The sequence below is a fragment of the Strongylocentrotus purpuratus genome, unplaced genomic scaffold (assembly GCF_000002235.5).
Source record: "Strongylocentrotus purpuratus isolate Spur 01 unplaced genomic scaffold, Spur_5.0 spur5_scaffold_15, whole genome shotgun sequence".
Classification (NCBI taxonomy): domain Eukaryota; kingdom Metazoa; phylum Echinodermata; class Echinoidea; order Camarodonta; family Strongylocentrotidae; genus Strongylocentrotus; species Strongylocentrotus purpuratus.
In genome coordinates, this window is record NW_022145600.1 from 34,248,895 (window position 1) to 34,363,529 (window position 114,635).

Consider the following 114,635-nt stretch of genomic DNA (forward strand, 5'->3'; position numbering starts at 1 on the left):
GTGTATTCATCAGAATAATTATCTTGTGCAATACCTTTATTGACCAATGACGGGAGATAAAATCCCCTAGCGTCATGGATGTCTTGCCAATACAATTATAATGTCGTAGATACAGGGGTGACAAGGCAAAGGTGCCTACCCCCCTTTGAATAAGAACATAGCAGGAGGTAAAGAGAGAGAAAAAATGAAAAGAACTGGATACGACTCCTCCTACACCATCACTTTTCTCGCATGTCATTTTACTGAGTAGGACCAGTGCCGCCCCATCCCCATTATACACGTGCCCCCCCCCCTTCGATGACCTGTTAGACACACACGCTATGCGACAGTTATTCATCCATGGTGTGATTTTATTAATCATATTCAAGTTCACCTGGCGATTTGTTATTGGCACCAAAAACAAGTTTGATATTAAATTCATTTATGAATAACATTCAGCTGGCAATAACACCGCTAAACTGAACGATTTTGCTGTACTTTTCTCGCATAATTACTATTCATCCCAAGTCATCGTCATAATTATATATAGTTTCGTTTCTTCATTTACTTTCTGCTCTAATAGTAATACCATAATTATGTTCCACGTGTTTAGTTTTGTATAATTCAAAACGTAGACGATCTTCTTGGTTTGGCGCGTTTTGTGGTAAACAAGAAGTCTGGAGAGGGTGACAAATTCTGAGTATTACCACTGATTACAATCCCACAGAATATTACGCAAGACCAGTATGCAACATCTGATGTCTCGCCATGCAATTTTCATTTTTGTTTGTACCCCCTTTACTCATTTCTATACTAGTAATTGGTATACTGCTTGTATTTGGCAACAACTGTTAATTATCCTATATTTATTCTTTAATTTTCTTTACTATTTGAAAAAAATCAATTGAATGTATAATTTACATCCGGCATGTCTGGTGTGAATTGAATTGAATAATGTAAGTGTTCTTTTAAACTAACTTATGTAATCATTTCGCAGTTATATTTTATCTACTATGTGCAAAGATTCAACTTTGCTCTCTAGCACAAAGATCTCTTGAAGAGAGTCTTGTCAATTTGAAGACATTACTCTGATGAAGTAATACTATCAGAGATGATATTTAAGTTAATTCATTGACTACTGAATTTCAGTTGACAATTGGTTAAGAAGAGTGAGGGAGGAAGCACCTAGAGAGGACGAGCAAGGAATATGTCTGATGTGACGTATTAACTGAGACAACATTAAACAGCATCACATTTTACTTTCATGTCTCTTTCTGTGTAGCCATCGGGGAAAACCACGAAAACGACAGCGAACGTAACTGCTGCCATCCACTGCTATATTATTACATACCACGATTCTTTGATACTTGATACTAAATGATAATAATATCAAACCAGTTCGAAGATAAGATCACTCCGGCAAACCAGTGCCATCACACTATTAAAGAGAGATTGTGAATGCAAAATTAAGGATGGCTTACTGGAATGATGATTATTGTAGTCTAAGATTGTTTGTTTAAAAAAAATATTCCTGAATGTTTGGAGGCATAACAATCTCTTTTAGAGGGGCTTTAATTTGAAATATATACATCGTGGTTTTAAACATTTCAAAGTTATCTTGCATGTGCGTGCGAGTCAACAACATTGGAGAGAAGCACTGGTTTGTCATTTTGTTTAAATTCAAGTTCAAAGCTTTGTTTAAAAGTGTTATTGTGATCAAGAATAGATGGCTTCGAATGGAACGCGATGATAACCTTGCAGTTAAGAAACAATATTTATCATTGTATGTTATCCCCATCAAAATACTATACATTGTCATCTTATCCAGTATATTTCTCCCGCTTTACGTTACCTTGATTGTCATTCGAAGTGTACAATATTATTTGCAATATTAATTTTTTTTTTCAAGGCTTGTGGAAACATGGCATCATGGAATGTGTTTTTTCAAGGCTTGTGAAAAAGGAATGAAAATAAAAGTGAAATTGAGGAGAAACGACAAGTATCACCTCTTCCGGATTGGATGTGGGATCTTCATTTCTTTTTCTTCGCTCATATCCTTCTTTTTGTTTTCTCTGACCATGATTGTATAGTTTCGTCATCATTATGCGGTAGCGGGAAATCGAATGGAAAAGGATCTGACCAAACCACTTCAGCCATCAAACCATGGACGTACGAGATGACCATCCATACCGTGCGTCGCGTCGAGACCATGGAACGGAAGCGGAAATACGAGAAACCAATGCCGTTTTCCTAGTCTGCTAACACGGCGTTTAATTTTCACTTATACAAAGGTGAATGACTAATACAGTGTCAATGATCGATCCCTTTAAATTCATCAATAATTCAACAGAACTTCTTGTGATTTTACTCGGTACAATAGTAGTCCTACTTATTCATTTATTAACATTGTTTTTATGTATACGAATTTGGAATGCTGTTTAGAGATTTATAATGTATATGGGTAAGGCGATCCTATACTATAAAGCGATAAAACGAGCTAATAATTTATTATACTAATAACATTAATGATGATAATAATAATTATTATTATAACATTATTATTTCCTGACTGAAGTCTGAATGAAGACTATGCAATGCATCTCTATATAGTTTTATACCAGCCAGCATCACATTACGACAAGCAGGAGTCTGCGAATATAGACTATTATACTAGCGGAAGGATGCGACACTTCCGCACTCGTACTATTCACATGGGAATAAATACCCGCTTGTTTTTATCTGATCCATAATATTATTCCACCGAGGTGTAATTATTATACGGGCAATTGCATGATCAGGCAAAAATCACGTTGAAATTTGCAAAAAGGTATTATGCATTGTACATAGAACCACATGTAGTAAAAGTAGTAGTAGTATAGTAATAATAATAGTAGTAGTATAAGTAGTAGAAGTAATAGTAATAGAAGAAGTAGTAGTAGTAGTAGTATTAGTAGTAGTAGTAGTAGTAGTAGTAGTAGTAGTAGTAGTAGAGGTAGTAGTAGTAGCAGTAGTAGTATCAGTAGTAGTATAAGTAGTAGTAGAAGTAGTAGTAGTATAGTAGCAGTAGTAGTAGTAGTAGTAGTAGTAGTAGTAGTACTAAAGTAGTAGTAGTAGTAGTAGTAGTAGTAGTAGTAGTAGTAGTAGTAGTAAGAGATCAACCTGCATAGATATGTTGATATTATTATTATTATTATTATCGTTATCATTATTATCATCATTATTATTATTATTATTATTATTATTATTAGTGTTTCTGTGTTTCTGAGTGGTATAGGTACTGTGCGTTACAAAACTGCAAATTCAGGCCTAATAAAGGAGGGGGTATTTCAGTGGAATCAGTGAAAAGTGCAGATAACTTGATCCAAAAAAAATATTTGTAATACTAATTTCCGCCCAGTCCTTATAAAGTCCTGGCAGCATGAGATCTTTGGTCGTCTAAATAAATAATGTGTATAGATTTTTTCTATCTATCTATCAGGCTATAGTTCATCCAGACGTTGGACAAAGCCCTCCTCATAACATTTCCATTCCCTTCTGTCTCTCCAAGCGGCCGTTCCCATGTATGATGTTAAGTCATCTCTCCGTCTGGCTTTCATCGAAAGGGTGCGCTGCGGCGCGGCGCGGTGTGGTGTGCTCAACGCACCCATTCGATAAAAGTGGGGGGCCTTTTCTCGAAAGGGTGCGTTGAGTATGGTGGCCCTGAAGGGACATCGCGAATAGACTAAATCGTGAAAAATATGCGATAAAATTCACGATATCGTCAATTTTATCGCATATTTTTCACGAAGAAATTCACGAAATTGACGATATCGTGAACTTTATCGTGAACTTTTCGCGATGAAATTGACGATATCGTGAATTTTATCGTGAAAAGTTCACGATATAAAGTTCACGATATCGTCAATTTTATCGTGTACTCTATCGTGTACTCTATCGTGTACTCTCCTGACGGGCGCTTCGTAAACAAAACCAGCCCTAGCTGGGGGAGACAGAGAGAAGGAAAAAAGGGAAAGGGAAAGAGAAGATAAAAGGAAAGAAAGAATAATAAGAAGAAAAGAGGGAAACGGGGGGCGAAGGGCTCTTGCCTCCTCCTCACTCCCCCCCCCCCCCCGCCAAAAAATAAATAAGGAGAGAGAGAAGGGAAAGGGAATGGGAAAGAAAATATAAAAGGAAAGAAAGAAGAGGAAGAAGGAAAGAGGGAAACGGGGGAAGGGCGAAAGGCTCTTACCTCCCCCCCCCCCCCGCCAAAAAAATAAATAAGAGAGAGAGAGAGAGAGAGAGAGAGAGAAGGGAAAGGGAAAGAAAGAAGAGGAATAAGAGGGAAACAGGGGAAGGGCGAAGGGCTCTTGCCTCCTTCCCCCCCCCCCCGCCAAAAATAAATAAGAGAGAGAAGGGAAAGGGAAAGAAAATATAAAAGGAAAGAAAGAAGAGGAATAAGAAGGAAAGAGGGAAACGGGGGAAGGGCGAAGGGCTCTTGCCTCCTCCCTCCCCACCCCCCGCCAAAAAAATAAATAAGAGATAGAGAGAGAAGGGAAAGGGAAAGGGAAAGAGAAGATAAAAGGAAAGAAAGAAGAGGAAGAAGAAGAAGAAAAGAGGGAAACGGGGGCGAAGGGCTTTTGCATCCCCCCGCCCAAAAAATAAATAAGAGATATAGAGAGAGAAGGGAAAGGGAAAGAGAATAAAAAAGGAAAGGAAGAAGAATAAGAAGAAAAGAGGGGCTCTTGCCTCCTCCCCCCTCCCGCGCCAACAAATAAATAGGAGAGAGAGAGAGAGATAGAGAGAAGGGAAAGGGAAAGGGAAAGAAAATATAAAAGGAAAGAAAGAAGAAGAAGACGGAAAGAGGGAAACGGGGGAAGGGCGAAAGGCTCTTACCTCCCCCTCCCCCCTCCCGCCATAAAGGGAAAGAGAAGGGAGAGGGAAAGAAAATATAAAAGGAAAGAAAGAAGAGGAAAAAGAATAAGAAAAGAGGGAAACAGGGGCGAAGGGCTCTTGCCTCCTTTCTTTTCTTTCTTTTCCTTTCTTTCCTATTCTCCCTCTTTTTCGTTTTTCTCTTTCTTTCTTCTCTTTCCCTTTCCTTCTCTCTCTCTCTCTCCCTCTTATTTATTTTTTGGCGGGGGGCGGGGGGACGAGGCAAAAGCCCTTTGCCCCCGTTTCCCTCTTTTCTTCTTCTTCCTCTTCTTTCTTTCCTTTTTTCTTCTCTTTCCCTTTCCCTTTCCCTTTCCCTTCTCTCTCTCTCTCTGATTTATTTTTTGGCGGGGAGGGGGGGGAGTGAGGAGGAGGCAAGAGCCCTTCGCCCCCCCCCCGTTTCCCTCTTTTCTTCTTATTATTCTTTCTTTCCTTTTATCTTCTCTTTCCCTTTCCCTTTTTTCCTTCTCTCTGTCTCCCCCAGCTAGGGCTGGTTTTGTTTACGAAGCGCCCGTCAGGAGAGTACACGATAGAGTACACGATAAAATTGACGATATCGTGAACTTTATATCGTGAACTTTTCACGATAAAATTCACGATATCGTCAATTTCATCGCGAAAAGTTCACGATAAAGTTCACGATATCGTCAATTTCGTGAATTTCTTCATGAAAAATATGCGATAAAATTGACGATATCGTGAATTTTATCGCATATTTTTCACGATTTAGTCTATTCGCGATGTCCCTTCAGGGCCACCATAGTTGAGAGCGGAGTTCCGTTTTAACACACCCTTTCGATGAAAGCGGGGGGGCTTTTCTCGAAAGGGTGCGTCGACTAGTCTTTCGCATCAGTCGTTTAAAATGAGGATCTCGGACAGAAGGTAATAGTTGCCAATTTAAGTATATCGAAAATGTATTAAATAAAATGGAATGGTCTTGATTACAGAGTGGTCTCTTTCGTTATTACTATGTTGATGGGGGAGACAGAGAGAAGGAGGGAAAGGGAAGATAAAAGGAAAGAAAGAAGAATAAGAAGAGAAGAGGGAAACGGGGGGGGGGGGCGAAGGACTCTTGCCAAAAAATAAATCAGAGAGAGAGAGAAGGGAAAGGGAAAGGGAAAGAGAAGATAAAAGGAAAGAAAGAAGAGGAAGAAGAAGAAAAGAGGGAAACGTGGGCAAAGGGCTTTTGCCTCCTCCCCCCCCCCCCCCGCCAACAAATAAATAGGAGAGAGAGAGAAGGGAAAGGGAAAGGGAAAGAGAAGATAAAAGGAAAGAAAGAAGAGGAATAAGAAGGAAAGAGGGAAACGGGGGAAGGGCGAAGGGCTCTTGCCCCCCTTCCCCCCCCCCCCCCGCCAACAAAATAAATAAGAGAGAGAGAGAGTGAAGGGAAAAGGAAAGAAAATATAAAAGAAAAGAAAGAAGAGGAAAAAGAATAAGAAAAGAGGGAAACAGGGGCGAAGGGCTCTTGCCTCCTCCCTCCCCCCCCCCCGCCAAAAAATAAATAAGAGAGAGAGAGAGAATCTGTTCTGATCCTGGTCCTGATCCTCAAGAGGGATATAAAGAAGACCAATAAGAACGTTATCGTTCGAGAGAGAGTGTTTGTTGCTTCTAGAACATTTTAGAATTAAGTCCCATCACATTGCAGTTGTGGGGAGGGACTATGATTATTACCCCCTTGGATGGCTTCCCAGAGTCTGGCTTTGAAGGTTTCGACTGCGTTGCAGGCAAAGATGCTGGGGGGGGGGGGGGGGTAAATTCCAGGCCCGTACGGTTCTTGGAAAGAAGGTGAGTCGATATATATCCGTCTTGCATCTTATGTTGGAGAAGGAGAGGGAAAGAGAAGATAAAAGGAAAGAAAGAAGAGGAAGAGGAAGAAGAATTTGTGTTCTGCCAGTGTCACAAATAGATATATACACTGTTGGTCATAATGGTGGAATAATTATTTTTACCCCAGTTTAGGGAAGGATTTAAAAAAAAAAAAATTCTAATAGATCTAGATAATGGCATACATTCTCAGATTTTATTGAATATTGATTTGCGAGTGTTTGTTTTGCGTGACTGCTAAATCATATGTGTGCTACTATGCTAATCAGCTAGGGAACCTACGTCCTTAAATCATAATTGACAGTAATGAGGATTAATGCCTCACAAAGGGCACTTATATAGCTGATCGACACGATTTTTATCCTGGGGCCTCACAGTAACGAGGCCATTGCTTAGCCCCTGAATCATGACTGTACGCAGTGTTTGATAGGGTACGCGGCCCCTTCCACAAATCCCCCAAAACGAAGAAAATGCAATAAATTGTCAAAAATTCATTGCAATTTCCCCCCGCCCCCAACAGGAAAAATTTCTCTGTGTGGCCATGCCTTGAACCATAATGCAAATAAGGTATAAAATAAGGTATAAAATTATGCTCATCCGACGTTAATTTTGATGATTAATACCCCTGAGCTTCTGAGGGCTCCGCCCTGTGAAAAAAACGTGTAAAAAAAAAAAACACGTTAATTTTTACCGTTTTGGGGAGATACCCCCCCCCCCTGGCGTTCAAGGGGGGGGGGGGTACGATTTTTCAAATTTTTGAGAGCCCCAAAAAAGATTAGTGCTCTCTAGTAATTTCGCGACTACTCCGGAACCGCGGCAGATATAAAGTTTTTCTTTCATGACTTTTTTCTTTCGAATCTTACGCATCTTTTGAAACATTTTTTTGTTGAAAATCGGACGTATAATTGCGGAGTCACGTGACCTTTTGTTTTTGCATGTCAGCCCTAAAATGGCTCATTTTTGTGATTTATGTACATATGGAAATACCATTTATTCTTTTAAAAAAAGAGAAAACATTGGTTATTTGGTCTTGTTTCAAGTTAATGTGTTTGATTTTGGGTAAAAATAGTTGAATTGTGGTTAGAAATGAAATGAAATAACAAAATAATATAATACATAAACACAAATTATCAAAACAAGAGATAACATAGGGATAAACTGGCTCTTCCAACTTTGTTGTCGTATCATTATTCTAACGAATATATGAAGTGAAAAAGAACGCTCGAATATGAATTATATATGATTTATGGGTAAAAATGTGAATTCTCTGACCTTGTTTGCATAAATTACCATAAATATGCATTTTCGCGGCGATCGGCTGTGAAACGGCCGAGATCTCAGAAGGGGGACCCCCCCCCCACCCTCAAGTCCACTCCAATCACATTGAAAAAAGTATGACTTAAATCATCTCTCTCATCATTATATAGTATTCATGTTTTTAATATTATTTATTGTCCATTAAACAAGTTCATAGAGAAAATACATATCTCTCTGCAACATTAAAAAAGAATCTTAATTGTCTTAATTTGTATTGATAGCCTTGTGGTCGCCAACAGTGGCGTAGGCAGGGGCGTCTCCAAAGGGGGGTGTGGGGGTGCGACATCCCCCCCCCCCACCTGTCAGGATATGGTCGGTAAAATTGCGCTGCCGTCGGGAAAAAAGAGAAAAGGGGGAGGGGAAAAAAGAGAGTAAAAGGGAAAGAAAAGAACAAAAGAAAAAGAAAAGAAAAAAAAAAAGAAAAAAGAAAAAAAAGGAAAGAAAAGAGAAGAAAGAAAAGAAAGAAACAGAAAAACGAAAAAGAGGGAGAATAGGAAAGACAGGAGGCAAGAGCCCTTCGCCCCCGTTACCCTCTTTTCTTCTTATTCTCCTTCCTCTTCTTTCTTTTCTTTTATCTTCTCTTTCCCTTTCCCTTGTTTCTCTCTCTCTTATTTATTTTTTTTGGCGGGGGAGGGGAAGGAGGGTTATAGGAGGCAAGAGCCCTTCGCCCCCGTTTCCTTCTTCTTCCTCTTCTTTCTTTCCTTTTATCTTCTCTTCTCTTTCCCTTTCCCTTTCCCTTCTCTCTCTTACTTATCTTTTGGCGGGGGGGGGGGGAGGAGGAGGAGGCAAGAGCCCCTCTTTTCTTCTTATTCTTCTTCCTTTCCTTTTTTATTCTCTTTCCATTTCCCTTTCCCTTCTCTCTTTCTCTCTTATTTATTTTTTACGTTACTATCATATTTTTTTACCGGTTTGGGATCTAGGGGGGGGGGGGGGGGCGGGCCGGTAGAATCGGCCCGTGGATCCGCGCCTGTCCAAAATAGCACACACACAAATCGCCTCGCCGCTACGCGGCTCAGTAAAGAAAGAATGTAAAGGTTGCTCCCAATAATGAGGAGGAAAAAATGTGCAGAACGGGAAGAAATCGAGAGAATGTCATCACGGGATGAAAGTCAGTAACAGGATATTTGTATAAAAAAGAGCCCCCGTCAGTACTAAAAGAGCCCCCGTGAGAAGGCTCACTGGGGCTCTTTTTTTTGGGGGGGAAGAGCCCCCGTGGACATAAAATTAATTTGAGCCCTGGAGACAATACAAGAATAATGGGCAGAAGAAGAGTGTAAATAGCAGTATAGCCATTATTTTAATCCACCAAGGATTAAAACAAACAAAAATGAGTTATGAAGAAAAAGAATCACAACTCGTATTGACAAATATAAGATAAAAACAGTTCTGTAATTACACTCTAGACGTTTGACTATTGGGCGACAGAAAACCACTGTTTTCTTCCTGCCATCGATTCGCTGAATTTATTTTCTAAACGGTCTTGACTGAACATCCTTTCATCGTCTCTTAGTTTCGGGCTCTTCCCAGTGATGTTGTTATTCCGTACTGGTTCAAAAAAGAGACTTGATTAGTAGTGGAAAGAAGTTCCAAATTACCGGCGGCAAAGTGAGGAAGAACTTGTAACTTCATAATTCATTCCTTGTTAATGCGTTGACGGACGTTTTCATTTCCCTTGGGATAGTTCGCTTAAGGTTTTGGCGGGAAAACACATCTTTGGCTCTACCCCCCCCCCCTCCACCAATTCTCTCTCTCTCTCTCTCTCTCTCTCTCTCTTTCTCTTTCGTTTTCCTTTAAAACGATGAGTGTTTTTTTTTTTTTAAGGGATCGTTTAACAATGTTAAATCTGAGATGCACGGCCCCTACGTGTTAGCAGTGTCTGTGATATGGTGTAATATTGAAGCCCTAAAAAAAAAATCGCGCTTCAAAATGATCAAGAAGTGCCTCAAAAAAGTAAAAATCTTTGAGTGACCGGTTGTACCATACTCGTTTACCCCAATAGACTGTAGTTCGGCGAACGGTTTTCAAAATTTGTAATTCCAATAATTAATATCTTGATAATCAGACAGGCGATGGGCTTGTAAAAGTCATGGAGTTCCTGACTGACCTAAAGGTTTATAATTATCATTGCAGCATGATCTAAAGGATCCAAGACAAAGTTACCGGATCCCTTTAAGTGTGTAATGTAATACGAAAAACGGAAAAGCGATAAAAAGTATACATTTTGTTGTCTCCTTCAATTAGTCTTTCTGTCACTATATCCCTCTCTTTATCGCAAGGCAAGCCATCAATATTTTCATTCTAAGAGGACAATTTTTTCTTCTCTAGATTTCTTTAAATTTGAGATTTTTAAACACAATATAAGTATACGCGTAGGAGGAACAAAACATTCTCTCCATTTCTCCGATAAATGGAAAGACCTCGTAAAATCTAGCTCTGAGATGCAGTTTCAATGGTTAAAGCTATGGCTGAAATGTCTTTTGAATTCATTTCTTTCTTCCTCCCCCGCACTGCACTCTACCGATGTAGAGCAAGTCTCCTGTCTATTTTCCAAGACACACTTCTTAACAATTTTTATCAAGACATCAAATTTTTCCCCACCGATTACCAGACAGTGCTTTCTGTTTGATGCTCAGGTCTTCATCGTTATATATTTTTCCAGCTTTTCTCTTCCCTCCCTCCCTCCCTCCCTCCCTCTCTCTCTCCCTCTCTCTCTCTCTCTCTCTCTCTCTCTCTCTCCCTCTCTTTCTCCTCTCTCTCGCCCTCTCTCTTTGTATGTCTGTCTGTCTGTCTGACGATTTATAATTTTAGGCCTATTTTACCACATCGTTATCATTCTCGTGATTATTCCCAACTCAAGCTATGCTTTCCGGGTTTTCGCCTCCTTCCGTATCTGAATTATTTACTGTATACATTATGTTGAAATAATTGTTACATATATCATGTATAATGTGTTTCATATTGTACTGTTGAGAAGGAAATAAATGTTAATAAATACAAAATAAAATACAAATTACTAAGTTCCCGCTAAATAAAAACATTTATTTTTCATTTTTTGATCAAGATTGATACAGATGCTTTTTTTCACCGTCAGTTCCAAAGGTTCAGTCGTAAAATGGTTTGAACTCAAACATGGGTTTCAATGAGACGGAAAGAGATGAGGAAGAAAAAAACATCTCCATGATCATGGTTAACGTCTGAACCAGTAGCAGAGAAAATGATTTAGCCATTACACAAATGCCGTCATGTTGATGAAAACAATTCGGCCATTCCAGCATTTAGATGCATATATTAGCTTTACGGATCGGAAGCGAGTGGATTGTAAGATATAGTTGAGGATTTTATGAAGAAAAAACAGGTAGTAAGAAGACTGTTCAGCTCCTAATCACGTGTCATGAAAATGAAATGAGAACGAAAGAATGACGAAAGTCACGTGTCTTGGACATTACCATGCACGGTCGCATGAACTCATTGTGATTAACAATGCTATCATACGGAAAGCGACAACACTGGAACTGTGGAACATGTGCATGTTTTATTTGATGGTGATTTTTAAAAACCAAGTGTTATGTCATCACAAAATTAAACAAAACGACAGCATTTTTAATATAAAAATGAAAACAACTGTAGACAATGTAATATTCTGCAAATACTATGTCACTGCCCGTTTTAATAATCACCCTCAGTATTTTTTGTTTGCTAACGATGAGTAAATTTTGTAACCAGCAATATGCAATTTTTTTCGTCATGACTTCACGCAAGTTGCGCTATTATGCAGAGGCGTGGCGTTTTTTTTCTCCAGACACTGAATTATGTGCGGGTTAATGATATCATGATCACAGATGGATGGAATGCAAGAAAATAAGGTCATCAAGTTTGGGTGTGGAGAGGTTTTTTGTCATTGAACAATGATTCAATAAAAATGTTGAGATACTAGACACTAGTAGCTCATCAATTATGAAGCAACAATCCCTTTAAGATCCTATAGAGTCAAGTCCACCCACATGCAGTAATCGTCGACTGCTACTCAAAGATAATTACCCATTTCTCCTTTCCTTCTCTTCACATATCTCAAGGTAATGAGAAAATATATCTCGAGGGATGATAACAATGTCTTTCCGTCTTCATTATGAGATGCTATACCTTCTGCTAGCATCAAGGGCATCATATTCAGCTAAAAGGCGGGAAGAGTCTGTAAACATGCATGTGCCTCCAACGTCCGGTTCAATCTAAACGGTTGTCTGCTTCAACCTAGTTCCATTCAGCATGTCAGAGACAGATTCATTTCACGTGTGACTTGACTTTAATTAGCTCTTTAATAAAGCGTCTCCTGCATGGCTGAAATTTGATGGGAATAACAAATCATTTGAATCGAAATTGATTTGTTTGTTGACAGTTATGGATGTTTACTTGTATGAGTGTTGTTATTATCTTACTTGTTGGTATTTCCCCGGGTATTTCCTTTGCAAACGGTAGACATCTTTTCAAAATTGACCTCGATTAAGCAGAAAAGCAACAACCAACCAACCGACATAACAAACAAATTTACATATTACAATCGAAAAAGTATGGGATTATGGTAGGATTGGTAAATAATGTGTCAGACGGAGGTAGCTGTCAAAACAACAAAAATTGGCATAGGCCTAAATTTGTTCCTTCAGTCAACAGTGCCTGACGTACAATCTGTCTGTCTTATATCCCGGTCAAACTAACCAATTCCGTTTACATGATGGTCAAACTGGCTTGATTATTAACCCAGATCCTGGTCAATGGTTGAGACTGGCCAATTAATCCTGGGCTGTAGGAAGTAGTTTTGACATTCATATATTTCCGTGATCTCCATGCATGATAATACTCTTCTTGTTGCTCCCTATTAGATTCCAGTGGATCGGAACAAAATCACTTCCTAATCGACCCCCCCCCCCTCCCTCTTATACTTCCACACTTCCCAGAAGACTGGTACCAATATTTATCTTTTAAATGTTTATTCTACATCATTTTTATCGTACATTAATCATATACTTCTTTAGTTTTTTGTAACTTAACAGGATAATATATATTTAAAAAAAATACAAATAGTTCTTGCAGTGAACTGCCTCTCTCTAACAATCCCATGTTCCAACTTGCATCGGAGAAATATGAAGAATATTGTCTTTAAGAGATCCCTGAAAACGGATCTCTTCCGCGAGTAATGTAAAATGATGTACTCAATTTATAAATCTGTTATTTTGTTTGTGTTTGGTTATTTCTCTTCAAATATGTGAATTCACAGACAACTGCCACAGACCTACGATGAAACTACGCAAATCCAATACAGATCACTGATTTCAGTAGCATAATTATAAATGATTATTGTATCTTGATAACAAGTTTTATGAACTATGAAACAGAGCCCATTTAGAGCTCGTTGGCTTTCTTTTTGCTCAAATTGGACTTTCCTGAATATACCGTGCATGTTATACCAACGATAAGGTACTTGCAGGCGCCTTGAGCATCTCGGGATGGACTTGTGTGTAATATCAATATCACAAAGGAAAAAATGAACGTACATACGTCGAAGAAAAGATTCTTTCCATATAATAATAGAGATTTAAGCTCGTTAAATCACCTGCTTTTCATCGAAACATCTTCGAGATCAATAAACAAAGCAGATGGAAATAAAGAACGTGTTTAGTGATTATGTCCTACTATCATTATTTAGACCAAATTCTTTTTAATTTTTTTAAAATCAATATTGCCTCCAAGAAATCCTTCGATCCATTCTTATTTCGTCATAATTATAAGTCAAAAAGAAATTGTCTCCTTATTGTAATTGATATTTAGGGAAAGAAGTGACTTCTAAAGCCGAAATCATCGGGTTATTTTTTTAAAATTTTAATGTGAGACCTACTAGTTGTATGCTGTATAGTCGGAGGGTTCATAATTCCGAATACAAGAAGAAGTAGTAGTAGAAGTATAGTACTACTACTACTACTACTAGTAGTAGTATAGAAGTATACTACTACTACTACTACTACTAATACTAGTAGTAGTATAGAAGTATACTACTACTACTACTACTACTACTACTAGTAGTAGTATAGAAGTATACTACTACTACTACTACTACTAATACTAGTAGTAGTAATAGTAAGAAGAAGAAGAAGAAGAAGAAGAAGAAGAAGAAGAAGAAGAAGAAGAAGAAGAAGAAGAAGAAGAAGAAGAAAGAGAAGAAGAAGAGGAAGAAGAAGAAGATGAAGAAGAAGAAGAAGAAAAAGAAAAAGAAGAAGAAGAAGAAGAAGAAGAAGAAACAGAAAAAGAAAAAGGAAATGAAGGAGAAGAAGAGGAAGGAGGAGAAGGGAACAGAGGAGGACGAGAAGGAAAAGAAGGAGGAGAAGAGGGAGAAAGAAGATTAGTAGTAGGGGAGGTAATAGAAGGGAGACGAGAATGAGAAGGAGGGGACAAGTGAAACTATCACGAAAATGAAACGAAAATAAAGTTCAACAAACTTAAAGCTGTAGCTAAAGAATTGAAAAGGAAGAGAAGTTCAAATGATTGCAAGTCATCATGACAACGACAATGATGATGATGATGACGTACATTTGGTTACTATGGTGACGGAGATCTTAATATTTAAGGAAGAAAACGGGAAGGGGAAGAAAATTGAAATGACATTAATTAATACTTTGATTAGATCATGCAATGGCAATCAGCTCCCTACTGCGGGTTCTTAATGACGTCACATGGACATCATGATGTAATGGAGGACGGATGGTGAAATTATGAAGAGTCTATTGGTTCCTGTGGGGACTCCTCGCGCAAGCATCCTGCTTATAGCCTACCTAGTAATTCTGAACCGCACCTATATACTCACGGTCTTTAAATATAGCTAATTGATAACGCTATTTAGGAAGCGATTGAGAATCAAATTAATTAGGGTACTTACGCGGTGGTGAAATTAGTAAGAGTGAATTAGTGTCGGGGTGAATAATTTAAGGAACAAAACATCCTTTTTATTTCAAATTTGATTTGATTTGATTTATTTACCAACAGCAATACATTTCATACATTTCATACAATAATTTACATATAGGAAGAAAAACTATTGGTTGGTAAATGGGATCTGCATTTACACACACAAACAATAAGGTATTAAATCAGTACATCGCAAGGACTTTCGAGAATTCTACGAAATGGAATCTCAAGTGCATTATCCATCTTTTGTTTTTTTAAATTGATATCATGTATTCATAACACGATTCCTGAAGGAAACTATAGGATAATGGCATTGTGCTCGAGTTGATTCCTTGAAAGTAATTGCGATCGTGCTAATCACTTTGTAAAACTATACGGCTTCCCTGAACACACAGAGAGGACATAACAAACATGACGTAGATATCTGCTCAGGGTGGGGGCAGCGAGGGAGGGGCAGGGGCTAAGGCATGAATCGGAAGTATTCACTCGATGAAATAGAGTTACAGGCAAGTCTGTATCTGGGGCTACTGTTACCCCTAAGAGAGGGCCTTTAGCCCTTAAATTTAGAAAATAAACTAGACAAGATGTTCCATCAGTTAGCATTTTCACGGAGGCACAACACTCACTGGCCCATGCGCTTCCCCCGTAATATAATTTTCATTTAAAATTACACCCAAAACAAAATTGTTTGGGGCTGTCAAAGTTTTTCCGGAATCATGCCTCCCTCTCTTTTTTATTTTACAGAATCCTGAACTTCCTAATAGCTAGTAAGAAAATATGTAGTTATTTTGTAAGGCTTCTAAAATTCATAATAAATTGAAGATTGGTAACCATGGTTACTAAGAAAAAACTATCTAGGAAAGAGCTGAAAAACTGTGACAGTCCCTTTGTCATTCATTATAGAACCTTCTCCCTCTCTTCTCTCTCACTCGCTCTTTCTCTCCCTCCCCCTCTCTCTCTATCTCTCTCTCTCTTTTTCTATCTCTTCCTCCCATTTCTCTCTCACACGCATTTTACACCCCCGCCCCCGTACACACTCACACTCTCTTCTCTTTTCCATTTTCTCTTCTCATTCCCTTTGCTCCTTTTCTCTCTACAATCTTCTCTTTTTCCCCTACCACACTTTCCTTTTCCGTCTAACATCTTCTCGGTGAAATGTTTTGAATTCTGTGTTTGTGTTCCCATGGTAACCGCTGTTGTTGATTCATTGAAAGAGCCTAATCCCGATAACATACATCAATAGTCCGCCTATTTATGAGAATAACCTTTACTTATATTATTATCTTCTTGTGAAGGGCAACAGAAGCCTTAAAAAAGTGCTGAAAACACTTAAGTGTTGTATGACTTCTGTATGACGTGTCTTACTTATTTTTTCACCAACAACATTTGATGCATGTGTATAAAAGATGTTTAGCTGATCTTTTACTCATATTTAGAAAACGGAAAAGAATTCTGTGATAAATCCACATTACCTGTGTGACAGATTCAGTGTTTTCAGTTTAGACACCATATTTCTTTAGATGTAAACGTGTACTGGCAGACAAAACTTAGCTGATTTGATTTAACTGTTGATATTTTATCCGTTATCTCAAGTTCCTTTGCTTGAATGCCAATAATGATTATATCAATATATATATTATAATCTTCATTACGTGGATAACTTTTCATGTCCCAAAACTGCAAAGTGCGCAGTTTAATCTAATTGTTTATTTCAAACCCACGCGTTAAATCATTTTTGACGAATGAAATAGGATTGAATAAAACTATCGGAACCCTCTTCCTTTGGGCTGTCCATATCCACGGGAGAGAGAGAGAGAGAGAGAGAGAGAGGTAGCGGTGAAGAAGCAATATAAACAGGAGATAAATGATCAATTAAGCAGCTGTAGGAAGGAACTGTTCAATTATCCTCATATTAGCTGTTCAAACACCAAATCAATAAACTATAGTGGTACACGCACTATGTTGCCATCTAAACTCTCAAGCGGGCGCCCTGTATTATGTCTTTATTTTTATATATTTTACGTTTTGGGGGTTAATGAATGCTGTATAATCCGAGTCTCACTGCTTTGCGAAGATTGTTAACTAATGCTTTGAAACATCTATTAATAGCGCTTTATAAATAGCATGTGTTGTTGTTGTTGTTGTTGTTCTTCTTCTTCTTTTTCTTCTTCTTCTTCTCCTACCTTACTACTACTAATACTACTATATTACTATTACTACTACTACTACTACTACTACTACTACTACTACTACTACATTACTACTACTACTACTACTACTACTACTACTACTACTACATTACTACTACTACTACTACTGTACTACTAAAACTACTGCTACTGCTATACTACTATTACTCCTACTCCTACTACTACTACTACTTCTACTACTACTACTACTACTATTACTCCTACTACTACTACTACTACTACTACTACTACTACTACTACTACTACTACTACTACTACTACTACTACTACTACTCCTACTACTACTCCTACTCCTCCTACTACTACTACTACTACTACTACTACTACTACTACTACTACTTCTACTACTACTTATACTACTACTACTACTACTACTACTACTACCACTACTACTACTACTACTACTACTACTACTACTACTACTACTCCTACTCCTCCTATTACTACTACTACTACTACTACTACTACTACTACTACTACTACTACTCCTACTCCTCCTATTACTACTACTTCTACTACTACTTATACTACTACTACTACTACTACTACTACTACTTATACTACTACTACTACTACTACCACTACAACTACTACTACTACTACTACTACTACTCCTACTCCTCCTATTACTACTACTACTACTACTACTACTACTACTACTACTACTACTACTACTACTACTACTACTACTACTACTTATACTACTACTACTACTACTACTACTACTACTACTACTACTACTCCTACTCCTCCTATTACTACTACTACTACTACTACTACTACTACTCCTACTCCTCCTATTACTACTACTACTACTACTACTACTACTACTACTACTACTACTACTTATACTACTACTACTACTACTACTACTACTACTACTACTCCTACTCCTCCTATTACTACTACTACTACTACTACTACTACTACTACTACTACTACTACTACTCCTCCTATTACTACTACTACTACTACTACTACTACTACTACTACTACTACTACTCCTACTCCTCCTATTACTACTACTACTACTACTACTACTACTACTACTACTACTACTTATACTACTACTACTACTACTACTACTACTACTACTCCTACTCCTCCTATTACTACTACTATTTATACTACTACTACTACTACTTATACTACTACTACTACTACTTATACTACTACTACTACTACTACTTATACTACTACTACTACTACCACTACTACTACTACTACTACTACTACTACTACTACTACTACTTATACTACTTATACTACTACTACTACTACTACCACTACAACTACTACTACTACTTATACTACTACTACTACTACTACTACTACTACTACTACTACTACTACTACTACTACCACTACTACTACTTCTACTACTACTACTCCTACTACTACTACTACTACTACTACTACTACTACTACTACTACTAGTAATATACTAATACTTCTACTGATGATGATGCTGCTACAACTAATGCTATACATACTCTCGCTATGCCTTCTACTTTTACTTCCACTACAGAAATGATTTTGTTCATTCTTTCTTGAGTGCCATATCCTTCTCTAGCCCAACATCCTAACTTCGCCACCTTCACCTTCTATTCTCGTGATGCGAGGTGTCAATCTCATTGATTAGACTATTCCGTCTTGTCACACGTAACGGGATTATCTCCTTCCTCTATAGCTCGACTATCGAGGAATTAGATTAATAACCCTCTATCAGAATTAATCCTCACCGATTAAAATTTATTGTCGGTAGCGGATATATCCCTCAAGAAGGGGCTTCGGATCACTGACGAGTCACACCTTGGTTTAAACATGGATCTATTATACTCCGAAGCTGTAACTAACACCGCCATTCTAATATCCAGGAATATAATACTACTTAAACCGGGAGGAAATGATTCAATATGGCACAGTTGACAGGAGATTTTTTTAATTCAGGAGACAATAAGTAATTATACATCCGCAGTTGAAGACTGAAAATGTAAAAGATAGAATTTGTGTGTGTATATGTATCGTTATGTGATGTAGAGGAGCTGAATGCCGGAGGCCAACAACGATTAGATTCACTTCAACAGCTCCTGGCAAATTGTGTGAATTATATGTCAGTTTCTTTTGATTTGATGAGTAAAATAATCAGAAATATTCTTTAAAAATATATTATTGATAATAATAATGATTATGATAGTTTTAATAATAATGAAAATTATAATAATAATAACAATGATAATACTAATAATAACAGTAATGTAGGTGATTCTAATAACAATAAAACAGTATTCAATACAAACAATAACAAAGATACCCATGTTGCGTCATTTTAAAAACGAAGAATTATTTTTTATTTAGTCCATTGACTGCAATAATCTTTAAGCCAATCTAAATCATCCAGCCGTGAATTCTTCCACCCCTTAGAAGATATTTTGCAATTGTCAATCTTAAAAAATGGGTACATTTTTCAATCCTTTTTTCCCCTCCAGATTGTATCAGTTTGGATACTTGTGCCCTCTTCGTTTGCCGTAAGAATATTTTATCATGTCGACAGTTATTATAAAGTCTAACCTCAAGTTGAAGTCTAATAGATCAGCGCATCAGTCTAATGCTATTCTAGTCCCAAATCTGGCCAATTAAAATTTAACGATCTCCACCAAAGCAATGCGATCTCCCGTCTTACTCGCTGCCAGCCGAAGGTGGCGTGATCCTCGAATTACTACGTACTGCGAAAAAAAAATCTGTGGACTTGGTGGACGAATTCGGTTAAAACGCCATCTTCGGCGGCTTGCAGCGACCCAAAGAACCGGACAAATTCTGGACTAATGCTATGCATGTTTCATCAATTCCACAATCGTTATTAACAAAACAAGCTGTCTTATAAACCCCGACATAGCATCGATGAATAGAGAGGGAAACCTATTCAGGTCAACACCTGACAATAGGCCATTTTCGTTATGTTACTAAGTGTACGCATATGCCTTTGTAAAGCGCCTCGATAAGAATTATTTCATTCACCTGTTAAGAATAAATGTACCATCTCATTTCTGGATTATGATAAATGTCAATATCTCCCCGTCAAGTGTAGACCGAATTTCTTGTGAAACGTTGGCAAACTCTATTTGCCATGCATTTGTTGGATCAATCTGTTTGTATTAGCTGCTAAAAATATATGTCTATACAAAATAATTAACTGATGTATAATGTCTTGCGTGTACTTTAAAGGTACTATGTCCCTTTTGCAGCCAACCTCAAATGCTGTAGAACTTTGCAGGAATTATGAATATGTCATGTATGTCCTGTCTGTGAAATTTAAACGTTAGCAGTGTCCTCATATTCAAATTATGCAAGGAAACCCGTTTACTTGCTAGACTTCACTGTCAGATAGTATTTGGTGACCGACTGGCTTTTTTCTTCTTTGGTAATAACATACATGAAAAAAGTTGTAAAGGGTACCTGAGCATTTGTCTACATCAATAAACCACTTCTTGTGATGGCCAAGATTAAACTGATTGAATCTTTGCGCAGCAAAAAACGTATGACCATTCGGTACAATTGTCTCAAAATCAAGACTATTACTTTTGGGCTCTATAGCCCTAAAGTCGATTTGACAACTAATAGTCGTTATTTTCCCACTTGAAGACATTTTTAAGCCCCATCTTTTTTAGGGAAGTTCTAAATTAGTATTATCTTTCAAATGCAGTTGGAATTTAACTTTTTCATTTTTTGGCCTGCAAATGGGACATAGTACCTTTAAACATTAAAGCGTTCTCTGACATAACTAGTTTCGCTATGCATAAGCCTCTCTCCCCGACAGAGCAACAATGAATCATTTTTTATTTTTAGGGTTTAAGTTTTTTATGGTTTTTATTTTTTATTTTTTATTGTGTGTCTGTAAAGTAAGTAGCACTGTTGGAAGTTTCGTTTTTCACCACAGCGCATTCGAGTATATTTATATAGTAGCTGCGTTATATAAATTGATCTAACTATTATTATTTTTAGACAGTATCCTATTATATACAATAATGAAGGTGCAACTAGTATACGCTCTATTTCAATAGGTCACGTTCATTTTGTATCGGATCGGAGAAGGCTAGTCAAGAATCTGGACGGTGTATCTCGCGCTGTCTCACACCCCTACCTGCTGCAAGCCGAAGATGGCGTCATCAACGAATCCGTACGCAACAATGGGACGCTCATGTTCCAAGCGTTCCATGTATATTGGTATGGATCAGAAAAAATGAAAACCCACATTCAAACCTTCATTATGATATAAAACTCCAAAAGGAATAAGTGAATAACAATATAATGATGTCATACTTGACAATGTCTCCTTTAATTTAATAGGTTGTCATCCAAATACCATCATGCATGGATTGGCATTTGAATAAAGATCAAAATAGTTTTTGTCTAGGTTTGAAATCAATCGTGTTCAGGAGTTTGGCCTTTTAAGCAAAAATTGCTGATTTACTGATACGCTTTCGTGATACATAATAAATACCAGTGGCGTACGCAGGATTTTTTCAAGGGGGGGGGGGGGGGTTTTAAAATCGGGTCCAAAATTTCGCAACGACTCAGGAAAATTTGAAAATCGCGCCGGCCAAAAAGTCGCTCAGTGGGGGGGGGGGGGGGGGGGTAAGCGGACACTTTTTTTTTTTTTTTGGAGTCCAAACAAAATCGCAACGACTCAGCCAGCCGAAAAGTCGCTCAGTGGGGGGGGGGGGGGGGGGGGGGGGGGGGGGGGGAGGGGGGTAAGCGGACACTTTTTTTTTTTTTTGGTCTCGAAATTTGAAAATTTTACATTTTGCTCCGTTGGGGGGGGGGGGGTAAGGTCACCTTTCTTAGGTTAGCCGTGTGGGTAATTTTTTTTTTTTTTTTTTTTTTTTTTTTAAATAATTAAAAAAAAAAAAAAAAAAGAATCCAAAGGGGGGGGGGGGGGGTTTAGGGATTTTTTAGGGGGGTTTACACACATAAAAATACCAAAGGGGGGGGGTTTAACCCCCCAAACACCCCCCTGCGTACGCGCCTGATAAATACTCACAATGTATTAGTGATAATCCGATGTTGTCAAGATTGCCCGTAAAATTTGTTCTTTTACTAACTGGTATGATAGTGATTTTTTATATTATTATCATTTATGTTTTAAACTGCCGACATGAAGTGTTATGCAAATATGCCACTACGCATCTCCCCGACATACTTTCTATATATATATATATATATATTACGACAAAGGGCTACGATGCAGAATACCAAACAGAAAGTAGATGTTAGCAAAAATAGAACACGGAACCGGGATACAGATCTTTAATTCTTAAATTTTTTCTTTGGATTTAAAAAAGAAGAATTAATATGCAATATGTTTCCCGACATGGCACCAAGGACTTTATTTAAAAAAAACGAATCAATTAAGTTATCAAAATTGGAGCTGGTTCAGCATTCAATAGGGCGCTTTTTATGAATATGCAGGATTAACTAAAGGGGCTAAAAAATCCTTCCTGACAGCAACCCCCTAGCAACAATGGGCAGAATATTTGGATGTATTGTCCCTATATTCACAAGGGAGACTTTTTCTCCTTGTCTCGGAGGACAAAGCACTATCAGCGTCACCCCAATAAAAGAATAAACTGGGGCCGAGGATAACAATTTCAAGTCAGTTCAAAATAATGTTGGGAACTGGAAATCAAATAATACCATTTTTAAAACCAATATGATATGTCCGATGTAAAAATGTTTAGGGTCTGGGCGCACACGCAATCGGGTACCACTACGCTGTAGGGCCCGGCTCAGCTGCCAGCTGCAGCTCCAGGATAAGCTCTTTATTAAAAATACCCTCTGTTTAGGGTGACCTCCCCCAAGACTCCCCGATAGTGTTTTTTCAACACTACTCTCCACCCGCCCCCTACCCCGCCTCCCGCCATAGGCCCCTTTTTTATTTTTAGGGAAATCCATTGACATTTTGCAATTTCGACCACTTCCCTTTACATGAACAACAATACTTGTATAACTGGCCGGATTTTGATTACTATTATTTTTTTATCGGGCTACCTCACCAAAATATTTGAATCAACTGTAATATGTGGAGTTTCTAATCATACTTTACTTTATTTGATTAATGGGGTGTATTGGATCCTCTACGATTGTCTCTTTCATGCTCCCTCTCTCTCACTGACTCTCAACACCTCCCCCTCCACAAAGGGCACATATCAAATTAAACAATGTTTTTATCAGTGTAAAGGGGCACTTCTTGCACCCACAAAGAGCGCTAATAAGAGATGAAAAGGGGCACTAGTAATAAGAAGGGGAAAGCAAAAATTGGGAACTTGTAAAAGTAAAAGGGACACTATCAGATTTGAATATGGACACTAATCAGAGGTTAAAATGGGCACTTATGAAAAGGGGCACTTATTAGAAAGAAAATTATTGAAAAAGAGTGTGGGGGAGCCCCCCTCCCCCTCCCTGGGAGTGCCATATTTGCTTTGACGAAATAAAGCCTGGAGCGATTATTGCCAGGGAAAATGCCAGAGCACTTCAATAACACTTAATTTCTTTGTTGAAAGTACTGCAAATGAAGCAATGATATAACCACTTGATTTCAGTGTAGGATCTATTTCGCAAAAGTGCTAATTTAATACAGTGAGTGATAAATACATTAGGAAAATGAGCACAAATTAAAAGCAACAACCATCACTTTGCTTACAACCAAATTAGTCTTAGCTGCTGGCATGGCAAGAGAATTAACTGGTATATGAGGAAGAAATTAGGTTTTTAGCAAAATGTGCAACATTCAATATATCAACTCTTTCTTTTATTTCAGAGAGGAAAAATTTGTTATGACATTCTGGTGTGCAACTCAAGAATTAGAATACTTTGTGAACAAAATGAAACTCATCATTTACGTAAATCACATTAAATTACAAATGATATGTTTGTACTGTATACAGACATCAAATATAGATAATTATAATTATAATACAGTATATTTACATGAATGATCAAATAGATGACCAAGTTATCTCTGAATATCAAATGCAATGCAGCTACATCATAAAGGGCCATGTACCACTCATAAAATATTAAACAGTTATTATCAAAACAAATGAATTGTAGCTGAAGTTGAATATGCAGTAAACTCCTTAAAGTATATTAAAATATCTTAAGTATCCATAACCAATATTTATCACAGGAGACACGCTTTAGGAAACTAAATCTGAAGTTTGATGAGTTGTGGTTAAAAATACACCTGATCGATAATGGAGCTTGAAAAAACTAGATTTAAATTATTTTGTAAATGTATGATATTGTGTTGAGAGGTAGAGGGAGAGAGAGAGAAGAGAGATAGAGAGCAATAGATAAAAAAGATGGTGTGTGCCGATGAGGAGAGTGTGAGAGAAATTGAGAGAAATGGAGAGAAAGGGCATGAAAACGAAAAAGATGCACAAGAAATAAAGTGAGAGAAACACATACACACAAAGACAAAGAGACACAAACATGTGGAAATGAGGAAAAATTATGTATGTAGAAAGAGAGAGAAAGAGAGGAGAGGGAGACATATAGATTACTAGAGGGAGAGAGAAAGAGATGAGGCAGAACAAAGAAAAGAAAAACCAAATAATTACATTTAAAAAAAGATTATCAAAGAAAATGACCTTTATAAACTGATCTAGGGTGATTATGACATGCTTTTATATTTTTGTGAAATACAGAAAAATAGTCTTAATGTGTCTTCAACAATCTCTTTCACGTCGATCAATAATTCACTTTTGATCAATAATTAATATCCAAAACTTATATTTACAAACATCTAATATTGAATACAATTTTAAAAGCAGACCTGACAAAGGAAACAATAGCATTAACAACAAAAAATCAATATGTATTAGTACATTTTCAGTGCACATAAAAACGCAATATTTACACCACAATAATTCAACAAATAAAATGATCCCACATTAAATTAAACTGCCAAGAATACAGTATACACGAGCATTCTTTACCCTCACATCTTGGCAGTTAAATCGCTTTTCTTCTATCAAAAATATACTATTGAAATCTAATTTGACCTTTTGACCCTTGAGGTATATTCTTATCTCATTCATGTCCATAAGAAATCATAATAATACTGTAAGCCAAATTCTTTATAGCAAAAAAAACAACAAAATAAATAAATAAATAAATAAAATAAATGTTAATAGTTTATTCACAATCCTGTGTAATATATATTCTTAAATCAATGAGTCATAGTGGTAGACACTGAATGGATTTGGGGTATGGAAATGAAGGAATAATTCCTTGCTCCAAATACAACCCTTTATTGTAAGAACTGCTACCATGATTCATTAAGGAAAAAACAAATTTGCCCAATGTAGTTCACCTTATCTCCTTCCTCTCATCCATTTGAACATATTCTGTGATGTTGCGGTTCAATGGTTTGATCACTTAAATGCACATGGACAGGTTCCAGGTTCAGGCCCCAGTACAACACTAATCTCCTTAGGCAAGATACGTCTACATTTACCACCCTCGACCCAGGTGTACAAAAGGGAACCTGGTTGGATTTCTTCCTTTTTATTTTAATGCACTTTGCAGGCCAATCACATGTGGTGATAAAGTATGTGACAAGGAGGGTGAAATACGAGAGATCAATGGGCAAAAACAGATGATTTACATCTCATATTGTCATGGTAACAACTTAAGAAGTTTACCTCATTCCTGAATATCTTTTGCTTCATCATGATTGGATTCAGGAACCAATCCATAATTTGCTCTTCATTTCAGAAAACAAATAAAAATTTACATCGATTTACAGAACACAGGCAGATCCACACAGCCGATGCGATAAGTTTGCCAAAATCCGTCTCATCAGGTTTCAATAATTTAAATGGAATTTCTCCACGATGATCAACAGTTCCTATGACTTGTTCAAACTCTTGTTTTCATCCATGCTCAATGGCTAGTGGTGGAAAATTGTCTCTGCATGTTTTTTGGGCAGCTTAAAGCTAGTTGTTCCATCTCTTGGCATAACGAGGTGCCAATCCTGTTTCATTTGTCAACAGTCAGGTCCCACACCAAAGACCAAGGTCCAGTGGTTAGGGTCCAGTGGTTAGGGTCCTGCAGGTCTAGCGTTCATCAAGATCTAGACTCCATTCATCATTCGCAAGATGGGCTCCCAGTGATCCGTGTACGTGGTGCCAGGCGGGAGTTTCAATGCTGTGGGGAAAATGATAGTAAACATATTAATAACAAAGATAGAATTGTTCTACTGTTGTTAAGGCCTGATCAGACCTCACCTAAAATGCTAACAATTAAATATATGCATATATATTCTGTACTCATAATGATAAAAGTGGTCATACCTCACCACTTTCCAAACAATATAATCATTGGTTCTGTCAGTCAAAACTATACACGCTGCCTCCATTCCTTTTTTTTTTGCCGTTGACATCACATGGAAGGAGTGCAATACCGGTAATTGACTCACAGATACAAGTGAGGATTTTTACAGTGTCCTAAAAATTATTGCTTGCCCAACGATCTCAATGACATGATAAAATTGTTGATGGCTACATGTATGACCTACTACAACAATTTCTAATTTATTTCAACCTAAACAGTAGGAGAGCATTTGGAAACAATTTATTATTACAGCTAACTTATCATTAATATCGTTATTGGCAAGGTCTGACCAGACCCTAACAAAGCAAGGGCCTATCGCAGTCTTTATGGTAAGGATAACTTATTCAATCGTTGAGAAGGAGTCTTAGAGAACACTAGTTGGATCAACTGATTGAACTGATGAATTCCTGGTGATAGTGTCAGAATTTAGGAGGAATTAACTGAATGACTACTTAAACTGTGAACAGCGCCACCTCTTGTTCTGTATACAGTTAAAAACTAAATTCTTCACACCCCTGCCAAGTTTGGGAATTTTTCAAGTATGTGAAAATTGATTTGTCCCTATTTATTTTTCTTGAAATCGTGACATATTAAAGCTTGCATCTAAAAGTATTCAAACAGTCCATCTTTCATTCTTGAGTTACGAAAAACATTAAAAAAAACATAAAATTTACAAGGGGTATGAATAATTTAGTTGTTTACTACATTTTCACTACATGCCCCAAGACTTGTTCACAAAGGAACATCCCTCTTTCCATATTTTGCAAGCATGGTGTGACTGAGGTATGAATAAAAGAGACTTAATTAACCCATTGGCTACTGCATTCTCTCATTCCCATAGGCTTGATACAGGGAACACCTGGAGGGTGTTTCACAAAGCCTTTTTTCAATGACAAATTACAAAAATCAGTGACAAATCTGCTGATAACCAATCAGAAGGAAGGATTTCAGTAGCTTATAACAAAACCTGTCATTTGTCACTGATGACAAGTTTTGTGAAACAGGGCCCTGGTTCATGTAGGCAATGAGTTAAGTTGAATGACTTACTTCTTTGGCAGTATTTGCCTCTTGTGTAGGCAGGGCAGAAGCAGCGTCCTAGATGACACAATCCACCGTTCCGACATAATCTCTTGCACCCAAATGCTGTGAGAAAGAGAATATATAGGATATACAAGTTCAGATGACATGATTATATATCATACATTCACCTTAATTGAAGTCACTCACAGAATGCTGTGAAAAAGAGGATAACACATTCATGGTAAATCACAAACTCAGGTGACACAATAAAATACTTGGACAAAGAATAGAGATCTAGAGATCCCGACGTGATGTATTCAAGGGTTATATCTTATGCACAATATCTCAACGGGGTATCTCTTTTGCTCAAATATGACATGTCTATTTTTTCAATTTTGTAAGCAAAGGTAATACAGAGAACACCTCACTGCCAGACTGCCTGAATATGAAATGATGGAAGCCTAAAAACTGGAATTCTGAAAATTCTCAGGGGATGCAGTACTCTCTCTACCTTGTATTCCTATGTACCTGTCAGTTGTGTGAGTTTTTTAAATAACAGTTTCATAATTCATAAAATTGGAATAGAAATGCCAATATTGAACTGTGATGTCATCATACATAGTGTTTTGGGCTTTCTGTGAACTCATGTGAGTAATATAATATCTTTTTAAATCAAACTGGAATGGAGTAGATACCCCAATTGTTGACAGGTTCTGAGAAAAACAATAAATGTCAATGTGAAGTTTAATTAACAAACATTTTTATCTGCATCATTTGGGTGAGATTCTTCTAAAACCAAATTCATATTATACCCAAAAAATACAACTAGAAGTGGAAAAGGCAATTTAGACCCTTATTGAAACCACTCTGATCTAGATTAAGCACCCAAGGCATTTCCTAAAATACGTCTGCTAATCTGGCAACATATAATCAGTACAATTATCTTTGAGCTTGAAACACCTCAAATTGGCCATGACACTTCTTCATACTAGACTGCAGCCAGGCCTAGCTGAACCCTTGCACTTTTCTTGGCATTAATTATCTGCCTAGCATCTAATCACCTAGTCACAACTCATCAATTAACTCTCAAGTATGTAATGTAGTGCATTTTTAGAGTAAGCAGATCACCAAACGTTAGCTTAGAGGGAGGTATTGCTAATAAATTTTAACCCAATAATAAAATGAAATGTGAATGTGAATATCTAAATAATTCCCTGGAGACTGATGGGAATCTTTTTAACATAATGATTGCATACCAGTATTTTCAAGATAAAGAGAGATAGACATAGAAATATAGAAAGAAGTAGATGTAGATAAGAAAGAGAGAGTGAGTGAGAGGCAGAGAGAGAGAGAGAGAGAGAGAGAAATGAGGGAGAGAAAGAGAGAGAGAGAGAAAGAGATAACAACAAAAAAGAAGAACAAATTGAAATCAGAAGACATAGGAAAACCGGGAATCGGGAGGTTTCTAAATTTTGTAGGTCACACTTATACATGCCCCTTTTCCACGCTCATAATTCCCAAGTTTATGCAGAGTTAATAAACCACCGATTTTGTGGATTTTCCGGTGCTGGTGTTGAAAGGGACCACTGCTTGGCTGATGAAGGGGGTAGTTTAGCTGGAGGGGTACGGAATTCCGATACATGGACATGACTGTAAGATGATACAGTATCAGCCAGACAGGACATTATCTGCTGTGAGATCTTTAGGGTTCACCGATAGTCTGCTGATTGAATCCAGGGTTGCCCCCCCCCCCCCCCTCCCCTCCCCTTCCCAATCACTTCTATCTATCCCCATCCCTGGTATAGTTTAATCAAGACAAAATTTGCTTCTTAAAAAAAAATGAGTTGGACAGGGTGAGAGGTTATCCTCAAGAAACATTCTTCATTGCTTACGGGTTTGGGAGAGAGAGAGCTTTAGCTCTGGTAAGGCATTAAGAAAGAAAATGGAGAGAGATAACAAGAGACAGCCAAAAAAGAATGAGAGAGAGAATAATGAAATGTGAATGTTGAGACATGTACAGATAGAACTTGTCATGAAAATATAGATAACGAATATCATCTATCCTTTGATGTAAGCTTCATGATCTTTGCCTAAATACAGTTCGGAGGTTCTTCGAGAAATTATGTAAAATTGACATTAAATTCACAATGTACATCACTATTACATAGAGCATTTAACATACAACAACTGTAACGTCTTGTGCTACATGAAATATTAAAAAGCATCTTAAATATTGGACACCAAGAGCTGGTATTAGAAGGAAGAAAAATGACCAATGATCTTCACCTTTCATTTTGTTTGGTCAATTCTCTCCCGAGGCCTCCAAAAGGCGTCACCCTACATCCCAGATGTCCAGGAAATCTTATCGGACATCCTGAACGATGAATAATTGTCCCGATAAACTTCTGCCCATTCCACACCCCCATGGCTATATTTATCCCAGGGGGGATCCCCCTTCCATGTTATCATTAAATCTGAGTTAGCCTAACTTTTTTTTCTCCAATAGTGTGTAAGGGGAAAATAGTTAAAACTGGTTTTGAAGTGTATGTAGACTACTGTAAAATAATAAAGTTAATGATGGCCATTTTCACAGGAAGAAAGTTTTTTTCAATAGGAAGAAACATACAGGTGCCGTAGATTTTGACAAGTTGGCTAAGATTTTGATTCATGCAACTTTTATTTATCCTTCAATATTAGTTTCAATGCATCATCGTATGCTGTTCATGAGAAAATACGACCTAAATGATAGACAGATAAAGCCCCATTAACTTGATATAAATCTGCTATACTATGTTCATGGTCTAATGAATGAAGCCCTAACTTTTCTTGGATATTATGTACTCCTAAAGGTTAGAAGAACAAGCAAAAGAGAAGAAATAGAGGCAGATTTTAGAACCCCACGAAGGATATATCCTCCTTAAGACGTTAAAAAAACCTCTTTCTCCTAGTCAAGGAAAGTGTTAACTGGCAGTCAGACAATAATGAGTCAATCTAGCATCTCAATTCCCAGCGGAGCGTTTATGGATTAAAGAGTGTCCACTGTGTCTTTAATCCTAGGATTAACCCCTTTTAAAGGAGTGCTATTGACTGGAACTAAACCCTTGGGATTAAGGCTAATATCCCCTCTCCTGTCCTTGCAAGTGATAGCCGTTGTCTAGGATGGGAGAGACAGGCAAGCAGAAACCATTTCGGGTGGTTGGCAACAGAGTATCATCTTTTAAGAATCACCCTTTCATTTGTCCTAACTAATCGCATTCCAAAGAAAGAGAAATGAAGGAAAGTATTTCCACTCTCTCGCTAAGAAACATAAGTGGCAGCTTGAGTTTGAAAGATACAGTTTTGAATAGTTATTTGATACAAATGAAATATCTGTGAAAATCCTGACATTGCTCCGGCACAAAATGCTCCAGACTTTATTTCGTTAAAGGTATCAGGTTAGGGTCAGCACAGCAACAGGTGTTAGGTTGGGATGGGGTTGAAACTGGGTTTTAGTTTAGGTTTAGGGTTAGAGTTATGGGCAGGTTTAGTCTTAAAGCCTATCCGCACTAGTTTGGCCAGGAGGGATTAGACCCCCTGCATGGTCACTGACAGGTGGTTATCTCGTCAAATCAGCTCTCAATTAACATAAGAAAAAGGGGATCATGGGGGACCAACATGTAGTGCTTAGGCATTGTGTGCTATTACAGAGGGTGCAAGTAGCTACAAGTAGTGCAGTCCTGCTTAAGCCTAGGGTTGACGTTAAGAATTCAGTTTAATAGTGGAGGTGATTGAAGCGGAGCAATATTGGCAGGAGCATGTGTCGTACAACCCAACAGAAGATGAATGAGATGATTCTTACATGGTTTTCTTGAGACCTCTTCTCTCCCTCTTGATTTTCCTTCTCTCCTGCATTTCCGTCCCTCTTTACCAGGCAGACATTCACAAACTCCTGGCTTTGCACAATCACTGCCTGCAGGACACTCAGGATCACAGACAGCTAGAAAATGGGATGGAAAAAAGTAAGGATACAGGATAAAAGTTAAAAAGGAAAGGATAACATAAATTCCAATTATATATATCACCTAATATAATTCTACAATTTTACCCCAATGACCACTGAATCTCTCATTCTCATGTACATGGCTTAATACAAGAACCACCTGGTTCCATTAGAAAATGGGTTTATGCATTTTAAAAAGGAAATAGGGATTCATTTAATCCCATTGCATATGAAAGTACTTTAAAACCACCATCTTCCATGGGCATGAAATGCTCACAAATTTTGTGAGAGGTTCAGATATATGAAAGTTTCATGTCGCAAAAAAAATTGAATCACACCGAATTTTCCACTTCCCAAATGTTTCTTGCCATGGAATCCGCTGTCGTTTACATTTCACAAAAGCTCCACGTCACAAAGTTTATGATCTTACAGAAGAAAGAAATAGGTAAACATCTCCTTCTTTGAAATAAGTTGATTGGACTTACGAATTTGACAGAGGGCGCCCTTGTAGCCTTCGGGACACCAGCATCTGTTTGCTCCTATGCACCGGCCGCCGTTCCTACACTCTGAATCACAGAGGGCATTGGCTAAGGTAGCAAGAACATAAGTTGAGAATCAATTATAGACACAAAACAATAAGGCTGTCAGTGGTTTAGAGGTGCAGTTAACACTATTCAAATTACCGGTAAATATCTTTCCAATTAAATATCGACAAACATGGAATCATTCATCAATGAGTTTAAATAGGCATGCAATCTAAGGAGCGGTAATCAAATAATCATAATTGCTACTCCAATTATCACATTAAAAGCTTGATAAACTGATCTGTATCTCATAGTCATCACAATAAATCACATTATCATATCTCCCTCTCTCTCTTAAAATATATGTTGCGTGAATTTCACTCCATAATATCTTTCTCCCTCCTCTCCTCTTGTGCTCCTGTCTTTCTCTATCTCCCCTCCCTCTCCATCTCTCTCTCTCTCTCTCTCTCTCTCTCTCTCCCTGTATGTCTCTCTCCCTTCCTCATTCTTTCTCTTTGAAAAACATTATCAACTAAGACAATGAGAGCCAATCAACCAATTTAGAGTCAGTATCAACACATTTCACTATCGAACATGATTTAAGCCCTTTCATCACATTATAGGAAATTTCCTTGATAATGGCCTGGGGATTGTTTTATTGCTCTTGAGGAAATTAGACTGAATGGCTCCCATAGGACACAAGTACAAGATCATAAAGGGGGCAATTAGGCCAAGATTAGGCACACCTGCGTGATCCTTCTGCACCGTCAAGGATCTTGCCTTGGTGGTTAAAGGTAATACAAAGTTTTGGTATGGGGTCATGAATTTGGTTCAAATGAACACATTGGAAGCATATGCGATCCTACAGTATTCATTAATCATTGTCGCGGTTGAAATCAAGTCAAAAGTTGTGAAATTTTAAATAATAAACTCTTTCTGTTGTATAGCTCCCTCTCAAGGTCAAGATATTAAATAAGCTATAAAACAATGTTTCTTGACTAAAATTGACCCATTAGCTATTCCTATTTGGAAATTATATATCACAACTACATATTCTGAGATTTTCATGGTCGCAGCTACCATTGTACGGCCGTAGGTGCTATTTGAAATTTATCAAAATTTACTGGGAGCACCGGCAAATTTTTATTTTCAATTTTTCTTGAAAGCAGAAGTGTTTCTTTTTGCTAAATTTTCTAGTGCTTATAATGCATCCATAGGGCATCCAAATATATCAAAATTGTAAAGAATCACTATCCGCCCAATTTTCAAAATTTCCCAAAACTTTGTATTACCTTTAAGTGATAGGCCTAGTCAGAACTCATCAATAATAATAAACTATATCCACATTTAGTTTTTTAACCATAAAAGTGGTCAGATGTCCCTGATTTTGGTCCTGTCAATCAAACACTAGCTGTCTATTCCTTCTTTTGATACAAACGTCAAATTGAAGGGTGCAATTTTGGCTCATAAATATCATATCATTGCCCTTAAGAAATTGCTTATCAAGTGATCCCAACAAGACTACAAAAATGAGTTGAGATAGGATAGCATAAAAAGTTGAGGTCTGCATGACTGATTCCTTTCTCACATTAATAATAGGGAAGCGATTTTTCAGGAACTATTTATCAATCATTTTTCATTATTGGTGAGGACTGACCAGGCCTGTATATGCTTCTAATGTGCAGGTGCGCCCCTATGGACAACGGGACCAATAAAGGGGGATTACAAAGAGATATATAACTCCCTAGAAGTCTGTAGGACATTTCATCGCTGATCAATGTTTACCCTTGGTGGCTTACCGGTAATGATTTTAGGAAATAAGGAAGGGGAAAAAGGAGCTTGTGAAACCCCTTCTTTCACTACTAAAAATGGCACTATATATAAGAGGATAAAGTAGACAGTACAGAAGGCTAAATATGTATCACTATCATGAGATAACACTTTTCATCAATTTGGTTTATATTCAAGCAGATATCATTTATCTATTTTTCAATGTATCTGTTTTTTCACAAGAGATAACTAGCAGCTTGGTGGAATGTAAGGAAATATATCTACCAGTTTAGAAATGTTTTGAAAGCTTCAATTCTTACGTTGTAAGCCTTAGGCTTAGGCTTTTTATTTTTTGTTTATATGATCAACTTTTTATACTGTGTAAGTAACACTAGTATAAATTGTCATCAACGGAACAATTTTGCTCACAAGTTTTATACAGGAATGTATAGCTTGAGATTAGTGGGTTGAAATCCCTCTCGATCTCTTTTTTACATTCATAATATTAAAAACAAACTTTTTAATACCTGTCAATACTTCAAATTAAAAAAAGAAGATAAAGAATATTTTCTTTAAAAAAATGAATTACAAACACAATAATCCTTTTCCCTTTACTAATACTCTCTTTCCCTTCCTACTTTTTCCCATTGCTTTTTTCTTTTTCTTTATCATTTCCTTTGTCTTTTTTTTTTATAATTCACCTCTAAAAGTAAAACCTTTACTGATTTTCCCCGTCTTTATTCGTCTCTTGATTTGTATCCCCCTCTCTCTTGCCCTCTCTCTCTCTCTCTGTCCCTTCTTTCTTTCTTGTGGTAGTCTTCATCCAAACTTCCATCATCTCTCCTACTCCAGCTTGCCATCTTTACCTCATCATCTTCAATCGAGGATTAGCGGCTTGCCAAAAAGGCCATCTTGCTCAAGTCTAAAAAAGCTCGACATCCATTTGGCAGGGTAATCAAAAGCTTCCTGATTCGATTTAAAGCCAAAGCGTAAGAGCAAGGCTGATTGATCTTTTGGAACAGGAACAATACTTGTATCAAGTTACTTCTCAGCTGATAGCCATTCACTGTAGGAAAGTCAAAGTGTACCAATCACCTACAAATGTTTTGTTCTGGATGTTAGTAGTTTCATGTAGTTTTTTTCTTCTTCTTTTCCCCCATACTATATTCAAAATACAAGCTTCAAACCATTACCTCTGTAAGAGATTTTGCAAGTTAAACAAATTATTTAAAAAAAAAAAAAAAAAAAAAAAAAAAAAAAAAAAAAATCAACAACAAAAAATCAACAAAAAAACAAAACAAAAAATTAAAAAATTAACATTTAAAGCAACTTGTGAGTAGACTTCTTCAGGTATCCCTACGCGCTCCCATAAAATAGGATGAATAAGGCAGATCAGGATAGACAAACATGAAGAACTTACTTTGCTTTCCTCCTACTGCTCCTCCCTTCTTTCTATCTGGCCTGTCTGGTATCCTACAGCACAGTACACCTGAGAGGAGACCCTCCTGGAAGGAGCACTTGTCCAGCATCTCGTACATGAACTCCCTATGGGAGGGGAAGATATCAATACGCCCCTCCCCCAGGCACGAGTCGTGCCTCTGTCTTCTCTTAGAACAGTGTCTGCCGATCCCACCCAGGACATCGTGGCCAGGTTCACCTGTGCAACTGGGTTGAGACAAGGGTTGCACATATAGATTAATCTTCTGGCAATATTGATGTTTATATTATCTTTTGTTGGCTGAGAATTCCAATATGAAAATCTTAGGGCAGAATATTCGCAAGCTTTTAACTTTGAAAAAAAAAAGAGGAGAAAAACATATGTAATGACTGGTTATCATTGTGAATAAAGCAATATAAAAGTACGATAGATTAGCTGATCATTCCATAATTTAGGATGTAGAAAATGTTATCATTCAAAAAGATCTACCCCCCCCCCAAAAAAAAAAAAGGAAGAGTAATTTTCATCGGAAACAAAGAAGAAAAAGAGATAGAGACAATGAAAGATACAACAGAGGAGAGAGAGAATGAAAAAGGAAAGAGGAGAGAGAGAGAGAGAGATTTACAGACATCGATTCACCTTTTCATATCACTAAATATTTAATACAAATACAGAGCAAAATGAAGAAATCAAAAGGAAGGAATAAAAAAAAAAAGTGCTTAAATTTCTCCATCATATACCTTGTGCAAACACCATCATTGTTGGCAGCATTGTATGCATAGCATCCGTTCATGCTCGTTGCATCCAACCACGATATGTGCTTGAGCGTGTCCACGTCTTCATGGTTACACACCCGCCAGCCGTGGGCGCACAAGGCTTTTCCCTTCCTGACATGACCCTTCCAAGCCCCGCTGCAGGCTGCGATGCTCCGCATGTGATGCAGGCCCTCTATGGTGCCGTCCTTGCAGCCTATGTCCTTCTTTATCGCTGCAAGGTTGGGCAAGGAATTCAGAGGAATAGAAAATGAGCCTCCCATTGACCTGTCTACTGTACACAAAAATGCACTGTCCTATCATTATTTAGTACCATACAATCTATTGTATAGTGATAATCAATTTGAGGATATATAATTATAAAAAAATAAAAAAAATGTATTCACCAGATACCATTTTGATTCACAATTCAATTTCATTGAATTCAGTTCAAAATTATTGACATCTTTATGCGGGGCTTCACACAAACTTTTTTTGGAAGGTAGTCTTGTTTGAACTTTCTTGAATATTTATGCATGCGACCTGTGTACAAATTTCAACATTTTGGGGGTCCATACTTAGATTTTGGGAACCGGTTAGTGTCGAGACCTGCTAAACTAAGTAAAGAAGGCATTTATGAGGCATGGATAGAACAGAGTGAAATATATACCGTATCAAATATTTGAATTGTATTTCCAAATTTACCTGCTGAACATACATGACAATTTAAAGAAGTGTGAAAATATAAAACTAGTAAAAAGTCTTCTATAAAGGCACTGATATTTAATTCTTCATATATCACTTCATATAGAATTTCCATTTTCGGTTTAATAAAATTTGGAGTGGACTTTAAATGATTATTATTGTTATTATTATTATAATATTTCTTACTGATATTTCAGTACAATATTTCTCCTTCTCAGCACAGAGAATTCAAACAACTTTAAAGGCTCCTAAGTAAAGCAGAAAATACTACATCAATCAATTTTTGTGAAAGAACAACAGTGCTTTGTCAATAGCTCTCAACTTAGATAAACATTATAAATGAATATGTCTTACAAGCACTGAAAGTTTACCAGAATATATCACAGAAACACTCAATCAAGAATCTTAATTATTAATCGTTCAAGTAGATTAAGTTGAGACTGTTATCAATTCAGGTCCACTAAAATAACAATAATAGCAATACAGAAAAGCATCCCCCCTCCTAATTTTTTTTTAACAATATTAAGTTTAAAGCTTAGCTTTATATTTCATTAAATTTAAAAGTCTAAAAGTGCATGAAAAAAAATTATCTGAAAAAATATGTCTTATAAAAATGTCTTGTATTGTGTATATTTGTTCACTTACATACGATTAAAAAAAAATAGTGGCTGTAAGAGCGAAAGTGTTACCTAAGCAGATGTTTAGACACTGCTGAAATACATGTGTTCAATTTGTCATAACTATGTGGTTAACACTTCCATCACATCTTCTTATTTTCTTGAAATACTCAATTATTAATTAGATAATGGCTGTACTAATGCTGTTACAAGCACGTCTGAATGAAATACTCAAATAAAACATGTTGTCAACACAAACTTGACAAAAGAATGACAGATTTCTGTCACTTCTTTGTCACCAGAACTCAATGAAGTGTTCTCTAAATGTTAACTGACGCTTTCTTAATTCAACAATGCATTCATATGAAGTGGAGTGTAAATTCAAATTTAATTGAATACACTGGGACATGCTCCTAATGGAGAACGTACCAGTTTCGCTCACAGATATTTTGAGATAAAGTGCATACCACCTCTAGTGCTATGGGCATCAAACGCAATTAAGGGGCTAATTTTTTTATCCCTCACTAACCAGAAAACCACAAATTCACGCAAAAATGCACTAAGCCACTGTCACTCAAGAAAAAATTATTTCAGCGATTTACTAAGTACGGTCAACACTCTTGATTATTTGTTGTGATTACAGAAAATATTACTCTTTATATATCATAAATAATTTTCTCCCTTTAATGCTTTCTGTCTTGTTCCAATTGTCTTTTACTCATATCTCAATTAATTTTTTTTTCACCTTGTAGTAGTACAATGTGACTACTACAATAATTTCAGCAATTAAAAACAAATGTTCTGGCATAAAGGCCATTTAGGTTCATCATGTTTCTCCTAAATCATTTTTTCCCTTTTAATATTATAAAATTACTATCATCATAACATTATAAAACATCATCACCATCATCATCATCATCACCATTACCAACACAAGCATCAACATCATTACCATCATCATCATTATCACTACATCATCAATCATCATAACCACCATCATCATGATCATAATTATTATCAACACCACCCCCATCATCATCACCTATCATAATCCTCCTAATCATCATCATCATCAACATCACCTTCATTATCTTCATTATCACCATCATCATCGTCACCATCATTATCACCACCACCACCACCACCCTCTTCCTAATCCTTCACCTCCTTTTCTCCTCCTCATCATCATTCTCCTCCTTCTCCTCCTCCTCCTCCTCATGATCATACCTACCTTTTTCTGAGACTTTCACCCTGACATCTTCTTTAGCATATCCCACGGTGTTGGAGGCGATACAGGAGTACTCGGCGCTATCCGACAGCAACGTCTTGTGAATGACTAGCGTATCTGTGTTGATGGGAAATATAAACAGGATGAGAGCCGTTACTAGAGAGGAAAGATACAATTTCCCATATTCATGTAAAGGATTCAGCACTCAATAATTTCCATTTTTCTCCATACTTCAAGGGTGTGTCAAAAAGTGAGAGAGGTGAATAAAAATCATCATCATCATCGTTGTCAGCACATTTTGTGATTGTAATATTGTTTAATTATTCCTCTTGTACATATGAGTGAAATTATTTATATCATATATATTCACATAATCATATTATATTGATTGGTTATTGTTTCTCTATCTTTAATACAAATACAATGTACTAGTAATTACTTGAGCCTTTCCATTAAACGTGAGCAGAATAATTTTCCATGTTTGAATGTACATTGGAACAACAAATGAATGAATTAATAAATGAAATTCATTCGCCTTAGCACAAAGATATTGCATTCATACAAGACTGTCTTTAAGAAGTGACATTTAAGTATGAGAATAAAATTGACAAAAATAAATCTAGAATTGCAGTATTATTGCAATTTCCCCTGCAACAATCACCTCTTGATAACTTAATTAGTTTAAATGAGGAACATGTCATTAGAGATATATCTATTAATCTGGAAATTTGGAAGGGATTTCTTTTGCAATCACATTGAAACAGATAATCTTTCCTAGGAGCAGGCTTCACTTAGAGGGAAAAAGAATTTTAGATGAAGTGCAGCTAAGCATGTGCATGTGATTCCATCTGCCTTAATTTATCCCCTGAGTTCAGTGCTCTCTAGGGGAAGGGAGTGTCCCTTTCCTCCTTCAAAGTTACCCTTGACATTAAGGGTGGCACATGGGGTTGTGGGGGAGGGGAAGGGGAGGGGAAGACATGATGGGAGAGGGGTAGTGGCACAGAGGGGTAACAGAGAAAGGGGTGTAAGGGAGGAGTAATGAAAAGAGGGGAGCGTCCCTTTCCTCCTTCAAAGTTCCCCTTGACATTGGGGTGGCACACCGGGCTGTGGGGAGAGGGAGGAGGGGGAGGAGGGGGAGTAGGGGGAGGGGAATGGGTGAGAGTAGTAAAGGGGGTGTGGTGTGGAGAATTGGTATTGGGAAAGGGGGTGTGAGGGGTAGCAAGTGAAGGGGTGGAAAAGAAAGTGGGAGGATAAAGCTAAAATACATCTTACGAATGGGTACATATTCATGCTAACTGACGTCAACCAAAATTCCAGTGAAAAATGTCCTATGTCATAACATTTTATAGATATAGTTCAAATTTTCTTTCCATTTGAAAACAGATCAGAGTCCAGGCCATCTATCTTTAGTGGCTTTTTAAAGATGAAAGATCATGAAAATACAGGTGCAAACAATACCCAATGACCTCTCTATGCCTAGTGAACTTTACTCAAAGCAAACATATTCAGTACAAAGTGGCTTCGAAGTCCATCCTTATTGCCTTTGAATTCATAGATTATATTTGTTTTGGGGAAAATCTGAGTGTTAGTTACAACACTGCATTTTAAAGGCATTATTTCTCAACAGCTTCTCCCCAAAAAGAATTTTTATTCAACAAAATGAGATCAAGAAGTTAGAAAATAGTTCATGTAAATATTAATCCATATTCAAACTTCACAACAGCTTGCGTAAATGTTGTTTTATTTCTACTCAAGTATTAGAGTGGACTCAGTGGAGTGCTTTTCAGCAGTTTCTTTTCTTTCTCTTTGGAATGAACAATGGTAATAAGGCTGAGAAAAATGATATGTTTGATCTTCAGTTTGCCAATATTTGAAGATTATTGAAGTATACTTGTCTAGTGCTAAAGATCAAAGTGTCGGCTTCTCATAAAAGCTGGAAGCAGTTTGCCGATATTTGGCTCACAAGAAGGGCTTCATGTTATCTGTATACAATTAGATTCAGCAATTAATTTGTGCAGGACATCCTGAAAAAGGAGGAGTTGAAATTTAATTTATTCTTTGTCTTTTTGTTTAAATCCTACGTTGCATCGTAATGACTTACAGACAAAGCTACTCATCATTTATGTTTCCGGAGTTGGTTTCTAAACCCATTTGACATTTCAAGTCTGCCTATTTGTCGATCTACATATGTATATTTGTCTGTCTTTTTAATCTTACCCTCTCTCCACCCCTCCCTTTCCCTCAACCCCTTTAATTGTCCCCTCTCTCCATTTCTTCTTGGTCCAATGCTTTCCCATAAGTATTTCACATGTGCATCCCAAATTTAGACATCATCATATCATAATAATAATTGTCTTTGCTTTAGCTCTGTAACCCACTTTGGTGCTAATGGCAGTCAATGAATTATAACGTACCACGTACTCATTTACTACACCGGGGCGGAGAGAGGCAAATATTAATCAAAGCCTTGCTAAAAGACATGCATGCGTTTGAATCCAGGACACTCCCATTTTTAATCAAGGTTTTAAACCACACCACTATGATAATGAATTTGTTAGATTACATAATAGTAATACTGGATACTTAGAGGAACTTCTAAACAAAAAGTTCCAGTGCTTAAACAAAATAAAGATTTGCTTCTTTATCCCCTCCCCCTTCTCTCTCTCTCTCTCTCTCTCTCTCTTCCTTTCCATACAATTCTTATTCCTTTCTTTTTGCCCTCAGCGTGCCCCTCCCTCCTCATATAAGTTGGCTATATATACCCCTCTCACTTGGCTTGGCCAATCATAATCTATTCCCTCTGCTGGGATACATTTCATTATCAGTGCTTTCCAAAAACGAGCACATTTAGGAAGGAATGAGAGCAATTTTCTGTCTTCCTGTACACTTGATAAAACGCCTTTTTCTACTGGTAATTCACAAATACTGCCTGACAGCAATTCAAGGATTTGTATAATCATTGACTGATGAAAAATGTTTCAATTGGCAAATTTCTTGTTTTAGTAACAGTAACAGTTGGGAGGGTCATCAAAATTTTTCACAAGTAAATCCTACATCTTAAACAGAGAATTAAAAAAGTTAAAAAGTGGTACAAATTCTTGATTCATGAGCTAAAAGACAAGTGAAATTTGTTCCCATAATTCCTTGCATGGTGCAGACAAAAGTCTGTCTCTGCATCCCCTGACGGGAGGATAAATAGGACTTGGAAATTGGAATAAAAACTAAAGCGATAGCTATAAAATACCTACAAATTAAATTCTAAATGTCTTGATAAGAATTGCAGATGACTTGATGCGTGCTTTAAATTTGATGGATTTATTCAAATTCTGATGAGAAATGTTTTGAAATGGTATTCCAAGACAAGTTTCCATAAAAATCAGGTGTATCAATGGAATTCTCAAAGAGTAAAAAATAAAAGATTACCTGTAGATATGTATCCCAAGCTATGGTCATCGACATTACCTTTATTAAAAACTTCTATAAGGATGAGTGAGTTAAATTATTTTAATATTTTTGCTTTCACCTTAAGCATTAATTTGAAAATAGTAAGACATTAATACTGGTATTTAAGAATTACTATTGAAAATTCAGGAAATTACTAACACTCTCAAAACAAGTCCTTCTCTTTTTTTGGCAATCAAAATTGGAAAGAGGGAGATGACATTTGGAACAAACCTAATTTCTCAATTTGTTTGTTGCATCAAAATCGCATAAATAGGTTAAAGTGCCTACAGTATGCGTCGCTTCTGGTAGATTTATTTATTCCCAAATCTCTCCGTCTTTGACGTCTTAATTTCCGAGGTCTGATTTTTCTTGGATGGAGCAGATATGTTATAGTACCCGCGAGACCAGAAAATCATACCGTGCAGTGATCAGGGAGTGAGTAAGCGTGTAAAGCAAAAACAATGGTATTTCCGTTCAAAGTTTCCAATATAGATACAGGAATGTAAGATTTTCTCACGAAAATTGATTCAGTATAGTTTCTTTGATGTAAAAAGTCAGCTATGTTGAATGCTATATTTCCTTATTAAACTGGACTGTTGTTTACTTTCATACTAATCGTTAATAGGGACCCCACTGGAAATAAGCTCTCGAGCTTTCGTGGGTTATCCTGTTCAAGCTGACTTTTTTTGATCTGTTATTATTGTATATTGTTGTATGTTGGAAGCTTGTCGAATAAAAATCAATCAATCAATCAATCAATCACAAACTTCAATCTGCCACTCATAGAAGCCTTAGACTTTAAAGGTACTATGTCCCTTTTGCAGCCAACCTCAAATTCTGTAGAACTTTGCAGGAATTATTAATATGTCATGTATGTCCTATCTGTGAAATTTAAACGTTAGCAGTGTCCTCATATTCAAATTATGCAAGGAAACCCGTTTACTTGCTAGACTTCACTGTCAGACACTATTGAGTGACTGACTGGCTTTTTTTCTTCTTTGGTAATAACATACATGAAAATAGTTGTAAAGGGTACATGAGCATTTGTCTACATCAATAACCCACTTCTTGTGATGGCCAAGATTAAACTGATTGAATCTTTGCGCAGCATAAAACGTATGACCATTCGGTACAATTGTCTGAAAATCAAGACTATTACTTTTGGGCTCTATAGCCCTAAAGTCGATTTGACAACTAATAGTCGTTATTTTCCCACTTGAAGACATTTTCGAGCCCCACCTGTTTTAGGGAAGTTCTAAATTAGTATTATCTTTCAAATGCAGTTGGAATTTAACTTTTTCATTTTTTTGGCCTGCAAATGGGACATAGTACCTTTAACGTCCTGAATTTAGAATAACAATAACATTTTTGGTAAATGTACTGGATGATCAATTACAATTCTTTCGTATATATATATATTTTCATTCTGGTTAAGAAGTATTTACTCATTGCTCACTTTTATTATCATCTAGGATAAGAGATTAAAAAGATACTTTTCTCTCTAATCTATCTTTGTTCTTTGAAGGCTGACTGAAATCAATTTGCAGTCAATAAAAATCATCTAATAAATAAATAATGACAAGAGTGGACATGGCAGAAAACAAAACATAAGAAAATGGAAAAACAGTTGAACAAAAATTTGACAAAAATACATGTCCCCCAAGGAGCCTTACAGATAAGTTATTATGTCTCAAAAGACCCATAAAGAATAAACTGTTTTTAAAACTGGGTCCAGTGGTTTGAAGGAAGTATTCTCATTCTTCAAGAAACTATGAAGGCTTTCTGATATCTCAAACTTTTGCTGTCTAGGAGGAACTACAGATGACTGGAAACCAAAAATGTTGACCAACAGTGGTGTAATATTTTGACAGTTACATAAATCAAAGTTGTTTGCGACACCACCATTCAAAATTGACATCTCTATTTGATGTCAAAAGCAAGTTTGCAAAAAGGAACTACATTACATACATTATATACACCAGGAAAATGCAACCTCTGCATCCTTATCTTACACTAGTTTAATGTTGATTCTTTTAATAATGCTTTTACAACATGAAATAATAACTGAGGAAAAAAAATATTTTGAAACTTAACTTAAACCTTATAAGTATCCTGACAAACTATAATTCAACAAAGCCTGAATAACTATTTCAGTTATCAGGCTTGCAATCTAAAGCTGTAAGAAAGAATCTGAATTACATTTGGAATGTGTAAAGGGCATCTTCAATCTTAAACAAATGTGAGAATTTTTCATTTCATGTCTCATTTCAAAAGAAGAAGAAAGTAACTGTGTAAATCTCTGTGGAATTTATATCTTTTGATGACGTGATCGTGAGAATAATTATTATGATTAATTTTTCATGAATAAAGTTTAAGTTTTATATCTTCACAGAACTTTATAGATAAATCTAAAAAGTGATAAAGATTGATTAAGTGAGAAAATATAAACTTTATCTTTTAAGAATAACCCATATGTCCTTTGGCAAGACATTGATTTACATTTGCCACACTCCACCCAGGTGAAGTAAATGGGGACCGGTAGGAAGTAATTCCTTGAATGCTGTGAGCACCGACATCGGTAGCCTAGCAGAGCCGGGGTGTTATTGGAGCACTTTGAGCACCTTGCAGGGTGGATATGTGCGCTATATAAATATCCAATATTATTATTATTATTATTATTGTCACAATCATTTCATGAAAAGAGTTGAGAAAATGTATTCCAACTGTATGGGCAACAGGGTAGTTACATATCATTTGTTTGGAGCCAAAAGGGCATTAGTTAATTTACTTTAACACACAGTTAACGCCCTCCTGGCTCTGAAAAGATGATGTGACCATGTCAGAGGCATAGTGCGATGAGAGCAACCTACCTTGTGTGATGATGATCCTTCCATAGGTATCTTGGAAGAGAAAGTCACCGTTCTTAAGCCATTTAATCCTAGGAGGGGGATTCCCCGATGCTGGGCAATGCAGTGTGATGTTGTGGCCCAAGCTCACAGGTAACTCTGCTGGAAACCGCTTGTGGATGGCAGGTGGAATTTCTGTATGATAAAGAAAAAATAAAGAATGCTATGAATTTATGCTTTCTAAACATTTGTAACATACATGTACAACCTCGTGAGCCCTTTAACAGAGTCAAGAATGTTTGAAAACAGATTCAACTGACATACAGTGAGTGGCATATCCATACAATTGGGGGGGGGGGGAGGGAGGGAGGGGGGGGCATCCCCAAAGGTTGGGCAGAACAATGTATCTGGGCAGTTCTATATGCTGTAAACTCATTGTAACTTGTGATTTTCCATCCTGAGCATATGCCTTGAATGTATGAAACAACACTGACATAATTTCTTCAATAGATATACAATACAAATAAATCACAAAAATGCTTTGATTTATATGTTGTCAAGGCCTAAAGATTGACAGTAACAAAGTTTGATTAAAAAATTGAACCAATTAAAATTCAGCTTCGTAAGAATTACAAAGCTCTTTTTTGTCTTCAAACAGGGGAAACCACTGGACATAATGTGACCACATTCATCAACACATCAGGAAGAAGAGTCTCCAATCCTTACAGACATACTTGAAGATGGCTCAAGAAAAGGAAAGAATAAGCCAAACGACCCTAGAATTACTCAGCAAAATGTAAATGTTTGAGTCGTGCGATTAATGTTGTAATGTACAGCAACACTTTGGCCAGAGGTCATTTGAAACACATGTCATCCACCGGGGGACACCAGCGATCTTTAGATCCAGGTGCGAGGGAGGGTATGAGAGATTAGTAAGGTTCACACGACACTCTGCTAGGTTAACTTTAAGTTAAGGTCATAGTTATAGACTTTGAAATTATCTTGTGGTTAGGGACCGTGTGTGAACGCACTTTTGGTTACAGAATTTTGAGTTAAAAGTTACAAATCACAGCAGATCTTAAAGTTTGCGCAACAACTGGGAGCAGCAGTAGCAGCGTAATATGCCGTGGGGACGCAATTGACTTTGAGGTTACACCAGCTTGAAGTTCAAATGGGGAAAAAAATGTTTTTAAAATTCAAAACCTAACAGGATAGTCCATGAAAGTTGTGAAGCTTATTATCAAAGAGGGTTCTAAGGACAGCATACTCATTCTTGTGAAATATTTAAGACATTGATTTTTTTTGTCAATTAAATAATGGAGACTTTTTCTTCTTAGTAATTTTTCTATAAAAGAAAACAAACTAACCATCAACAAATATCAAATTTTTATCAGGAGGTGAAAATGCTCAAGAAACTTTAAAACTATTGATCCAAGAACATCACTGAAGATCACATTTTTACCCTTCATGCAGTTGGTGTCGATGAACTTTACTTAAACCACCTAGCTCAAGCAACATAAGACGATTGCCGGATATTGAGTCTGCTCGTCCCCTTCACAAACCTGCAGTGAGCTAAACATACTTGCACCCACCATCATAGCCAACCTGACTAAGTAAATGTCATGCGGTATAAAATTGTACACCCATGCATGAAACATCTACCCTTATATATTGTGATCACTGGCCTTTCATGTTAATGCTTTATTTACATTTCTCGTCTGGGTTTTCACATATTAGTTTGTCAAAATAATTTGTTATAAAGTCTCAAATTGCAAAGTAAACTGACAATTATTGGAAGGACCCAAAAGGCCTCAAATTGTTATATTTGCAGACATGGCAAAAAGGTCCAACTTTGTCCCAACTTTGGACAGTCCAACAAAAAATTTGATTGAAGGAGAAGGGGCATCACCCCGCCCCTCTCTCTACCAACCCCAAATGAGAAGATGATGCCCTTTTTTCATCAGAAAAAATGAGGCTCTATCTGTCCATACCCTGAATTAACCTGAACATAGGAATTTTGTGATGGGTACCCACTCTTTTCTTCAGTGAGAAAGGTTAACAAAATGTCATATTTTGACTAGGACTTGAGGATGAATGCATTATACCAACAAGAGATGGTTTCTGCATCTCTGTCCTGTAAAGGATAAGACTTAAGGTAAAAAGCTTTACTCTTACAAGGCATGGAAAGATTAAATACTAAGATTAATGTTTTAGCTGAGCTGACAGTCTATGATTGGAAAGGGTTAGCTTTATTCCATATTTTGACCGAGACTCATGGATGACAGCATCCCATAAACAGAAGATGGTGATTCAAGCTAACCCACAGAGCAACGGAGAGGACGGGAGGAGGACGACCCGACGGCATACTGATACCGATTCTTCCACCCTACTTGACTTTTGCAACCAGATACAGCGCACTCTCTCCTGCCCTCTCGAGCACCAGAAATCTACACCACAATGACAGTTTATTTTCATTATATCATCTGTTGAGAGCCAGAAGGGTGTTAACTCTGTGTAAAATGATATGAATTAATGCCCTTCTGGCTCTAGGCAGATCATATGATCAGATTTGATATCTGCTCTGTTTTGGGTAAGCAAGCATCAGCTAAACAATCTGCTTACGATCAAAGACCTTATATATAGGCTTCGGTAGTTGTCCTCCGTAGCTACATCTCTCTAAAAATACAGAAGGCATCTGTGATTGTAGGAACAAGTATACCTTTCGAGATCTAAATTTTCTAGCTTGTTTTGCAGTTGATTTTGTTTAAAGTTTCCCACTATATAGAAGTGAGAACTGGCCAGCAATCCCAAATAATTTGTCCATTTGTTATTTGCTACTGCAGTATCTCATTCCTGCAGGTTTAATGGTACATGAAACATCCTGTTCTTGAAAGCAATGTGATGAAGTTTTTTTATATTGTAATTTTTCAATCCATAAAAAAAGGAATATATATCAATCACGTCAACAACATTCTAAAGCGCAACAAAAAACCCCAGCTGAATAGCTTTTAAAAAGAAGAAAAATCAAAGAAAATATTCAGAGGTAGGGACATATCCCTAGGTCTTGTAGACCAGTGCAGAGCAAGACAAGGAGACACCCGTATCCTGACAGACAACCTGTTGCCATGCTGTTGCAAATGGCATGATCTTTCACTGTGAGGAAGTATCAAAAGAAGGTGGAGATCTTTTGAGGAAATCTCTAGAGTTTAGACTCAGGGCTAATCCCAAGTCTAAACCCGATAATACTCAGTCAGCGAATAGATATATCCTGTATCCTCATACCACGAATGCACACGTATTCCTAATCCTATGAATCTTTCTCATTCAGGAACACTTTTAAAAAAAATTATTTATTAAGTTTTATTTTATGAATTACGATGCTAATATCAACTCAAAAGAGGCCAAACGACATTTTAGGTGTTCAGAACTCCTTATTCATGATTCGAACTACATTTAAAAAAACTAATTCCTACTTCAGGAAGGAGTACATGGATTTAAGAAGTTATTTTCAGACTAACGGATAACCGGATTCAAAGAAGGCGATAGGAGTTACAGTTCATGTGTATTTAGTTTCCTCATGAGGATCAGAAAGGTATCAACTCTGGTAACCCACAGACTACTGACTTCTCTTACTCCCATAGGCTTCATACAGGATCCACCTGCTTCCTGTAGGGAATGGGTTAAAGCCAGTACACAGTATTCCTAAGAAAAGATCAAGTCTCTCAAAAGTTACACTATTGCGACGCCTGCTTTGAAACATGTTCATATTAATTTATTGAGATCATGAACTTGAAGCAAGTAGGAAACCACCTCCCACATCACCGCTTCATTTCTAAGGACACATGTCAGGACTGTGTTCCGAGTCTATGTGCATGATCTTCCTGTTTGGGTATAAATTGAGACAGCAGAAAATGTTGCAGTGATCTCCTGTTCACATTGTAAACCCCCTTACCACTCCAATCTTGCTTCCAATCTAGATTACATTTTTTCCTGTTATATATCGCAAGTATAACGCATGTATGATTGCAGGACCAATGCTTCAGCAACAAATGTTCTGCCATCATTTTCTCACACTGACCACATTAGGCCCATTTACACAGCTAAAAAAAACATTTGGAAAAATCATCCTTTCTTTGGACTGCCATTAAAACCCCCATAAGAAATCTTCAGTGTTTGATAATTCTGCGTTTCTTTTGTGTGTGAGTTGTGCGCATGTGCCACTTGTCGCTGTCCTGTATGCGTTAGCACAGAAGAGAGAAGAGTCACGTGACGAACGTGGGAACAACCAATGGTTTTAGCTTGCAGTGTAAATGAAGCTATTCACAGCTTAATTACTTCGACCCAGAATACAACATTTCACCTAATCCTGAACTGAAGTTTCAACCTACCCATGTGATTTCAAAAAGCATCAACAAGCGATTAACCATTCACACCAATCTTTCTGCGAGCGAAATCTCCTTTGCTTTTAAAATAACTGAGATGATCCTATCCTTAAAGGAAAGTTTCCACATCTCTTTCTTTCCAGCTTAAACCAACCTCCTTAAGGAAAACTATAGGTCATTGTAATTTCTTGATGTGGAAATTGAGACAAATTGGTTGTTCTAATATAGCAAATATAGACCTGCTCTGTTTCTTTCATTGCCATTTTTCATCTTTCAAGGTTTAGGATTCTTTACCAAATATAGTTGTAGGTCACACGCACCTGCAACAATTACTCCACAGTAACTTCCTACACTAGCCAAATTTATGGATTTCAACCCTGGACTTCTACACTGAATTAACCCTAACCCAAACCCTAACACTAACCCCAACGCTTACTTTTGACAAAATAAGGCTCAGACCAAATGTTGGGTCACCAAAAGATAGTGATGATACTTTTTAAAAATTAATTAATTAGTTTAATTCATTTGTATTCCAACAGGGTTGCTTTCTCAGTAAAGCCCTGTACAAACTAAAGATTACAGATACAGAGGAAATTGAACAAAATTAAATACATACATAACAAAATATCAAGTTTCTTAAGTTCTTTAGCCACATTTCAGAGCCAGAAGGGCATGAACTATTTAATTCAGTGATCTAAGAGAGTATCATTAATCTTATCTTTTTAAAACACAGTTTCAGACAAAATATATTAAACAAAATTTCAGTTTTTATGTCTAACCATATCCCTGGTCTAACCACAATTGCCATCTTGGTGTAAAATCTAATCATTTGACATAATCCCTGTTCTTTGGACATCTTTCAGCATGGTCGTTTCTGATGATTTCCTTGAAATGGCTACAAGGGGGAATAATGGTGCGTCATCCTTGCACGGCCAATTAACATCTGCAACCAAAATATATTTCCTAACTTGGTCTAACCAAGAAGCAGAACGGCTATGCAACCTGCAAACAATCCGGTGCAAAACCGACACATGCTGGCTGGCTGGCTGACTGACCAGAACGGCGAGCGTCTAGCTTGCGTGCCGTAATTGGGTTATTTACTTGCTTCTTGTGGAAGTTGCGTTTGTTATTCTGGTCCGGGTACGATGAGCATCGACGAGTGAGAAGCTAATGTCTGAAGGTTTCACGTTTAATTGGTCCTGATGTGGCGTGGAGGGTGGCTGGGAATGATTGGAAATCATCCGTAATTTACAAGTTTCCTGAGACTTTAATTGATCACAAAAAAATCCATTATCAGCATGACTGAGCATAAAAGGATGGGTATCAGTCTTGTAAATTATCTAATATTAGAACTTAATAATTTATAGAGAGCTTTTTAAAAAGAGATTATCTCATTTCTGTGTACTTGAGAGAAGCCGCTCCTCTCAAAATTCAAAAGAGTGATGGAGGTAGTACAGAAAGATATAATTAAAGAGCATATTTCTGGCATTGGTATAGACTACATTTCTGGTGCATGGTGGTGAGGTACAACAAACCTTGTCTACTTATCATATTGGATTCCTATGTAAGTGGAGTAAAAAAAAACTACACACATAGATCTGTCTAAAGCATTTTACAGCTCTCCAGCAGGCAATGTTGCTTGTAGTTAATCTACATTTCTTCAAGCATTTATCATAGAAGTGTTACAATCTATACAGAACAGTACAGCAATTGCCCTAGAATTTGAGAATAATATTCACATAACACAAAATTTACCCTAATATTTCAAAAGAATCCTTATCTTCATTATAACTACCCATCTTTCCTTGGCTTGTAAAAGTGGGTAAGGCACCAATCTATCTCCCCACTACACATCAAAACTCTAAATAGAATTCACACAAAACATTCAAACAATAAAGTTTCTTGTATGACAATGAAAGACAAAACTCTTGAAACATCTCACTTCTCAGTACTCCTTAAAGAAGTGCATAGAATGAAGATGCGCCCTGATGTCTCCCCATTTTGAATCATCTCTGGTGGGACCATGATAGGACTTGATGAAGATGACACATTATCAACACCTTTCTGACAGATGTCATCAGACTGTTTCCATTGCCAGGATATTTGGTTTTACATCAAGATTGTGAAATGGTGATTCAATCTCTTATATAACTCTTTATTTAAAGTAAAAGTGATAACTCATTCACAAATGCAACACATTTTCTAAGCTGTAGCTCTATGATTCCTTGCGCTAAGAGTAGGTAAAATAACTTCATTTGTTGTGATAAAGAAGTGTTAACCCATTAAGGTATCACTGTAGTATATTATTGTGTCTAACAGCAGACTAATTACACTTGGCTTGCATTTCCTTTTCTATGAAATAACAGTAAATAGCAATTCAAACAACTTGAGCTAGATGGTTAAACTTTGTTTGACCTATATACAAAAAAATGCAAATTAATCTCAATGACAAGTTTACCTTCAGTACTACTTCTGTTGAAGCAATTAATTCAAAAGGCAATTGAAAATTAATGCAAGTCATTTCCAAGATTTTTGCTTAGTTATCATGACTCCTAATAAGCATACAAAAATGTTTAACATTGGAGATGAGTAGAGTATAATATCAAAAAAGACAAGATGTCTGCAGCAGTAAGAACAGAGCCTTATCCCACGAGGGCTGGTATTTCGCACTCCATGCATTTTTCTCACTTTCTTTCCCCCTTGTTTTACACATCATGAACCTCACACTGACTCAAGAATTCTATTTTACCAGGAAATGTTCTGAAAACTGTGAAGTGTTGTGGGTATTTGGACAATGTGTCAGCCATGAGTGATTGAACTAGACTGGATATGGATATGGGTATTGGTCCGGTGTAACAAACTAAAAATAAAAATGACCTCATATCTTCTTCTTCTTCTCTACTTCTGTTTTCTTTCCCCTCTTCTCTATCTTGTCACAAAGGAAAAATATCTAACAATACTTCAAAATTAAAAAGTACTTTGATATCCTACAAAGTATATTTTACTTTGTTAAAAACTAATTTTGCCTTACACTGAAAAAATAATACTTTTAAAGCAACACACTTTCTTGAAATCTGTGATTTGTCAAGACTCGAGATACACTTTTGATCTGCAAAATGATTGAACTTTAATACAACAATTTGTGAAAGCTTCTTTCTGCAAATACCTTTGTCGTTAAAATTGTGCAAATGTTTCAGTTCAGGAAATCATCTAGTTTGCAGTAGCTTATCCAACACAAGATTGCAGATCAAGCCAGGAGGGCAATAACTCTGTGTTAAAGTGTATGAGCAAGATCATTTAACTTCCTTCTGTCTTCAAACAAGCAATATCTCAATTTCTTCCTTTTACTCTCTGATCAATGATTCAAAAGCTGTTACGCAAACAAAGTAAACCTAATACTTCCTGGGTAATCTCTCTAATGCCTCTGACCTATTAGCAATCTGAATATCTTTATTCCTGGGATTAATACTGCTGTGATTAATGCCATATTAGTCATTCAAACTATCTAGATCTGTTTCATGTCATTTGCTTTTAAAGGGGTGCTACTAGAACATAGAGAGGCAAATAATTGAAATATGAAGGACAGAAAATTATCTCTTATTTTGAAGAGGGAGAAACGCATTTACTGAAAAAGTGCTTTTATTCATAAGTAAGAACCGAAAGATCATATACGACTTCTGATTTTACTGGGGCTCAAAATCGCCTTTACTGACCACATGCAAATTACATATGAATAAGTTTTATAGTAAAAATAAATTTCAGCAGAAAAAGCTGAGAAGATATAATATGAAGAAGAAAAGAAGGAATAAGATAGAGAGAGTATAGAAAAGAGTAGGATATAGGAGAGATAGAGAAGAGGAAAGAGATAGAAGGAACAGAATAGAAGAAGGAAATAGATGGAACTGACAATATGAAGACAAGGAAGGAAGGAAAAGAAAACATCAAGATAAAGATGGGGAAAAGGTACAAAAAAGAGAATTAAAGAAAACAAAGGAATCAATGAACAGCATTATAAGAAATAGACTATAGAGAGAAAATCAAGTATTCATGGAAAGCAACCTGTCACCATGCATCTTTAGGAGGTCACCTCAAATTAAGCCATCACTAACTGAGGATCCTATGCAATTTCTGACTCACGCCGCTCTCAGTCCCATGTATAAACTTCCTGCGTTGTGACTTCTGTTGCTCTATGGGCGTGTCAGGTGAGAAACTATTTGGCAAGATTAAATTTAGAGCACGGGGGAATTCAGAAAAAGAATCTCTTTCCTTTAGAGCAAACGTGATGAAATGGGAGGTAACCGACCACCGATGAGCACAAACTGTGAAGCTTGAACTTTTGTTTAATTAGATATAGGCCTCTCAGTGAACCTTCATTAAGTTCATTCAACCTCCTATATCTTAAAGGCACAGATTAGACCATGATTTATACTTTTGACCTGGTCTTGGTTACCTTAAATGACCTTTTTATATGACCAATGACATAAAACCTCAATTGATTCATTTTTTCATATTTAATACTTACAAAATTGTGTTTCTTGCTGGTGACATGGTTTACTTGACTGTTTCAAATATGATTTTACATCAATTATTTTTTTCAATGTTGTTATGAAATAAATATCTCAAGTGAGTTTCCAATAATATGTATTTCTGTAAACAGGTTAAACCACATATGAATAGCCAATATCATATGATGTATTATATATCTAGTTTATGTCATCTATCTCATATAAGTATCTAAACTTCACTTAATTTTTGTGACTGCTATACTCAGAAGTGCTACATTGGAGTGTATCAAGTAAACTGAGAATCTTTCTTTATCTTGGCAGCTAAAATTTCTCCTTCGTTATCGCTTCATTTTCAACTTGTCTAATATAACTGGAGATAAATTGGCAGTGGGAATAATTGAAGCTCTTTACATAACCACATCATTTGCCTATACTTAGGATCTTCGATTCATTCAAGGAATTTGTTTACAAATGACTTCCCTCTTTCAGTCAATTTCTTCAACCTTCTCCCTGGCCTAGCTGAGCCCTAGCTCCCTGCAGGCCCATTATCATCATCCTGCAACCCATCTGATTGAAAGGTCCCCTCCCACCTGAATCCATCTCCCCCCATGCAGGAAATGGATTTCTCTAAGCCAAGAGTTGGTTGCCATAGTGACAAAGTCCAGTGGGCCCATCTGATTGGCTAAAAGCTGTCAAAGTCCATCTGACCTGATTGGACAAGGTAGAGATAGTCTTGAAAACTAGGTTTCGCTGTTGTTTTTTGTTTCTTCGATTTTAATGATATCAACTTGATACTTAGTAATAAATCTTAATTGCATGATTGCTTGTCTAGAAAATAGACCAAGGTTTTGTTTCCTTTTGGATATTTTACCAATACCAATTTATAACTTACAAAGAAAGCAGACTTGCATGGTTGATAGTCTTGAAAAATCAGACCTAGGTTTTGCTTTGTTCTTGGCTTTCTTTTAACCATTGATTTTAACATTACACCAATTTGTAAATAATGCCATTATTAAAAGCACCATATTAATACTTCTTTGATTCCATTCTTCTGGCAGAATCTACCTATCTACAGAATTTGTTTTTTTTTTTTAAATATATTTATATATAATTATATGATTTTTTATAAGATTTACATTCAATTTTGGATTGAATAAACATTTCCCTGTAACTATCAGATGCACATGCCAATGACCATGCAGAGGAAAATACTCTCAACATGAAATACTTCGCTACCTCCAGTCCAATAATTTAGATCTATGTAATCTGAAGCTTATGTATCTGGAGGGGGAAGATACACCTAATACGTTAAACTTGTTATTAAAGAAATGAAAAACATCCTCGGCCGACCAGTCACCGACATATCTCAACAGACACAGGTGGTGTGAAACCGTAGACAGGGCCACCAGGCACATACCTCTATATTATCTGCTAGAGACAGAAGGATTCTAACTTGTATACTTTTAACACAGATTTACGCCCTTATGACATCAAAATACCCTCCCCTTAATTCTCCATGAAGAGACATCGTGATTAAGAGAAGTGGAACATCTACCGGTAGATCATTATGTCGTTTTCAGATGATTGTTTTCCCTCTGCCTATACCTAATAGCTACTGATAGTTGTTAATACTGAAGAATTTCATCACCTTTACTAAATTTCCAATATAGTTCACAGTCCTTTATCTACTGAAGAATAGGTCTTTCCTCTAGATAACAATACTTAAAGTCATTTCAGTATTGGTTTTTGTGAATCTACACAAAGCTTACAAATCTGAATGTAGAATAATGACTTTTTATATATAGAAATCTAAGATAAATTACGTAGTGTTATTTCATTAATTCCATGCAAAAATCACAAAATTATAAGCAAAATACAAAATTTCATGTACCGAAGCCCAGAAAGGCTGTGGTACATGAACATATAATACAAGACAATGTTTTTTTCTTTCTTAAAGAATCAGAATTCTTCTAGAAAACATGATCTTGACTTGGAACCAAACTCCCATGCACATACTAAAAAGTACCTAAAATACCGTCAAATACTCAAAAAATATAAAGCTTGCATGTATCAAGAGTACATCTCTGCATGTCATTAAATGTTCAAACCCGTTTCCTCTGCTACAGTAATCCCTGGCAAGAAAAGTTCGCTATATTTATCCAGATGAGAATTCCAGATGCCTTTGTTTCTTCAAAGACACCATCGGAGAACAAGTAGATGAGATCAGCATATGACCCCATTGATGATCTTATAAAGCTCCGTCGGATTATAAAGATGATGAGGGGAGAGTTTATCTTTATGAGGTAAGCGTTGATGGAGGGAACAAGAAACGGAAGAGACTAGGTCTTCAAAACCAAGTTTTAAATATGTTTTATGGATGAGATTGCATTAAAAACATAATTAAATCAACCAACTAAAGCCAATGTTACGCAAAGTATGAATATGTAGCAGGGCTTCATGTAATATCTAGAGTAAACTTCTGAAGATGATTTTTAGCCTAAACTACAATGTTTTCTATTCAGAAGACAGGTAATATTGCTTCAAGATGTTACAGTAATTGTATTGCATCAGATGATATTCCTCTTGTTAATGATTACCGGTATTCACAATATACACCTCTCTAAAAAGAAATATAAAAAAACTTTAAAAACCTAATTCAAATATTTTTGTTAAATATCACTCGATCATCTAACAAAATTTATTTGTATGTTTTTTTTTTTTTTTTTTTTTTTTTTTGGGGGGGGGGACACCTTTTTAGCATTTTTTTTTCTTCTTCAGTTTTAAATATAATGAACTTATTATTATCAAACAACAAAACAAGAAACAAACATGGAATGAAATAATATTTCTTATCGTACTACTACCCCAAACTAAGTTTGTGAAAGTCTGCCCTGATCTCTCTCCTTAAAATACAACTACATCTCAATCAACACTTCCAGGATCAAGTGCATATTCCAAGTTCATTCCTATCGCCCTGAGTTGTTCTTGCGGTCTACCTAAAACCAGCCAACTGCAGCCACGTAAATATTTGTATTTCCAGCCTGTTGTGCCGCATGTTTCAACCCCCTCCATCGCTGCAAGGTGATGATCCCCTCTAGCCTCGGAATAGTCATCCTCTTGCTAGTTAGAGTTTCATGTTTTTATGCTGCAAATTGGCACCTCTGAACTTCCGTGATAGAACTTGTTGTTGTTAGGTTGAAGGAACTGCTATCAGTTTCTTTTTCGTTGTAAATATTGTCATTATCACAACAAAATGGTCATCAAGTGTACTTTGGAGAATTTGGACTCTCGTTTCCTCTGATCATTATCCTTACACTGTAAATTCCAAGAATCTTTTGTAATCTTTTTCTCAATTTCATATTTGAAATTTCAAGTTTCAACAAAATCATTGAATGCACCGATTAATAAATGTAATACTTCCGCAATCATTCCTCCTCCTCCTCTCTCTCTCTCTCTCTCTCTCTCTCTCATTTTTTTCTCTCTCTCTCTCTCACACACACACTCTCTCTCTCTCTCTCTGCCTAATTCCTCCTTTGTAATAAGGCAGACAATTAAATTCCATCTTTCATCCAATTCTTACTTCAATTTTTGTATCCACATCCCTTAAATTACCATCTCTACCTGACAGTTTACAGCAGCAGGCAACCCAGTCATCAATCCTTGTCTACAGAGGAAGGCTTTGACAACATTTTAATCATTTGTCTTTCCCTATATATACTCATTGAATGCATTCAATTGCATAAGACGCTTGGCTGGCAATTAAAGAAAGAAGACAAAATACAAGCAAGAATCTTGCAGTTTCTTACCTGGTAGTTTACAGCAGACGACCCCAGTCATCAGTCCTGGTCTATAGTGGCAGGCCCTGTCAAAGTGTGAATCAAGACAGCAGCTTGCATCGATTCTTCCTGATGCTATACATGATGACTGCCCCTTGTTTTGGTGTGGACAGTGCTTTCCAATACCTCCTAAATCATCCTGTAAATCATTGAGATAAAAGATAATGAAAAATTTCATGACATTTGAATTCAGAGTAAATTAAGTGTGCGATAAAGTTAGAGATATTATTAAACATCTATACAATGCCTGGCATTTGGGTATACTAGAGAGTAGATAAAAAATTTCTATTGCAAGTGACATTTCTGATGCCAATTAATAAACTTGAATAAAATGTTGAATAAAATTAAAACTAAACGGTCATTGTAAGAAAGCAAACTAATTGTTGCTGATTGCTTCACATAATAAAACAAACCTATTTTTGTAAATTTAATACATGTATATGAACAACTTAGGTGTGTAAACTGTTTATCCTTGTTTCACAAATTATATGTAATTGGTCCATCTTGATAGTCAAACATGAATTTAATCAGTATCTGTAAAAAAAAATGTGTGCATGTAAAATTCAAAAACTCATCATGTGTCATATTACAAATTTGCAAGATCACAAATATTTGATTGTATGAACAATTCATCACAATTTCAAATGACCAACTAGACAAATGAATGATCATTGTTCCATCTCAATGCAAATGAAAATCCCTGTCTCGATCTCCCTCTGTTGAAATTTAGACCACCTGTTCGTAGCAACTCAATAATACAATAGGTTAAGAACCTCCCGGCAGGATTAGTCAAAGAATCCTTCTAAATGATGTCATAAATAAGAGCTCCTCTTAAGTGCCCTCTATATCTACACTCTCCAGTACTCTCTCGCAGCTCGTCAAATTAAGGGCCTCTTAAGACACTCCGAGGTGTATAAAACCTTATACAATTGTTACAAGTGTGTATGTTTAGCTTCCTATGACACCCTTCTCTTAATACGTTGGACCATCATCCCTCCAGGTTTTACCTCTTCAACCCAATGTCAGAAATCCCCTAGACAATGGGGGAAAGATCAGTTAGCAGTACTCCTACTCAGCAAAGTACTTTGAAGTGTCTTACGCCAATTTACAAATAATTGAACAGATCTTCCCTTCTTTTGGTACCATAAAGGAAACAACTCCTGTAACAAAATGCCACAGAATAAAGAGCATGGTGGTATATAAGCTGAAATGGCAATAAATGGGAAGGAAATAACGCTAGTGTAAGAAGTGGGTGCTAATTCCATCATGTGGTACCTCAGATCTGTGCCAAATCCCCATTTCAAATAGACAATCATCTTCAATTTGTATCTGTTGGCTAGCTGGGCAGTGAATATCAAGAGAAGGGAGGAACAATCAGAATCCATATGAAGTTTCAATTGGAAAGGATTTCTATTGTAAATAGCCTAATCATTATACACAATTTTACAGAGATTTCAAATATTTGAAATGCTATCAAGAACTTTTCAATCTTTTTAACCTGGCTCATTGCTAAGCAGTCCACTTCTACTTGTCAAATTACAAAGCACCAAGAATGTGCTTGCAACTACTTAAAAAAAGGCAATTTCAAGCACTTTGTATGTCACTTTTAGAAATGAGCGAACATTACATATTAGACATATAATCTGAACACTTCTATTGGATATAAAGTTTTTTGAAAATAGTTGTGACTGTATTCAAGCCAAACTCTCAACATTGTGATTTGAAGAGAAGATGAACCATTTCCCATCATGAATCTAGTCTTGTCTAGTCACCAGCTGAGAGTCAGAAGTGTGTTAACATATCATTTCAAATACCCCGGTAACAATTTACCCCCTCCCAGCTCTCAACAGAAATAGGTATACTCCTCTATTCAAGCCAATGCTTGCAACACCCCTAGGAAGACTGTGGATTTAGAAGGAGACAGACAGGATCACCCTCCGATCTGCTTTATGGTCATAGGCCCGAAGCCAAAGAGACGCATTGGATTGTAGGAAACTTGTAAAACAAAAGCATGGGAAACACCCCGGACGGACGAAGAAGTCTCTGGTGTTTTTCAACAGTCCCCTGTAGCGGTAGCAGAAGAGGTGAGATCGACATTTCAGAATTGCAACAATCTTTCCTCTTCACACTTTAAAAACTAATTATAGGCATCTCAAGGCAATGAAAATATCACTGCCCTAGAGTATCAGGTGGAAAGCCAATTGTATAAAGCAATACACTCAAGTGAATCTTTTTTCTTTTTGTTGTGGGGGGGGGGGGGGAGGGGTGGTGTCTAGGGTCTCCAAGCTGGCACAAAAAAACTTGAACTCTCATAAAGTGTTTATTGATTTGGAAGTGCTTCATGGGTCCTGTATATGCTGTTTATGATCTCCTTTATTTTCTTCATACTCCATCGTTGACCGATAGTATGGCAAGTGAACATTTTTTAGGTTGATTTCATATGTTCTAGCTACTGATATAAATAAATTTACTTTAGGTTATTCATACATTTTAATGTACAAACTTCGAATTTTACAAGAACACGTCCCTTACTTGAATGAGTTGTTACAGTACATCACAGTCTAGCTGTTATGATGTGCTGAGAAAGGAGATCTGGTTTCCGTCAGTGGTTCAAGATTGATGAGATGGAAGGGGATGAGATGGAGGAGGAGGAGGAGGGAAAGGGATCAAGGAGGATAACTTCTAGGAGTACAGATCCTTGGTGTTTGGATACCATGGGTGTCGTGTTTTCGGAAGGAGTAACCCCAGCAACCTTGTGGAAGCCAGGGGTTGTGATGATGCGCCCATGTTGTGTTTTCAATGGATTACCGAGGGGTAGATTCTTCACTTTTCAAACAGACCAAAATATGCTAGGAATTGAGTCACTTGCTTCTACTGAACTAATATTGGTATCCACTCTGTCCTTTATCTTTGTATTCTCTTACTCTGTGTATTCATGCTTACATTTTTTTTCATGAAAAGATGCCTCTCAATTCATTTTTTCGATGCAATAACCATCTTTATATTGCTTTTTGATCAGAAAAAAAAACATGTAGCTAAGTTTTATGGTGTCTTTCAGTCCCCTTTTCTCCCCCCCCCCCCAAAAAAAAAAAATCCCCCAAAGATCCCCCTTGCCTCTGATGTTATTTGTGCCTTTATTGTTTATTCCATTGTCCATCTACAAGACAAGAATCAAACTACACCAACAATTAATTTCAGCAGTCATTGACTCATTACTCACATGATCAAATGAAGCTCTCATTAAAGGTCATCTTCTAAAGTTTGACCTCTGTAAATTCTTCCATGGTATTGTCATATAGATAACATCATTCAGGCCTATTTCCCATTTATAATTCCATAAGTAAACATTTATCAAAAACAAAAAATGTGTTTAATATGCATACACAATAACAGTCAAAATCTTGAACTAGGGAAAAGTTCAAGGCTTAGGGCAACAATTTAAAATTCAAATAAAGATCATCGTAATTCAGGCTCATTAGAGCAGAATATTGTACCTGCTGCGTCTCCTGCCGGCGGGGATTAAACAAAAGGCATCCCAATTACTGCCAATCAAAGCTCGCATAATGAATCACTGTCTTGTCAGGGCTGTCATTATCTCATTAGCAAATGAAGATGGGGAAAGATAGACAGTCTTGGACAAACAGATCATGTAATTTGATTAACAGCCGAGAGGGTCAGGCTTCGGTTCCGTTTGGAACCAGAAGGGCGTTCGCTCATATACTCTAGCAGAGCGTTAACGCCCTTCTGGCTCCGAACGGGCGATATGAGCTGGTCCAGCTCGCAGACTGGGCAAACCCTAATGATGCGTCATATGACATTTCCTGTGGAGAGGTGCAATGTTTAAACAGTATTATATAACAAATGAGTCCTATTTTGACGGGAGAACAATGTCCATCTCCAAGAAGGATCTAGGGGTATAGTTTGCAAAAGATGCCAAATATTTATCTGTTTTAACAGTAAATGACCATGTGCTGTACTTGTATGATTTAACAAACTACTTACCGTACACATAAGAATCCCATCTGCAATATGTCAGACAGAAATCCACTCAAGATAAAAGACAAAGACTTAAAAACTGAATTAGTTGTATTCTTGTAAATTTGATGTTTTTTGTATTGTTTTTCGTAAATCAACAATGGAAGGTGGACTGGCTGAATAGAGCCTCTCCAATCTGCTCTGTACAGATATTTCATAAAGTTTTATTCCTTTTAGTTATTGATGATGGAAAATATTTGTTTCTTACAGGAGATGTATAGAAACATATTTTCAATAATTGTATTTAGGGTGTATGTATGATTGAACGTTTTCTTTTGGGAAAATATAAATTTCTGATTTTTACAAAGTTCAGAGCAATTGGGAGGGAACCTCACAGAGTTGCCAATTTGTGTTTAATTGATCACAACTTCAAAATTTCTTAACTTTCTTATTTTTAATTGGATTTAATTTGCTGAACTTTCACTGACCTGATCCTCTCATTTTTCTGCTTCTCTTTAAACCAACTTAATATCAGGGGTCACTCTGTGTTAAATTTTATGAGTTAACATCCTTCTGGCTCCGAACAGCTGATGCGTCTACAAACCATATGGATCATCTGACGTAACATATCAAACCAGAAACAAATTGAATTCCAGAGAAGAATCACTCATACTACATCCTGAATGACACATGAGAAGATAGTCAAGGGGATGACAACTGTCTCACATATTGCTTCCTTTTCTTCTTCTTGTCCAAGATTCTCAGAGAACAATGACCTCTTAAATCGTGCTGACAGCAAGACATTCAGCAGGATTAATGAATTCCATTCGTTTGTACTATTGTCTTTCCTCAGCATGATGTAGTTATGAATGAATTATGAGTAATGTGAGTTTCATGTAATTTGATTATTAGTCTGGTTAAAGAATGTCATTTAAACTGTCTCATATGATTCCAGAGTTATTTTGGTATGAGAATCCCTACTGTAAACTTTTCAATCCTTTCTAGTAAGTGCTGAACACTTGAGAGTTCATGCAGAGACATGAATAACATAGAGAAAGAGAGATTTAGAAGGGAAAGAGAGAGAAAGGAAGAAAGAAAAAGGGTGAAAAAGCATAAGATAAAGCAATTATAAAGGAAGAAGCATAGGAAATACTGATAGAATAGAATGTTGGATGGAAAAACCACAACAAAATTGAAGTAACAATTTCCGAAATGGCCTATATCTTTCTCATGCATATAAAAAATGTATTTCCTATACAGATTTTGTTCAATAAAGAGAATTAAAACAAAAAATAAAAAAAGAAATAAAATAACTTATAGAGATCATATGCTTCCTAGAATAAATTTGTTTAGTCTCATACTATCCATTACAGCTCCTGAATATCCTTAGACTTTTAGAGCTGATGGGGGGCAGGAAAATAGGAAAGGCTCTGCCCCCCTCCCCCCCCCCCCAACCTTCCTTTCTCAACAATTCTGCAACTGTACATAGGAGCGATGGTGATGTTATTTCTTACAGCAGCAGATAAATTGGAGGAATATTGCTCAACATGAGGTCCATTTTGCCTCACTCATTTGTAAGACAGCTGGCAAAACCATACTTGATCAGAGTCGTCCAAACGAAGCAATTTCTTTTCTAATTGGTAATATAGCACTTCAATGTTTGGAACGTGAAAACAACACAGAAATAAGCGTCAAATGATACAGAAACATCTCTACGTCCTTGAAGTACAAGTGAAACATGCATGTAGGAAGAACAGAGGTCCTTTTAGTTTACGTGAAATTTGCATGTTGTCTGTTAGAGTCAGAAAGGCTTTAAATGTGACAGTATATGATTCAACACCCTTCTGGCTCTCAGCACACAAGCCATCACAATCTGCAAACACTCATTTCACTTTAAAGTTTCCTTGCTTAAACAAATATTATTAATTGATTATTATACAATAAGGATTACGACTCTATTAGAACAAATTTATATAAAATGTTAAGCCGATCAATCCAACTTCTACACATTTTAATTTATATTAAATGAATAACTTGTTGGCCTCAGAAGGACCACACCAGACTGAGCTGATTTAATATCTGAAAAATTGCAATACTTCCTCTAATTTCTAGGCTGTAAATTGCAATTGAAATTGTCCTCTGATAATAATGAGCTATGAATCATTAATCACAAATTGAAATACATCTCTCTTTCTTTTGGTTTTGATTTATCAATACACCTGTTGTTATTATTTCCGATTTGTGTTCAAACAGGTAAATGGGTATGCTTTATGAGCCATTCAAAACGTTGGAACGGATTACAATTGTCAAGGCCAAAGAACAAGGGCCTGTTTGGACTACCAATTGGAGATTGAATGAGCGAAACAATGACTTTGTGACCCCACATTTGGCAAAATTTTCAAGAAGTTATTGTGTGTAAAAAAAAAAAATCAAAAAATATCAAGAGTTACCAATGAATGACGTTTTTTTAAAAAGATAAGAGCAATTATTTGTGTCCACTAGGAGAGACAGAAATGCATGACTTCTGAAATCATGTCATCTTTTTGGAGCTAGAAGGGCATTAGCTCATATACTTTAACACAGAGTTAATGCCCTTTTGGCTATAAACAGACAATATGAGATAACGGCATTCAGGCTCTCAGCAGACGCTAGTAGCAGTGAGGATGCCCCTTCTACATGTATGACAGCAAATCATGTGACAAAACTCTTTATTGGTAGAATCAAACAAAGCTTTTCACTCACATGTCTTTTTCTTCAAAATCAAAATCCAATTAATTATTAAATCTCTAGATCAATTACAAGTCTCCAGATCAATTACAAGCCAATGGTTCTTGTCAAACAAATAATTATAAATCAAATCAAATCTTTGATATGGATGAACTCCTGTTAATCAAGCAAAAAATAACCTGCCATTATAATACAATAGTTAAATTAAGCAAATGTAAATAAAACAATATTTGGATAAGTGCATGCATTTCTGATAATACACATGTTCTTAACGTCTGACAATATAATAAAGCAAATATTGACATTTCACGGACTGTCAATCGAAAAGCTTCACGTTTTAAGTTTCTTTCTCATTTCCGTATGAAGTATGATGCACATTTAGACAAACAATATCCAAACCAAACAAAAAGAAATCATAAATCTTGGCAGAAGCCAATTTCAGCTTCAAAATCAAAGGCACTATAACAAAGAATTAATCAAATTCAATGGAAGAATCTCCTTCATTTCATCACAGACAAAGAGACGTGAATAAGGAAAAAAAAAGACCACAGGATATTGCAACTCATAGATAACTGGTAGAAAGACTGGTATCTACTAGCAGCAATCAGAGATAATAGGTAATACTTGTAAGCAGAAAGTGACAGATGTGACTGCACTTTTGGACTTAGAGTGCAACTTATCCTCTGAAGATAAATATCTTCCTGTACTATTTTGTCTTATTCACCGGGCCGACGCAACACGAGGCTCTTAACGTTCCTTCGGTATTGCTCTCCGTTCAAAAGACACGACCATATTCATCTTAATATGCTCCCTGAAAATTGAATCAATTTGTTTTAGAGATATATACAGAGTATTATGTTTTATTCTTTCAGTCACAATTTTTGTTCTCCTTTCTGTCAAGGTCACACGCTTAGGGCAACTTCTGAGGAGCTTAGATACAGAGGAGCATCATGCACAATACATGTACAGCTGTATATGTTTCTAACCTTTCTACATATCTTTTTCACATTTGGTCTTAAATTATTATTATTCCAGATAACTGTCAATGTATAAGCCTACGAGGTACAATACTTTTAATGAAGGTTTGATCAAGCACCGTTGTATATTCATAAAGATGCATCCAAACACATAGCTACATGTATATATTCAAAGAAAGAGGCTCGATACTAAACAGCGCAATACATGTAAGTCATTAAATATGCGTACATTCATACTGCACATGTACCAGGTATAACTAAATGAATAGATGCCTGAATTGAGTAAATGATTTACAGAACAAAACAGCTAAATCATAAAATTCATTTACCAAATATAGAATTCACATTCACTGAACTACAATGTCAAGAGAAAAAGAGATAAACACTAGATTTTAGTTTTTGAAAGTGGCATAAATAACTTGAAATTAAAAGCATTACAAATGTAGCAAACCTGACAAAGCCCACATGGAATGTCACAGAATCATGTATGTAGCAACCCCAGATGGGAAACCAAATACATACTTAAGAACCGATATCATGATCCTTTGTTGACATACGAATATCACTTTTGACATTGACACTTAATCTAATTTAGGCCAAATATTTCCACTTTTGCCCCGTTCCAGCGAAGCTAACGAGAGGGAGATTTCTCATTCCAAGTTCATTCCCTAGGTCAACGAACTCCACGAAAGAGGGGGATTTGAAATCAATCGGCGTAGAGGCAATTTGTAAACATTAATTTCAACACTTTGTATGATGGGGAAACTGGACCTGTAATGCGATACAATTATATAGGTAAACAGGGCAAGAGAGCGTGCCGCCCGAAGGATTGAGAGGGAAAATTAACCAAGCCCACACACGTATTACATCCTCAATTTTTCATATCAGCTTGTTTGATATTCATTCCTTTTTACTTGAGGTTATCGTGTGTATACCGGTAGTCATTTTTAATCTGCATGTGTCCCTTTCTGATGAAAAATTTGTCCAACTGCAAAAATTCTTGATCATTGGTTCTGAATAAAAAATAAAAAAACAAAGGTGGATTGAACACCACATGGAACATCCCATTGTGGTGTCTACCTTTTCCTTAAATTATATCTGATTTTGTATAATCAACTGAATTATATAAAGCTCTTGGCTAGAAGGCATGGAAAACTGAGCTCATGGTAGACACAAATTAAGTGTACTGTTTTCTCCTAGTGCACATTGTTTTTCTCTTTTCCGGCTGCAACATAAAGAGCTGAGGCAAGTCAAAGGAAAGGTGTAGGCATGCATGAAGAAATAAAGACTGATACATAGAACAATGTTAAAGATTATTTTACGAATTAAATTGCTACACATTATATTACTTAAACTGAAAACAATATTTTTGTATGTGCAATACTGCAATTGGAGATGAAATGTGGATTTGCCTCGTTATCCCCAAATCGTCATTGCATTACGATCCATCTGGCCTCATTTCACGATGTCAACATGGCCAGTCGCACACGGAATGAACATCTGACGCGGACAGAGATTCAGGACTGTGAACTCGGAGATAATGCAAGCTTAATCAACTTCTAGCTATGATTCCGAACAAACGGAGAGGAAAGGCAATTGAATAAAAACTGGGGAATGAATAATAAACCTTTGGCAAAACGGAAAATTCAAAAGAGAGATACCACCTGCCAGCGTGCTGACAAATCAAACACTTTTCTCTCAGCTAGATACCTCGTTCTTTTCCTGTTCTCTAGATGGTGTTACTCACTAAATTGTCTGGGCTGTAATATGAGTAACGATCCTTTCGAAGGAAATGGGGGTTTATTTCTCCCTCGTTGTTTTCTTCTTCCACTTTCTCTTTCTGCTTGTGTCCATTTCCTCAAGCAGTGACCACAAATAGGGTTTTTCTTGTCCAGGGGGCAACGTCAAAAGAAAATAGAGTCTATCTTTTCTGTTTTTCGTCCATTTCTTCAACTATAGCATAGCATTACTGATAATTGAATCATGGGAGTGGAGGGCAATAAAATAGCATTTCCGTCTGCTGGTATTTTTCTCTTCTATTCCTTTTTCCTTTTGGGGTGAAGGTGCAGAATAGAGGGCTGATTTTTAGCTCAACTGTCAATTTTTTTAAAACTATTTAAACTGGATATATAATAAAAGATATGTTCATAATTTGAATCAAAGGTAAGAGAATGAAAAGCATGCAGGTTGCTCATAGGATTACATGAAATATGTTCATGATGGATTCGTGAAAGTATACATTGTATTTCGAGGGGCATCAGCACTGCGATAAGTGAATGTACATGAGTTAACGTACGTCCTTCATGTTAAGTATTATTGGCAAAGAAGGAGCTTGATATCAGACTATTCTATAACTTCTATTTTAGACCATCTCTTTGAGTGATTGGACCTCCAAACTGGTACCAAATTTCCCTAGGCCTTTCCAATCCTGTCCAGACTTCAAGACCACTTGGAAGTTCAGACACTTGCTATTTCCGACCCTCCAAGGCACAGGCACTCGAGGATTTACAAGAATTTGTCTACCCTTCCCCTATTTTTGATACGGTTTTGGCATTGACATCTTTGGACAAATATCTAGCCCATGGATAAAAAATGTGTGCTTCCAGAAATTTGTCTTAAATTTAAAAGGTTGTTCAGGATCAAATGGCCAGATCAGTGCGATGGTCGTTAAATGTTGAGCTACGATACCTTTTTGAAGGGTGTCAAAATAAATTTAATTTTGTTTTCTTTCTATTTCTATTTTGCTGCCCATCTACAGGTATGTAAATTTGACAAGTTTGCTTCATCACTTTTTGCATGCTTAGAGCCAGAAGGGTAATAACTCTGTGCTAAACTACATGTACATGAGTTAATGCCTTGTGCTTCCAAACAAGCGACATGAGCTTACATCCTTCTAGATCATAGCGACAATTTTCAAGATGTTTACAAAATACACATCACCCACAATTTAATTTGTTATTTATTTCATCTGGTTTGCCTAAATGTCATCTCAATATGCTAAAAAGTACATTCCAATCAAATCCTGATTTCCTTTTCATTGATTCGGATAGAGGCAATGTAAATAACAACATTGGTCCTGGAAGCACCCATGCCAGCTTCCAAATTACCCAGTGGTAGAGTAGAAAAGATGCCCTTGGCTCAGGAAGCATCCTGCTGGGGTGTGTGTTGTTTCAAGTGGTGTTAATTATCCCCTACTTATAGCATAGACGTATACTAGTGTTTAGATTCCCCTACTTATGGTTAGTGTTCAGACTACAGGAAATTTGTACAAAACTTGCATCGAGAAACGTGTACAAGGAATCATCAAATAGCGAGGAGCGTACAGACAAGACAACAACATTGTATAAAGAAACGTTGAACAGTTTATACAGAAACTAATGTTGAAGAAATCAATTAACATCATAACATCTGGTTAATTATGGGTGCGCAGTCGTGATAAGCCCCGTCCACTTATACGATTTTCATAAGATGCAAGTTCAGACTGGAACCCTAGCTGATTTTTTATCAAGTTTTTGTTTGAGACGATGCTCAAACAAGCGTTTCTTTCTTCGACGTTTCTTTATATGACATTCAGACCAGGAAAAAGTTGATTACTTATCACATTGGTATACATTAAGTTTTGGACTAGTCTGAAAGTGGAGTAAGGAAACATATCTCCCCCTCCCATCACACCAGGAATCTCAGGAACAGATTGAAGTGTCCAATTTTGTTACCCCTAAATGGCCTGGCTGACAGACAACAGGTCCTTGTTTCCCAACTATTTGTAAAGTACTCGTATTAACATGTAATCTCTTTTCTTGATATCATTGAAGGTTCTTTTCATTATAAACACCTGAGAAAAAAATTCATCCATGGTTCTTATGGCAGCTCAGCTATAATCGAGGTAATTATATATAAGCGCCATGAGTGTCAGTGACTAATGGATATGAGTGCTATATAAGTGCTATATAAGTGGCCATTATTATGAATAAACAAATTGGGCAATTTCAAAGTTTATTTTGTGAAATAAACAATTAATCCATTTATTGCACCATCTGTTCCACACACTTTGGTAAATGCAAACATAGGATTTTGAAGAGGGGAGGGGAGGGGTGGGTGAGATAACACTGCAGGAAGTGGGGAGTGATGCAGGATATGATAAGGAAGGGATTAGAGAAGATAAGAGTTAATTGTCCTTCATACTAATGAGATGATAGTGAATGGATTCCTCTCCTTGAGGAAGAAAAGTTAGAACTGGTAAAAGTAGAAATGGTAGAACTTTATTAGGTAGATTACATCAAAGTCTTTTATTACATGTAAGAGGAAAATGTAATTGAGCGGGTGTGGGAGGGTTTTTGTTGTATATATATGTAATGTATATAGTTTTCAATGTTTTCCCATGCATGGCAAACACAAGTAGATGATCTCTCTCTCTCTCTCTCTCTTTCTCCCTCCCCCTTGGATGTGGAATACAAGTACATTCATTGTCTCTCCCCCCTCTCTTTTCTCTCTCTGAGTCTCTCTCTCTCTCTATCTCTCTCTCTCACTCACCCCATGGACATCCAATAAAAGTACATCTATTCTCTCTCTCTCTCTACCCTCTCCCTCCCTCCCTCTCCCACCCTCTCTTTCTCTCTTTCTCCTCTTCTCCTATGGACCTGCAATACAAGTACAAGTATATCCATTCTCTCTTCCCCCTCCCTTCCTCTCTCCCTACCAGACCATTGACATATTCAATTTAGAGAATAGTTGTGTCCCTAGTGACCACTAATTGCCTCGATGTTGGGACACCAGAAAGGATGCAGGAAAGCAACCTTATTTGGGGAAGTCATTTACACCTTCGCAAATAATATTTCAACACGTTTTTACCCCCTACGCACTAATTAACAGGTCTGTGAAGGAAAACGTGCAAAGTAAACACAGAGCTCTTTCATTCAACATAACAGAAGAAAATTCTGTTCTTTCCCGATCGATCGAGGTACTGCACATTCAGTTAACCATGGAAAGGACTGTTATGTCCAGCACTTCAACAGTAATTTTGCCCCAAATAAACTAATTCTATGGTTTTAAAACCATTTCAAAAGGTATTTTCTCTTTAGTATATATTACATTTCCTATTTTCCACATTTATTATATTTTTGACAAATGAAATCATATTGACACATCAAATCTTTCCACATACAAGTTTCCTTTCCATAATAATTTCTTGTGATCCCCTGCATGACAAGCTTGGACATATTCTGAAGCAGGTCCATGATTACCGGAAGCTTCTCAACTCCATGTTTTTTATCAAACTAGCGACCAATAATCTTTTTTTTCCTTTACGGGCCACCTATATTTCAAGACGATAATCTATAAAGAGAAGGAGCCTGTCAAATCATATCATATCATGCGCCTTGAGCATCTCTAGAGATGGATATGTTGCGCTTTATAAATATTGTTATTATACTGAGAAATGTCCAGGCACTGAACTGAAATCTGTTCAATGCACTATCCATGAAGATCATGTAAGAGAAGATAAAGATGAGGGGGGCACATAAAAAATATGTAGAATACAGAGAATGGACGTACTGGTAGAATAATTCCTGTCTTGCCCCATTCAGACTACAAAATTAATCCTACAGTGTATGTGAAAAACATAAAGCTACATATACCGATACATGTATTACAATAAGTAAGACATTATTTCTAGTTTAAGCGTTGTAAAGTGAAACATGATTCAGCATGATTTTTATTTTTTTAAAGCTCAATGCAGTCCTTCGGAATACGGTAAGGGTCCAACTCTAGCATCATACAAAAACCATTTAACAAGGCTTATGGCTTATTGTAAGCACACACCGATGATTGGCCAGCTGTCACGTCAACTGACCACTTTAATGCAAGTTTCTTTACACAATCCTTCTTTATACCATGCCCCTTTCGCTACACGATGATTCTTTATTTGTCGTTTCTTTCTGTGAGTTTCGTATCATTTCCCTCCGGTCTGAAGGGGCCTATGTCCTGGCAATATCAATATACCAGAGATGGTTCCCTGGATGGATGAGCCAAGATCCAAGAAAGAAAAACAAAGTAACTCCTATCAATTTGCCGCCAAATCCGATCAGGTAAGAGATGCCATCAAAACTGATTTTGAACAACTCATCTCACACAGCCTGTAGTCTGTACATGCAGACTAGTTCTAAGCCTTTTCAAATTATTCACAAGTATTTGCCCTTCCAAAGTAAGGCTGCATGTTTAGTGTATCATGCACTCTATGATAAAGAAATTACAATTCACACCTTCTTGTTCTCAAATCAAAGTCAATTTCAGGGAAAAGTACATATCACAATTATTGTTCAATAAAACTTAAGCTGGAAAGACTGATTTAAGTTTACAAAGACCAACTTCTTGCACAGACCAAACTCTATTCTGCAAGACACAAGAATTCATTAACTATTTATTACTAGACATATAAATTGAATTGAATTCTTTCGCAAACAAATTGTAATTCATTTTACTAGATGATAGAATAACAAAGCCTCAAATGCATTGTCATTTAGTTTGCAGCAATTTAGTTTAGTCCCTTTTTAAAGTGTTTAGGATAAAATTGTAGAGAGCATTTAGGTCTGAGACCCAGACTACAATTTACAAAGTCATATTTTGAGGGAGTTATCAATATGACAGACTGCTACCATGCAAAGCAATTTCTTTACATCCTTTCATCAAAGTACAATCACTTTTTATGAGCAGGAGGAGACATGTATGATAGACAAGGCATTGTCAGCTTCCAGTTATTGACATTTTGATACTTTTTAAAATGACATCATATACGGTCGACAAATTTAAATAAAAAACCTGTCAAGTTATAAATATATCTGTTCTACTCTGTTACAGTTTGTTCCTTTAAACAATTTGTAAGACATAGTTATCCTTTATATAATATATGACGCTATGATCTCTTGGAGTTTTAGATACTCACATATGAATGATAAATCATTATTTTTAATATGGCTTGTACACATGTCAATTTCAGCACACTCCAAGACATCTTAAGACTCATGGATGGATAAAGAATTTCACAATTTCAGAGAAAAAAAATGAATGTAACAATTAAAAGAACAGATTACAAGGCAGAGAACCCCCATAAATTCACATTTCAGAATAATCTGTTGACAGCATATCAAATACATTGCTAAAAGTTAAATGTCAGCATTTATATTTGTTCCTAATAAAATGTTTTATAGGAACACAAAGTGAATGAAAAATAAAAACATGACTCCTTCAGTGTCTTATACTGCCTTCAAATTGCTTCAACTTTAAAAACTCCCTGATAATAAAGATATATCATACTCTGCGCAAACAAATCTTTGGATGCAGTTTCCTCTTCATTGCCAAAATATTTTCTAAATAATATATTTATATATCTTATATATTTTCTTGAATACACATAATTCGATGAACTTTGGATATTAAGGGTTAATTGGTGCACCTACTCAGTCTGTAATAAATGGACCTTATCTCGATGGTAATGAACTTTGTGCGATGCCAACTTCGATACATGTCTACAGACTGCGTGAGATATCCTGGCTCATATGGAGTTCAACTTAGGTGTGTCAATGACATGATTTTAGATCTAGATGAATCATCAATGCTTGATCCAAATTGATTAATGGAGATGTCATTCTTCATGTGCTGACATTGCCAACCAAACTAGAAGCTGATTCATAGAACATTTTTTGCCAAATGTTGCAAATTAATGCTATGTAATTATTTTTTAAATCCACTTCTATTCCTACAGGGTGTCCACTAATTATTTGAAGCTTTCAAAGAGGTAGAAAGGGTTATCTCCATCATGTCTTTATTCTTGCCTTCTCTTCAAGCAACCTTCCACTTTTTCATGAAGAACTATTGTACAGTACTTTAATTTGGCAAAAGGTGCTTTTTGAAATATGAAATTAAGCTAGAAAACCATTGTCATACACATCCAGGATACCTGGGTGGTCTCACTGCAAGCCAAAGAAGTTTAATTTGTTATTGCTGTTTACATTATTTCTGCTAAAAACATGACTGTCATTTTGAATAAAATACATTGATAATACATGAAAACTATGTACAGAAGTAAAGACTTAGCCATTACATAATGTGTCAAATGATTTAATAATCATGTTTAATTTCGATACAAATATACTAAACAGACCATACTATTTATTCGTCAAAACGCTCATTTTACCATGTGCTAAGAGCCAGAAATGCTTTTAAAACCCTCTTTAAAGACTTAAAACTCTTTGGAAATTATGAATTAATGCCCGTCTAACTCCAAACACACGCCTGCCTCAACGCACAAACAAGCGGTTGCCTCCTCTATGGAGCAAGTTCATTAAGGGACTGTAATTAAGACCTTTAATTAAGACGATAATCACACGTGACAATGCACTAGCAAAACAGCCCATCTTTCAAATGAAAACATGTCAAGTGGTGTTTGCTTTATGTGTCTGATGGCTGATGGCTTGAAATATAAGACCATATGGCATTATACAGGTAAAGTCCTTTTAATAAATCAACACATTTACCGGAGTCTGCTCATGAAAATCAAATGAAAATGGTGAATGTTGAATACTAATGACATGAATGCAGACTTTTTGTACAATTTGTTCATCTGGTTTGCATAAAATAAAAAAGATTGCAGGGAGTTTGAATAAAAGCCAAAGAGAAAATATAAGGTGAAATATGATTTAGGGAAGAGAAGAGATAAAGACAGAAAGAAGCAGAATTTAAAGGGAGCAATGTGATAATAAATATAAATAGATATAAAGAGAAAAGAAAGAAAACATACAGAGAAAAGACAAAAATAGAAAAATATACAAAGATAGAAAGAGAGAGAGAGAGAGAAAGAGAAAGAGAAAGAGAGAGAGAGAGAGAGAGGGAGAGAGAGAGATTCATGAAAAGAGAGTTAAATAGAAACAGAGACAGGTTATAAACAAGCACTTACTCCTTGGATCAATATACTGCAATTACATTCAAATGTGTTGTCAGAGCAGAGACAATCCTACAAAACCATTTTGTCATACAATACAGCCAACTCAATCTCATCTTTCTATTTTCAAGTAAAACAGAGCCACGAGCCAGCCAGCATCCATATCTCCTTACCTGCTCCAGCGTGTTCTTACACGGCCCACATTCTCCCCTGTCATGTGCCGCATTGTAGGCAAAGCAACCCTCGATGGCGACAGACTCTGTCCACGTCAGCGTGCCGAGCAGACTGGCCTGCTCCCAGCTGCATACCCCCCAGCCCGGAGCGCAGAGGTGGCTGGCGTTGCCGACGTGACCCTCCCACTTCCCCGAGCAGGCCGCTAAACGGTCTTTACTCAAGAGGCCTTCTGTTGATCCGTCTGCACATCCTGTGAAGTAGAAAGATGAAATAAATATTGGCCATTACAAGATAAATTTAAGTCTGCATGTTAAATTTATGGGAACTGCAGTATGAGCATAATATCAATACTCATTCAATCTTCTTGTATATAAATTCAAGCTACATCTTGACTTCCTTGGACAAAAGACATTCACATAACAATGGTTTAGATCTGAAAAATAGTATTTTTTAAAGGATAAGATGATACATAAGATATATATATATACATGTAACATTTAAGCTTTGAATTTCAATTAGTCAAAGAATGTAGAATATAGTGACCCTCTGTTTATCCACATTTACCAATCACTGAAATTTGAAAGTTAAAAAATATAATGTGAAACATTAAAGGGTATATTCAAGCAAATATGTGTGTAGGATGAAACATAATACACTGTATATGCTAAAAATATATTTTGAGGTTTTGACAACTGGCTGCCACCATAATTATACCCTTTTAGTTTCCTTTTGGAATGGCAGGTATACAGACTTGGAGTGATTTCATAATTGAATATATCATTAATGATAATTAGCAAGGGCACAAGTACAAAATCATGAGTTTCATCATGAATGCATTTAGCATTTACACATTATGTGACTTAAAGATAAGATACATGCAGCCTTGCAGGGCAAAAATGTTCACTGAGTGATGCAGTGGCGTATCCATCGGACACAAGGGGCACTTTCAACCCATGCCAAATCCTGCCCATACTTAAAATAGCCATGCCCTTCCCTCTGGCCATACTCCTCCCCCTCAAAGTCCAATAGTAAATTTAAGAAATCTACTTGATTTATATTTCTGCTTCTCTTCTTTACCTGTAAGATATTTTTACAATAACTTGTGTGCCCCCCCCCCACCATTCCCACATAAAAAAATCCTGACTACCGTAAGCCTCTGTAAATTTTGGTGTGTATCAAACCCATGAACATAGCACCCCTTTACTTTAGTCTACTGGCTGCTACTGTAGAACCATACCTCAGCGAAGATGAACTATCTCCTATCTATCTTTCATCCAGGAGTAATCTAATCACCCCGCTACCCATCGCACCTTGAACAAATTCAGACTTCCTTCTTTCCCACCCCCAGCGCTTCCTTCATATTCCACAGCTACGTTCATATGAAAGGCACTTGGTTTGAAACTCTTAGATCATCTTTATGATTTTTTATGACCAGGGTAATAATATATATCTGTAAAGCGCTTAGACACATCGTTGTAGCGATGTATTGGGCACTATATAAAAGTGGATTATTATTATTATTATTATTATTATTATTATCTTGTAGTTAATACCATGATGAAGATGCACCCGTGGTTCTGAAACGTACAGTTTACTTGGAGTTTTAAACCAGAAGTAATTTTATGGTTAGGGCGATATTGAGCCACAGGGGCTCCTCACTCAAAGTGTTTGCAGTGTGGACACAATCAACTTTTGGGTTTCACCAGCTTGTACCAACATCTTGCTCGGTTTGCAGTTTAAAACTTTGAGCATCCTTATTTTGCTGAAGTGTAAACACATGTCACGGTCAGCTGAAAACCTTCAGATTTCACTAACTTACAGTTTTAAAATATGATAAAAGCCGTGTGAACATAGCCATATTCATCTATTAATATAGGAGGCCCCTGGAGCCACTTTGGATACTTGCTATCCTAGGAATAACGTTTTTTTTCTTTCCGAAAAAAGTTATGTCATGGTCAGAAATTAATAAGCAGGGATGTTTCAAGTCGATTTCTTAGGATGGTTGAGGGGTATCAAGGTAACACTTTAATATACTGCATCCATTTTTGGATAAATCCTGAAACATATGAACAAGCAATACAGGGATGTATATATTATCTGTTGGGAGCAAGAACTGCGTTATCACATACATTTATATACTTCATATAGAGTTAATACCCTTCTTGCTCTGAACAGATGAACGATCTAACTTTCTCCTTAAAGGTAATACAAAGTTTTGGGAAATTTTGAAAATTGGGTGGATAGTGATTCTTTATAATTTTGATATATTTGGATGCCCCTGTGGATGTATTATAAGCACTAGAAAATTTAGCACCTGAAACACTTTTGGTTTCGAGAAAAATTGAATATAAAAATTTACCGGTGCTCCCGGTAAATTTTGATAAATTTCAAACAGCGCCTACGGCCGTACAATGGTAGCTGTGACCATGAAAATCTCAGAATATGTAGTTGTGATATATAATTTCCAAACGGGAATAGCTAATCGGTCGATTTTAGTCAAGAAATATTGTTTCATAGCTAAATTAATATCTTGACCTTGAGAGGGAGCTATTCAGCATAAAAAGTTAATTAATTACAATTTCATAACTTTAGACTCGATTTCAACCGCGATAACGATCAATGAATATTGAAGGATCACATATGCTTCCAATATGTTCATTTGAACCAAATCCATGACCCCATACCAAAACTTTGTATTACCTTTAAATGATTGAAATTATCCCATTGACAATGTGGAACTGGAAAATACATGAATTCAGGGTTTCAGCCTAGATGAATGAGCTGATTTGGTAGTCAGTGGACATTTTGGTATTATATTTCTCTCTAAACTTGTTACTTATAGTCGATCCACCCCCCCCCCCCAACTCGGTGTTATTTAGGGTACGCGTATGTTTGTTCCCTCCGCTTGAAAGCACCGCCCTATATCTACGATATGAAAGTCAATACAGGCCAGACTTTGTTGTGCTAAAAAAGTATCCCTTTAATAGAGATTTTGGGAATGCGCATGTGGTCCCTTCGACCCTGGAGTGGGGGCCCTGGATCCACTCCCAAAACCAAAATTTGTATCATGAACACTATATTCTGCCCTTATATACTAGCTGCTTATTTCACAGCATGGCCATATGGTTTGTCAGATGTGGTTAGCTGTAGTTAATCTAATTACATATGACAACATCATTAACTTAAAGAGATTGCATCGACTTTGAAAAGAGATTAATATTCTACATTTGCCAACATTTGGCTGATGGCATAGTGAAATCACTTGCATAATAATACAGATTCAAAATAAGTACTAAATATACAATGGTGTAATTTTCTGATCTTGTTTTGAAATTATAATTATTGACCCAGATCTGCATTAGAACAATCCTGTCCCTTGATTAATTACCCGGTAACTTATTTTAAAATAGATTTTTAAACCTTTTCTTTTATCTTCCTCTCAGAATTTTTGCTCCTTCTTATCCTTCTTTATCTTCATTTTCATTTATTTCTTTTCTACAAATCATGACTGAATTCACTCACATTCTTTCAGAGAATAATATTTGTTGGTTGGTTTGAGATGAAATGAGTATCATTAAAAACTAAATGTATTATACCACTAAATATATCTCTAAAACGAGATAGAAAGAGAGGAGAGAGAGAGGGAGAGAGAGGGGGGGGGGGAGATTTGAGGTAGCAGTCCTCATTACGGAATCAATCATCCTATTAAGTCCGCTGTAAAAATAAACCCCTAGGAATGGATTTATCCAAATGAAAGTTTCACTACCACAAAATGCCAATCATTTTACTGATATCACATGACACTTTTTTTTCTCCACAGATCTTGTCTTGAATTTCATCGCAACAAATTGATATTTTAAGGATTAAATTAAAGCACTGTATTACACAAGAGTTGAATTTAGAACATGTAATTACATTAGTATAATGCTTTCTGCAGCAAACTCAGCTGGTAATAGAAGATACACGTTTTTAGCTAAACTGCATTAACTTTGAGAAGTACAAAAGTTGATAAATAACTTTTTGAATAAAAACATATACCAGTATTCAAAATGAAATAGAAAAAGAAATGCTAAATTATAAGATTATAGCCTTTAAGGACAGGGTTGTATATTCATTTCTCAATTTGATTCTCTCTCTCTCTCTCTCTCTCTCTACATTATCTCTCTACTGGTAAAGAAAAAAAATGACGCTACGTTGGGTACTCTGTTCACTGTCTCATTAAAGAATATTTGTTATGTAAGCAACCAAACTTCTAGCAAACACAATGTATTATGTATATGAACATTAAAATATATAACATTCTTATAATCTGTTTGCAACACAGTTATTATTTAAATATTAATTATTTAATCATACTTTAAGGGTCTGTAGTAAGAAATAAAATGGTGAAACAAAACAAAACAGCAGAGTGACTCATATACAATACATTTGTAATATTTTATGAGGCGAGTTTTCCCTTCACAATCCTCATACATGCATACTTATCAATCAGCGGTTGAGAATGTAATATTAGTCGTTTACATTGCTATATGTCAGAGTAGATATGTTCACAGAGAGCGATATACAAGCAAGGGAATCAATAGAAGGCGCGTCTTCATCATCTCGAGATTGCCAAATAGCCCGCTATTTTTGATTTGGGAAATAATCCTGAAGTTACAAATCGCGTCTCCATCAGCTAGAGATTCAAACTCGAAACTTGAAACTCAACCTTGAGAAATTAGCTCGAGATATTTTGCTCAGTGTTAGCGCATAATGTGAGTCTTCGGTCTGGTGAAGACGCACCGGACAAATAGCTGGATATTTTGCCAAATAGTGGGATATTTTGCAAACTATCCCAAGATATCTTGGGATGATAATCCCGACCAAATATCCTGCTAATTGCTACTTCGGTCTGATGAAGACGCAAATTAGCTGGATAGTTTGCGATCGGGATAGTTCAAATAGCTGGATATTTGGCAATCTCGAGAAAGTGAAGACAGGCTTCAAGAGAGCTTTTCCCAGGTTGCCTGAAATGAAGAAGCATGCGGAATGCCGGCAAGTAACGTAAGATGGTGCACCGACTCTGCCAATGAAAGATAATTCAGAGTTTCATGTTGGGTTCAAAGCTCCGGAATCGTAGGAAAGATTAGAGAAATAGGAGGTATTGGACGTAGAATGACGATTGACGAACACATGTCTGGTATAGATTTCACAACAAGTAGCCCGCTTTGATAACTAGATATGACTATATGCAATGCCGTTCATCGTGATACGAGTTTGACAAGAATAGTTTGTGACCTATATCCGTCCTATCTTTAAGACGCTATGTTATCAATGTAGTACATGTCTTGCCATGTCTACTGGAGACAATGTTTGTACTGTATATTTGCACGATGATTGCAGTAATGTGGTTAATACTGCGATAATGATGTATTATACAATATGTCAATTCATTAATAAGGATTATTGTCTGTTTGGAGCAACATGGGCATTTTAAAACTCTAAAGTCTAAACTTAAACACAAACATAAACATAATTGCCAATGTGGCTTCAGATAACAAAAAACAAATATAAAAAAAAACAAAAAAAAAAAAAAAAAAAAACATCAATAACAATATCACACGTTTATAATAGATACATCAAATCTTTCTCTTGTTGCCCTTTTTTCTCTTTCTTTGGGGGGTTGAAGTTTACAGTTTTATTAAAAGCATTTCAGATATCAGATTACATTTCAGCTTTTTGAATATATCAGATGAAATTCTACCAAGCTAACTGGAAAAAAACAAAAAAGGTACTCCATACAGGAAGTCATATTGAAATATGAATTTAAAAACATGGAATCCCCAAAGTCGACCATACTTTCCAAACTTACATGTATTGCCATTTATCATTTTTTCGGAAATCTAGCCAATTAAAATGTGTTGAATAATCTATCTGGATTCATAATGAGGCACAAAGATGCCTTCAGATAACATCATCAAAACATGTTTGTCTTCTTCCATCATCCTATCATATCTCCAACACCTAGGCCTATGCGAGCTAAATTGGAAGGTGATATCGAGATTCGATACCTCTCTTCTCCCTATAACACGCGTCAGTAGCACGGTGGAATCTAGGGGAGACCAGCAACGATGAACTTGCTGGAATTCCTGCGCCACTGCCCGAAGCAAGGGGGTACCCACTCTTTATTTCATCATCTCTTGATAAGAGTTTGTTTACTGACTTTATACAAGAGGATACATGTATTTTAATATCTTGTTCCCTTGTTTCTTATGTGATTCATCTTTTGTCATTTACTAATATATTTTCCCTAAGGATTTTGTATATATCTCTATTTTCATGATGTTATTGTTATATATTTGAAAGCACTCTGTATCTATAGTTGTAGGAAGGAAAGATGCTACAGAATATGATCAGTATCATTATTAACATAATCATCATTTTCACTATTATTACAATTGATTTTAAATTGATTTAAAAACAAAAATCTTCTCAAGATACTATTCAGTTCAGTTTCTTTAAAATTAATAAAAAGATATGTGTCAATATTAAATAACAGGTATCATAATTAGGCATATACAATTTAAGAACAGGGGAGATATAAAAGATGTTTAAAATCTTGCAACCTACAGTTTGAACCCTGATTCAACTCTTATAGGAACTTTCAGAAATATCCATGAATTTGAATGGTAATTCAAAAATATGGTCAATAAAATACATATTTAGATAGATAACGCATTCTACAAGATTGACCACATTTTTCAAGAAACAATATCATCAACAATGAAACTTTGACCTGATTGAAGGGGAGCTATAAGGACAGATATCAGAATGCAAATAGGAAGTGGCGACACAAGGACGCTAAAGCAAATATGTGGGACCATTAAAGGTGCCAAGAAATAAGCCCGCTGAAGTTCAGGGACTTCCTGTTATCTTCTTATCATCCACACAGTTGTGAGGACGACAAGATGTTTTCGTCTGAACATCAAAACATGAGAAGGAACTAAAGTCTTAAGATATGGGTCCAGAACTTCTAGCCTGATATGAATAATTTTTTATACTATTTGTCTCAATATATTCTTGAGTGTATGATCCAGCAGTCTTTGATAAATTTTAAGTTCCATTTTGGACATGTCTCTTCTTTTATACTGGTCTGTATTTTAAAACATTCCCCTCCCGCCCCCATCCCCTCTCTCTCTCTCTATTATTTCTGACTTTATTCAAAGTCAAATGGTTACATATATATATATCATGTTATATGCTTAAATTTTCTCTCAACTGTTAAATATCCTTTCAAAACATGTTCACTTACAATTTAAAAGAAACCTGGTTTCTCCAAATAAATTTCAACTGATTCTTTGAAAAGTAAACAATATACTCTTCATAAAAAACTAGATCACCATAATTTTTGATAAGGCATTCATTCTGTATGTTTTATTTCACGTTTGGGGCCATTCCATGAGAAGAAGGACATGACATCAAAAAAAGAAATGTACCTCTTATGTTAATTCTTTGATTTATCACTAACCTTATGCCATGGATGTTCATAAAACATTAGGGCCTTTCAAATTCAATACAATTTTTTTTAAATTTTTGTTGATTTCCTAAGATCTCAAACTATCATCAAAAACGTACATGTGGGACTGTAGCTGAAAAAAACCCAATTTATTGCAGATTACACAGGATTCTTGTAATATTTTTTCCTGAAAATTTCGCTAAATGGAAAAAGATGAATATATTTCCATATTCTAAGGGGTCCTGTGATATTTAATCTATTACATAGGGGTGAAAATGGCCTCCGGACAAAATGTAACGCGAGTTACCGTAACGTGAGTTACCGACATATTTGCTTCCTGCATTTTACTAGTCCATTGTTTCTTATCTTTAATATTGTGATCTTATACTAGTAAGTCACAACCTACTATCAAATTAAAATAGGAAAGATTTTGTCAAGATTGTCTAGTATGAGGAGAAAAGAGGGTCTCGTAGAATTGACCATGTCCTTTTTTTGTAACGCGAGTTACCGAAATTCAATAATCCAAGAATCTAAAAAAGTTTGTTCTTCAATTTTCTTTTTTGTTTCATTCAGTTGTTCTATATCTACCCTGTCCATGTTTGAAAAAAGTATCTTGTAGATCCTAGCAGTTCTAAGATATAGGCACATTATCGTGTCAATGTACCCATTAAGTGTAACGCGAGTTACCATGGAATGGCCCTTTGATAAAACAAATGCAAACACAGACTGGCGACAGATGAATCGTAGATTGGAATTTGGCAGTAGACACTATCTAAGATTAGTGTTGTACTAGGACAAACAATTTACTTGTAAGTATCAATCTCCTCTACGCGTCTTTCACGAAGCATCCGTCATTAAAGCAAAGTTCAGAGTGAGTTCGCTCTTGACCTTCTGGATGGACACTATATCATATCTTACTGCCATAAACCGTTACATGGTCAGATCAGTAGTGATTGGGATTCATGGTGTCGGGCTTGATCGATCTGCCCATGTATACCATCAAACTGAACATACTCTATTGTCTCATTCTGCAATAAATAGTATCTACTTGCAGAAATGGCCAATTAACTCAAAATAAAAGCATTTAAGACAAACACTTAGATTTTTATCCTGGCTAATCAGAGGTTCTGTTTCTGTTAGTGTTGAGGTGTAAACATCTTCCAATATGCACATATGCAAGATATACATTTGTTAAAATAAATTTACATCAAAAGTTTACACGATCTTATTAGAACCAAACTTTCAAATCAATGAAGAAGTTGCAACACTATGCTAAACAACTATATTCTATTTTCATATCAAAATTCTTTGATTCTCTGTATAGTAAAAATGTACTCTAATGTCTTTCTTCTTAAAGGTAAAGACCAGTATTGGAAACGCCCCAATTTCAAAAAATGAAATGGAAGCTCTCATTACCGATCATGTGAAAGAATATGTTTTGACTAATACATGATGATAAAAAATTTGCCGGGAAACCGCCTACTAATTCATATATTTGGTACATTTGTTTCTCTCATGGTCTGTGAGAGATATAGGGTAGTCCCATATACATCTTTCTGTGTATAGTGCTTGTAACTTTACGAAGAATGGGCCAAATTTCTTATCATTTTGATGATTCCAGAACCTTGCAGATGCTAGATGCTAGATGATCAACCTTTTCTGATCGATTCCACAACGTTTCTTTCACAATGCAATCGCATGACCATAACTGGTCTTTACCTTTAAATCTATTCATCATGTCTTTATATCATCATTGAATATAGGCATTGGTGTGTTTTTCACGATATTTAAAAGATATAACAAGCATTTACAGGTGAAGTTAGGTCAGGGGAATTTTTTTTTTTTAAAGTCCAATTTATTGTTACTACTTCAGACTACCAAACCTCAATGATTGGTAGAACCTTTAGCCGAAGAGTGGAGTACTCAGTACAGAGCAAACTTCAAATTGGTATCTACTACCAATGACAGGTTCAGCTACCTCCAGGAGTCCTGGTGGACATCACCTGATCCTGGGCCGCCACCTAGGCTGTCAGCGATCAGCAAAACTTTCCTCTCCCAAGTAATATTCAATTTTCATCATTTCAGCCACCTGAGATATCTAAAGGACCTCTGTCAAATATAAACTCTAAACTGACCAATTCAAAGATCACATACTGAAGCTATTCATCACAACTATTTCATCAAAACTAAATTTTCAGGAGAATTTCTTTTCTTCTTCTTCTTTCCGAAGGCAGATGTTTGGAATGTTTGCGGTATGCATGATGGCTTCAGAGAGGAGGTAATATTTCAGGATTTGATGTAGATTTAATGGGTCAATCTACTAACGGAGAATGATTGACCAACTAATTTAGGGGATTCCCCCATGGATTCAGGCCTATCCCTAGACAACGCCATCCGACCAAGGTTCAACAAACTAGGGACAACTGAAACTGAAAAGAAAACAACTTCTTATGAAGAAAAAAATAAACATGACAAACTTGTAATATCTCTGATTTTTCTTTAAGATTTTGCTCTATAAAGAATAATCCACACAAATATTGTTTGCTCTTTAATTTTTTTAAAAATCTCTTATGATTTGTTTCATCATTTTCATGGAAACTCTGTGATAATTAAATTAATGACAATTGGTTCACTTTCACTGGATCTAAACATTTTTGTTGTTAAGTCTAAAATCTGAATGACAATAAAAGCTCTTTAGTTAGCTTGATAAGTCAGATTTTTCTCCTTCATACTCTGTAACTTTATGAAGTTCATTTAGTTGATTAGATCCTCTCTAAGCAGTCAAACATTTCATTCTAAGAGCTGAACGAGGAGAGAGCAAGCTAGCTCTCTACATATTTTGATTGGACCACAAAGATTTTTAAAACTATTCTCGCCGAATTAAATCCAGCTTGAGAGAGGAATTTGCGGGAAACTTCCCATGGATATCCACTTATCACATGGCCCTCTAGCTCACCATCTAACAAATAAAGTATTTAATTTCAACCAACTAGGCAACGATTAACACTAAAGACACATTACCATTGTGATTCTCAACAATTGCCAGTCCCCCATTTTCTCTTATTTGCTTTTCCAATTGGTTATCTCCCCTTCCCTAACCAGGAAATTAATAGCCTTGTTTCGAATCAAGCATTGTTCTTTCAAAAGCTAGCTGAAGGCATAAACAAGAGAGAGGCGTTTTGGAACAAGAAAGCATGCAGGTGATACCGGTAACGAACTAAGAGTTGGCCTCTCTCACTAGGAGTAATTTTACAACGGTTTTCTCCGTTTGCGTTGGTACATGTGACTCTGTGGCTGACGTTTCACACGTGACTTGTAGGAATCAGTTGTCGAGAGGGCGGTTTCGTTTGGGAGCGCGCACTGCCGGGGTAACCCGAGAGCACCTCTCTGTGGCAACAGCCGCATTCCCAGGCGAACTTGATGTTGGTTTTTGCAGCCCGACACTGGCTAATCCACAACGCAAACCGACAAATGAATAAAAGCATGAGCAGCCCCGTGGGCTTGTAATCCTGCCAAAGTCTTTGAGTTTTCACCCCCACAGCGAGTCGTTACTGCAATTACCCAATTACAGGGCCCCTATCGGCTGCCCCAGAGTCACAGGAGAAAGCTGGTGTGAGCTAGCCGCGAGATGACAGACCAAGGATCTCCTCTTCCCCCGACCCCCTTTTGTTCCTGATCTTCAAAGAAAATGAGAAAAGAAGATGGAAGTAGCAATTGAGCTCTTCTTTGCAGTGTTATTATCCTGTCATTATTCCCAATCACGGTCCATTACGGTGTTGTTTCTTGCAAACTACCGATCTTTTGTCCTCCTTTCACCCTGGTCAACACCGATCAAGGAAGGGATTGGGACAGGGGCTGACTGGTATGCCAAACTATTGTGCGGGGGTCCCCAGCAGATATTTACCATTTCATTCATGGGTTGAGTTTAGCCGGGCTAAGTGACTGTATACCTCTCAATATTGCCGGGCATATCTCACTCAGCCTTCAAGACTATTGAAGTTATTAGTCATCAACTGAAATAGAAAAACTACCAATGCTGATATCAATATTGAGCAGTCTAGAATAATCATAACTTAACCACATATTTTAGACCTCAATAGAATCTTGTTTGTACCAATAACTACAATTATTTCCTAATAAATGAAATCATCTTGCAGATAAGAGTAATTTGAAAAATAAAATGAAATTCTGCTTTTAACAAGACAATTATTCTTACTTTTCAATAAAATCAACATCGTATTCCTTTCTCATTCTCAATTTGGTTCATGCTCCAATATCCTCATTTGTTCTTGACTGATTTTGACTTTTTAATCTCTTAAAGATGTACATACATGTATATGCTCTCTTTTATTTTATCTTTCTCATACACCCTTGCCTTCTCCATTCATTTTTCCTTCTGTTCGTCTCTTTTTCTCTTCATCAATTCATCTCCCTATCTTCCCATTTGAGTTTGATATATCCATCTCTTATATACCTCTGCTCTTCTCTCTTTCTCCTTCATCCTTGTCTCTTACAATCTTCTCTCTTTCCTTCTCATCTTTTCTCTCCATCAATTCATCTTCTTTTCCCCTCCCATACGAGTATGATGTATCCTGAAGGAACATCATGGCAACGACAACGGGGGAAAATAGAACGAAGGATACGTAGCCCAAGGAATCACTTACTGCCACTTCTCTGATCCTAGCTCGCTCGCCCCCGCCAGCAGCCAGGGGTGCAAAAAGCGCTGGCTGAGGGGTGCAGATTTCAATAGGGGACAAATCAAAAGGGGACATTAAGAAAGGAATCGCAACAGTTGAATTTCCTCCAATTACAAAAGCCACTTATCTTCCTTTATCGGTACATGTCCCCCGGCCAGTTAGCATGTTGGTGAATAGGAGACTCGTTCAGTAGCATCATTTGATACAGGGCAGATGCGGACTGAATAAAGACCCCTAAAGAGGGCGAGATCAGGCAGAAGGTGTTACTTCTTTCTTCCTCCCATTCTTTTTTTTCCTGGTATCCTGTGAAAATTGTGACCCTACCTTTGTTAGCCATGAATGCAGGTGCTTCCAAATACAGATTCTGGTATCAAAAAGAGGTTTATTCAGGTTTATCAAAACAGAAATGGGACTGACAAAAACCAGGCAGAAGAAACGTGTGACCCATGTATTCTTCTTAACAGTATGTCAATGTACAAACGGCAGAATGAAGAAAAGGCGGGCTGAAAGAAACGACTCTACTGAGACCCCTGAAATAACAAATATCCGATAGTTTGGACACAGAAGACAAATGTACTACAAGACAGAACACTTTCGATGATAGAGTCTCATTTATTCAAACTTCAGAGCTTTTCTCAGACTTTTGAAGTTTTCAGTGAATCTGCCACAACTTGGAAACTCTATTCTCTTTGGGAAATCTTATTCTCACAAGCAAAGAATCTGTAAGTTATATTTGCAGCAAAATGCATTGGAGAAGTTTAGAAAAAGTCCAATAATACATGATCTTTTTCAAGCTTACAATATTGACTCTGACCAGAAGTGTTTTAGTACAGATTACATTAGAATTTGTGAACAAAAGCTCTATTACAAGCTATTCCATGTGAATCCCTTTTGATTTAAACCATCCCGACAAATTTGTTCAACAACTATTCCAAGTAGGTTTTAACAAAAATCAAATCATGCTTTAACTTATATACATTGTTTTTCAAGACTAACTTTTCAAGACATTTCAATCCCCCTCCCCCCCCCCCCCTCCTTTCACTAGTATGAAGTATTTGAAAGGGGCTTAAACATATTGTAAACATTTCCAATAAAAAACTGCATTTTTTAAAATAGAAATTGATACTCATACCATGATACCTAATTAACTAGTAGCATCATTAAACAACCACAACACCCTTTCCTTGGCTCAACAATGTACACCATAGGCCTTTACTTCCTGAGGGACTGAGGAACACATGCTCTTTTGTGACAAGTATCTTCAAAGAGCATGAGATTGAGAAAGGAAATGGGGGTGTTGATAATAATCCCTAATGCACACAAACTCACATCAGCAACAAACAACAGATTTGTTAGTGTTTGTTTGCCCCTATCTTGGTCATTACACTATCATTATGAAAATTAGATAGAGGGTCCTAATGAGGCCTATATGCATACATAGCAAGGCAATTTGACAGTTAGCAACTTGACCAAAGGGTAATCAAGGCTCACGACTCCTTGCTTGGTTTGACACAAATTCTGATAGTGTAAAGTCTTCCTTCTCCTTGTTATCTACTCTTCTATTAGAATATTGTGAAACAAGAGAAATCTTGTGGAGAAACTTTAGGCCTACACAAATACACAGAGTGTACTTAATCTCTATAGACGCATAAACCATAACTCCAAAATCTTCATGCCCACTCTGTATACACCAGCTATCTTCCTCTGTCAAATTACCTGTCCAGTCAACTCAGTATGAACTAAGCTAATTGATAGAGCTTGTGTCAAGCCATGGCCAAGCCAAAGTCATTAAATTACATCAAGGATGACCAGACAGACATGGACTTGAGCAGTATCCTTATCTTCTTAATACAGTACAGGAACTCAATGAAGCTTTTATACCCTTTCAGGGCAGTTATAAGGGAATAGGCCATATGTTGCTGGACCATACTAAGCAATTTCATGTTTACCTTTTTGCGAGTGGGTGCTTTTCTCCTTCACATCCCTAACCCTAACACCATATCTTTTATGAAATAATGTTTGAAGCAAATGTCTTAGGAGCAACTGTTTAATGATTGACCACCTAAAAAATATAAAAATAAGGTGGTTTGAAAATGTTCTAAAATGTAAAATCTCTAAATATTTGTGTAAAGATTAGAATACCTAAATTAGAATGTACTTCAACCAATGTTGCCTTACAATGATATCAAGCTGTGCTGCAAAATCAACACGTTATCTGTTCCCTCACAACGCTTTTGCAGAAAGATACATCCATGACCTTTACAGTTGTAGGACGCAGAACTTCCTATCCGCATAATCCCAAGTTTTCTTTCTAAAAATGAAAGAGTTTTCACATTCCATCCATTGATCTGTAATTTCCTGTTTAGTTTGATGTAAAGGAGACGTGATAGATGCAGGGTGATGCCAAACAGTCCAACAAGATAAATCGTTGGATTCACCTCAAAGGGGTCCATATGTTTCAATGGCCATACAAAAGAAATCAAAAGAAAATATAAGATACTGGCATTTATAAAAGAGAGAGGAATAATTTGATTTCTTTATTGTTGATTTAAATCCTTGTAACCAGAATACTGAAGAAAGAATTTGTTGAAAACTCATTATCAGTTAATTTCAGAACTTTCTGAAAATGAGAAATTAGTGCAGTAAACAAAAGTGTTACCGACTACTGTTAATTTGAAAATGTAGTAAATTTACTACTAATGATGAAAGTAAAATTTCCTTTAAAAATTTGAAGTCATCTTTTAAAATATGTTAATATATCACTCATACCGGTACTGATAGACTATATTTGATTATCATTTATAAAAGCTAACATCTTTTGTTTATTTTTCATAAACAACTGTAAATCTGACCAAAGTTTATTAATCTGTAGAAAAGGACTTGGCAAGAGAGACAAAGGAGCTCACATAGCATATCCCCAAAGAGACACTGGCATAATACGGGAAGAGGGCAAACAAAGAAATATTCATGACAACATGGACAGCAATGTTGTTATCATTTTGAGTCATACATGTGTGCCTATATCATCTAAATAATCATTAATTCCAAGCAGTGGGCGGTTGTATAGATAGACCTGTACCAGTCATACTAAATCTGTCATTCCCTTCTCTGAAACTTTACACATCAAGCCTGAGAAAAAAGAAAGACAAAACATAACATGTTGCTCTTCTCCAAGACTTCAAACTCAATCCTACTAAAGACGTTTGGGTTTACAACTTCCTGTAACGATGTAGATGGGTACAACGTGAAGTTACGTGAACCCACAGAGAAGCTGGTGAGAGACGCAAATAGGAGGGGACAGTCATTAGGTCATACATCATTTACATGAGGCCAAGTTGTTCCAGGAGATACAAAGACTTCCTTTCAACATTTTTCTTTCTTAGGTCTATATATTTCTTACTTTCTGCATTTTGTCTCTATTTCATATGTGTTTCTTGTGGATTCAGAGTTTCAGACCCAAGTCGTTTGGACTCAGTAAAAAAGAAGTCAACAAGGTGCTATACAATTGTATGTGGATGAAAACATGGCTTCTAGTCTTGGAGGAAAACAGATCAAGATATACTGTTTAATCTTTTAAAATAAATATTGAGAAATCAGTCCAGACTTCCAAAGGGTTATGAAAAGCTAGTAACTAATCATCCTGAAAGTAAACATCGGTTTTCTCCTAAAATTTGATAATTTTCAGGGTTAATTCTCATTCGATTAGAAGAATGAATGATTTAAGACTCTAATGGCCATGTAAAAATGTAAATTGCACCTTTAATTTTATCGGTACCATGGTCATATAAAAAAAATACCTTGTAAAATTGTAGGCATGCCAATTACTAATGCATGCTAAAAGGGTGAAAACCTAAAGATCCTATCTTATGTTTTTGAATGCAACAGTATCAATCTGAGCTGGCTTCGGGACCCTAGGGTCCATGATATGACAATCCAAAGAACTATTGACGGGCCACTTTCCTTTCACACTTCGGTTACATATCTCTGCATCTAAAGCTGGGCCTGGACTTCATCACAACCTGACAGAGTGTGCCGCGGATCCTATTGTTCAGGAAGCTCTTGGAAGGCTGCAACATGTCCGCATATGTCCTAATCTGACACCTACCGTGCAAAGCTTCACAGACAACCCCCTTCAGACTATCAAGATTCATTGTATAGCTACACGTTAAGTATATATTTAATGACTATCTGGTCTGAATGTTGTATAGCTCATAGTGAAACAGATGTTTTTAAGCGCTGTTTTGAATAGTGTGAAAGCTCACTGAAGTATACAAGTCCACAGCTAACGTGTGAAAGTCATTATGAAAAACCTTATATAAGGCCTAAAATAAAAACTTGTTGTAAAGCCCTTTGAGTGCCAAAACATGGGTCTGTCGGTCGGAAAAGTTTTTTTAACATTTTTTATAGTTTTTTTTTGTCGCCCTCATTGGGCCAATATTTTTCAGTTTTTAATTATTTTTTTCCCGCCCTCTTTTGGCTGATATTTCTTAGTTTTTAATGCTTTAATACATGTTTTTCATCATCATCATTCCATTCATATCTTTTTCACCTCATAATAATCCATGGGTTGCAATGTTGTGTTGATCGAGATGTGTACGCGAGTAGGATTTTGAAACTAGGGCAGAAGACGAGGGAGAAATTGGGAATGATTTGATTTTATGCATTTGTTTTCCATTTATCACAACAAAAGAAATATATATTTTTTTATTCATTCATAATAAAAAATTCAGATTTTGGGGTCGGTCGCAAAGGGCAATACAACAAGTTTTTATTTTAGGCCTTATAAGTATTGTAAATTATGCACTGTGATTATTGGCCAGCTGTCATCTCAGCCGATACTGAACATATCAACTAACTCTTAATACGTTTCTTTACACAAATCTTGTAGTCTGAACTGGCTAAAACTGAAGTAAACCATTGACTGTGCATATCACCTGGGAGAGTTCTCACATGATGACAACTCATTTGGTTGATGGAGTGAGTCGATAAAGCTTCCTTTCATTGAGCATGAAATGTCATGAAATATATCACGAGATAAGTTTTTATAATTGGTATAATTTTGTCATATAAACAGCATGATTCTTCAAATTATCATGTCACTGGAGCATATCGTCCTTGTTTTCACGAAGTGACGGTAGTGAGGAAAATCGTAACGCAAAGTGAATGCAATTTTTTTTCACTACCGTCACTTCGTGAAAACAGCGACGATATGTTGAAGACTTGAAGTCCCAATTTGCAGAAGCTCTGACTTAAAGATAAAGTTGAGTTCTGGTCATGCGATTGCATTGTGAAAGGAAAGGTGTGGAGTCTGAAAAAGTTGATCATATAGCATTTAAGTATTGGTGTGTACTGCAAGGTTCTGGAGTCTTCAAAATCATAACAAATTTGGCCCAGTCTTGGTAAAGTAACAAGCACTGTACTACACAAATGGTGTCAGGCCTACTTACCTTGATTTCCTTATCTTTCTATGCTCATTACTCAGCCAGCATACATTTTCTACCAAAATTGTTTGGCAAATTACATTTATTTGTAATCTTGAACATTCAGTGTAAGTTTTGTTCAATTCTGTGAGAATTCTTTTCTTTTTTTTTTTACCAGTACTCAAGTTGATCTTTAATGATCTTTTTAGATAATCTCCTAAGGTCACAGACCTCATCTCCAGTGTAACACAGGAGCATCTTCTTGATCTTGCTGAAAGACGACTACCCAGGTTCTTGTTCTCCGTGAATAATTTAGCCCCATAAGAACAACAGCATGGGATTAGCAGGGGCAGACAACAACATCCTCTCTCAAAAAAATGTGGAAGTGACGCCATTTTAACATGGAGTACCCTTGCATCTTGTACATCGCTTCATCAAAAGCAAGAAAACTTAAAGATACAATAGGCCTATACCAAAATTTAGTCAGAGTACCTGCTGACAAAATGCTTTTATATGTGTCCAATAAAATCAATATCAAGAATAATAGATGTGCAGCAAATTGAAAATGCCTCATTAAGATAAATTTGTGGGAAAATACATTTTATTCTTACAAATGTACATGTTTGAACAAGTCTTTAATTTACGGAATTGTGTGTTATTCCTCCATTTCGTTTCATCTTCCTGCTATGACAATTGATTTAGTTATAATACAAAGTGACATATTTTTGAAAATCATGAAAAAATGTATCCAAAATGTTGGACAGTACAATGTGAAAAGTGCAATGTATAAAATGACCAATCACAACAGGAAACAAAAGGAATCATTAAATTAATAATGATAATAATAGCATTGGACAAGCTCCAATATCACCTGGGCTCTGCTAGGCTACCATTATCGGTGCTCACACTCACAGCATTAAAGGAATTCCTTCCTACTGGTTCCCATTTAACACCTGGGTGGAGAGTGGCAAATGTAGATTAATGCATGATTTATTTGATATCATACAACAAACTGCACTGTCTCAGCATTACCAGAATGTAAACAACGAGAGACCGAGAAGGAAACAACAAATCACAATTTGGGAATCAAGAAAAGCGATCAATCAAGTCAACAAAATGATGTCAAGGCATAAAAAGAACAAGCGGTGGTAGTCAGGGATGATGACAAATGAACATTCAAAACAGATGAAAGTATGAAGCAGGTAACAAAAGGAAGGAAGGGCATCGGTAACAACTCTTAAAGAAAGAGGACAGATGATGACTGGCGGAGAAAGGTACCAGGAGAAAAGAACAAATCATCTACCGGTAGCCCTAAGACGTATCAGCATCGAGACAGGCACTGGTAAGGATTCCGGATATGCGTCAAATCATGGTTACCGAAAAATAGAGTGCAAATGGTATCTAAAACAAATACCTAGTGAATGGGAATTGTAAAAGGAATGAAATAACAAGATTGAGGGATTTGCGGTAACATGTGACACCGTGAGCCGGGAGAAGAAAGGTTGGAGAATAGGAGAAAAGGATCAAGAAACAATGAGGACAGGTATATGGGTAGGAGAAAACGTAAAGTGGGAAATGGTAAGTGGGGGATTGGTTTAATCTTGAAAATCTAACAGGATTGGAGGTTGCATACCAAAGGTATTTTCTTTTCAATTCTGCGGCTAGTTTGGGTGGGTGCAATTAGGTGTTGAGGATTCACTCGCAGACAGTCTTTTTTTTTCCATCTCTGTATGTTTCACTGTGTACACCGTTGTTGTCAAGGTGCATACATTGTACAGTTAATTGGAAAGAAAGCTCTGCAATTTCCGGAAATAATCAGCTTTATTTCTCAGAAGCCCTTGATGAATTGCGACACCTTTTTCAAGGAGATTTTTTCTGTGATAAAATCAGAAAAAGTTTGAAACTGTAGGCAGTTTTGATTGTTGCATTTCAGTTTGAGATCAGAAGAGATAAAGCAGCCACTTTTGATAATGCTTCATCCAATTGTACTATCTCTCATTTCAATGATTCTTATAATATAAGCTTGAGTGAGAAAAGTGGGTCCTAAGATTTTAATCCAATACTTTCAAGGGTTTTGTTAAGAGGTTTAGAAAGAGCTTTACATAGTAATGCCATTCAGATTATTACACCAAGTGGTTTTAATCCCAACTTAAATTCATTTTTGTTTTTGTCAGAATACTCCTCCCTTTTCATTTAAATCTTACGAGACTTACCTCTTAATTTCAGATCATTACATCAAGTGGGGTTATCCCCACTTTTGCTCATTTTTGTGTAAGTTGGAAAATGCATGTCTGCTTCTTGTATAGACCTACATGTTCCAAATCTGTCAAACTAAACTAATCTGGGGTTTTTGTCACTAATCTCCTGTCAATTTACAATTGCAGAATGGAGATGCTTCATGTTACTTTACACCAACAAAACCTATATCATGTTTAAATAAAATCGTGATCTAATCATCTAGCTGATATATACTTTCCCTACTACTTTTTATGTAAAGAATTTATAGTGCATGGTCAACTATTTGGTTCATACATACAACTCTTGTTATCAATGCTTTTTATCAATTTGTATGCTTGTAAATACTGATCTATATATCTATCAATGTTACATTTTGTGTTAATATACTTTGCATTAAATTCAATCAAATTGAATTGAATTGAATTGATTGGCATGTTCTATTGTGTCATTTACTGGTCAGCCTATTTTTGGAAGGTTGCCATGGCTGGAATAGCCGCAATATCCAACACATTCAAGTTCTTCTAATATTCCTAAAATTCTTCCAACTTCTAAAGATGAGTTTACATCTTTTTAAACCATCACATACTGAATTCTTTAATTCCCATGAGGCGTACACAGTGACCACCCCACTCCCATAGACAAAGGGTTAAGATACAGTCAAACCTGTCTATAGCGACCGCCCAAGGGAAACACAAAAAGTGCTCTTGGTAGACAAGTTCCTTCAGTGCATGTTTCATTGGTTGCGTTTATCTAGCAAATTTTTGGCTAGAATCAGGTTTCTCAAACGTCTTTCAGGCAAATTTAGAAGTAGATAAACGCAAAGCCTTTTTCAAACGTCTTTAGATATTGGCATATCTAAAGACGCAAAAAGGCGCGTTTTGAGAATGTGACATACAGCCAGAATCACGTTTCTGAGAGATCGATAAACGCAAAGCTGTTTTGAACCTCACATACAAATATGACCACCCAGGTGTTGTGTACAAGCATACGTGTGAAGTTGACCTCCAAGAAACTGTCTGCTTCCCGGGTCAAAACAGCTGGGCAGACACAAGGCCTTTATTTTGAATCGTGAAGGGTCGATAAACGCGACATCCCGCAAATCACGATCGTATAGTGGGGTACAATAGTGGGGTTCGATAGTGGGGTACGATATGTACATATCTAGTGGCAAGCCTAGATAAACGCGCTCATAGAGAAACCATTTTCGAGGGAAACAAAAAATGTGTTCTTTTATAGACAGGTGGTCACTAAAGCAGGTTTCACTGTACTAGTGTTACCTGACATTGTATTTGTAAGATGTGGCACGCACCAGTAAGGCAGTAAGTGTTTCTTGATAACTATAAGGAGGGACTAAGTTTAGGATCAATTAAGAGGTGATACTCTAAATCCTGTCAATCTGACTTTAGGATTAGGATTAAGAGGATAAACAGAATTAAGATTAAGGCCAAGGTGCTAATCCCATCACAAAAGACGTCTTGTCCAATGTTTGAATAGTTCCACTAACTGTAACCTGTTATACTCCCTGTAAAACAAACATTCATGTGATTTGCTAATTGGGAGTATTATGCACTACTTTGGTTGGAGACTTGAGCTTAATCATGCCATTCACAAATACCTTAGAGTATTCTCAAGAGTTCATTTCTGAAAATGTCAAGATGCAAGAGGATCTTAACATCCAACATGGGCCTTTCCATATAGGAATTAACAAAATGATAGTGACCTCATTAAAATCTATTTGAAACAACTGAGTAACTGAAAGGTGTTCAAGATTTTAAAAAGAATAATGAACCAACAATGAGAGGACACTTTACCTATACTCCTTAGAGATTTAAAGAAGGTTTGAACAATCCCTCATTAGTCCATTCATAAACAACATGTAAAAGTTAAATAACAGCAGAAGATAATCTATATATTTAGTTATGATAGAAAATTCTACATTCTCAGTGGTTTCAAGCGTTATCACAGTGACCTCAATCGCCTCATTTCCCTTCTTTTCTGATATTCATTTAGTAAAAAAAGTGAGCTCCAGATGATAATTGCAAACACATATTGCTCATCTTTTACTTTCACTTGCCATGTGTGCTATTTAATAAAGTACAAAAGAGAAGAGTGTTTTCTTTTCCACTACAAAATAAATTCATCCCCTTTGTTTAGTATTCATCAAGCTTCAATGCCATTTGCCACTTTGATGTTCTTTTCTAAAAATGAGTCTGAAAAGTGACAAAGGGGAACAAAGAGAGCATTTTCCCCTGTCTTGTGTTTTATCAGCAGTAACAAATACAAGAATAAACCTGAAATGTGATTTTTATACAGACAACAAGGACCTATAAGAGTAGTTAATTGACTTGTAATGCCCTATGGCTTTGATGAAAGTATTTCTAGTTTTCTTTATGTGAGGATACAGACATCCTTCATTCAGGCAGTTACAGGTTTCCACAAAGTAAGCAACCAATTAGAACAGAGCTCTAAGGGACCTAACACCTTCTTGTCCTTTCATTGGTCCTAATGCTCAAGCTTTGGCAACAAATGATTAACCCATATTGCCTATGGAACCCGGGTGCTCAAGTACAGAAGCCTATTAAACCAAAGAATTCAGTGGTCAAAGGGTTAAAAATGTAGATCTACTGTCTGCAGAATTGGTGTAGCTGTTCAAGAGAAGATAGAATCGATTGTTTGACCTTGATACCATCACAGTATCTATGACCGATAACTAGGGCTAAAGGGATCAATTTGGGTCCATAAAAGGAGACCTATCAAGGGCCTAACAGTTTTAAGTTGTCCCCAGTGGGGATCAGTTAGTATTAAGATCTGGATCCTGGTCTATCCCTAGTCCTAGACCTATCATCTTACTACTTGCTGCTATTCCCACATAAGCTGTCCATCCAGGAAAACATCCTTACATGGGCTTCTCCTTTTATATTGGCATTTGACTCTATAAAATGAAAAACAGTATCAATGATGAGAAGATGAATTCAGGGAATGTTAAAAACTGTGATAGTTGCAGCTTTCAAGTTTTGAATCAATGATTTAAGATCTGTCTGCAAGTAAAATTTAAATATCTATCCATCATGATCCTCTGTAGTATAGACCAGCCTACAACATGGCTTTGTGCCAATTGAATCAAATCTCAAGTTCTTCCTTTGAGTCTTTTACTTACTTATGGTTGGATAATGGATATTACCCAAACCCAGGAAGACTAGCTCTGTATCCACAACAGACTTGTAATGGTACCAACCAATTCGCATCTCCAGAGACTAGGGGGATCCTAGCGCTTCCTTTTCATCCCTAACACCTCTCCAAATCAAAAATAGATAATGATTTCCTATTTACGTCCCTTTGTGAAGGGCCAAAGTTTGTGGGAACGAGCTTGCGTTGTTAGAAACCGACAGCCTTTTTGGGGTTGCTTCGATCATTCTCTCTGATGCTGGGAGGTTTGGCGAAGGTGGTTTCTATCCTGTATACTCCCTGGAGGATAGGGTTTCATACTTTCTATAAGATCCATTATCAACTGATGTCAGCGCAGAGTAAACAAACGCTTAACAAAATGAGATAGGTAGAATGAGATGGAGATTGCACTTCGACACTTCAAAAAAAGGGTGACTGAAAAGGTGATTTAATCGGTAATGGATACAAGTTGCACATTGCTTTCTAATTTCTAAGGAGAGAAAAATATGGTCGAAGATTTTTGTCTTGAATACTCCATGGTAATCTTTAAGAAATTCAAACTTGCTTGAGTGGAAAAGTTCATAAAATTGCCATCTACATGTACCTTTAATATTTCCCGTCTTGGCCATGTATTGGGATCTGTTAGCTTGGACTCTGGAGATGGCTAAGAAGACCAGTTCTACTTCTAGCCCTGAGTGATTGAGAAGACTAGGATAAATGGGAGCATTTGCACAAAATGCCTTCATCACAAACAGTTGATGCCTCTACTGTTAAAATTACCAGTTAATAATATGAATCCTAAAACAGACATCTTTAAAAAGAAAATTAAAAAGTGTAGGTGAACCACAAATACAAAAGGGTCTCAGATCTCCTTGGGTTACCATAAAACTTTTCCCCACCAATAGGCTTGAGAGGAGCCACCAATGAGATTGAGAAAGGGCTGCAGTATTACGGATTCCAGCTAAAGGAGGTACAATCTAAGACTATTTTCTGCTTTGGCAAGTTCATAGAATAAGTGTCAGTATAAAGCAGGCCTAAACTTGCATATTAGGAAACTTAATAGCCAGTAATTGGAGCTAATCTTTTTCCATAGAGCTGTCTCGAAGCCATACTTGGCGTGTGGGCCTAGGTGGAAACTCATTCATCCCGCATCCAAGAACAAGAAGAACAAAAATTGATTTAGGCTAAAATCACTGCAAAAATCTGAAAATACCCACAAGGAAATTCTCGGTGACAAAAGAACCTAAAATCAGCAAATGGGTCTATTTTGGTTTTGCATAATTGCAAGGAATCGCCTCCAGTGGGCTATTCAGGACAACACAAATAAGAAAAGAAAAAGAGCAATTGAACAAAAAAGGCCCTGGAATGAAAAAGTGCTCCATGCGCTCGCCAGCCAGCCCCTCGTGTTAGCTGCAGGACGTCGGCTGGCTACTACCCATTCACGTCCTGTCACAATGCCTGGCCCAACAATCAAACGCAATTTTAGACATTGAAAAAATAAAAGGAAAACAACCAGCAGTTACATTGTGGGCCTGAATGAGCACAAATTTTTAACAAATGATTGTTTGGGGATGAGGAACATTCTTCGATAATGATGGATGAGAGAGGAAATCGTTCCATTTGTGTTGATTTCCGCTCCGTGTGAGGGAACATTTTGAATAACTGGCACCTTTTTTCACAGTTCAGAGTTTCCACTTGCTGCAAACATGTGGGGCTTCATGGTTGTTGGAAGAAATTGCTTTTCAATCAAAATATAATGATGACAAATTACAAAAAAGTAAAAGAATGTAGAAAAGAAGTACATGGGACCTTTAGGGTCGAGAATGAGGGAAATACAGAAAATATCAAATCATCATAAATAAATGTATCCTTTTAATGTAAAAGTGAATGAACTCTATCCAACTGAAAGTCACTTTAATATTAATTCACTAACTTAGATAAAAAGAAAGATTTACTCCTTCAACAAATCACAAGGATATGATATGACACTATATCAAAGGAGCTTGATATACAGGACAACTCATTTGAGTGATTATCTTCACTACAATTTAAAAGAAACAACTCTTTAATCTATTTTACAGTATGCTTGTATTTGCCTATAATGGAAACAATTCAAGCATCTCATCTTATACTAATTAAACAACTTTCAACCACAATATTCATATAATAAATAATAATAATAATAGCACATTGCTTATAAAAATACAAAATAACACTACCGGCATGGTCTCTAGGCATGTTAGAACATGACTTTGTTAATGTCACAGAAACAGAAATAAATACATCTTTGAAGCCAACTTAAAGTTCATTCTTTTTAAAAATTCCCAAATTTGCCTTTAATCAGGTAAAGTTATCTATTCCTGTAAATAGTTTGACTGGAAAGTATAACTGACCTATACTTGCACTGCAAACTGTTAATACATTAAATTCTAAATAAGCATTCCAATGAGTATCAACAATTGTTAAATCCAACATTAAAGTAATATTATCATTCTGAAAACATTTACCACAAGGATACCAGGAAAAAAGGGTAAGATCTGCAAAGTATCATTCATTCATAATCTTGTATCCAAACAGAGGTTGTTGTACAAAAGGGTCAATATAATAATAAAGCCATTTTATGAGCAAAGGACGAAGATTTAACTGTGAGTGAAAGAGAAACCATTTTAATTCTTAAATTGGAGGAAGTTACTACAAGTTAACCACAGAAAGACTCTAAATCGTTTTTCAATCAAGCCATTTACAGCTGAATGTGCGTCTTTGATAAAGGAGCAATGGGGTCTCTTTGATGCTTAATTTCATTGTTGGGTTTCATCATTAAAGTGAAGCCTCGGAAGATTATTATTTAAATCTCCCTTGGTATTAGGTCGCTAGATACCGCAGGGCTAGGGGAATGACTGACTGGTAGAGGGCAAGTTATTCTTTCAATTTAATTTTCATTCTTAACATGTAGCTGCTTCTAGCAAGTCAATTGAATATATTACAGAGCTGCCATTTTCACTTGTACTGTGGAACTAACATTATTGCTTGGTCTGAAGGGGAAGAATGATACTGTAATCTTAAACTCAATATTTGAAATTGAAAATCATTTCTACAGTGGATAACAGGAATATCATTTAGAGTGAAATTGATGTAGACACGACATATCATTCATTTCTTCTCACACAACTATTTTTTTCACCAATATCTACTTTTCAAATTTTCTCAATTTGAAGCAATTATATAATAATTAATTAATTATTCTCTATTTTTGGTTGAAAACTAGTTCATCAAGATGTTATTAGAAAGTTACTCTGAAAACTGATGAGTAAATACATTCATTAAAAGATACCTGTATACAAAATCATTTAGAAAATAAATATCCTTTTCTCCCTCCTATTTAGAGAGATCTGAAACCACAAGATAAAATGATAATGCTCCTACCGGTAATTGTTTTCAAAACCAATACTTGTCCCATTTCTGTCACATGAACTTTATGGTCCTTTTCTTTTCTATGTATCTCTTTGCTTCAACAATATCTGAAAAACAAGGTACAATATACTATTCACTATGTATGTTTGCCCAGGACTATCGACTACTGACATTTAAATGAATAACTTACAAATACTGTGAAACACCCTGTACAACTAGAAAATTAATCTTTCATACTTCAACCTTAGAAAAGTTTCTCTATAATCATTTTCTAAGAATGTTTGAAATTTACCTACCGCCTACCACCTTTTAGTTTCAATGTGTTGAACATTGAAATGAAAGTATTAATTTAATACCTTTAACCACATTCTATCTGTTCTTATAACAATATTTTGGTTTTTCTTCAATTATATTTCTATTTAAGAAACAGTATGACTTACCTTGCTCTGCGAGAGTAGTACTCTTTGTTGTGAAAATACTGATTAGGAACAGGACCAGTGTCAGGTTCAAAGGCATTCTGGTCTCCATTCTAAGGCTATGTTTGTTAATAATATCCAATGGTAGACAAAATATAGACCGGATCCTTGGTTTCCTATCTCAAAATAAAACAAATGAGATGAAACAATCTTCTTTTGAAAGTATGGTATTCAACCAAATCACAGTAAAGATGCCGTTGTCCTTCGATCCAAGATCCAGGAACTATTCAAGCGTTGGATCCTCTTCAGTGATGTATCGTTTGAGATGGATTAATAAGCCGTTCTAATTAATATCATCCTTGTAACCCAGTGTCACATATTAGATGCTGTAGATTCCTTAGCATGTCAACTTGATGATGATGAAGGAATGTGATGATAGGATCTCCTGGCCTTCAATCAAGTAGATGGTGATCAGCTAGGTGATTGTTGTCTGATCCAACATGTCCTTGTGGAAGAGATTTACAATCCAAACACTAAATTAACACCTGGTAGCCAACAAGCTCTCCCACAGGTCTTTATGATTCCATAAAACCAGAAGAAAAGCAGTTGTCGCAGGACTCCGGTTCTGTTACCAGCGGTATAAATCCTTAGCGATTTGAACACTCTCCAGGCTAAACATAAAAAAAATGTTATTCTTTTTTGAATCCTTGATTGAAGAATGTTATGCTGGAATCATAAAGAGTAATAATAATTCCACTTGTCAAAGCTCGCCCATCATCTTGTACTGTTGTTACTGAGGGTGAAAAGTGCAGTGTGCTCCAGCGGTCCAGTGTCCATATCCCAGTGTTTGAACTCGTTATGCAGTCATGCTAAGCTAACACATGCATGTCTCATCGTACACACTTGGATTGATGCTTACTCAACCAATGCACTATCCATACAGAGCCACACACTATGACTGACACATCACTCCTGGCCAATCGCCAGCCAGCACAGTGCTAGGCTCCGCCCACAGAAGGCTTATTTGGTGGTGGAGTGATTGACTTGTTTTATAGGGGTGGTTAAACATGTACAAGAGTTTCCTTTTCTTCCTCTCTATGTAATAGACTCTAATTGCTGTCTCCACAAATTATCAATTGTGTCAATGAATGAAGTTTTGAACCCTATCTATAATGGAAGAATCAATCAAAAACTTTATTTTCTCAATGATAGAAGGATTGCTTTCCAAGTATAGTATGTAATTTCTATGAATTTTCAGGAGATCATTGACATATATTTTTCTTTCTTGTACTTCACCCACTAGGTAAAATATTTTATTCTTGCTAATATAGTTATCAATCCTTTCTTTCAGCGTTTTTTCAACCATTTTCTCGTCATGGCCCCCTTTTAAGAAATAAAAAGTTTTGCATCACAGAAAAAATTTAATGTACAAAAAACTTTACAGAACATAAAGACCTGTACCACTGATCTCTACAAAAAGAGATCAGTAGCAACCTGTACATGAGATATGCGATTTCTAATACTGTGTTTTCACGAGAATGACGTTATTCAAATCTTTGATATCAATAAATTTCTCTCGCGGCATGTGATGGTGATGCCGCACCTGGTTGAAAACGTTCGGTAAAATATCACATTTTATTCAGTCCTTTCTCAATGACTCTACTCTCTTTTCAAATATTTATTAACAGTTATTTTGTGTGATAAATATTTGTCACTATACTTTAAATTAACAAATACTATTTTCTTAACTTCTTATCGCCCTTTCTTAATTCTTGGTCCTTTTTTGGTTATTTTGTAATGCCAAATTAAAGAGATGAGCAGAGTGAGTCTCCATAATTATCTATCAAAAGAAGTCCTGTAAGAAGCATCTAAATACTAAAACCATGATAGTAAAAGATGAATCATCTTTAAGTCACGATCTCTGAGAAAATCTGCAGAGAGCCTACTACCAATGCCTCTACCACCATCACTGCTGCAATGCCGAGAGACCTCAAGAAACACCGCCAAGACCTCAAGAACGCCGCGAGGATCTCGGCTAACGAGACATGACGAGGCAGAAAGATGATGGCTTTCCAAGGCGGGCGATGGGGGGAAGACGAAGATGGCGTTCCCATTGATTTTCTTGTTGCATAATAGGACACCTGCATGTGTCATTGTGTGTCATCTCGTGTCACGGCGGAGGTTATTCGATGATTAATGCAACATGGAATCCAGATGGCGAGCGTTTGGTGGGGAGAGGTGATACACCATCTAGTTCACTTCCAGATGAGTGTAATCAAAATATTAAGATGGTATCATAGGGTATCATGTAGGCCTAAGCAGCATCCTGCAATGTTTTATAGGCTTGAAGTATCGGCAGAGATGCTAGAGTACATCCCTCATACTAGCTGGTAATAAAGTATGGTAGCTTGCCAGATAGACACCCAAAAAGTGATGAGAATATACAACAGATACAACTAACCAAATTCAAGACTTCCGCATCAGATGAAGTTTTAGATTATGCTTAAATTTGTTTAAAGATGAATACTGTTTAAGATTTGGGGGTAGAATTGATGATAAAAATAGAGAGAGAATAATCTTGTTGAAGAGATGCAGAACAGAAAAAGAGGCAGCAATGTGCCTCATGAACTTGTACCATTTAAAAAGTCTGAGTTATAGGGTAGACTTGGTTTATTGCGCCCCCCTCTTTAGGTTATCAATTAGTGCATAAAATTATTTAGTCGTAAAGTTAAAAATATATACCACTGTGGAGAGGCACTATCCATATTCTATCCCAACTTAACTATGAACACCAAGGAAATTACTTCATCTTCAGATGGGAAAGTCCCTAACACACGTACATAGATTTATAGTTAGCCCTATTTACAGCTTGTCATATTTGAAATTTCTTCATTCCAATAATGCTGACAAAAAGGGAACAAATTTATTCTGAAATTCAAACCATGATATATCGCAGGCAATAATAAAGTCCAACGACCAGCAAAGCCTGCCCGCCCGCACGCTGGGCCCTTTCTCCCCCTTCAATACTTCTTGCGGCGGACAGTCCCAATGAGAAATATAAAGGGTATGAACCAGTTTGTATTTAGAGGGAATAAAACGGTGGAATTTCCTCTCATTATATCCCTGCTGGTTCCAATTGATTAGGAGGAGATAGATGGGCAGGCATCTTGCTGGGAAAGTAATTTTCTCTCTCCTCGGAACTACCATGTGTGATTTTCACCAGCTACGCGATGACCCCTTCAGCCGTCAAACGTTTTCGGGAAATCGCATCTGAAGTGGATGCAAGGAAACTCACTTCGTTAATATCTCACAATTTTTATTGGAAATTCACTTTTTGTGATAGACACTTTCTTACAAAGGTCAAGAGGGTTTTACTGGCAGGGGAAACCACAACTTTTCATATCCTTAAATCCTAATTTTATTTGATATCTTACGTTCCTTGCCTACTTGCAATATAATACCAAAGAGATACCAGCAACAAGAATGTCATGCTATACATCAGATTAGAAAAAAAAAAATTTACTAAGTGAAAATGATTAACACTCTAATAATACAGATGATATTAGAACAGCAATATATTTATCACCTCATACAAAAAAACAACATCAATAAAGACCAACTGAGCAGTCTCATCTGTTTCAGAATTATACAATTCTACTTTTTTTTTGGGGGGGGGGGGCAGGGGGGGGGATTTGTTGGTTAAAGTATTGATTATCACAGGACTGTCTATTTCAAAAATGTTTCTAATCATATCATCCATCTTGAGGTCAATCCTAAAATAGAAACTTAACCCTGCTTTCTGACCCTCACATCAGGAGTTCAAATAATGTTTTTCTAACCTTTTCTCACATTTTCTTTTTCTCCCTCTCATTCCTAAACCACCACGGGCATGACCTCCACCCAAAATTATCTTGACCTCTCGGACTCAGAAATACAATATTTCAGTCCACAAAATTAAGTCCTTCTGTATATCCCTAACAAGAAATTACATATGAGAGGGGTCCGGGAAGAAAATATCCAAAAGGGCTTGGGACTGATACTGTTTATTTGCCGATAAAGTTCAGATATCTTAAATGTAAGATGATGACCTTTTTGTGTTGCAACACAAACACGGCCGCTTTTGTACAAAGATTGTTAGCAAGATATCAGGACTTGCACCACACACAGTTATTTGGTATTTCAGTTAAAGCCTTGAAATATCGAGCATCCAATATTGACAATCATGCTGGGAAGCGCTCCCCACCAGTTGGACTTGGATTCCGGGGTTAGAAGATGCAAGTTCTTGACAAAAAAATGGTTGGTTGAGGGGGTAAAATCGTGTGATGGCTCAAAGGTGACGTGTCTTGATGGCGCGACCGCGGACAGATTGCGGCGCTGGGCGTAATGAGCGTTCACAGTCGGTAATAGCCCCGGGAACAGGTGAAGTAAACAGTGGCCAGCGTGACAACCTCTGTATGCCACGTTCCATCCCAGTTAGCAAAACCAAAGATTTTGACCAATCGAAAAGCAAACTGAGATATGTTTGAAGTCTTGTACTTATTTTTATGAAAACAGAAAGTCTGTTTGCATGGATACAATCTACTTGCCTCATTACCATTGTTTTGAATTTGGACACTTTTTATACCACATGGCATCAAGCCACAATTTTTTTATTTTTTTTTATCCAATTTCTTCAAAATGTTAATGAAGTTTATCAAGTTGTATCAATCCAAAGCTCTGAAATCTACCAATGATTTCTTATAAATATTTTGATATGCAAAACATTTTTTTTTTCAATGATAGATTTGGTAATAAATTATGTAAAACTGATTTTAAAAAGGGTTCAGTATAATTTGTCAAGATTAAAAGCATAAAAACGATATCTCTTGAAAATCTGGACTAAAAAGTAAGCTCTAACAATGACAGATAGATCTATCATAGTTTGTAAAGAACAATGATATCAATAGGGACACCTAACCATTTTATTTACCTCACAAAAATCAAACACAATCATACCCTGTATACCTACATTATCTTTAAAAGAATAGTATACTATTCTATAAGAAATGGTCTACTATTCCTTAGAATCATCAACTAGGTAATTACGCTAGAGGTTGAATTTCTATTGGGTCTTCCGAAGCAGCGCTGCGGTACTTTCTCTTGTGGCCAAAGTTTTGCTGGATGCCAGCAGGACTGTGTTTACTTTTCCTCTGCTACTGCTTGGGGTTTCTTATAGAGGAAGCACACTAATTCACTTCTAAACTAAGTTCAAATCAACAACTAATGGATTCAAGTTCTGAATCCATTTATAAAGGGAAATCTGACACATTGAATTACAAAGAATCACATTCAAAACATGGACCAACATTCAAGTTCAATACAATAAAGTTGAGTTTAGTTTAGTTTAAACAGTTTTGAATCTTAATATAACATAGAAGAGTTTGATAAATATGTACCCTTGAGTATAAGTCAATGAAAAGTTCATACCCTCAGACCGACAGTATTAATTTCCCTCATTATTCTAAGAAAATATACCAAGTTTTAAATGTTAAAAATGTCTCTTATTACTTTAATGAGAAGGAAATTCAGATTATCTCTCAGCTCACAACTTCAAAATATAAGATTTCACAACCAGTGTTGATCTAAACCTATATCTATATAGCACTTAGCAAACCTATTTGTAACCTAATGCTGTTTTAGTGTAAACTAGTCAACTCAAACATGCAATCTTTAGTTTTTTTTGTTATTTAACCTTCTCTCACATCAAAAGAATCTGGCTCAATCTTTTGATGCCTTAAAACAATCTTGATATATTATTTATTCAGTAAACCCAAATAACCATAATCCCTTTCTTTCATGTTCCCCTCCTCAAATGAAGTGGCAACATGCAAACTAATATTTGACAATATAACCCATGGTATATTCCTCGAAGATGTAAAACTTAAACTTCATGATATTATCTCATCAACTCCTTCTCAAAATCACACACTTGGTGATATAATGACAGTGGGGATAATTCTACAAGGGGTGCCGTTCGTCTTTGAAACAAGACAAGGATGGCCCCACTGCACTTTAGCTGACCCAGCGTTAAACGACCAAGCATCCATCGTATGCCCCGCTAGCTATTGACAAGGATCAGATTGTGATTTAGACCAGGATTGTTCCTGACCATCTTTTATCCCCTCAAAATTGCTCTTCCCATCTCTCCCCGCTTCTGAATAACTTTGTAACAACATGTTATATACAGAGGCCGGGCGGCAAGGAACAAGATGATGTAGTACAGTCATCGACATTCTATGGTACTAATTTCAAAGTGATGGGGATTACCCTTTTTTCAGTAAATGTTGGATGATCAAATTCCTCCCGATCTTATATATATATATATATATATATATTCATCATAATTAATAATTAAACTGAAGACTTGTACTATTTTTCAATTTTTAGTCTATCATAATCTGAATTGGTTCAAAATTATGTTCACTACTTGATTTTATCATTATTGTATTATTTACCTTCACTACTTCTATGAGTTTATTCTTTCAATCTCAGTTATTGTAAAAATCATGTTAGTTTTTATAACTGTATAAAGATTATTTTACAATCAATAAATGATGTCAAATCAAATCAAATCAAAACATTTTGTGCTTTAATTTTCATAAACCTGCTGAACATGCAGCTGATTTCTACTAATGGAAGCACAGCAAAAAACAAAATACTATTCTTTCTGTTGGAATGTGAATGTAGGTTTTCTGACAAAATAATAATGAAAATAGTAACATTCGTACAGCACTCAATACATATTTTTTTAAGTGCTATACATACTATTATTACTCCGGCTCTTACTGAGTCAACGTCGGAAAAAATTCCTACCCACTGGGAGAAATTTACTTCACCTGTGTAAAGAGTGGCAAATTTACATAAATGATTTGCCACAGGACATAAGTGCTTTGGCATGGATTTGTTAGTCTAAAAGAAGTGGTAAAAGCTTTCTATTACACCGAATAACCAAAAATCTGTTAGTATCTTGGAGTAAAAAAAAAATAATCACAGAATGTGAACTTTTGAATTTAATCACTGCCAAATGTCATGGTTTGGTATCAATTATCAATTGGTATCATTAGAAGCCAACAGGGATTCAACTGTTCCCCCAAACACCGAACAACCGCACCAATAATGACCAAAATCAACATGACAGTTTCATGGGGTGCGGATGTCCTAATCTTTCTACCATTCTTAGGAAATCGTCTTTTATCTTTCAAATCCGTGGAAAGCAGAGAGTGGGGTACATCATGGTGTGAAGATTTTCACCCTAGCTCATGGAGAGGTGTCACACTGCTCGCCCCTGTATGTCTGTTTAAATCAAATACCAATCGGAACGGACCCCTACCGTTCCGCAATTTCAGGAATTGGGGTGGATAATGAAAAATGACGGCCCCATTTTCACCCCTACTCCAAGATACCAACAAAGCATTCACATGGGATAACCTCTTCTATTATAAGGGTGTGACTTATCAATACCGGTAGCATCATACCCCCTGCTCATGTAAGGCAATGGGTCACATGCGTTTATCAGGAGTAACATCACACGGAAGTCTGTCTGTTAGGCACATATATTCCTCAAGCCAGATCAATAGTTCTTTTCCTTATAAAGTTTTCTTATTACTTTTTTGCTCTCTATTACAGAATACAGAAATATTTTCTAAACAAATGTATCGTTCTTATAAGATAACATATAATATGCATTTAATGAACAAGAATTGTCAGATAATAGAATTACATTTCATTATTCAGGATATCTTATATTTCAGAAGGACATTGTATGATTGATAAAAAGAAGAAATTGTTAATATTAGACATAATTCAGAGACAGAGAAATAAAGTACCAGTAACTAACGTTGCATAAATTATATTCAACATTCCTTTAGATATATGCATTAAATAATATCTGTTTATTACTTACCTCTTTTTGTAGAAAAACTATCAATAAGGGGTAGAAGCCAGTGTTCTGTGAAAAGATGAAATGTAACCAGAATTGTTAGATTTCATTAAATTCATCATTTTGTTCTTGAATTAACCATATAGTATATAATGCTTTTTTCTTCTAACAAGATGGCCGAAAAAACTATATAAAAACAATTGGAAGTTTGTGACTGGTAGGAATGCTGTTATATGGCACAAACTGCGTTTTTTTTATATCCCAGAAACTTTGGTGGTGATTTTGATTATTCTTGACTTTTATGTCCCATTCAAGCTGTGATATGAATGAAGTGACACCTGCAATAGCAAATTTCAAAAGATGGTATCTTTCGGCCAATTGATTTTACTGCCACACTTTGAAGATCTGTTTGTTTTGCAGTTTGTCAATCATTTTTTGGGGAAAAACAAGACACCTGAAATGGACAAAATGGTTAGCTAACAACCAGAGACACAAATTACATTTTGATATTTGCGTATTCTCCTCTGTATCTTGCTCTTCTCCCTCTTCCAGTACCTCTCCACTCTCTTCCCATATCTTCACAAAGTTTGTACTTTCAAATCTCCCTCCCCCTCTCTCTCTTTCTCTCCCTTTCCTTATGTCATTCTTCCCCAACGTCTTACATCTCAATCTGTCTTCCCTCTTTAAAAATCTGAACATTCAATTAAATAAAGCAGAAGAAAGGGGTATTCAATAATCATGATGACTGACTGAAAAATAGTTGAGTATGAAAGGGGTAAACAAACATGTTTTTAAAAGAGTTAAAGTCGGGCAGTGTTAATAAAGAAGTGTAAAGATGAAGAGAGTGGGGGAAAAGACCAGGAAGAGATGTTGAAAGGATAATGACTAAGGGACAGAAGATAACGAAAGAGTTGATGAAGTGTTGATTTGGGAGGATGATGCTTCATTAAGAGCTTTGACACGGCTTTTCACACCCAGACATGAATAGAGCTAGCTACCGAACCACAGATACCACTTCAAGCTCTACCAGTGGGATGCCAGCGTACCCCCACACCTCCTTAATTGCTCCTTCTATTCAAAATATCCAATGCTTGTCACTCTCCAGAGGCAACCACTAAAAATACTAAAGAGCAACAAACCTCACAAAGGGAAAACCTACTCCCCAGCGTGGTGAAGCCTTATCACGCCCATTTACGCTTTGATAATTATTAATATCCCATAATTGGATAGCCCCACTGAACACGGATAATCTTCCCCTTTTCGGCCAAGTTTAAGCTTATCCTCACAATCACAATGGGCCCACCTTGAAAATCATGTTTTACATGTATGGGGTTAGCCGGTGTTGCAAGCTAATTTGATGAAATCACGCTCAAAGGAAATCACCCCCACCATTTGCTCCGAGGATGCAGAAGAATAGCATGGACGTTGGGTTGGAATGAGTGACTTGCACTGTGCACATAACTGACAGCTTCCAGCTTTTGTTACTCGAGTGTTTGCGTTGATGAATTGACCCGACGAGGTCTCATTATTTCATTTTTTGCAATAAAAAGAAAACAAGGCCCGGAAACGAGTCTGGCATCCCTCTCTCCCTCTTCTACCCCTCGCCCCCACCACAGTTTTCTTTTCCTTTTCACATCACAGGTTGTAAAGATCCACCTTAGAATAAACCCTAGGGTTATTTGCCCGGCTGATGAAGTGAGGTTTTTAGCCTCGTCCCTTTAAGCAGCGCTAATCTATCCCTTTAAAAAGAGGAGGTCATTCTACTTGTTTCACTGTAAATATTTCAGTGTGAAAGAAAAAGCAAAGGAAAAAAAAATCTGTATTTGCACTTATAGCTCATTACATCAGAAGCAAACAGATAATTGAAGTACAAAAGCTTTTCGGCTCTTCTTTGATTTCACCTCTCTCACGTTTCTTTTCTTGCATGCAACTTTCTCTTCCAAACTAAATGGTATTTTCTGGGAATCCCTACAAAAGAATTGTAACTTCTCTGTGTAAAATCTCCTTGGTAAAAGGGAATGATTAAATAAAGGGGTTTAAAGATTTTCAACAAATAATATCAGAATACATGTAGGTCTAAGTAATGGGATTATAATGGGGCCCAAAAGATTCAATTATCTGAGCGCACTTTTAAATCAAAGAAAAATATTTTAGAAAGTAACTTATGTATATTACATTTTCAAATGACTTTGAAATGACTGAAAAATACATTCCATGCATATTATTCATATGTGTTTATTATTTTTAACACTTGAATATACCATATGTTTTTATAATTTTTAACACTTGAATATACCATATGTATTTATCATTTTAACACTTGAATATACCTGTTTATCATTTTTAACACTTGAATATACCATATGTGTTTATCATTTGTAACACTTGAGTATACCAGAGTGATATTTATATCAACATAGGTTGCGTTTATCTAGGAAATTTTTGGCTAGAATCAGGTTTCTCAAACGTCTTTCAGGCAAATTTAGAAGTAGATAAACGCAAAGCCTTTTTTAAAGGGCTTTAGATATGGGCATATCTAAAGACGCAAAAAGGTGCGTTTTGTATGTCACATACAGCCAGAATCACGTTTCAAAATGATCGATAAACGCAAAGCTGTTTTGTACCTCACATACAAATAGGACCGCCCAGGTGTTGTGTACAAGCATACGTGTGAAGTTGACCTCCGAGAAACTGTCTGCTTCCCGGGTCAAACGGCGCTGAGCAGCTGCGAAGAGACGAGGCCTTTATTGCGAATCGTGAAGTGTAGATAAACGCGACATCCCGCAAATCACGATCGTATAGTGGGGTTCGATAGTGGGGTACGATATGTACATATCTAGTGGCAAGCCTAGATAAACGCGCTCAATGTCAGAACTAGTCAGAAATAAAGATGGGAAGTTATCCTCAATTTTACAAAGGAGTAAACATGCACTCTTCCTGACACCAAATGAACTAGTGACAAAAGCAAAAAACAATTTACACATTTGAGAACATGGCACTTATATCTCCTGTGTTATACATGTATCAGAAAACAGCACTGTCTCCAAGGTTCTTCTGTTCTTCCAGGTCCTGACGTCTGCCTCTATTGTCTGCCTCTGTTGGCTCCTCGATTTAGCAACAGCATGTAAAATTCAAACAGGAGCCAACACAGAAAGACTTTTTGAATATGCTTGTTAAAGTTCCTCTTTGAATGGAGTGTATTTGCTCAAAAGAGATAGGTGGTTTGGGAGAGAGGATTGTTGCTGAGTTAATGATTTCAAAACATCCTCATGCTAACAATGAAAAGTTAGTCTATCTACCAATGGAAGGTGTTTGTTGTCCGGAAGTCTTGTTTAAAGAGTGTAGTATGTGACACAGTGAACTGTACTTTTCAAACAAAATTTCTCTGAACTATTATTCTAATATTGCTCATAAATATAATTCCTGATAAGCAAAAGGCCTGTGCCCACATTTACATTACCTCACTATTAAAGCTAGTTGTCAACTAATTACATAAGCTAAAGTACATAGCTAGTTGACAACTACGCTTGATGAGGTTTTATGAATATGAGCTCAGGTCAAATAACATCAAAATATAAAGCAATGATATTAATTAATGATCAATACTGATATCCAAAACCTTTGTAAATAGATTGATGATAATTGTAGTTATGGTTATCGATATCCTTAGTTAAAAAGAAACTCAATTCACGTAAAATTAAAGAAAATTAGGGCAATTTAATGAGATGCAAAATGCAATCTGGTTGTCTTGTGTTTTAGAAGAAGAATTAAAGCCAAACAAACGATGCAGCTTATACCTCTGATGTTTATTCCTTTATCATTATCATTTTCATTTTCATTTTCATGTTACTTTACGACTAAATTGCCAAGGGCAGTCCAGTCAACGGTAGAATTGCATTAGGATATATCACCATGATATGTTTACCATTTAAATGTTTTACTCACATGACAAAAATGTGAACTATTTTACATACTATTATGTATAGACAACTTACAGTTTAGAATACTAATCCTTCACACAAATTTCATTTTCAAATGACGTAAATTGAAAATGTGTTTGGTATAAAGCCTCAACTGCTGTTCTCATTACCAAGAATTTCTGTTCAAAATGTTTGGCTGGGGGTTGTTCGCCTAGATCCTCCACCCCACACATGCTTCTGTGCTTGGCAACTTGTAGATGTGGCAATGTTAACAGGCCTCTAATTACTCACCTGTAGACTAAGGTAACCTGTAAATAACCTCACAGGCATCCCCAGTAATTAATTAACTACTCGTCACCTGTCTGTTTACATAACAATATAGATGACATCATAGGAAATTCTCCGCCCACATAAGCCCAAAAGGATATGTTTATTTCTCTCAGGGATGATCAGCACAGGCCTAATAAGGTTTTAATTGATGCAGTGTAATCTAATAATCTCATATAGCAATATGATCAGGCATCCACGCTTTATAAATAAATAAAAAATATAGATTTACAACGAAGGTTAATATTTTCACTAAAAACATTCTTCAAAAATAAAATTTGTATATGTAAACAAGAAGGTAAATTTTAAATATTGCTTTATGACACGAGGTGAAATTAAAGTTTAGCATTTTCAGAAATAATCCATACATCTATATGAGGTATGAGCACATGGACCCCTCCCTACAAAATTATGAACAAAATTTGAAAGATACAATCATGAGAGAGGTGTGATGTATACAATACATTTTTGTTACAATATGTATGATTAAATGAGTCTGTGACTTTGTGATTGGATGTCCAAAAACATATACCTGTCCAGTTAAAAAACAGAAATATTTCTATTTTTGTCTCTTTGAGTACGGTTTATAAATAGCTCTTTTAGCATGCACATGTACCACAACTTTCTTCATTACTTCAAACTTGATCGAACCAGAGGATGGGAAAATCTCACATCTTCTTATACCACAAATGTTATCAAGATGTTCTTCCAAGTTCAATTAGTTTTGGATTTTCTTGCTAAGCTGTTAGCTTAATCCAAATCTTCCCTAACACATATTGCTGCCATGATTTTCTTCAGAGGAGAAATCAGATATATATCTGTTGACCTGCTGTTTGCGTTTCCCTTTGAGATCATCCCAGATTTGTTTCCTCTAAGTTTTAACATTGACAATTTCATTGATTGATAAAAGTATGAAGATAATTCTGTGAAGTATTATATATGCAGCTTAAAGATAAAGGTGAATTCTGGTCATCTGATTGCATTGTGATAGAAAAGGTGTGAAATGGATCAGAAAAAGTTGATCATGTAGCATGTAAGTATTAGTGTGTATTGCAAAGTTCTGGAGTCATCAAAATCATAATACATTTGGCCCAGTCTTGGTCAAGTAACAAGCACTGTACACAGAAAGATGTATGTCGGGGCTACTAACCTTGATTTCATAATCTTTCTATGCCCATTACTCAGTCAGTATACATTTTCTACCAAAATTGTTTA

At 36.4% G+C, this 114,635-nt stretch overlaps 1 protein-coding gene across 1 annotated transcript; it reads right to left on the bottom strand.

The window, feature by feature from the left end:
* Positions 1–23,779: 23,779 nt before the first annotated feature.
* On the bottom strand, positions 23,780–102,145 carry LOC100893885. Its single transcript, XM_030986294.1, has 11 exons — positions 101,280–102,145; positions 74,413–74,663; positions 57,599–57,767; positions 44,930–45,100; positions 38,619–38,732; positions 36,054–36,300; positions 35,296–35,540; positions 32,067–32,168; positions 31,441–31,578; positions 27,630–27,725; positions 23,780–26,396 (listed from the first exon to the last, which is right to left on the bottom strand). Exons 1-11 carry the CDS (start codon positions 101,365–101,367, stop codon positions 26,323–26,325), a joined length of 1,695 nt encoding a protein of 564 aa, XP_030842154.1. The 5' UTR covers positions 101,368–102,145; the 3' UTR covers positions 23,780–26,322.
* Positions 102,146–114,635: the final 12,490 nt, after the last annotated feature.

What these genes read in the sequence shown, in the direction of transcription:
- LOC100893885 (XM_030986294.1), bottom strand. Translation starts at nt 101,367, where the DNA reads ATGGAGACCAGAATGCCTTTGAACCTGACACTGGTCCTGTTCCTAATC. An exon ending in AGCAGTAGGAGGAAAGCAAA is followed by an intron (nt 32,169 to 35,295) that starts GTAAGTTCTTCA and finishes TTGCTACCTTAG; the next exon opens with CCAATGCCCTCTGTGATTCA. An exon ending in AGAGGTCTCAAGAAAACCAT is followed by an intron (nt 27,726 to 31,440) that starts GTAAGAATCATC and finishes TCTTTCTCACAG; the next exon opens with CATTTGGGTGCAAGAGATTA.